We start from the raw sequence: 144,179 nt of genomic DNA, 5'->3' as shown, positions 1-144,179 counted from the left end.
TAGAACTTGTGGGTCGAGGATAGGACGGGATAGTTATCAAAGGTCTCACCGTTAAATGAGTGGACGTTGTCATCGGATTCCGAAGGACAACCGAAGAAGAAGAAGAAGAAGAAGCTATTGTGTCATCTGTTGATCGGTTATGTTGAATTGTAGGGAGTCCAGTGTGGGTTGTAGCATGCTGCAGATGTAAGCTGAAAGCATTTGCTTATTATTGAGGTGAGAGCAACAGTACGCCAGGCGCTCAGAGATAATACCTTGCTCTTTTAGGGTACAGGATCAATGGTGGAAGTTTTGAAGCAGAAGCGCACTCTACACTGGGAGACGGAGAGATTAAAAATGTCTGTAAACACATCTGCCAGTTGTGCCGCGAACATCCTGAGTACCTGCCCTTGGATGCCGTCTGATCTCATAGCCTTGTGACTGTCTACTCGTTGGTAGCACCTGCGTACTTTAGCCTCAGAGATGGCTAAACTGCAGGTGTCTTCAGCGGCTCCCCGCAGGGGCTCAGCGTTGGGAATATAGAAGTGAGAACAAAAGAGATTTAGCTCATCTGGGAAAGAGGCAATGGTTTTTGAAACTCCAATGTGTTTAGCTTTGAAGACTGCGATGGTGTTCAGACCCTGCCATAAGCTGTGTGCGCTGTTGGTGGAGAGTTGTGTCTTGATCGTGTACCTGTATTGTTATTTCACTGCCTTGATGACTTTGCGCACATCGTAGCTGCATTTCTTGAGTTCCTGTTGGTTACTGACAATGTAGGCTCCGTGTCGTTCGATAAGTGCCACTCGCACGTAAATGTTAATCCAGAGTTTTTGGTTTGGATGGACCCTGACTGATTTCTGGGGAACAACATCCTCGATACACTTCTGGATGAAACTCGTGAACCCTCCGTGAACTCAGAGATATCCTCATCATGGAAGACATTCCAGTCGATGTCATCAAAGCAGTCCTGTAGCATGGAGGCTGATTGGTTGGACCAACAGTGAACGGTTTTAACTGTGGCCGCCTCTCGTTTCAACTTCTGCCTCTACTTCTGCAGCAGCCGGATGGAGGAGTGATCCGACTTTCCAAACGGTGTGTGGAGGAGTGTTTTGTAAGCATTGTGGAAGGGAGAGTAGCAGTGCTCAAGTATGCTGTCTCCCCGTGTTCTCACCTGGATATGTTTGCAAAACATCGGAGAGACTTCAGTCAGTGACGCTCAATTAAAGTCTCCAGCGACAATGTGGGCAGCCTCCAGATGTTCAGTCTCCAGGATGCCGATGGTCTTATACAGTTCCGTGAGACCCACGTCAGTATCAGCATGTGGTGGAATATACACAGCTGTGATAATAACAGCTGTGAACTCCCTAGGTAGCCAGAAAGGTCTATCTACACAGTAGCACAAGGTACTACAGATCCAGGGAACAAAGGATGCACGTTCTGAGGGTCACACCAAGCAGTATTGACCATGAAACGTACCCCACCCCCTTTACTCTTCGCAGACAGGTTTTTTGACCTGCTCTCCCGGAACAGAATGAACACAGAGGACTCGTAGCATGATCAGATATCTCATCCATCAGTCAGGTCTCCACGAAGCACAAAATGTTACATTGTTTTATTTTCCCACTGATGGGAGATTCTGGCTCTACGTTTGCACAAGTTATTGCCCAGGGTGTGAACGTTAGCCAGGAGTAGTGTAGGGAGCGGCAGCCAATTAGCACGCCATCTCAAGCTCACCAGGACGCCGGCCATTCTCCCTCGCCTCCGACGCCGATTCCAGTTGGTGGCGGTGTGATAACTGATCCTCTCATTGATCTCGCAAGAAGGGATCCCAGTGAAGAAAAGCCAACACATGGTGGGTACATGCCGTCTTCCTGATGTTCAGAAGAGTCAGATTATGACATCTGATGTGACTATCAGCTAGTTGAACAAGAAATGCGAAGGAAATCGCAGAAATAAGCGGTACACTGTAAAGTAGGAACGGGGCTCGCAATACGACCGCCGTACGCAGCACCATCTTGAAAGATAACGTTACAGATCAGTGACCTGAGATTCCAATGTGGGGTTAGGGGACTATTTCCTATCACCTAGTATGTTAGTGTAAACCAGGTCTGGTGTATTTTCACCTGTGGTAGCTGAATTCAACATGCTGGTTGAATTTAGGCAGAACTGTCTTTAGGTTCGCATGGTTAAAATCACCAATTTTCTTTGATAGTCATTAATGGAACTGTTGACCCCATGCAGTGCCTCGTCAGCATTAGCGGTGGGGGGGGGGGCAGTGTGATAGTGTGATATATACAGCTATCAACATAATTGCAGTGAACTCCCTCTGTAAATAAAACAGCCCGTACTTCACAAAAATAAATGTCAAAAGTGTGACACCTTGCACTGAAACTATGAATTTCTAGAAAAATACAGAAGCAGTTGTACCATAATTAGTTGAATATTCACTGAACAATTCACGTATATATGCAATTGCATTGCGGCAGCCTCGGGAGAGACGAAGGCTATGGGAGTAAACCAAGACAGTAAATCTGGAGTGTAACCCCTAAAGTGGCTAAACATCCTTCCGGCAGCTCCTGCGGCCAAGCTGGTGCCAAACATATTGCTTCATAAGCTTTCCTTTGGACTACACGGGTGAGACAGAGAGAGAGGGACCTTGTCGATTGGGTATCTCAGGATCTCCATAGCTTCCACCCAGGCTTGTGATGATGATCGTCATCACTCATTCCCCTTTGAGACAGACGGATGCCAACCAAACATTGACAATTAGAAAGAAACAGAAGCAATCGTAGGGAAGTTAAGCTACAAAAATTATAAATTCTCACAATCAGAATCAGGATTATTAGGATTATTATCACCAGCATGAGTCGAAAAATTTGTGAACTTAGCAGCAGCAGTCCAATGCAATACATTATAAAGAAGAAGAAGAAAATAAAAAGCAAGGAAATCAATTGCAGTACACGTATGTTTCATAGATTAAAGATCAAGCAAAAAAAAAACCCAGAAATAATATATATTAAAAAAGTGAAGTAGTGTTCAAGGTTCAATGTCCATTTATGAATCAGATGGCAGAGGGGAAGAAGCTGCTCCTGAATCACTGAGTCTGAGTCTTCAGGCTTCTGTACCCAAATCAAATACTGTAGAGGTTGTTTGCTTCCATTTAAGACAAATTAGACTCTTGCTGAAACAGATCCCTCCACTTTGCCTCACTGCCCACTTATCCAACCATGACAGAATACTACAGATTTTTTTTTTTAAACAGGTAATTATCGTCAATCAGAATAGCAAGCGATGTTTGGTTTCAGTATGACAAAGTATGTGGATCAGATAGGGGCAGGGTAGGAATGGGAATCCTGGTCTTTGTTAACAGCCACCCACCACCACACATTTTCCTTGCTACTCTGACCAAGCGTCTTCTCCAGCTCTCTCCTGTATTGATTTTTAGCCACTTTAATCTTCTCCTTCAACACTCCCTGCACATGTTTCAATTCTCTTTTGATCGAAAGGCTTTTTTGTGATTGAGAAAAGCCTTCAGATCACTGCTGACCCATGGTTTGCTGTTGGCGAAGCAGCAAACAGACCTTGATGGTATTTCAGTGTCCAAACAGAAGTTTATGTAGCCAGGAATGCAACCAGTAAGTTCATTAATGTCCACTGGTGTCCTCCGGATAAGGTTCACAAAGCACATTCCAGTCAGCAACCTCAAAGCAGCGCTTCAAGGCCTTGATTGCCACTGGAGACCATTTCTTTACTACCTTGATAGTAGGTAGCAGTTGGTGTACATCGGGCTTATACAAGGGTATGAAGAGAACCGGAATGTGATCTGATATTTCAGTTATTGGAGGGTATTGGTGCTCTATGCATCTTTAGGATTTGCATACAAGGGAGCTGGTGTTTTATTTCCTCTGTATAACACTCGACAATCTGATGGAATGTGGGTAGGGTTGTTGAAAGAGAGACATGGTTGAAGTCTCCCGATACTGAAATGAGCGAATTGGGGTTTAGTTTCCAGAGTCTTGCGATGGTAGGAAGGTGATATCAGACAGACAGACAGACATACTTTATTGATCCAGAGGGAAATTGGGTTTCCTTACAGCCGCGCCAACCAAGAATAGTGTAGAAATATAGCAATATAAAACCATAAATAATTAAATCATTATAAGTTAATAATAAGTTAATCATACCAAATAATTAAATAATATTGAGGGATTTGGTGAGGTAATCCATGATGTGAACTCTCAGGAACTTGGTGCACTTAACTCTATCCACGGAGGAGCCATGTACTCTCAGATGTGGATGGATTATCTGCATCTTCCTGAAGTCCACAATGATTTATTTTGTTTTCTCCATATTCAGGATTTAGTCGTTCTTCTCGCACCAATCCACCAGCCGCTCTACTTCCTCTCTCTACTCCACCCTGTCAACGTTCTTGATGAGACCAACCACCGTTGCGGCATCCACAAACTTGATGACACGGTTTGAGCTGAATCCTGTGACACAGTCACGCGTCAGTAGTGTGAACAGCAGTGGGCTGAGCACACAGCCTTGGGGAAATGCCGCCAGTTCTCAGCGTAAAGGAACAAGCGACATCGCTGCCCACAAGGATGGACTGTGGTCTTACTGTTGAGAAGTTCAGTATCTAATTGCAGAGTGAGGTGTTGAGACCCAGCGGAGACAGTTTCCCCACCGATTTCTGGGGGTATGATGGTGTTGACCACTGAACTGTATTCTATAAATGAGAGTCTGGCATATGAGACCCCATTTTGCAAGTGGGACAGGGCAGAAGGAGGGGAGAGGCTTCTGCATCATCAGGGGATAAATTGAGCAATAGGCGAACGGGTGAGGGTCCAGTGTAGCCGAGAGAAAAGCTTCAATCTGCTCCATGACCAGTCGCTCAAAGCATTTCATAATGGTTGTTGTTAATACCACTAGACGACGGCCATTTAAGCAGTTTACTGCCTTCTTCTTTGGTGCTGGAATGATGCTTGCTGCTTTGAAAACCGAGGGGACAGTGGACTCTTTCAGAGAGATGTGAAATATATCCGTCAACTGCGGTGCGCAGTCTTTCAGAACCCAACCTGGTATATTACCGGCCCCGCAGCTTTGTGAAGGTTGACTCTGGCCAGGGTCTTCCTCACCTCAACTTCAGCCGGACAGAATCTCTGCTCCCCTGGGGAAGGGGTGTCTTCCTCGCCAGCACTTTGTTCTGTACATCAAACCGGGCGTGGAAGACACTCAGCCTTTCAGCGAGTGAAACTTCCTGGTCACTGGCGCGCAGAGTAGACTTGTAGTCCGTAATCCTGTGAATTCCCTGCCACGTGCCACACGAGATACTGGTATTGCAGAAGTGGTTGTAAATTCTCTGGGAATTCTCCCATTTTGCCTTCCTGATGGAGCGGGAAAGCACAATTCTTCCTTCAATGAGAGATGTCACATAACCCAGTCTAAAAGCAACATCACGATCCCTCAGACATGCACAGACCCCTGCAGAAAGCCATGCTTACTGATTTGCCCTCACCCGTGTGCGTTTTGTGATAGTAAAATCCTCAGTACACTTCTCTATGTATGTAGCTGGTCACAGAATCCAGATATTCCTCGATGTTAACAAGGCTGCCAAAGGTAACAGGCTCCCCGAATATTCTCCAGTTCATATTATTGAAGCAGTCCTGCAGTTCAGAGACTGCACCCTCAGGCCAGGTTTTCACCTCCTTTAGAACTCGTTTGTCCCATTCGTTCACTGTTTTTTTTTGCTGGAATAATAGAATTGAATTGACTTTATAACTTACATCTTTCATATACAAGAGGAGTAAAAATCTTGACTTTACATCATCTAAATGTGCAATGTGCAATTTATAATAAATAATATTACAACTGGACAGTTAATATAACAGAGAAGTACAGTTGTAGCAGCATTAATTAATCAGTCTGATGGGCTGGTGAAAGAAGCTGTCCCGGAGCCTTTTCATCCTGGATTTTATGCTGCGGTACTGTTTCCGGGGTGGTAGCAGCTGGAACAGTTTGTACTTGGGGTGACTTGGCTCCCTTTATGATACTTTGTACACACCTGTCTTTGTAAATGTCCTGAATCATGGGAAGTTCACAACTACAGATGCGCTGGGCTGTCCGCACCACTCTCTGCAGAGCCCTGCGATGAAGGGAGGTACAGTTCTCATACCAGGCAGTGATACAGTCCTAACAACTGAGCCTCCCATTGATCGCTCCAGCAGGGATCCCAGTGTAGAAAAGGCATCACATGGTTGGTAAATGCCGTCTTCCTGATATTTTGAAGAATCAGTTTATGGTATCTGATGTGCCTATCAGCTACCTGAGCAAGAAATGCGAATGAAATCACAGAAATTAGCAGCATACTGTAAAGTTGGAACGGAGCTCGCAACACGACCGCCGTACGCAGCGCCATCTAGAATGATAACGTTACAGATCAGTGATCTGAGATTCCAATGTGGGGTTGGAGGACTGATTCCTATCACCTAGTATGGTACTGTAAACCAGGTAGTCCATCTTCACCTCTGGTAGCTAAATCAGCATGCTGGTGGACTTGAGGCAGAACTGTCTTTAGGTTCGCATTGTTAAAATCACCAGTTTTATTTGAAAGTCACTGATGGCACTGTAGACCTCATGCAGTTTCTTGTCAGCATTAGCCGGGTGGGGGGAAGGGTGATCTATACAGCCACCAACATAATTGCAGTGAACTCGCTATGAACTTCACAAACATAAAAATAATGTCAAAAGTATGACACCTTGCACTGAAAGTATGAATTTCTAGAAAAATACAGAAGAAACTGTTCCATAATTAGTATAATATTCACTGAAAAATTCACGTATATATGCAATTGCCTTGTGGACAGCCTCAGGAAAGACGAAGGCTATGGGAGTAAACCAAGACAGTAAATCTGGAGTGGAACCTCTAAAGTGGCTAAAGTCTTTCCGGCAGCTCCTGCGGCCAAGCTGGTGCCAAACGTATTGCTTCATAAGCTTTCCTTTGGACTACATGGGTGAAACCGCGAGAGGGACCTTGACAAGTGGGGATCTCAGGATATCTCCATACCCTCCACCCATGGAATAAAACAAGAATAATATATATTAAAATAATGATGTAGTGTTCAAGGTTCAATGTCCATTTAGGAATCGGATGGCAGAGGAGAAGAAGCTGTTTCTGAAACTCTGACTGAGTGCCTTCAGGCTTCTACACCCAAATCAAACATTGCAGAGGTTGTTTTCTTCCATTTAGGACAAATTAGATTCTTGTTGCTACAGATCCCTCCCCTTCACCTCACTGCCCACTTATCCAGCCATGACAGAAGACTACAGAAATTTTAAAAAACACAGGAAATTATCGTCAGTCAGAATAACAAGCGATGTTTGCTTTCAGAATGACAAGGTATCTGGATCAGATAGGGGCTGGGTAGGATAGGGAAGCCTGTCTTTGTTAACAGCTACCCACAACCGCATATTTTCCTTGCTGTATGTTGATCCTGATTTGGATGCTTTCATGCTATAATAGAATCAGAATAGCAATTCAAATCAGATTTATTATCACTGGTATATGCTGTGAAATTTGTTAACAGCATATCACAACCACGGATTTGGCAGCACAGTAGATATGGCAATTACGCCTGTGAATTTGCACGTGTCAGGTATTTATTATTTAATTGTGATAATATTTAACTCCATTCTTGTCATCGTCGATACTTGGACAGAGCATAGCAATGCTTCACTTTCGGTTTGTATTCGGCCTTCCCTGAGATATTGGACTTTCAAATCAACTGATTCTGAAGACTAGAGGTATTCATTTAATGTTTAGATATTCTTTTCAGCCTCAGTGTGGGCTTCCTTTTCCTTTGAGAGTTTTAGTTAATGGCCCTGTTTTGGCCTAATGCTTATTGTTTAATTTTCCTTTTAACACTGTTTGTATTAAAGTCTGTGAACTATCGACTTGCTTCAGTGTCTCTCACTCTGCACTTGGGCCATATCGAACCGTGATGACAGTGACAGCAGTACAGTCCAATACATGATAATATAGAAAAAGAACTGTGAACTGCCTTGTGTGTGTGTGTGTGTGTGTGAGAAACCCCTCTTTACTGAGCATTTCTCGAGATCTGGCTCATTTGCCCCTCACTAACAACCACCGGACTCAGCTGCAAGGAAATCTACCTTGTCCAGGGTTGATACGATCTGAGTCCCGCCAGGTTGGGATGTCGTGCTTACCCAAACCCCAATTTGTGTGAGTACTGTGTAACTTGCTGCTCCCATGCAATCACCCTTTGGCTAAAAATAACAGACTGTACACCGCGTACAGTTATAAGAAAGTATATTTCAGAGCGTTAGCATAACCAAATAGCTACTAAAGAAAAGAACAAAACAAAAGGGCCCATTATAATGAAACAGTCAAATGTGCACATGAGTCAGAGCTCATCTTGAAGTTGTCTGTTGCTCAGACGCTGGACCCACGGGCTGCGTGAAAACACACACCACCTTCTGAATGTTGTTCACAATCCATCTTGAATAAATGGGCTCCCCCACAGGAGTACTGGACCTTCCTCCTTGAGGCCATTCATCTGCACAAAGCAACTTGTGCCACAGGGACGGCATCCTCAGTCACCTTCCCTCCTGTCTTGTCCCAGGTCCCGTCAAAAAGACCTCAAGCCACACCAGTGTCTGTGACAGAAACCTCTCTGCCAGGTGTTCTCTAGAGGCTTCTCCCAATTCCACCATCCTGACTGGCTGACACTACATTCCTAAGTTGAGCAACAAAACCCCCGATCTTAGATCAAACCCTGATAAGCTGAAAGCAGACAGCCCCTACAACATAGCAGTGAAATTTTTACATGGCTGTTACATATGTATATTAAATAGTTAAATTTAAAAGTGCAAAAACAGAAATAATAAAAGTGAACACGAGGAAATCTGCAGATGCTGGAAATTCAAGCAACACACACAAAATGCTGGTGCAACACAGCAGGCCAGGCAGCATCTATAGGGATGAAGGGTCTCGGCCCGAAACGTCGACAGTGCTTCTCCCTATAGATGCTGCCTGGCCTGCTGCGTTTCAATAATAAAAGTGAGATGTGTTCATTGATTCAATTTAGGAATTGTATGGCAGAGGGGAAGAAGCTGTTTCTGAATCACTGAGTGTGTGCGTTCAGGCTTCTGTACCTCCTCCATGATGGTAACAATGAGAAGAGGGTATGTCTTTAATGATGCCTTTCTGAGGCACCGGTCCTTGAAGACGTCTTGGATACTAAAGAGGCAAGTACCCAAGGTGGACCTGATTAATTTTACAACTTTCTGTAACTGCTAGCAGTCTTTTGAACTTTAGATACAACAGTGAGTCATTTCATCTGCAGAAATTCTCGGATGACTCAGCAGTAGTTGGGCGTATAAAGGGTGAGGAGGAGGATGAATTCTGGTGGAGTACTTCCTTGAATGGTGCAAGCTGAATCAACTGCAGCTCAGCATCAGTAAGACAAAGGAGATGGGTGTGGACGTAAGGAAGACTAAGCCTGCACTGCTCTCTGTTACTATTGATGGTGAGCTCATGGATGTGGTGAGGACCTACAAGTACTTCGGGGTGCACCTGGATGACAGACTTGAGTGCAGCACCAATACCGAGGCTGTGCACAAGAAGGACCAGAGTCACCTCTACTTCCTGAGGAGACTGAGGTCCTTTGGAGTGTACAGACCTCTCCTTCACATGTTCTACCAGTCTGTTGTTGGCAGTACAATCTTCTATGCAGTGGTGTGCTGGGGCAATGGCATCAACATGGGTAATGCCAACAGGCTCAATAAACTGATTAGAAAGGCTAGCTATAAGAGTCAAACTGGAAAGACTGGAGGCTGTGGTAGAACAAACGACCCTATGGAAAATCCTGGCAAATCTGGGCGATGTTTCTCATCCTTTGCATGTTACCTTGGCTGAACAGAGGAGCACTTTTAGTAATAGACTAAGACAACTGCGCTGTTCCAAAGAGTGCTATATGAGGTCATTCTTACCTCGGCCATTAGGCTCTATGAGTCAACCTATAGCTGGGGAAGTGATTACCCACTTGTGACGACCAGGAGTGCAGTCTTCTGGACAATTTTATTCTATAATTAGGACCTGGTCTATTAATTAATAATTAATATACTTATTAATTAATTAATAATTAATTAATTAATGATTACCTATTAATTAATCTCCCTCTAGCCACCATTATGTTAGTAAAATATAGTTTTACAAGTAATCTTGTTAACTGAGAATGTAAAAACTGTACCAAATTCATGCTCAGGTACATCATCTTTAACTGGTTTCCTGGTGTGCACCAGATTTTTAATAAATCACCTGCTATTTTGGTCACCAAATTCATGTGCAACCTTTCAGTTAGCTCATACACCACCCTTTCCATATCAGCCATACAAAATTAGTTATATGACCAGGTCACCAAGAAATATCAAGGAGCATGTATCATTATTCCACAGTTTTCCAATCTTTTGGTGAAGTAAATGTTTTTTTTTTGGAAGTACAGAGAGGCTGGTTACAAAAATGATCTAACTGGTTTTTGTAAGTGTATATCAGTACAATGAAATAACTTGCCATAACCATTATTAGTGACAAGTAGGAGAGGGTTTTAAAAGATCTAATTCTGGCTCAGACTGAATGTATGAATCTAAATCTAACATATTTTTGAAGGACATTTTATACTACACAAGCACATAGAATGTCTCCATGCATAATGTGCTATATCAGTGATTCTCAAACATTTCTGTGCAATTCTGCTTTAACACACCCACACTACCCAATAAAAACAAGCCAAATATAAATCATACTGTAGGTGCAATCAAACTACTTTAGTTAGCTAGAATATGATCCTTCACTGGAAGTTATTGACTAGAACCTACCGAGATACACATAGAGCACTATAGCACTGGAACATGCTCATTGGCTGAATAGTATGTGCTGAACTATTATTCTTCCTAGTCCTGTCGAGCAGCTCCTGGGCCATAACCATACATACCCTGCCCATCCATGTACTTATCCAAACTTCTCTTAAGTGTTGCAATCAAACCCACATTTAGGTCTTCTGGTAACAGCTCAATCCACACTCTCACCACCCTCATCGGCATGAACAAAATCATCCTTAAAGTATGATTTCTACTCCCTCCCAACCTCAGAGGAAAAAGCCTGTTTATATTTACCCTGTCTATACCCCTCATAATTTTGTATACCACTATCAAATCTCCCCTCATTCTCCTACGTTCTAGGGAATAAAATCTTAATCTGATCAAGCTTTAACTGAGATCCTTAAATCCTCGAAAACTTCTTGCAAATTGTCTCTGCACTTTTTCAATTTTATTTATATATTTCCTGTTGGCAGGTGACCAGAACTGCACAAAGTACTCCAAATTAGGCCTCACCTACATTTTATACAACTTCAAGATAATATCTCAATGCATTGATTTACAAAGACAAATATACTAGAATTGTTTATATATATATATATATATATATATATATATATATATATATATATATATATATATATCCCAATTTACCTGTGACACCATGATCAAGGAATTATAGATCAGTGTATCCAGATCACTCTGTGCACTGCAATCCTCAGTGCCCTACCACTAACCGTGCAGACACTATCCTTGTATGTCCTCCTGTGTTGTATTTAATTTTGTAACACATTGAATGAATGTCTGAACAGTTCAAAATAAAATGTAACTCTTTCTGAACTTGCAGCATGTAGAGTGTCATTGCAAAGTAAACACTGCAGGTTTGTTAATGTCTAATGTTGCTGATAGCCACTGGATTCTTTCCTAGACTCTGGCCTCATTAAAATGAGGATGTTTGGTAATGACAAAATGTCTGTAGGGAGCTAAATTGATGCATTCTTTCTCAACGCCTGTCAAATTGACTTGATGGACTCTTTTTTTGGATTCGGGCTTATTGATTATATGTAAAATGTATGTCTTTCTCTAAGTCCAAGGAATATTGTGTCCAGAAAAATAGTGAATAATGAATGAGCAGTGTCCTTTAAAGTGACTATGGATTTATAAGGCTATGCTGAACATTCTGTTAATGAACACATGTTGTTTGAATGAAAGAAGCTGGGCTGAGTTAATGTGTTAGAACAAAGGATCAAAGAGTTTGCTTGTCTCTGTGCAACTCTCTATGCTTGTGGAACTCATATTTACTGGGCTTGTTGGACTTCAACCTTGGACCCAGGGTGATTTCAGTCGAGGATAGCCAGTCGATGTTTCAAGCTGATACCCTTCTTCGAGACTCTTTTCCATGGATGCTTCTTGACCTGTAGAGTTCCTCCAGCATTTTGTGTGTGCTAATTCTTGTTCTAGTCTCACACAACCATGGTGGAAATACCCTGTTTATAATTATGCTATCCATATCCCTCATAATTTTGTATACCACTATCAAATCTGGCCTCATTCTTTTACACTCCAGGGAATAAAGTCCAAAGCTATTCAACTTTTCCCTATAACTTTTTCCCTATAAATCACATCCAATATACCCTACAGTGGGAGGGAGAACAGCCAGAGGTAGTGGTACATATTGGTACCAATGACATGGGCAGGGTAAAGGAAGAGGTCCTGAAAAAAGACTACAGGGAGTTAAGAAGGAAGTTGAGAAGCAGGAATGCAAAGGTAGTAATCTTGGGATTACTGCCTGTGCCATGCGACAGTGAGCATAGGAATAGAATGAGGGGGAGGATAAATGCATGGCAGAGTGGTTGGAGCAGGAGGCAGGGATGCAGATTTCTGGATCATTGAGACCTCTTTTGGAGCAGGTGTGACCTGTACAAAAAGGACGTGTTGCACTTGAATCCGAAGGGGACCAATATCCTGGCGGGGAGGTTGGCTAAGCCTACTGCGGAGAGTTTAAACTAGAGTTATTGGGGGGTAGGAACCGAACTGAAGAGACTGGGGAAGAGGAGGTTGGCTCAGAAATAGAGAAAGCTTGGAGACAGTGTGTGAGGGAGGATAGGCAGGTGATAGAGAAAGGATGCGCTCAGATGGACGGTTTGAGATGTGTCTATTTTAATGCAAGGAGTATTGTGAACAAAGCGGATGAGCTTAGAGTGCCTATCAGTACTTGGAGCTCTGATGTGGTGACCATTAGAGACTTGGATGGTTCAGGCACAGGAAAGGTTACTTCAAGTGCCGGGTTTTAGATGTTTCAGAAAGGACAGGGAGGGAGGCAAAAGAGGTGGGGGCATGGCACTGTTGATCAGAGATAGTGTCACAGCTGCAGAAAAGTTGGACACCATGGAGAGATAGTCTAAGGAGTCTCTGTGTGTGGAAGTTAGGAACAGGAAGGAGTCAATAACTTTACTGGATGTTTTTTTATAGGACGCCCAATAGTAACAGGGAAATCAAGGAGCAGATAGGGAAACAGATCCTGGAAAGGTGTAATAATAACAGAGTTGTCGTGATGGGAGATTTTAGTTTTCCAAATATTGATTGGCATCTCCCTAGAGCAAGGGGTTTAGTTGGGGTAGAGTTTGTTAGGTGTGTTCAGGAAGGTTTCCTGACACAATATGTAGATAAGCCTACATATTAAGCCTAAGTGGAGAGACTGTACTTGATTTGGTATTGGGAAATGAACCTGGTCAGGTGTCAGATCTCTCAGTGGGAGAGCATTTTGAAGATAGTGATCACAATTCTATCTCCTTTACAAAAGCATTGGAGAGAGATAGGAACAGATAAGTTAGAAAAGCGTTTAATTGAAATAAAGGGAATTATGAGACTATCAGGTAGAAAATTGGAAACATAAATTAGGGACAGATGTTCTCAGGGAAAGATACGGAAGAAACGTGGCAAATGATCAGGGGATATTTGTGTGTTCTTCATTGGTATGTTCCAATGAGACAGGGAAGTTATGATAGAGTACAGGAACCATGACTTATAAAGTCTGTAATAATTCTAGTCAAGAAGAAAAGAAAAGCTTACAAAAGTTTCAGAGAGCTAGGTAATGTTAGGGATCTAGAAGATTATAAGGCTAACAGGAAGGAGTTTAAAAAGGAAATTAGGAGAGACAAAAGGACCCATGAGAAATCCTTGGTGGGCAGGATGAAGGAAAACCCCAAGGCATTCTACAAGTATGTGAAGAGCAAGAGGATAAGGCGTGAAAGAATAGGACCTATTAAGTGTGACAGTGGGAAGTGTGTATGGAACCGGAGGAAATAGCAGGGGTACTTAATGAATACTTTACTTCAGTATTCACTATGGAAAAGGATCTTGGTGATTGTAGTGCAGACTTGCAGCAGACTGAAAAGCTTGAGCATGTTGATACTAAGAAAGAAGATGTTTCTGGAGCTTTTGGAAAGCATCAAGTTGGATAGTCGCTGGGACTGGATGAGATGTACGCCAGGCTATGGTGGGAGGTGAGGGAGGAAATTGCTGAGTCTCTGGCGATGATCTTTGAATCATCATAGGGACAGGAGAGGTTCCAGAGGATTGGAGGGTTGCGGATGTTGTTCATTTATTCAAGAAAGGGAGGAGAGCTAGCCCAGGAAATTACAGACCAGTGAGTCTTACTTCAGCGGTTGGTAAGTTGATGGAGAAGAAACTGAGAGGTAGGAAATGTGAGCATTTGTGGAGGTATAATATGATTAGGAATAGTCAGCATGGCTTTCTCAAGGGCAGGTCGTGCCTTACGAGCCCGATTGAATTCTTTGAGGATGTGACTAAACACATTGATGAAGGTAGAGCAGTAGATGGAGTGTATATGGATTTCAACAAGGCATTTGATAGGGTACCCCATGCAAGGCTTATTGAGAAAATAAGGAGGCATGGGATCCAAGGGGACATTGCTTTGTGGATCCAGAACTGGCTTGCCTACAGAAAGCAAAGCGTGGTTATAGATGGGTCATATTCTGCATGGAGGTCGGTGACCAGTGATGTGCCTCAGGGATCTGTTCTGGGACCCTTGCTCTTCATGATTTTTATAAATGACCTGGATGAGGAAGTCAAGGGATGGGTTAGTAAGTTTTCTAATGACACAAAGGTTGGAGGTGTAGTGGATAGGGTGGAGGGCTGTCAGAGGTTACAACGGGACATTGACAGGATGCAAAACTGGGCTGAGAAGTGGCAGATGGAGTTCAACCCAGATAAGTGTGAGGTGGTTCATTTCCGTCGGTCAAATATGATGGTAGAATATAGTATTAATGGTAAGACTCTTGGCAGTGTGGAGGATCAGAGGGATCTTGGGGTCCAAGTCCATAGGACACTCAAACCAGCTGCGTAGGTTGATGCTGTAGTTAAGAAAGCATACAGTGTATTGGCCTTCATTAATTGTGGAATTAAATTTAGGAGCTGAGAGGTAATGTTGCAGCTATATAGGACCCTGCTTAGACCCCACTTGGAGTACTGTGCTCAGTTCTGGTTGCCTCACTATAGGAAGGATGTGGAAGCCATAGAAAGGGAGCAGAGGAGACTTACAAGGATGTTGCCTGGATAGGGGAGCATGCCTTATGAGAATAGGTTGCGCGAACTCGGCCTTTTCTCCTTGGAGCAACAGAGGACGAGAGGTGACCTGATAGAGATGTATAAGAAGATGAGAGGCATTGATCATGTGAATAGTCAGAGGCTTTCTCCCAGGGCTGAAATGGTTGTCACAAGAGGACACAGGTTTAAGGTGCTGGGGAGTAGGTACAGAGATGATGTCAAAGGGAAGTGGCCAGTGAGTGAGTGGGTCAGTGAAGGAGTGGAACTTTGGGGCTTTGACTCAAGAGGCTTCAATGAGAAGAGGTGGAGGACAAGCTTGTTCCCTGTTAGTCTTTACAATGCCTCCTGAGACGGTGATGTGCCTGTACTGTGAGATATGGCAGTCCTGGAGGAACTCCCCTCTCCCGCAGAGCCACATCTGCCAGAAGTGCTTGCAGCTCGGCGATCTGGAAGACCGTGTGAGGAATCTGGAGCAGCAGCTGGATGACCTTCGAGTCATAAGGGAGAATGAGGCAGTCATAGATGAGAGCTACAGGGAGGTAGTCACACCTAGGCTGCCGGAAGCAGGTCGTTGGGTGACAGTCAGAGGGGGGAAAGTGAAGGTGAGTAGACAGGTAGTGCAGAGCACCCCTGTAGACATTACCCTGAATAATAAGTTTACTGTCCTGGATACTGTTGGTGGGGACGACCGACCAGGTGTGAACCACAGTGGCAGGGCCTCAGGCACTGAGTCTGACCCTGTGGTGGAGAAGGATGGGACGGAGAAGAGGAGAGCTGTTGTCATTGGATACTCTATAGTCAGTGGAGCAGACAGGAGATATTGTGGACGTGAGAAGGACACCCGCATGGTTTGTTGCCTCCCGGGTGCCAGGGTCCGGGATGTCTCTGACCGGGTGCATGACATCCTGGTACGAGAGGGAAAGCTACCAGAAGTTGTGATACATGTTTGTACAAACAACATAGTCAGGAAGAGGGATGAGGTCCTGAAGTGTGAGTTTCGGGAATTAGGCAGAAGGCTGAAGAATAGGACCTCAAGGGTGGTGTTCTCGGGATTGCTGATGGTACTATGTGATAATGATGGTAAGAATTGGAGGAGATGGCAGTTGAATGCGTGGCTGAGGAGTTGGTGCAGGGGGCTGGATTTTAGATTTTTGGATCATTGGGATCTCTTCTGGGGAAGGTGGGACCTGTACAGATTGGATGGGTTGCACCTGAACTCGAGGGGGAGCAATATCCTTGCTGGTAGGTTTGCTAGCATGGTTCGGGAGGGTTTAAACTAATTTGTGAGGGGAATGGGACCCGGATCGATAGAGCAGTGAAAGAAGTGCATGGAGTAAAGCCAGATCTAACATATAGAGAGGCTGTGAAGAAAGAGAAGCAGAATAAAGGGTATAAAGGTAGTAAGGTAGAAGGGCTAAAGTATGTGTACTTCAATGCAAGAAGCATCAGGAATAAAGGTGATGAACTGAGAGCTTGGATACATACATGGAATTATGATGTCGGGGCCATTACAGAGACTTGGCTGGCACCAGGGCAGGAATGGATTCTCAATATTCCTGGATTTCAGTGCTTTAAAAGGGATAGAGAGGGGGGAAAGGGGGAGGAGGAATGGCATTACTGGTCAGGGATACTAATATAGCTACAGAAAGGGTGGGCAAAGTAGGCAGGATCCTCTTTTGAGTCAGTATAGGTGGAAGTCAGGAACAGGAAAGGAGCAGTTACTCTATTGGGGGTATTCTATAGGCCCCTTGGTAGCAGCAGAGATACCGAGGAGCAGATTGGGAGGCAGATTTTGGAAAGGTGCAAAAATAACAGGGATGTTATCATGGGTGACTTTAACTTCCCTAACATTAATTGGCACCTGATAAGTTCCAAGGGTTTAGATGGGGCAGAGTTTGTTAAGTGTGTCCAGGATGGATTCCTGTCACAGTATGTTGACAGGCCAACTAGGGGGAATGCCATACTAGATCTAGTATTAGGTAACGAACCGGGTCAGGTCACAGATCTCTCAGTGGGTGAGAATCTAGGGGACAGTGATCACTGCTCCCTGGCCTTTAGCATTATCATGGAAAAGGATAGAATCAGAGAGGACAGGAAAAATTTTAATTGGGGAAGGGCAAATTATGAGACTATAAGGCTAGAACTTGCGGGTGTGAATTGGGATGATGTTTTTGCAGGGTAATGTACTATGGAAATGTGGTCGATGTTTAAGGATCTCTTGCAGCATGTTAGGGATAAATTTGTCTCGGTGTGGAAGATAAAGAATGGTAGGGTGAAGGAACCATGGGTGACAAGTGAGTTGGAAAATCTAGTCAGGTGGAAGAAGGCAGCATACATGAGGATTAGGAAGCAAGGATCAGATGGGTCTATTGAGGAATATAGGGTAGCAAGGAAGGAGCTTAAGAAGGGGCTGATAAGAGCAAGAAGGGGGCATGAGAAGGCCTTGGTGAGTAGGGTAAGGGAAAACCCCAAGGCATTCTTCAATTATGTGAAGAAGAAAAGGATGACAGGAGTGAAGGTAGGACCGATTAGAGATAAAGTTGGGAAGATGTGCCTTGAGGCTGTGGAAGTGAGTGAGGTCCTCAATGAATACTTCTCTTCAGTATTCACAAATGAGAGGGAACTTGATGATGGTGAGGACAGTATGAGTGAGGCTGATGCTCTGGAGCATGTTGATATTAAGGGAGAGGAGGTATTGGAGTTGTTAAAATACATTAGGACGGTAACTCCCCGGGGACTGACGGAATATTCCACAGGCTGCTCCTAGTGACTAGAACTGCACACAATACTCCAAATTAGGCTTTATCAACATCTTATAGAACTTCAAGATCGTAACATCGTAAACAATGGAACCCTGAAACAGTCTTGTCCCTCCTGCAACCAATTCTCACCAATGTCTATAATATCACAATCTTGTGTGCTGATCCTTTCTCTAAGCTCATCTGCCTCACCTACAGTACTCCTTGTAATGAAACTCAGAACATTATTCCCACCATGCTTAACTTTTTAATTCCTGCCTTTGCATATAGGTTTAATAACATCTTTTCTCACAATCACTTCACTATCTGCTCCAGCACTCTGGTTCCGATCCCCTGTAACTCTAGTTTCAGCCCCGCTGGAGCAACACTAGCAAACCTTTCAGCAAGGATATTAGTTACCCTTCAGTTTGCTGTGCAGCCTGCAACATCTCTACAGGTCCCACCTTCCCAGGAAGAGAGTCCAATGATCCTCACGACTGCACTATCTCTTTAGCAACATGTTAAACTGTATTATCTTTCTACTTCAGGCCATAGGTAGCATGGGTAGTATGGTTGGGGCAGGACTGTACTCCTTGGAGTTTAGAAGAATGAGGGGGGGACCTCATAGAAACATTTCGAATGTTGAAAGGCATGGACAGAGTGGATGTTGCAAAGTTGTTTCCCGTGGTGGGGGAGTCTAGTACGAGAGGACATGACTTGAGGATTGCAGGGTGCCCATTCAGAACAGAGATGCGAAATATTTTTTTTAGCCAAAGGGTGGTGAATGTATGGAATTTGTTGCTATGGGCGGCTGTGGAGGTCAAGTCATTGGATGTATTTAAGGCAGAGATTGATAGGTATCTGAGTAGTCGGGGCATCAAGGGTTATGGTAGGAGGACGGGGGAATGGGACTAAAGGGGAGATTGGATCAGCTCATGATGAAATGGCGGCGCAGACTCGATGTGCTGAATGGCCAACTTCTGCTCCTTTGTCTTATGGTCTTATGGTCTATGGGTATCAATCCTGAGATCAGAACCCTGGACGTCGTATCCTTCAAATTAGAACCTAACACCCTGAAGAAATTGTGGAATCCAGAACTGGAGGATTTGTGTTTAAAATGAAAGGGGAAAGATTTAATAGGAATCTGATGTGTAACTTTTTTTTCACCCGGAATGCAGTCAGTTTATGGAATGAGCTGCCAGAAGAAGTGGTCGGGGCAGGCACAATAACAACATTTAATAGGGACCTGGGCAAGTACATGGATAAGAATGGTTTAGAGGGATAAGGCTAAATCCAGGCCAGTCTGGGTAAGTATAGACCAGAGGAAGAAGGACCTCTTTCTATGACAAGTGCCTGTATGACTCCAAGTGTTTCACTTGGGAGCTCAAACTTAAAAGGAAAGTAAAAAAGAATGGTAAAAGCTTCAGTTGTATTATCTTATATCCTGTTTGTCCAGCAGAGGGGACTGTTTGATATCCTACCAAGCAGATCACAGAATGAATGTTGGCAAAACAAAGATACTTCAACTTGTGAAACTGTTTATCAGCTGTGTAACTTGTTAAAGATTATTTCTCCTGTAAAAATATATCAAAGACAGAGGTGTGTGTGTGTGTGTGTGTGTGTGTGTGTGTGTGTGTGTGTGTGTGTGTGTGTGTGTGTGTGTGTGTGTGTGTGTGTGTGTGTGTGTGTGTGTGAGAGAGAGAGATCTAAATCTAACACATTTTTGAAGGACAGTTTAAACTATACAAGTACCCAGAATGCTTCCATGCATAATGTGCTCTAAGTGTTTCTTCAACACTGTGTAACTTGACATTAACACACCCAGACTACCCAATAACAACAAGCCAAAAGTCATAAAAGTCAATAGTCAAAACCCAATAGTTGTCGATGACAGTAAGTTGTTTAAGTGAAAGAAAACCTTGTCTTTGTTGTTTGAGTGTTAACAGTGGTAGCAGAGGATGGTTTCCAATTCTAGGATCCTGCCAGAATTCGAAGAGAGCAAGCCTTTCGAAAGCTGGAGAAATGAAATTGGAATATGGACTCTTGTTACGAAGCTCAAAAAGAACAAGCAGGCCCTTACCATTGTGCTGTTGCTTTTGGGAAGAACAAAAGAGACCAGGATGAGAATTTTGGTGGAAGACTTGAACAAAGATGATGGTATGAATATGCTAATAAATATACTCGACTATGTTTTTTTGAAGCAAGGAAAGGATCAGATTTATGAGTCATATCTAGACTTCAACACAACTTACAGAGACAATTCTAAAAATATGACTGATTATATTATTGATTTTGAACTGAAGTCCAGTTGCATGTGTAAACATAAATGGAACTTCCTGATACTGTGTTCCTTTTAAATTGTTGGATACTGCATACATAGACATAATGGACAGAAAGGGTTAACTGCATGTACAGAACTTGTAGTTTTATCTCTGAAGTCGGCATTGAAGAGGATTTTTTTGGAGAAAAGGCTGCCAAGACAACAGTCAGAATTAGTTTGAGTCAGGAAACGACATACTTCACTCAATAGAAGCGAGAGTATAGCAAGAGTAGGTCTCAGAGGGACCAGACAAGGGCGCCATTCTAATTCTGGCACAAGTCTAATAAACAAGTACGGCAGAAGATCAAAATGTGTGGTATATCAAAGTATTTACCACTGGGCAAGAAACTCTCTGCACAGGATAGACAACTTAGGCTAGCTGAAGAAAATAGCAAATGTGAAGATGTAGAAGAGTGCCAGATCACAAAGGAATCACTTACTAATGCAGAGAAATCTGAGGCAGAGATTTTGATGATAGAGTCACTAATATTGATACTGCATACGCATGCACAGTGTGTGGAGAAAAATGGCTTGAAAACTATGTAAGTGAACTAAACCAGAATGAAGTGCAGAAACTGTTGAACACAGATACACTTAGTATCAAAGCATTCAAATTTAGAGATGGAAAGAATATACATTCCAGCGAAAGAGCGAAAATTCACACAAAAATAAGGCAGACAAAATGTTACATCCAAACAAAGGTGGTAACAATGAACATTCTATTATTCTTGAGTAAATCCTCCCCAAAGAAAGCAGGGGCAATCCTGGGTATGGAGAATGAGCAAACAAGTAATGGCCAGGTCTGGCAAACTGAAGAGACTTAACAACCAGTGTCTCTTGAGCTCACCAGCCCTGGACATTACTGTGTGATCATTCAAGATAAAGACATTACTGAGAATCAATGTGAGAATGAAGTACTGTCACAGAAAACATGAACGTAAATGAGAAATATAAACTGTTCTCAAACTTCACAAGCAGTTTGGACACACACAAGCTGGACTTCAGGAACTGCTTAAGAGTTCAGGGGACAAAAATGCAGATCATGTTTCCATTCTAAAGCTATCAGACATGCCAAAAGTTTGGAAAGATCAAGTCTGAGGTTGGTCTGCCACCAGCATCTGAATACGATGAAACAGGAGCCATAGACCTACATGAACTGGAGCAGGGAGTGTAGTATCTCCACATCATTGATGAGTTCACACGTTTCAGTGCTGGTAGCATTGTAAGCACAAAGAGAGCTCAGATATAGTTTAAAAAACTTCAGCCATTCTTGGACAAGTGTGCAAGGCCCACTTGGAAAGTATTTAGTGATAACAGCGGTGAATTTAACAATGTTGAATACAGAAATACAGCAGAGAACTTTAACATTGAAACAAAGACAACAATAGCATACAGTTCTTGCAGTAATGTTCCCACTGTACTGGTTGACAGGCCACCTACTCTAGAGGGCCCTATAGGGAGTGAATAGGTTGGGAAACATACTTCAGCACTGCATGCACTAATGAGGTGTTGCTTGAATCTGCAAAACAGGATGAAATCAGTTGTTTCAGAAGTAATGGAGTATTTGAGGAGACCAGATTCAAAAGACAATGTCTACAAGATGGGTGTGCACCCTGATAGTGAATCCAACAGGAATTACACTAGCTTGGTGGCTAGTGGTTTTGAGGAACTGAACATAAAAGAACTCTGAAAAGACTCACAGACATGTGCAACAGAGTCTCTCCGTGTACTTCTCTCAGTGATACATCAAAAGCATTGGCAACCCCATTGCATGGACATAGAATCTGCATTCTTATAGGGAACGGTCTGTCAAATGATATTTACATTCAACCCCTACGTGAAGCCAGAAGTGAAAGAACACTGTGGAAACTCAAAAAGTGTGTATATGGTCTAGCAGATGCGTCACTCTGCTTGTATTAAAAGATCAAGGAAATAATGTTGAAAACAGGAGGAAGGATGCCACAAGTAGATCTAGCTGGTTTTTAGTGTTGGGATTCAGAATGTCATGTGATTGGAGTACTTGCCTGTCATATAGATAACTTCATATGGGGAGGCTCAGAAAACTTTGCCACAACAGGTATCTCTCAGCTAAAGTCAGCCTTTTAGGTTGGACATGAGGAACATGAAATGCTATGTGGGGACAGACAGCCTTGCTATGAAAGAACAGTACAACTGCACCAAGAAGGAAATTTCATACAATCCGCATGGAATCCTCACGTGCCATACGTTGAAGCTAAAGCTAAGCAACTTAAGTCAAAAATGGGTCAGATTCCTTGGGCGGCAAGTCAGAGCAGACCTGACATCATCTTTGATGCCTGCAACTTGACATCCAGCACAAAAATGCCACAGTGCAAATTTCACATGAGGCAAACAAAATAATGTGCAGAATTCAATCTGAAAAGGTAGTCTTGAAGTTGCAACAGCTTGGAAAAGATAGCTCACTGAGGCTCGTTGTCTTCAGTGCTGCCTTGCTTGGGAGTCTTCCAGATGGAGGGACTCAAGGGGACATTTTATTGTACTGATGGGAGAAGAGGGAAGATTGTTGACAATCAAAAAGGATTGAAAGAGTTGTAAGGACAGTAGTACACTGGCAGGAGAAACCCTCGCAAAATCTGCAGGTAGTAACAATACTGTTTATCTGGCCACACTCTCTTCTGAGCCTTTCCATGGTGAACCAAAGGACGGTCTACAAATAACTTGTGTCATAGACAAATACTCTTTACCATCAAATCCACCCAGTCAGTTACAGAAAAGAGGATTTGTCAAGAGATGAGCAGCATCAAGAAACTTGTCTAAACACAGAAAATCTCTCACGCACTATAGTCAACTACAAAGGAAAACTTGCTGACCGTTTCACAAAGAAGGGAGAGCCAGCTCTTGTGCCATTAAAGGCACTTAGTGAAGACATTTGGCACCTCAAGAATTGTATCAACATCAAGGGCTAGAACTAGATCTCATGTCCTAATGGACATTTGAATTATTTTTAAATTGTCTTTAAATTGTTTTTAATTTTTAAAAATGAATATACGAAAAAGGATAGGAGATTGTTCAGTTCTGTTCATTTCGGTTATCTAAGTATTAAGTAGGCATGTGCACTTTCCCTGTTATGGGCATGCACACGAGGGGGAAAGGGGGTATTGTGGGTAAAAAAGATGGCACCCCTATTGGAAGTTGTCGATGAAAGTAAAGTTGTTTAAGCGAAAGAAAACCTTGTCTTTGTTGTTTGAGCATTAACTTGCCCATTATATAAGAAAGAAGATATACAAGAAAGATTCATCAAAATGATTCCTAGATTGAAAGGCCAATTGTATGAGGAGCTTTTGATGGATTTGTGCATGTACTCACTGAATTCAGAGGAATGATGGGGGATCTCTATGAAATTCATTGAATGTTAAAAGGCCTCAATAGAGTGGATGTGAAGAGGATGATGGGGGTGTCCAAGACAAGAGGACAGTCTCAGAATAGAGGAACTTCCTTTTAGAATGGAGATGAAGAAGAATTTCTTTAGCCACAGGGTGGTGAATTTGTGGTTCATTGCCACAGGTGGCTGTGGAGGCCAAGTTTTTGGGTATATTTAAGGAAAAGGTTGATAGATTCTTGATTAGTCAGAGCATGAAGGGATACAAGGAAAGGAAAAAGCAGGAGATTGGGGCTGAGAGGGAAATGAATCAGTCATGTTGAAATAACAGATCAGACTCAATGGGCAAAATGGCCTAATTCTTTCCCTATATCTTTTGGTTTTATGGTCTTATATATTGCTAGGGTGCCTAAGACTTTTATACAGTACTCTAGTAATTTCATGTATTTCACTCTACTGCTGCCACACATAAAAAATCATAACACATGTGAATGCTGATAAACCTGATTCTGATATGGGTCTCTACTGTGGACTGAGAGTGGGAAGGTGACAGGGAGAGGGGAATCGTGGTTGGAAAAAAGGGAACGGAAAAGGGAGGGAGCAGGAAGCACCAGAAAGACATTTTATGATGATCAATAAAACAATTGTTTGGAATCAAATGACTTTGCCTGGTGTCTCAGGTCTGGGTGTGTCTGCACCAGCACCAACACCCCCGGAACTCCTTCTCTGCCACCTGTCCCACACCTCTCCTGTGGGACTCCACCTTTGCCATTCCCGACATGTTTTGCTCCCGCCAGATTAACAATGCTCCTCATTGAGAAATACAGTACTGTGCAAAGTTAGCAATATATATGTGCCTAAGATTTTTTACCCAGTACTGTACAGAAGCCGAAAGAGCCACGCTCATCCAGTCTTTGATCATAACCTCATTATTCTTTTTACAATACTTATTTATTTTGTAATTTATAAAATAATGTCTTTGCACTGTACTGCTGCTACAGAACAATAAATTTCACATCATGATTCAGTTATAATAAACCTTAAACTGATTCTGATTCCATTCTGTATTAACTTGATTCAGCTACTTTTTCCCAATAGATTCACAATGTCCCATACTCCCATTGTTTCACCTAAGTCCTGATCATAATGTGGAAAATGATTAATTTTAAAATCAGAACAGAAAGGGAAGAGTTTACAATTTTTTGATTATTTTAAAATACCTGTATGACATATTTTTTTTAAAAAAATCGTTCTTGGAATTCAAATTATAAACATATAGTATTCTCAGAATGAAAAAGGTTCAGGTAGCATTTAACCCTTTTTCAAAGGACACACATATGAAAGGAACACAGATACTTCATTCTTGATGATGATTCCCTTGGGGTGTAGTTCATGTGGCAGATAGTGGGCTATAGTCATCTCTATTACATCCACAAATGCCACATTGATGCCCTCAAACATCCTTCTCATCACTAAATCAAGCTGGAAGGAGAACCAGTCACTATTATAGAGACTAATCCCTTGTGAAAGGGCCTGGACATTGGCTGTCTTTATTACAATTACTGTATCAGGACTTCTACCCAGCAAGCGTAGAATTGACCTCCGAATGTTCTGTAGTCGTGGGATGTAATGCTCCACCGGAAAAGTATTAAAATGACACCAGATAGTGAAGGATATAACTGTGTTCTTTCTTCCTTGAATGTCATCCAATTTATTTGGAATGAATTGCAGGTCCTGACTCGATATGGGCTGGATGCGTATTGGTTTCCCATGCGCAAAATAATCTATCTTGATCTTGTTGTCCACATCCAGAGCAAGATGGGGTCCAGTTTTCAATGAGTGGCCCAGATCGAACTTTCTGAGGCCTGAAGAGAAAATGATTTAAACAATTCTGAGTAATAATTTATTAAGTGACAACTAAAACAATATTTTACCAGCATAACCTTTCAAAGATCAATGTGTAAAACTAGAGCTACAGTGCTGTGTAAAAGTCTTAGGCTTAAATATATACCTAGGGTGCCTAGGACTTCTGCAAAGTATTGTATACTGTTTAACACAGAAGGTTGGTTGGAGAGCTGCGATAAGAGTACTTATTTTTATATTAGCTCAGTGGTAGTAAGTGCTATTTAGTAACTGGAAAGACAACGTATACTGTACTGAAAAGAGGATGCTGTCCAAGTTGCATGCAATCTTGGACAATGACTCCCATCCACTCCATAATCTACTGGTTGGGCACAGGAGTACATTCAGCCAGAGACTCATTCCACCGAGATGTAACATTGAGCCTCATAGGAAGTCATTCCAGCCTGTGGCCATCAAACTTTACAACTCCTCCCTCAGAGTGTCAGACACACTGAGCAAATAGGCTGGTCCTGGACTTATTTCCACTTGGCATGATTAACTTATTATTATTTAATTATTTATGGTTTTATATTGCTATATTTCTACAATATTTTTGGTTGGCGCGGCTGTAAGGAAACACAATTTCCCTCGGGGTCAATAAAGTATGTTTGTTTGTCTGTCTGTCTGTTTGTGCAAAAATCTTAGGCTCCCTAGCTTTATATACATGCATAAGACTTTTGCACAGTAGTGTACACTTTTCATTCTATGTCCAGTACTGGAGAGGCTGAAAGCATTGGTCTTCATGATGTTAAACTTCATGTCACCTCTTCAGAAAATTTCACCAATGTACCTCGTGTTGAAGACAAAGATGGTCAATGACAGCGATATGAAAGATTATAGAATTAAATAGTTGTTATTTAAAGAGAAACTACAGTGTTGTAAGTACTCAGGCTATGGTTGGATTGCCAAGGATGAGACATGGCTAGGATGAATTATGGAGTGAAATACATTGTCAAAAACTAATCAACCATGGTAACTTTCACAGAGGATGTCATTAGTGAGTAATTAATTGGAACCAAATTCAAAATAATTTCAACCATTTGTTACCTTCTGTTTGTGGTAATATTTAGTGCATTGAAATAATACAATGATTTGATGCTGAACTTTGCTTGCATCTCATGGAATTCTGTCGTGTAAAATTCAGATTTTTACATCTGCTTTTGAGAGGTCTTAGATTCTCAGAATGGAAGAGGCAGTGAGCATAACTATTTCCAGGCAGAACAGCTGAAGATGCAGTCAGGTTGAAGTTGTTGAGCAGCAATGAATGTCTGCTGGAAGTATGTTTATTGAATTAGCAGAACATGCCATTTACCAGCATGATTACAGCACTGTTCAATTGAAATTCAAGTTCTGGCTTAAACTTTAACCACATATAGAGCAACACTTGCTCAACAGGAGGAAGGGACCTCTACCTGTACCATTTAAAGGAATCAACTCCCTACAGGTCAGTTACTGGTTAATTTATTTCTTCAGGCTGCTGCATAAACCATTTACCCTGTGATGTGAAGTCTTCCCTGCAGGAAACTGTTACGTACCCATAACTGGGTGTCTGACCAGCAGAGAAAGAATCCATTGGAGTCTGGTGGTACCAAACTAAAGGTGTTTATTAGTAAACTGAACAATACAATATCAAAAATGCAAATATACATATAAAACAAGTTAGCAGTAATAAACCTAAAAGTGTAGGAATAATAATAATCAATAATAAACAAGCTCTATCGATGTCTAGGGGTAAATGAATTGTCATAGGAAAGTATAGAGTTCAGTTCAGTTCATAAATGCTGAGGTGGTTATGGTTGTTGTATTGAAATCGTTGGAGAGAGAGAGAGTGAGATGTAACAGCAACAGCAGGCAAACCTTCTATTTCTTCCTTAATCCGTCGTGTTGTTGTGGTCATTCAGTTATGACCCCTCTGGTCTTCAGCTAGACCGTTCTTCTGTGGTGGACTCGTCACTCTGGCATGAGTGGACACTCACACAAGTCCCCACCAGCCCTGCTGTAACACTGTGAGCTTTACTGACCGATATCCTGGTTCGGTCTCCAAAGCCCCCAACTTTCTGTGGGTTCCCAACACTCAGTCAGTGTCCACTGGTGTGTCTGAAGGGTGTCTCTCTAGACCTGTCTTTTTATCCCCACTCACGGGGTCTCAGCTATCCATCAACTCTGAATGACCGTGTCCATCAAATCAGGCCACTCCTGCTATCTCCTGAGGAATGTTAATGAGCAAAGTAAAGTCCTTGTAGTGGAAGGTAAATAATCCAGGAAGAGTCATAATACAGTAAATCAACAGTCTCTCTCCCCCTCTTATCTGTAGCAAATGTTCTTGCCTGGGCTTTATCTCTCTCTCTCATGAGCAGCATAGCAACAGCAATAGTTCGTGGTTCTCGGGGGGGGGGGGGGTTGGGAATGGTTAACTCTGCACCCCATTGTCCATCAGGTCTGTTCATCACTCATAACAAAACAAAGAACATAATAAATCAAAGCTGGACTCAACCACTTGGCACCTTGAGTCTGCTCCGACATTCAATAAGATTTTGACTGATCTCACTGAAAATGGCCATTTGTCTGTGTGTTGTGTTGAGAGGTACTCCTCCCTGCAATGAGCCCCTCAATGTTCACACTATGTTTGATCCATATGAAGACCATCATGCAAGTCAATGCTTCTCTCCTGGAGCAATAATGATCCTGTCATGTTGCAGTGTTCTGCTGTGGCAGAAGAGGCAGAGAGCCAGCCAAGCCACTGGAAGGAAACTCGTAAAATAAGAAAGTGAGCAGGAGTAGGCCATTTAACTCTATATTATTGTTTTCTCATCCAATAAAATCATGGGTAACCCCAATTCCTATTTCCAGTACCATCTCCAAATCCACTCATATCTAAACATCATAGTCTTTTTTTCTCTTACTGTACTGAGTGTAGTAAATGGTTGTTGTGTGTTCTTCATGCCGGATGTTGGAGTCCTGAGAGACCCAGAGTCTCCCAGGAAACTACATCTGTGTGAAGTGCATCCAGCTGCAGCTGCTTGAAGACCATGTTACGGATCTGAAGCAGCAGCTGGATGACCTTCGGCTTTTACGGGAGAGTGAGGAGATAATCGAGGAGATCATTATAGGGAAGTAGTCACCCCTAAGTTGCAGGAGCTGGGTAGCTGAGTGACTGTTGGGAGAAATGGAAATGTGAATAGGCAGCTAGTGTAGGGCACCCCTGTGGTCATTACCTTCAATAATAAGTATACTGTTTTGGATAATGTGTTGGGGGATGACCTCCCAGAGGAATGCCATGGAGACCAGGTTACTGGGTCTGTGCATGTGTCTGTGGTGCAGAAGGCAAAGAGGGTGAAGAGGGGAGTGGTAGTGAGAGGGGACTCAATAGTCAGAGGAACAGTCAGAAGATTCTGTGGATGTGAACGGGACACCCAGATGCTATGTTGCCTCCCAGGTGCCAGAGTGAGGGACATCTTGGATCGCACCCACTGCATTTTGGAGGGGGAGGGAGAGCAGCCAGATATCTTGGTACCAATGACATAGGAAGGAAAAGAAGAGGTCCGGAAGAGAGAATTTAGAGTACTAGGCAGAAGGCTGAGAAACAGGACCTCCAGGGTAGTAATTTCTGGATAGCTGCCTGTGCCACACACCAGTGAGGGTAGAAACAGGATGATTTGACAGATAAATGTGTGGCTGAGAAGCTGGTGCAGGGGCAGGGCTTCAGATTCTTGGATCATTCGGATCTCTTCTGGGAGAGGTATGAGCTGTACAAACAGGACGGGTTGCACCTGAAGGGTCGGGGGACCAATATACTCATGGGCAGGTTTGTTACAGCTGTTGGGGAGTGTTTAAATTAATTTGGCAGGGGAATAGGAATCAGAGTGAAGGGACTCAGGATTGGACGGATGGTGAAATAACAAAGATAGCATACAGTCAGACTGTCTGGAAAGGCAGGCAGATCATAGGAGAAAATTGGAGCCAGTATTGTGAGTATCAGTGCATGAGGGATGCAGAATCAAAAAGGGTAGCAAATACGGTATAGGAAATAAAGTGGATGATCTTGTTGCACTTTTACAAATTGTCAGGTATAATGTTGTGGCCATCACTGAGTCATGGCTGAAGGATGGTTGTTGTCAGGAGCAGAATGTCCATGGTTACACGTTGTATCAGAGGGATAGGAAGGTAGGTAGAGGGGGTGCATGGCTCTGCTGATGAAGAACGGCATCAAAGAGGAAGAAAGGTGTGATGTAGGATTGGAAAATGTTCAGTCTTTGGGGGTTGAGTCAAGAAACTGCAAAGGTAAAAGAACCCCATCAGTAGATGGGATGTGGACCACAGATTACAATGAGAAATAAAAAAGGTATGTCAAAAGGGCAATGTTATGATAGTCATAAGAGATTTTAACATGCAGGTCGATTGGGAAAATCAGGTTGGTAATGGATCTCAAGAGAGTGAGTTTGTTGATTGCCTACGAGATGGCCTTTTAGAACAGTTTGTTGTTGAGCCTACTAGGGGATCAGCTATACTAGATTAGGTGTTATGTAATGGACTGGTGGCGCTCAGGGAACTTAAGGTAAAAGAACCCTGGGAGACAATGATCACAATATGATTGTGTTCAACTTGAAATTTGATAGGGAGTAAGTAATGTCTGACATAACAGTATTTCAGTGGCAGAGGTTTGAGAGAGGAGTTGGCCAAAGTAAATTGGAAGGAGATGCTGGCAGGGATGACAGCAGAGCAACAATGGTGTGAGTTTCTGGGGAAAATGAGGAAGGAAGAGGATAGATGTATTTCAAAAATGAAGATATACTGAAATGGCAAAATAGTACAACTGTGGTTGACAAGGGAAGTAAAGCAAATGAGAGGGCATACAACAAAGCAACAATTAGCCAGAAGATAGAGGAGTGGGAAGCTTTTAAAAACCTCGGAGAGCAACTAAAAGAATTATCAGGAGGGAAAAGATGAAATCTGAAAGCAAGCTAACAACAAGATCAAGTAGATAGTAAAAGTTTTTTCAAGTACAGTGGCATGTAAAGTTTGGACACCCCGGTCAAAATTTCTGTTATTGTGAATAGTTAAGTGAGTAAAAGATGACCTGATTTTCAAAAGGCATGAAGTTAAAGATGACACATTTCTTTAATATTTTAAGCAAGATTACTTTTTTTATTTCCATCTTTTACAGTTTCAAAATAACAGTAGAACATGGCACCACCACTCCAGATTCTGCTAAATCTTCCTGAAGGTCTTTTGCAGTCAAACAAGGGTTTTGATTTGTCTTTCTAGCATTCCTACGAGCAGTTCTCTCTGAAAATTTTCTTGGTTTTCCAGACCTCAACCTGATGTCCACCGTTCCTGTTAACTGTCATTTCTTAATTACATTACGAACTGAGGAAACGGCTACCTGAAAAGCTTTGCTATCTTCTTATAGCCTTCTCCTGCTTTGTGGGCATCATTTATTTTAATTTTCAGAGTGCTAGGCAGCTGCTTAGAGGAGCCCATGTCTGCTGCTTTTTGGGAAAAGGTTTGAGGAGTCAGGGTATTTATAAAGCTTTGAAATTTGCATCACCTGGCCTTTCCTAACAATGACTGTGAACAAGCCATAGCCCTAACAAGCTAATTAAGGTCTGAGACCTTTGTATAAGTTATCTGAGAGCTCAAATCTCTTGGGGTGCCCAAACTTTTGCATGGTGCTCCTTTCCGTTTTTTCACTCTAAAATTGTACAAAACAAAAATAATACACTAATCTTGCTTAAAATGTTGAAAAGAATGTTTCACCTTTATGACTTTTGGAGATCAGTTCATCTTCTGCTCACTTAACTATACACAGTGACAGAAATTTTGACCAGGGGTACCCAAACTTTTACATTCCACTGTACGTAAAAAATAAAAGAAAGATGAGAGTGGATATAGGACTGCTAGAAAATGAGACAGGAGAAACAATAATGGGGGACAAGGAGATGGCAGATGAACTAAATGAGTATTTTGTATCCGTCTTCACTGTGAAAGACACTAGCAGTATGCCAAATGTTGAAGTGGGTGAGGAAGAGAAGTGATTGCAGTTATTATTACAAGGGGGAAGATGCTCAAAAAGCTTCTCCGTGGATTGCCACCTTGTCGTGGTGGAGAAGTTTGTGTGGTCCTGAGATTCTGAGAGCGATGCCGACTGGAGCTACGCTCCTAGTAGGGTCACCCATGGCGGTAAGGTCAAGGGTGAGGTCCCTGAAAAAGAACAATCTGAACAAGACCTCAACGTTGGAACAGACTGATGATGTTATTTCGAACTCAATGGCTGTGAAGGCAGATGAAGGCTGCAACAAACTCATCAGCTCCAATCGTCGTGGTTTCCATGCCATTGGAATCAGTTGGTTGATCTGTGAAGTATCGTGTTCTCCTTGGAGTGCAACATCAAGTACACATTAAACAAATACACGCATAGGTGTCTTCACTCTGTGGGCCACGATAGATCAATGGAACGAAGACCATCATCCTTGACCTCGAGGGATAGTCATGACAACGACGGCTCAAAAAGCTGAAAGGCCTAAGGGTACATAAATCACCTAGACCAGATGAACTGCACTCTAGGGTTCTGAAAGAGGTAGTGGTAGAGATTGTGGAGGCATGAGTAATGACCTTTAAAAATCATTGGATTATTGCATGGTGCCATAGGACTGTAAAACTGCAAATGTCACTCCACTCTTAAAGAAAGGACAAAGGCAGCAGGAATGAAATTATAGACCAGTTAGCCTGACCTCAGTGGTTGGGATGATGTTGGAGTCAATTGTTAAGGATGAGGGGATGGAGTACTTGGTGACACAGGACAAGATAGGACAAAATCAGCATGCTTTCCCTAAGGGAAAATATTGCCTGTTGAATCTGTTGGAATTCTTTGAGTAGGATAGATAAAGGGGATGCAGTAGATGTTGTATATTTGGACTTTCAGAAGGCCTTTAAAAAGGTGCCACACATGAGGCTGCTTACCACGTTAGGAACCATGGTATTATCGGAAAGTTGCTGGCATGGTTAGAGCATTGGCAGTGGGTGGGGATGAAAGCATCCTTTTTTTGGTTTTCATCTCAGGAGGTCTAGAATACAAGAGCAGGGATGTGATGCTGAGGCTTTATAAGGCACTGGCAAGGCCTCTCCTTGAGTATTGTGAACTGATTTGGGCTCTACATCTAAGAAAAGGAATGAGGGTATTGAAGAGGGTTTTCACAAGAATGATTCCAGGAATGAAAGTGTTAACATATGAGGAATGGTTGACAGCTCTGGGTCTGTACTCGCTGGAACTTAGAAGGATGAGGGGGCATCTCACTGAAACCTTAAGAATGTTGAAAGGCCTAGATAAAGTTGATGTGGAAAGGATTTTGTCTGATGGTGGGGCAATCTTGGACAACAGAACACAGCCTCAAGATAGAGGGGTGTCTACTTAAAGCAGAGATGCAGAGAAATTTCTTTAGCCAGAGGGTGATGAATTTGTGGAATTTATTACCACAGGCAGCTGTAGAGACCAGGTCACTGGGTGTATTTTAGATGGAGATTCATAGGTTCTTGATTGGACACTGCATCAAAGGAGCTAGATAGGTATCCTATGGATAGGGGAATCAAGGGATATGGGGACAAGGCAGGAACCGGGTATTGATAGTAGATGATCAACCATGATCTCAGAATGACGGTGCAGGCTCGAAGGGCCGAATGGTCTACTTCTGCACCTATTGTCTATTGTTATGCGGAGAATGTGGGGAGTGGGGCTGAAGAAGGAAAAGTAAAGGATAAGCCATGACTGAATGGTGGAGCAGACTCGATGAGCTAAATGGCCTGATTCTGCTCCTGTGTCTAATGGTCTTATGGAAATGGCAAAACATACTGCCCAAGGTGTGAGAAGGAGCAACAACTGACAATTTGTAGAATACCTACAAGATGGCTTTTAGAGCAGTTTGTGATTGAGCCCAATAGGGGATCAGTTGTTCTGGACTGAGTGTTGCGTAATGAGCTGGATTTGCTTAGGGAGCTTAAGGTGAGGAGCCCTCAGAAGAAAGGTAATCATAATATGATAGAATTCGTCCTGCTATTTGAGAGGGAGCAGCTAAAGTCGAATGTATCAGTATTACAGTGGAGTAGAAGGATGAAAGAGGCATGAGAGGGGAGCTGGCCAAAGATGATTGGAAAGGCACACTAGCAGCCAAATGGCCTCATTCTGCTCCTATGTCTTATGGTCTTTTTCTTGAAAACACACTTCATCTGAGGAGTTGCAGCTCTTCTGGGTAACCTATTTGTGAGAACCAAAGATTCACTGTCTGCCAGGTGACCAAATGTTTTCTCATCTCAGTCCTGAATGGCCAGCCCCATGTTTTGAGACAGTAACTTCTGGTTATGGACACTCCACAGAAATTACCCTGACTGTCCCTAAGAATTTTCTGTGTTGCCATGACAGAGCCATGCATTCTATTAAACTCAGAAAAGTATGGGTTAATCAACATGATCTCTCTTATTATGACAGATCCAAGCTCCCAGAAATCAATTGTGAATCTTCACTAAACTCCATCTCACACAAGTATCTTCTTCCTCCGCACACTATTTCCCACATGAAGTCTCATTGGGGCTCTGTAGAATTCATGAAAAAGAGTCTACTCTTGCATTATTTCATGATATTTATTTAACTTCCTTACAGTTCACCATTATGCCTGGTATAATATTTTGTGTCTCAATTTATAAAGGAGCCATATTTTGGATAATCTTTTCATTTTTACTTTTCCATGGAAGTCCTCACACTCTTTTTCTTTCCATCTGTATTGTTCTGCAGGTTTCTGAAATGTCCCCAGTCTTCAGACTTACTGCTTTTCAGCAGGGTACACTTTTCATTTGAATCGATATTACCTTTACATGCCAAAGCTTTACCACTGTCCTAGCTTATTTGTCTCAATATTTGTATATTACTTGTCAGCTATTTCTGATTCTTTTTAAAGTTAGCCATTGTTTCTTTATAAATAATACTTTACTTGCAGCCTAAGTAGACATTGCAGCAAATTCTTTCTCAGTAAAAAGGCTTCTTCCCTTCGATTGCAGTCTTGACAAAGAGACTCAACCTGAAATATCGACTGCTTTCTCCTCCATAGACCTGCTAGTTCATCCAACCATTTGTGTGTGTTGCTCTGAATATTCAGCATTTGCAAAATCGCTTGTGTTTATTCTTTTTCTCTTGCCATGGACAACCTATAATAGTCAGTGAAGCCCTTTCCCAACATTCCCTTGACTCTGTTCAGTTTGCTATATTCAGCTAGAAGACAGATTGTGTTCAATCGCTTTCAATCTTTATATAAAATTCTATATTATGATCATTGTGTAACCCTCTCACCAGGATCAGATGCAAACCTGGCTCGGTAGCTAACTCTGTAAACAGCCATGTGACTCAGTGGTGAGAAGGCCACCTTTATAACAATATACATCTAGAGTCAGTATGATTTGAGGTTCAACAAAACAGGAAAGTTGGGATGTTCCAATTAACGGAACCTTGATTTGAGTGAATGCTGCCCTTACAGAATTACCCATCACCAAGAAATGACACACCACCATAAAATTATAAAGAAAGTATACTTACCAATTTCAGCTTTATCAAACAGATAATGAGAGAAAGAAAAGGAAGAACAAAAATAATAGGCCCCATTCCAGTTAGACCAGTCTAAATGTGCACAAGACCATTGGAGGCTCATCTCCTTCAAAAGCTGGGTATGGCCATTACTCACAGCTTTGAATTCTCATCACTAGTCACTGACAGAACTTCCCATCTTGGACTCCATCTCGTGAAACTCTCCTTGCAATAGCCTCTTCCTTACTTTCTCTTCCGCATTTCCCACAAAAAGACCATGAACCCCACCACTGTCCGTCATAAATCTCTCTCTGCCCAGCTCTCTAGAACTTTCTCCCAATCCCACCATCCTGATTGGCTGACTAACCATTCCTAAGTTGAACAACACGGCTCCGTATCTTTACCTGAAACCACTGGGAACGCCAAGGATTATCTGGAGGAGATGTGACTCTGTATAAAACTTGGTTCCTCAACTCCAGCTTGCTCCATTCCCTCATTGGTAGGGTGTTTTGTCTTTTCAAGTTGGGCCATACCCGCTTTGGCAACAGATGACTAAATGGCACCTTTACTGTACAAGGGTTGGGCTGCTGCCAATTCCAGAGGAATCAAGGCAGGCAACTGCTTTGTATCCAGAGCAGTTAAGTTGCAATATGCCTGTGGAATAGCACAACCAGAAGCTCCCAAATGATCCACAGCTCTATCCTGCCATAGTCTTGCCTCTGATTTCCCCACTGTGGAAAACGCGCACATTGCTTTAACACTAGAGGCACTCCCGTTCTTCGAGGTGCCAGGTTGTTCCCTTACTGGGTCTTTCCGAAGCTTTCTGACTTCCTTTTCTGTTTAAGCAACTTTAAAGTTATTTTCCAAAGGTTTTTTTGTCCTTTACTCTCCTGCTTGAAATGTCCATCCTCACCACAGTGGTAACATAAAATACTGGTCGCTTCCCTTGCCCAGAGCCCCTGTCAGCAGCAGCTCTCTGCTTAGTACATCCTACTGGTGGGTTCACTTTCTTATTGGACTTGTCATGCTTGGTGGCAGCACTAGCCGACATCAACCAAGAAACCTCAGCTTGCAGCTTTCTCACTCCATCCTGCAAAACTCCCATCTGTGTGGCTTGACTCCAGAAAACACTCTCAACCTATGGTCTTTGAGTCTCCACAGGTATGTGTTGCATTTATCAATAGTAATTGTTGAAACCAGCTCAGAATTTAATTCAGCTGCTGAAGAACCTATTCCACCTTTCACATCAGACAACTTCTTTCTCTCACTTTGCAGAAACGAGATCAACTTTTCTTTAAAGTCTTCACTCTCAGCAACTTACAATTCATCTTTAACGTTTTTACCCTCAGCTACATGGCCACTTCACTAAAAGTAAGGATGGCCCTCTCCAGGCAGTGCAACTTCAGTTACGTCACTACTAGTCTGGACTAACATGATATTCTTACCAGCCAATTGATCTAACTGCCATTCAACCAATGTGACTTTCCTCAATACTCTTACAGAACTCCGTACTCTAATTAGCAGTTCATCAGGACTTTGAATATCCACACTGCTCAGAACACAAGTATTATTTGTGGATAATCTCTCCAAATCACAACATACCTTAATTCCTGTGGCATCCATAATAAAGTACCTTCATCACTTTCACTGACACAGGCTTAAATACACAAACCACTTAATCAATACTTAAACAACATTCACATGTAATTTACCGAATCCTGGACAAGCTCCCACAAAAGTAACCCTCTCAATGGGCTCATATACAAATTTGGTGTGATAACTAACTCTGCTAACTGCCATGTGAGTCAGCAGTGAAGAGGCCACCTTTATAACAATATAAGTCTAGAGTCTGTATGATTGGAGCCTAACCAAACAGGAAAGTTGGGATATTCTGATTAACAGAACCCTGACATGAGCAAATACTGCATAAATACTGCCCATACAGAATTAACCATCACCAAGAAATGACAAATCACACACTAGCATAAAATATTAAAGTATGTTACCAATTTCAGCTTTATCAAACAGCTATTAAGAAAAAGAAAATAAAGAATAAAATTAAGGGGCCCTTTACAGTTAGACAGATCTAAATGTGCACATGACCATTGACGCCCATCTCTTCCAAAAGCTGGGTATAACCATTACTCACAGCACTGCACTCTCATCATCAGTCACCAGTACAGCTTCCCATCTTGGACTCCATCTCACAAAACACTCCTTCCAATCACCTCTTCCTGATCTTCTCTTCTCTGCATCTCCCGCCAAAAGACCACAAACCCCATCACTGTCCATCACAAATCTCTCTCATTCTAGCTCTCCCTAGAACCTTTTCCCAATCCTACCATCCTGATTGGCTGACACAACATTCCTAAGTTGAACAATATGGCTCCTTGTCTTTAGCTGAAACCAAAACATTCTACCAGCAGGACATACTAGTTTTACAGATAAATAGTAAAATGAAATACCTCAAAGCACAGCAGTAGAAATCTTAACCAGGGCATTAAAACTGCTTACTGAATCACCAGATACTTAGTGTTACAGTATATTTAAAAGTTTCTGTTCCTTCACTGACTCCTTATTGCACTGCTGTGGGAAGACATCTGTTCTATACTCTATGAATTCATCCTTATACTATATTGTTAATTTGATAAATCTAGTCTATATGTAAAGTTGCCTATGATTATTGTATTGACTTTTTTTAATTAGTTTTTTAATCAGTTTTTCAAAACATTTTACAAATTAAAAACCCCAAATCCCAATGAGAAACATTAATACAGTGCAAAATTAAGCATACAATAACAATATGCTACAAACGAAGAAAATTAACAAAAAAACAGCTAAATTAGAGACAAGTAAGCTTAGGATCCTCCCCAAGCCCCACAACACAAGAAAAAACAACAACAACTCCAGACCAACCACAACACAATATAGAGAGTATAAGTCAGAACAGTCAAACTCCCAGACTGTGAATACACTTAGCAACAGAGGATAATAATGCCTGCTACCAGAAAAAAAAAGGGAGCTGAAAGCAAGGGACTGAAAAAAAGAAGAAAAAAAAAACAAAACCCTTAGTCAAGAGGAAGGTTATGAAAGTACTCGATAAAAGGTCCCCAGACCTTATGGAACTTTAGATCCGAATTCAGAACTGAATAATGATTTTTTTCGAGGTCCAAGCAGGCCATAATGTCGTTAAGCCATTGCGCATGAGTGGGCGGGGCAACATCTCTCCATCTAAGGAGGATCAAGCGTCTAGCCAGGAGAGAGGCAAAGGATAATATTCGGCATTTGGTTGGACCCAGACATAAATCTGTCTCGCCCTAAAAACCAAACAGAGCAATTAAGGGGTTTGGTTCTAGGCGCTGATTCAGAATACACGATAACGTAGTGAAGACATCCTTCCAGAATTTCTCCAAACTAGGACAGAACCAGTACATATGGATGAGAGAGGCCACGCCCCTCTTGCATTTATCACAGAGCAGACTAATGCTAGGGTAGAATTGAGATAGTTTGGATTTAGACATATGGGCTCTATGAACAATCTTAAACTGTAAAAGGCAATGGCGAGCACAAAGAGAGGTTGAGTTAACCGATTTGAGAACTGAGTCCCAGCTCTCCTCGGATAAGGAGATATTTAAATCCTGCTCCCAGGCCATTTTAATTTTATCCACAGGGGCCCGTCGTAAGGCTGCTAGTTTATCTCGGATAATTGATATTAAACCTTTACCTAGTGGATTGATGGAAAGAAATAGGTCCATAGCATTTTTCGCAGGCATTTCAGGAAAGTTAGGAATTAAAGGAGCAATAAAGTGTCGGATTTGGAGATATCTGAAAAAATGAGCATTAGGCAGATTGAACTTAACAGAGAGCTGCTGAAAAGAGGTGAAGCAATTATCAATGAAAAGATCTTCAAAATGTCTAATCCCCTTCCTATACCAAACATGGAATGCTGAATCGTACGTAGTAGGTAAGAAAAGGTGATTTTGTGCGACAGGGCTGGAAATGGAAAACCCCTGGAAGCCATAGCATTTCCTGAACTGAGCCCGTATACGCAAAGTGTGTCTAACGAGAGGGTTAGCTATTGATCTGGGCAGACTACTAGGGAGTGCAGAGATAGATAATTCTTTAGTGGAGCTCAACTCCATTGCCACCCAGTTAGGGCACTCGGGTTGGCCGTGGAAGAAAGACCAAAAGGTAGCACAACGTATATTAGCTGCCCAATAATATAAGCGAAAGTTAGGTAAAGCCATGCCACCCTCTTTTTTAGATTTTTGTAGATGTATTTTATTAATTCTAGAATGCTTATTCTGCCACAAATATGACAAAATAATAGAGTCTAAGGAATCAAAAAAAGATTTAGGAATAAAAATTGGGATAGATTGAAATAAGTATAAAAATTTGGGGAGAACATACATTTTAACAACATTAATACGACCTACCAAAGACATAGATAGAGGTGACCATTGTACCAGATTCTGTTTTATAGCATATGAAAGATTGGCAAAGTTTTCATGAAAGAGATCTTTAAACTTCCTTGTGACTGTAATTCCAAGATAAGTAAATTGATTATGGACTACTTTAAAAGGGAGATCACGGAATGTTAGTTCTTGTGCTTCTTTATTAATTGGGAAAAGTTCACTTATGTAAATTAAGTTTATAGCCAGAGATCTGGCTAAACTGGTCAAGAAGTGAAAACATCAGAGGTAAGGACGTAGACGGATTTGAGGGAAAGAGTAATAAGTCATCAGCATAGAGAGAAACTTTATGCTCAACACCCCCTCTCCAAATCCCGGTCAATTCAGGACAGTTTTGAAATGCTATCGCCAGAGGTTCTATAGCCAAATCAAAGAGAAAGGGACTTAAGGGGTATCCCTGACAGGTGTCACGTTTGAGATTAAATACTTGGGATTTCTGAAAATTAGTTAAAACAGAAGCAGTAGGACACAGGTACAGCAATTGGATCCAGGAGATGAAACTTTGGCCGAGGTCAAATTTTTCTAAGACTCCAAGACTAGTTTGGAGTTCAACGCGCTTCTTGTATAATTCAGGGTTCTTAGTTTGGGCATATATTTGATCCAATTCTTTAATCTGGTTAATGAGGTCTAGTCGATCTGCATGGGATCTTCTGTTGAGATTTGCTGTGTAAGAGATTATTTGACCCCTCAGATATGCTTTCATGGCATCCCAGACAATCTGGGATGGCACTTCAGGTGATGTATTGGTGTTAAAATAAAAGGTTATCTGATCCTTAATGAATTTTTAAAAATCATCATCTGATAATAAAGTTGAATCAAACCGCCAGTGTTTATTCCTCTGAGGGAGACCAGGAAAGTTCAGAGAGAGAGTAATTAGGGCATGGTCAGAAATCAGTATACTCTGATAGTCACAAGAGTGGGCAAATGGAATAAGTTGGTTATCGAGTAAGAAATAGTCAATTCTAGCGAAGGTATGGTGAACATGTGAGAAAAAAGAATAATCTCTCTCCGTAGGATGAAGGAAACGCCATATATCAGAGATACCAAAATTAGAGAGAAACGATTGGATAGCTAAGGCAGATTTAGTAGGTGATCTGGTAACAGAGGACGATCGATCCAGATTAGGATCCAACCAACAGTTGAAGTCACCATCCAGTGTAAGAGAGTATGAGTTTAAGTCTGGTAGTGAGGAAAAAAAAACGTTCAAAAAAGTTAACATCATCAAAGTTGGGGGCATACAGGTTTGCTAGTGCAACTTTAGTGTTATATAGTTTACCAGAAACAATAATAAAACGGCCATTTGTATCAGAAGTTTTATTATGGAGCTAAAAATGAATATTTGAGTTAATAAGAATGGAGACTCCCCTAGCTTTAGCGGCAAAGGATGAATGAAAATGCTGACCCGCCCACTTTGACAGAAGCCGGGAGTTATCAATACAACGAATATGAGTTTCTTGAAGGAAAGCAATGTCAGCTTTGAGTTGTTTGATATGTGAGAATAAATTCCTCTTTTTAACAGGGTGATTCAATCCCTTTACATTCCAGCTCACGAATTTAAGTGCACTAGCCATTATCAATTACTAATGCATAAAAGGCAGCAGGCATATAAAAAGTCAAGCAGTACTTTAGCAGTCTGGGAGCAGAGATGTAAACATAGATTCATAAAATCAAAACATATACGTGTCCTGAGCAATAAAGAGAAACAATAAATACAGTGAGTGATGTTGGAACTGGAAAACCCACCCCACCCACCCAACCCAAAACTAGATGGCTACCAAAACAAGTAGCTAGCTCTACCAAAAAAAATAACCCAAATACAACTTCCAGATCTGTGTCATTAACAGCAGTTCCATATAAATACTATAGCAAATAGTAACTAGTTTACACACTAGAAAACATAACTACAGATTAGAACACCTTCTGCAGAAATATAAAACTTAAAACCGAGAAAATCGGGAGAAAACTAAAACTAACCTACCTGCGAAAAATTATAGAAGAATAAAGTAAGAGAAAGGGAAAAAAAGGTTAAAAAAAAGGAGAAGAAAGGGAAAATTATAAATTCAAGACGAGTATTTATCAACCATTTACAGAGAGGAGAGAAAAAAATTCAGAGATTAGAAAAAAGGGTGAAGAAAATAAATAAATAAATAAATAAATAAATATAAAAAAAGGAAAAATAAATCAGCAATTAAACTGTGAACCAACAAACAGGGAGACCTTCACTACAGACTTCAAACCTCCAAAACAAGTTAGAGTCAGTTGTAGAACTCTGTAGATAAAGTTATACAAGAATAAAATAGATTACACACACACCAAATCCAGGGAGAGATTGTCAACAGCCCTTAGAGTTTCAATGAATAATGTCTGAATGACTCACGTAAAGTCTGAGTCCAGAAAAAGTAATTTTACTACGAGAAGTACTTATCCACCGTTTTAGGAGGTCTGATCGGGTTCTGAAGATGACTGGATAGCCGGAAGACTTGCCACAAATGCTTCAGCTTCCTTCGCTGATCTAAACCACTTGTATTTTCCAGTATTAAGCTTGATTCGTAGATCAGCAGGAGTACGAAGAGAGGGTTTAAAACCATGATCAAAAAGCACTTTCATTGTGCCTTTAAACTCAGCGCGCATCTTTAAGGTCTGGGGTGCAAAATCTTCCACAAAGCGAATGGTTGTATCCTGGAAAGTAAAAGACCCCCTGCGACATGCCTCCACAATCAGACTGTGTTTTACCTGGTATTGAAGGAAGCACAAAATTACTGGTCGCGGGCGGGAGCCTAGAATTCCGGGGGGAACGTAAACTCTGTGTGCCCGTTCGAGCTCGGGCGGGTTCGGAAGCAAATCTTTCCCGAATATCTCACAGAGAAACTTGGCGAAAAACTTCACTGTTGATCCCTGTTCGGTGGCCTCTGGTAATCCAAGAATTCTAAGATTGCAGCATCTGCTGCGATTTTCGAGATCCACCATTTTGGAAAGGAGTTTGTTACATTTTCCCTCTAAGCTGGAACAGAGAGTCTCCAGGTATCGAACATGGCTTTCTAAATCTTCAGAAGTCGAATCGATGTGAGATAAGTGTTCAGCATGTTTGTCCACTTTATCGTCCAATCCAGTTTGTCTTCCAACTGTTTGAAAGCTGTTTTGAATTCCTTTAAAATTTCATCTTGGAGCTGTCCGAGCGCAGCCCGGGTCTCGTCTGAGGGAGCTGTAGCTTCCTTTCTCCCGGATTTAGAACTCTTGCTAGACATTGTAAGTTAGATGTGTTCACAGGCAAGTAAGAGATACCGAAAAAGTTCCTAATTAAGGTTTAAAAAATGGAGACATTTAGTGCAAAGGTAGCGACCGTAACGGAACAAAAGTTCGGAGCAGCTAAGCAATCGCCATCTTACCGGAAGTCCTATTGTATTGACTTTGTCACAATTTCCTGTCTCCAATTTCCTAATTTATTTAATACCCTACATTATCATTTCCAACAAACTATCTGCTGGGGGAACTTAGTGGTCTGAGCAGCATCTGTGGGAGACATCAGGATTTCATGACATTTCAACCCAAAACGTTTCCTCCCACTTTTTTTTTCCATCAAAACTAAATTTACTTTATTTTCTGATTTTCGCCACTACTGCCTTTATTCCATTCCTCTGAGTTCTTCCATCTTTAACATTTTGCCTCTCTCCTCTCAAAGTTAAGCATCATAGAATATTTAAAAACAATGATCATTTTACAATCATCTTCCGGTAAAAGTTATTAGATGGTTCCCATTTAGTTAAATCTCTGTTGCTGAATCACTTGTTATGAATGATGCGTACATTCTGATGAAGAGCTTTCAATCATGATTTGTACCACTTTTCCTTCTTCTAATTCCAAGTACACAGGTGACCTCCATGTTACAACCATTTGAATAATGTAAATTTGTCTTTATAGACTTTATGAATCACAATTCAATATTTTGAGGTACAGTAGGAAATTTGCTCTCATGGAATTTATTTAGGAAAGGCACTAAATAAATAAATACATTATTTTCCAATGTAGGTTCTTGATGCATGTGCAGGTGGTCACAGCTTCATGCTATGGAAAACTGTGAGATGGATTATCTTCTTGGAATGCATCCCACCACTAACCCCTCTACAAGAGACACAATAGAATCAATGAAAGGCTGCATCTAACAGGACGGACAAATAACCAATATACAAAAGGCAACAAACAGTGCAAACACAAATGAAAGCAAAAATAAATAAGAAGAAGAAGAAGAAGAAGAAGAAGAAGAAGAAGAAGAAGAAGAAGAAGAAGAAGAAGAAGAAGAAGAAGTAAATATTGAGAACATGAGATGTAAAGGCCTTGAAAATGAGTCCAGAGGTTATGGGACCTGTTCCATGATTGGGTGAATGAAGTTGAGTTAAGTTATCCTCTCAAGTTGAGGAGTAAGAACTGTTTCAGAACCTGTTGGTGTGGGTCCTGAGGCTCCTGTATTTTCTTCCTGATGGCAGCAGTGAAAAGAGTGCATGACCTGGATGGTGGGGTTCCTTGATGATGGAAGCTGCTTTCCCTCAACAGCACTCTGTGTAGATGTGCTCAATGGTGAAAAATCATTTCATGTGATGGACTGGGCCATATCCACTACTTCCACTACTTTTTTGTAGGCTTTGCTACTTTCTGTTACTGTTAGCCCAGATATTGTGGTTGGTATATTTAGAAAGCAGAACATAATTGACTTGTTTCAAGCATTGTTCTCAACTGATCATATATTAAGATGTTTGTAAGTATTTCTGGGAGCTATTACCCGGCTAGACCCAAATAAGATCTATTGATGTAATTTGGACAGGCAAAAAATATGGTTGTCCTTGGAGAAGCTCAAACTGAAGACATTTCTTTTATTGAAAAAATACCTCATAATTGTCAGCACTTTGAATTCCATGAATTATTACAGCGTTTCCTCCCAGTGTGCAAGTCTGAGATTGGTGGGTTCATGATGAGCTGTCTTTGCAGGCACACCCAAAGTTTCCAATTGTCTACCTTTAACTGGTGGATTTTATTATAATATTTGTCAGGTTTTTTTCTGTGTGGAAGTATTATTGCCTATTTTGTATAATTCAGAGATTTTACGTGTCCTTGCAGCTTAGGTGTTTTATGGAGAAATGGTAACGCTATTCATCCTCAAGAAGCATAAAATGTTCATGTGCAAGAAAGTGTAAGTTGCTCGAGAAGAACACAGACTTGATTATGAATTGGAGTAAATATAAAGCTTAAAGCATTAGACTACAATGAATAATGAGAAATGGGAATCCTGACCTGGTACAAAACGTATCAAATACTCAAACCACTGGCATATAGTGGAATCTCCAAAAATATAAACAACTTTCCCACGAAGACAGTTGATAACATTTGCTGGCATGTCAAAGTTTTGAAGTCCACAGGTCTTTGATATCCATTTATCCTGATAATAAAATCCAGCTGGTGAAAGGAATGGCTTGCCAGGGAGACATTCACTGAGATTTTTGCCTAGAAATTAGGAGAGAGAAATTTAAGTACAATGCCTTTGATTTATAATCCACTGTTTAAAAGCATTAATGTCAAATTTCAAGAGAATATTAGACAGAAAATTAGTAATGAAAATCATGTGAAAATCTGCAGATGCTGGAAATCCAAACCAACACACACACAATATTCTGGAGGAACTCAGCAGGCCAGGCAGCTTCTATGGAAAAGAGTAAACAGTCTACGTTTCAGGCTGAGACCCTTCTTCAGGACTAGAAATGAAGTGGAGAAGTCAGTGTAAGAAAGTGGGGAGGGGGGAGGAAGAAGTACATGGTGGTAGGTGATGGGTGAAGCCAGGAGAGGGGGAGGGGTGCAATGAAGAGCTGGGAAGTTGATTGGTGAACGAGATAAAGGGCTCTGATAGGAGACTATAGAAGACTATGGAAGAAAGGTAAGGGGGAGGAGCATCAGAAGGAGATGATGAGCAGGTAAGGAGACAAGGTGAGAAGGTGAGAAGTGGAAACAGAAAATGGGAATGGTGAAGGGGGAGCAATTACTGGAGATTCGAGACCTCGATCTTTATACCATCAAGTTGGGGGCTACCCAGAAGGAATATAAGCAATAGCAACATGTGGGGAATGAAATGAAATGATTTAGATGCAATAACATAGAAAGTAAACAAGCTCTTAAAAATTGTGCTTGATATGTCCATGTAGTAAAAAAAAGACATGAATTTCAAATGCATCTTTCATGTTCACTTCAGTGTCTCTCAGAGCAATCTAAAGCCAATGTAGGGACTTTAAAAAGGGTGCAATCACCATTGTAAAATGAGAAATTTGGGAGTTAGTTTGGCAAAGACCAACAAATGTATTCTAATAATGACCAGACAATCTGTCAGAGTAATGCTGGCTGAAAGTGTCTGAACAACCATTCCCCTCCTCTTCTTTGAACATATGCTTTGGGATGTCAAAATTGCCTGAGGAGATAGAGCCAGCCCCAGTTCAATGCATAGCATCTGCAAAAGTGCAGTATTCCTTCATACTTCATAGAGAGCATAGATATTCAGACAACTTATTTAAATTAAAAATTAGGATCAGGATAACATGTGGAGCTTCAAGCACTTGAGAATTTTCCACATTAAGAAAAGCAAATTCATCAACACAATCCTATTTGTATTGAACAACCAAGTAAATTCATGTTGAAACAAACAAAATACAGTATTTGTTTCTAATCTGTTCCTAAAATTAATAAAAATCTATGTAAGGTATTAAATTCAGTTTAGGATATAAGAGAATCTTCAGCATGGAAGAACTACTCCCAACATTCCTGACATAATCCCTCGTACACAAATCTCTAATTTGTTAGGTCAGTATATTAGTATTATCTTACCTGAATGAGGTGAAGGCTTTACAATTACATAACCTTGATCTTTGGGTAATATTGGCCTCTTGATATTTTTCTGACTGAAAATATATTATTATTTCTTAATCTACTGCACCCATGAAATGTGACATATAAATGTTTAATTTTGTAGGAAGCATAGAGATAAAAGAGGATAGTTTATCATTTGAGCATATTGTCACCTAAAGACAGAGCCAGCAACAACTGATTGTTAATTCAAGGGGGTGGGTGAAAGCCAGAAGTTCTGGTACCAATGACATAACTAAGAAAAGGGATAAGGTCCTGAAGAAATAATATGAGGAGCTAAGAAAGAACTTGAAAAGCAGGACCTCAAGGATGAGAATCTCTAGATTGCTGCCTCTGCCATGTGTCAGTGAGGGTAAAAGTAGGATGATTTGGCAAATAAGTATGTGGCTGAAGAACTAGTGTAGGGAACAGGGTTTCAGACTTGTGGATCATGGGTTCTCTTCAGGGGAAGGTGTGAGCTGTATGAAAAGGAAAGGTTACTTCTGAACTCGAGGAGGACCAATATCCTTGCAGACAGGTTTGCTAGAGCAGTTGGAGCAGGTTGAAGCGAGTTTGGTAGGTGGATGGAAACCTGAATGATAAGTTCGAGGATCGGGTAGTTGTTGTAAAGGTAGATTCAGTGTGCAGAGCGATTGTGAAGAAGGATAGGGTATTAAGAATAGGGTATTAATGCAGTCTGTTGGATGGGTTGAAATGTGTCTATTTTAGTGACAGAAATATGAGGAACAAGGGTAATGAACTTAGAGCATGGATTAATACATGGGGCTACAATGTTAAGGCCATTACAGAGACTTGGCTGTCAAAAGGTCAGAAATGGCTACTGAATGTTCCTGAAATTAGCTGTTTCAAAAGGGAGGGAGGTAAAAGAGATGGGGAATGGCATTGCTAATCAAGGATAGTTTCAAAGCTGCAGAAAGGGAGGATGTCCACTGAGTCAGTGTGGGTGGAAGTAAGGAATATGAAGGGAGCAATCACTCTACTAGGAGCATTCATAGGCCATCCAATAACACTACAGACACTAAGTCTAGATCAGGAGAGAGATTTTTGAAAATTGCAAAAGTAGCATGGTTGTTGTCATGGGTGATTTCAACTTTCCTAATATTAATTGACAGCACCTTAGTGCAAAAGGTTTAGATAAGGTGGAATTTGTCAGATGTGTCCAGAAAGGACTGCTTGCATATTATATAGACAGGCTGGTAGAGGAGGCCATACTAGATTTGGTCAGGTGGGAGATCTCTCAGTGGGAAAACAATTCAGAGTCAGTGACCACAACTTCATGAGCTTTTCCAAGGCATTGGACAGGGATAGGAAGTCCTGATAGGTGGACTCAGCCTGAAATGATGACTGTTTACTCCACTCCATAGATGCTGCCTGACCTGCTGTGTTCTCCCAGAATTCTGTGTGCGTTACTCTGGATTTCCAGCATCTGCAGAATCACATGTGTGTGATTTACTACACTGTCAGTTTTTTATTCTGTGAATTGTCACTAGTGATGAAAGGCATCATGGGTACTTCTGCTAAGACACATCTATTTACGAATAACCTGACCACCAATGCCCAAAGGCTGGCAATGGAACCAAGTCTTGCTTGGGTTCCAGACTACAGGATTACCACATGAATCTTGCAACAGGTCAGATATTAGTAGGCTTCAATAGAAATTGGTTTTTACAGACCATCTACAACATTTTGTGGTAGGCAGATTGTCGTGATCTGAGTGATATTATGCCCAGTACCACAACAGTTTTGGAGGTTTCCCGTATTTAAGTGCTTATACTTCCGGATCAACAATAATCTCCCATCCTCAGAAGGGATAAAAGAAAGCAAAAACTAAACAGCTGGAGGATGTGGGCATGCCAAGCAGCATTTGTGGAGGCAGAGGGCTAGTCAACGTTTCAGGCCGAGACCCTGCATCAGCAGCGACAGATCAATATCTCTACAGCACCTGCCACCCCTTGTATTCCTTAAGCTCAATGAGAATTTCAGCCAGATGCATGGCTTCAGCTTACAGAGATGAATCACACTGCTCTTTTAAAGAAATTAATTTGATTAGTTTATGAAATCAGTTTATAGATGTGAAGAAAATGAATGCCAGTATCTAATGAGAATGATTTCCATACCTTTGAAAATAATGCAATTCTTTTCCAATTAAGAGTTTCTTGTTATAACCTGCCATCGCATGGTTGACACGAGATGAGCAGGGAAGCTTCTCTGGTCTGTAACAGAACCAGCGCTCCCCAGTCCTGAGATCAGTAAAGTTACAGAGTGGTTTAGTTTGAGACAAACAGAAATTACACACAGTGATCTGCAAGGTATTCCCCGACTTGAAAGTGCTTTTAAAATACACTCTGTCTGGGTTTTCCTTCCATATTCTTTTAAGGGCTTGAACCCCTTCACTGGGATGAACCAAAGAAACAGACACGTGGACTTCTCCTGGCCAGAATAAGGTAAAATTGATGTGATAAGTTCCATTTTGGTGATCTATAACCATTCCTGCTGAACTGGCTTTCAACTCTGGAGTGTGGATCCGGGCTTGGAGATAGTCACCCCTGTATTGCTTCGGATTTCCTTCAAAATCGTACATACGCACCATCACTTGTAACTGATCTCCAACATAGAAAGTCTTTCCAGAATTTAGAATAACAAAATATGCATGTGATGGGTCACTGCTTTTCTGAAAAGGCACATTAGGTCTGGGAGGCTTTGGCCATTCAACCATTTTGATCAGAGCCACACCCTCGGATCTTTCTTCAGGGGTGAAGCTGTGAATTTGATAGCCACATTTTAAAAGTCTGTCAATCCAAGATGATGGAGTTTCCTCCTTTAGCTGCTCTGCTGTGTGATTTGTTACGAACCCCGTAACTGGGTCACTTACCAGCAAAGATAGAGAGGTCCGTTGAAGACTGATGGTGCTATTTTAAACGTTTTTATTTATAAAGGGGCACAAAAGTAAGGTTAATACAAACATTCAGATAATATACGTCGTCAATACTCAATCTAAAGCGCGGGTATAGTGATAATCATCAATAAGAAATAGCTCTATCGTTTTGTCTAGGAGTAAAAATATTGTCCGATGGAAAGATAAATGTCTTTCAAGTTCATGCAGGCTTTTAGCCGTTTGGGGACCGCTGGGTTTCAATTGTTGGAGAGAGAGAGATTTTTGGTGAGAAAAGAAACTTGCCAGTCTTTTGGGCGCAAACCATTGAATCGGGAACGTGGGTTCCCCGTTATTAGTTCGAAGTCCTTTTCGGTGTTATCAGCCACCCGTTCCCCAGGCAAGGGGAAACGAACCACACATGGCTTCCGAATAGCTTCCTGTTATCACGGGAGCGATGAGCGAAGGTGTCTCCTTCTGGTGCGTCGCTAGGGGACTGCCTCCTGCAGTCCCTTTTTATCTTAACTTGCAGAGTTGTAGATGTCAATCAAGGTGGGGTGATACAATCCCCACCCCACATTGCCCGAGGGTGTCCACGTAGCCCTGATAGCTGGCACGTAGCATAGAGTCGCAATCGACAAAGGTGTCTCCAAGAAACAATGGTCAAAATCCATGGCGTTGTCTTTCTGAGGATTGTCTCTCATTTCCTGGGTCCCAGACCCGAATTAATAGCGATCTTGCAATTCTCAGGAAGGAGGGGGCTGGGATCATAACACCTCCCCTCTTAAAAACGTTTTTACCAGTGGTTAAAAACTGATTCGTACAGAGTCTTACAGGATTTTAGCATCTAACACAATACACAAGCTTTTCTTTACACTACAGAGCTATACAGTTATACATTTAATTCAGCATCTAAACAGTTAACGATTACAGTGGCACTTCCTTTAATATTTTTCCCTCTTGTACCTGACTAAAGGCTGGTAGCATCAGATTTCAACTTAACAGGCAGGTTCCAAGGGGGTTGTCTTTGTTATTCACATGCTTTGTCAAAATTCCGTACAGCCTGTTTTTCTATTTAAAGATGGCGCTCCCATTAACCGTCACCTTTTTTCTGGTGAGTTCCTACGGGAGGAACTCGAGTAGTTTGGCGAGGTAAACTCCTGTCTGCCTCGTTCATAGGAGTTATTTTATCAACACCGTGTCCCAGACTTAGGTCATTTCCACCCAATTCTTTATTTTTAAGCAAGTGGCTAGTTTTCTCTTCAGGAACCATCCTGCTATTAGTTTTCAATTTAAGATCTGCAAGCGATCCCTCTTTGTTCAAACAGCATTTCAAATTCTGCTGTTTCACACCACACCCTTGAATAACAATAGTGTGTGGGGCCCCGGCAGCTCCCGGCTTACTCTGTAAGCGATCTGCAGGGTTTAAAATTTCTTCATTCGATTTGGGAACTACAAACTTTCCGTTCCTTTCAATAATAATATTTATCTCCCCATGTTCGAGTTCCGCTTTAAGTTTCACCACCCCTTTGAGTACAAACACCTGGGAACCCTCACTTCCCACAATTACCAGGGTTAACCCTGTCTTCACTGAACCCAGTCTGTCTGACCCAAAAGGACGGCCGTCTCATTCAGCTGAATCAGATACCTCAGACCTTTTCTGAGCTCTATGACTAGGTTCAGGACCACGTGCATCCCTGTCTTGGACACACTCAAACGGGACATTGACCTCTTCCAGGCTTTCAATACCCGTACCTTTTTCAAACTCCAAATTCCCTTGCTCCTCCCAGCTACTCTCTGGGCAACTCCCTTCTGGAGTAAATTCAACCCCGCGGGCTGAAACAACCTCATCTGCCAACCCAGCAGACCTCTCCAAGGTAATGGCATCCTTTTCATCTAGGACTTCCCTCATCTCATTATCGGGAACACTTTTAGAACTCTCAACTTCTTCAAACAGGTCTGCCAACCCAGACAGATCATCCATGTCGAACCCTGGACCTTTTAACAGCTTCATCTGTTTCTCATCTTTATTTCCTACCTCTAGGACCTTCCTCTTCGCTAAGGGAGGATCTATCTCCTCTCCCTTACCCCCTTTCACTTTACTACTCCTCGTTTTACCACCCTCTAAACCCTCGTGGCACAGGGTCGGTAAAGACATCTCGGCCAAATCAAAACAGGCCAAATTTAAACTGCTCTCAGTCTCAGCGGCCACTCTTGACAGGCTGCGAGTGACCGCGCATGCAGGATAGATCTTAGGATCTGAGGGCGGGGCCTCAACCCTCGCAGGCTGGGTTGTCAGCTTCATGGCTGCACCCATCTTCCCACCCGCTAGGTCGTTACCCAGAAGGACGTCCACGCCTTCCCCCGGCAACTCCGGCAGGACCCCCAGTTCCACTGGTCCCGACACCAACTCACAATCTAGAAGGACCCTATGCAAAGGAACCACTTCGGTCCATTTTCCTATGCCTCTCAGGGCTTCCTCTCCCGTCTGAGGTCCGAACTTTAACACTTTACTGCTAATCAATGATAGCTCTGCCCCCGTGTCTCTCCAAATCCGTACGGGAATTGGTGGGTCCCCCTCCCTCAAAGACACGGTTCCGTGTGAGAGACAAATCTCAGACCCTTTTCGCACTCTGCCAACCCGGGGCTCTCTTGTCGATTTTCTGATTACCACTGCACACCCAATAGGGACCGCTGCTTTCCCCTTTTCTGGCTCCTTCCTCAGAGCAAAGCACTTAGATGCAATATGACCCACCTTTCCACAATTAAAACAGGTCAAGCCAGGACCTCTCCTGCCGTCTTGCCTCTCCTCCTCAATTTTACCACTAGCTCCCGGCGGGACCTCTGCCTCAGCCGGCGGACTTTCTCGATCGTTCCCACGGTCTCTCGGGGTACTTTTATTCGAGGGAAACTTTGTCTTGTGGGTTAGGGCATATTCATCTGCGAACCTAGCAATTTCTGAGATGGACTTATTCGGCTTCTCATTCAAATACATCCGGATCTCCTCCGGAACACAACCTTTAAATTCCTCAATCAAAAATAACTCCCTGAGACGCCCATCCTCGCCCACCATTTCTGCGGTGCACCAACGGTCCAAGAGCACCCCCTTCTCATGGGCAAACTTGGTATACGTCTGATTCCACCCTTTCTGTAAATTTCTGAACCTTTGTCTATATGCTTCAGGTACTAGCTCGTACTTCCGGAGAATAGCCTCCTTTACTTTGGGATAATTCTCCGCTTCCCCCTCCTCCATGGACAACGCCGCATATGTTCGTTGTGCCTTCCCTTTTAACACACTTTGTAACAACGCCACCCACTGCTCTTTGGGCCACTTCTGATTCACTGCCACCTTTTCAAAAAGCAAGAAATAACTATCAACATCCGTCTCCTCGAACGGAGGTACTAACCTTAACTCCCGACTAACATTAAACCGCTCCTCTCGGTCTGACCCTTGATCTCTTCGCTCTTGCCTTAACTTCTCCATCTCCAAGTCATGTTTCCTCTGTTTCTCTGCCTCCTCATACTCTCTCTCCTTCTCGGCTCTTTCTTTCTCTTTTTCAGCTGCTTCCAGCCCCTTTAGCTGGAGCTCATGATCCCGTTTCACCTCTAACTCCTTTAGTTGGAACGCCTGCTCCCTTTCTCTCTCAGCCCTCTGTTTCTCTTTTTCAGCTGCTTCCAGCTGCTTTACTTTGATTTCATGTTCCAACCTTAATTTCTCCAACTCTAACTGATCCGTCCCAATCGCTAGTACCTTTTCAGGGATATTTTCCAAATCCTCAGCTGTAAACACCTTCTTCTCAATGTAATACTGAGTTATGGCCTTTTGCACCTCCCGCTTTTTCATTGACGACCTCACCTCTGTGAGGCTTAACCCCTTCACCAAATTTACCAAGTCTGATTTGGTGGCCGTCTCTAGCGCCCCCAGAGTTGAGTGTCCCATAAATTTCTCCACGTCCATCTTTGCTGGTTTCCCGTCTGGCTACCCGCGCAACCAGACCCACGTTTGGACTTAAGCCCGATTCACTGGCCCTCCAATTTGGTATCAAATCTCGAGACGAGGCCCCACGTTGTTACGAACCCCGTAACTGGGTCACTTACCAGCAAAGATAGAGAGGTCCGTTGAAGTCTGATGGTGCTATTTTTAAACGTTTTTATTTATAAAGGGGCACAAAAGTAAGGTTAATACAAACATTCAGATAATATACGTCGTCAATACTCAATCTAAAGCGCGGGTATAGTGATAACCATCAATAAGAAGTAGCTCTATCGTTTTGTCTAGGGGTAAAAATATTGTCCGATGGAAAGATAAACGTCTTTCAAGTTCGTGCAGGCTTTTAGCCATTTGGGGACCGCTGGGTTTCAATTGTTGGAGAGAGAGAGATTTTTGGTGAGAAAAGAAACTTGCCAGTCTTTTGGGCGCAAACCGTTGAATCGGGAACGTGGGTTCCCCGTTGTTAGTTCGAAGTCCTTTTCGGTGTTATCAGCCACCCGTTCCCCAGGCAAGGGGAAACGAACCACACGTGGCTTCTGAATAGTTTCCCGTTATCACGGGAGCGATGAGCGATGTTGTCTTCTTCTGGTGCGTCGCTAGGGGACTGCCTCCTGCAGCCCCTTTTTATCTTGACTTGCAGAGTTGTAGATGTCAATCAAGGTGGGTGATACAATCCCCACCCCACATTGCCCGAGGGTGTCCACATAGCCCTGATAGCTGGCACGTAGCATAGGGTCGCAATCGACAAAGGTTTCTCCAAGAAACAATGGTCAAAATCCGTGGTGTTGCCTTTCTGAGGATTCGCTCTCATTTCCTGGGTCCCAGACCCGAATTAATAGTGATCTTGCGATTCTCAGGAAGGAGGGGGCTGGGATCATAACAGCTTAAACTTTGGATCTGGATATTTCTTCCATGTTCCATCTGTTTCATCTCCAAACTGTAGAAAGGAATATTTTAGTAAAATAACTATATTTGTACATAAGGTTCATCTTCTTAACTTACCAAATTGAAGCCTCAGAAAATGCAGGGATTTTAATACCCTAAGGGAGTTGTTCAGAATCTTGCCAGATGGGAAGATAGAAGGTCAAAAATGAAGGAAAGAACTGAACTTAGAAAGTTATCTCAGAGTATATATGTAACATCATATTACAGGGAAGAGATGTAGATGGATAGATGGCTGTAGTAAAAATAAGATCACAGAAACAGACTCATACAAAAGGAAGCAAGCACTTTGTCTCAGATACATCAATTCAGCCTAGATACCCTTTCTCCTATCACAAACAAGAGAAAATCTGCAGATGCTGGAAATCCAAGCAACACACACAAAATGCTGGAGGAACATAGCAGGGCAGGCAGTGTCTATGGAGAAAAAATACAGTTGACACATTGGGCTGACACCCAAAACCTGCTGAAGGGCCGCAGCCCGAAACGCCGACTGTATTTTATTTTCATAGATGCTGCCTGGCCTGCTGAGTTCCTCGAGCATTTTGTGTGTGTTACCCTTTCTCCTTAAATCTATGTCCTGTATGTCTTGATTCACTAACCTAGAGTAAAAGATTATATGCATTCATCCTCTCTATGCCCTCATGACTATATATACCTCTGGAAGATCACCCCACATTCTTTTACACTTCAGAGAATAAAGTCCTAGCTTGCTCAAGCTCTCTCTATGTCAGTCACACAAATCCTGACAACATCCTTGTACATCTTCCCTGCACCCTTTTCAGATCAATACCATCTCTCCTATAGCAGGGGGACCACATTTAAAAGCATTATTCCAAATCAGAATGAAAACTATGTTTATCACTCACCTACGCTGTGAAGTTTATTTTGGGGCAGCAATACGGTACACAACTGCAATATAACATCCTGGCTTCCATACTCAATGTTCGAGCCAATGAAAGCTATCATGCTAAATGCTCTTTTTCACCATCCTGCCCACCTGAGATACTGCTTTTAGTGAATCATGTACTTGTAATCCGAGGACTCTTTGTTCTACTACACTCCTGAAGGCTTTACCATTCATTGTGACAGTCATCCCCTCCTTTGTACTTGCAAAAGACAATATTTTTCACCTATCTGAACTAAACCATTTGCCATTCCCCAGCCTGCTTACCCAGCTGACCAAGATACCATCTAATTCTAAATAGCTATCTTCACTATCCATGATAACACACATTTTAGTGTCATCTGCAAACTTACTAACCAAGGCTTAGAAACATAGAAACATAGAAAACCTGCAGCACAATACAGGCCCTTCGGCCCACAAAGCTGTGCCGAACATGTCCTTACCTTAGAAATTACCTAGGGTTACCCATAGCCCTCTATTTTTCTAAGCTCCATGTACCTGTCCAGGAGTCTCTTAAAAGACCCTATCATATCTGCCTCCATCACTGTCACCGGCAGCCCATTCAATGCACTCGCGACTCTCTCCGTAAAAAACCTACCCCTCTGTACCTACTTCCAAGCAACTTAAAACTGTGCCCTCTCGTGCTAGCCATTTCAGCCCTGGGAAAAAGCCTCTGACTATCCACACGATCAATGCCTCTCATCACCTGATACACCTCTATCAGGTCACCTCTCATCCTCCGTTGCTCCAAGGAAAAATGGCCAAGTTCACTCAAACTATTCTCATAAGGCATGCCCCCAATTCAGGCAATGTCCTTGTAAATCTTCTCTGCACCCTTTCTATGGTTTCCACATCCTTTCTATAGTGAGGTGACCAGAACTGAGCACAGTACCCCAAGTGGGGTCTGACCAGGGTCCTATACAGCTGCAACATTACCTCTCAGCTCCTAAATTCAATCCCACAATTGATGCAGGCCAAAGCTATGTATGCTTTCTTAACCACAGAGTCAACTTGTGCAGCAGCTTTGAGTGTCCTATGGACTCGGACACCAAGATCCCTCTGATCCTCTACACTGCCAAGAGTCTTACCATTAATACTATATTTTGCCATCATATTTGACCTCCTAAAATAAACCACCTCACACTTATCTGGGTTGATCTCCATCTGCCACTTCTCAGTCCAGTGTGCATCCTATTGATGTCCCGCTGTAAACTCTGACAGCCGTCCACATTACTCACAACACCCCCAATCTTTGTGTCATCAGCAAATTTACTAACCAAACCCTCCACTTTCTTTTCAAGGTCATGTATAAAAATCACAAAGAGTAGGGGTCCCAAGACAGATCCCTGAGGCACAGCATTGGTCACTGACTTCCATGCAGAATATGACCCATCTACAACCACCCTTTGCCTCCTGTGGGCAAGCCAGTTCTGGATTCACAAAGCAAGATCCCCTTGGATCCCACGCCTCCTTACTTTCTCAATAAGCCTTGCATGGGGTACCTTATCAAATGCCTAGCTGAAATCCATATACACTACATCTACTGCTCTACCTTCATCAGTGTGTTTAGTCACATCCTCAGAAAATTCAATCAGGCTCATAAGGTACAACCTGCCTTTGACACAGCCATGCTGACTATTCCTAAGCATATTATGCCTCTCCAAATGTTCATAAATCTTGCCTCTCAGGATCTTCTCCATCAACTTACCTACCACTGAGGTACGAATCACTGGTCTTTAATTTCCTGGGCTATCTCTACTCCCTTTCTTGAATAATAGAACAACACCTGCAACCCTCCAATCCTGTGGAACCTCTCCCATCCCCATTGATGATGCAAAGATCATCGTCAGAGGCTCAGGAATCTCCTCCCTTGCCTCCCACAGTAGCCTGGGGTACATCTCATCAAGTCCTGGTGACATATCCAACTTGATGCTTTCCAAATGCTCCAGCACATCCTCTTTCTTAATACCTACATGCTCAAGCTTTTCAGTCCACTGTAAGTCATCCCTACAATCACCAAGATTCTTTTCCTTAGTGAATACTGAAGCAAAGTATTCTTTAAGTACCTCTACTATCTCTTCCAGTTCCATACACACTTTTCCACTGTCACTCTTGATTGTCACTCCTATTCTCTCACATCTTGTCCTCTTGCTCTTCACATCCTTGTAGAATGTCTTGGGGTTTTCCTTAATCCTGTCCGCCAAGGCCTTCTTATGACCCCTTCTGGCTCTCCTAATTTCTTTCTTAAGCTCCTTCCTGCTAGCCTTATAATCTTCTAGATCTCTATCATTGCCTAGTTTTTTGAACCTTTTGTAAGCTCTTCTTTTCATCTTGACAAGATTTACAATAGCCTTTGTACACTACGGTTCCTGTACCCTACCATCCTTTCCCTGTCTCATTGGAACGTACCTGTGCAGAACTCTACGCAAATATCCCCTGAACATTTGCCACGTTTCTTCCATGTATTTCCCAGAGAACACCTGTTCCCAATTTATGCTTCCAAGTTCTTTCCTGATAGTCTCATATTGCTCGTTACTTCCAATTAAATGCTTTCCTAACTTGTCTGTTCCTATCTCTCTCCAATGCTGTGCTAAAGGAGATAGAATTATAATCACTATCTTCAAAATGCTCTACCACTGAGAGATCTGACACCTAACCAGGTTCATTTCCAAATGCCAGATCAAGTACAGCCTCTCCTCTCGTAGGCTTATCTAAATATTGTGTCAAATGGGCCCAAGTGCAGAGGACATAGACAGTTCCATAACCGATTTTTAAGACCTTAAGAAATAGGAGCAGAATTAGGCCATTTGGCCCATCGAGTATCATCCGCCATTTAATCATAGCTAATCCTTTTTCTCTCCTCCTCAATGCCATTTCCCTGCCTTCTCCCTGTAATCTTTGATGCTATATCCAATCAAGAACCTATCAATCCCTGCCTTAAATACACCCAACAACCTGGCCTCCACAGCTGCATGTGGCAACAAATTCCACAAATTCACCATCCTCTGTCCAAAGAAATTTCTTTGCATCTCTGTTTTCAATGGATGTGCCTCTCTATCCTGAGGCTGTGTCCTCTTGTCCTAGACTCTCCCACCAATGGAAACATCCTTTCCACATCTAATCTGTCTAGTCCTTCAAACGTTTGAAAGCTTTCAATGAGATCACCCCTCATCCTTCAAAATTCAGTGAGTACAGACCCAGAGCCATCAAGCATTCCTCGTATCCTGGAATAATCGTTGTGAACCTCCTCTGGACCCTCTCCAATGCCAGCACATCTCTTCCAAGATGAGGAGCCCAAAACTGTTCACAGTACTCAAGTGAGGCCTCACCAGTGCCTTATAAAACCTCAGCATCACATCCCTGCTCTTATATTTAGAGCTCTTGAAATGAATGCTAACATTGCATTTGCCTTCCTTTCTTTCTTTTTAATATTTTTATTAAGTTTCCCATTAACAAACATATCAATATTGATAATGGAACATAGAGATCAGGAATACTGTAATAAGATGTAAAAACACATATTCCAAGTAGCAAATGGAGTCTAACCTCCCAGACTCTTAGTAATTAACCATGAAAAAGAAATTATAAAAAGAAAAAAAGAGAAAGAAAAACCCCAAACCAAAAAATAACTAAGCTAGAAAACACAAACAAAGATTGGGCTGCCATACTTCGTCGGTTCAAATTATAATTTGTCGTTAACTCCTCTCCTCTATACAGGAACACACCTTAGACTTATCAGGTCTGCACTGCCTATGGGGCCAGTTAATTAATCCTCTTTTCTTGTACTCTATTCCTCTGATCTCTGTCTTACTTCTGTATCTGTCTAAATGCCTCTTAAGCATTGCTATTGTATCTGCTTCCACTACCTCCTCTGGAAGCACGTTCCAGGCACCTACCACTCTGTTTATAGAAAACCTCGCCCTCAAATCTCCTTTCAACTTTCCTACCCCTTATGTTAAAGCTTACAAATTGACATTTCCATTCTGTGGATAAAGTTCGGTGTGTCTACCTTATCTATCCTTTTTATGTTTTTCTAAAACCTTTATCAGATCACCCTTCAAAATCTGACGTTTCAGAGTAAACATTTCAAGTTTGTCCAGATAACATTGTGGTGAAATTCTTCTCCACCCTTTCCAAAGTCTCCATATCCTTTGTTGTCACAGCCAGAAGTATGTTTGTAATTGCAGTGCAAACACAAGGAAATCTGCAGATGCTGTAAATTCAAACAACACACACAAAATGCCATTGGAACACAGCAGGCCAGGCAGCATCTATAAGGAGAGACACTGTCGAAGTTTCGGGCCGAGACCCTTCGTCAGGACTAACTGAAAGGAAAGACAGTAAGAGATTTGAAAGTAGTGGGGGAAGGGGGAAATGTGAAATGATAGGAAAAGACCGGAGGGGGTGGGATGAAGCCAAGAGCTGGAAAGGTGATTGGCGAAAGTGATACAGAGCTGGAGAAGGGAAAGGATCATGGGACGGGAGGCCTTGGGAGAAAGAAAGTGGGGGGAGGGTGGGAAGCACCAGAGGGAGATGGAGAACAGGCAAACAACTAATTATGTCAGGGATGGGGTAAGAAGGAGAGGAGGGGCATTAACGGAAGTTAGAGAAGTGAATGTTCATGCCATCAGGTTGGAGGCTACCCAGCCGGTATATACGGTTTTGTTCCTCCAACCTGAGTTTGGATTCATTTTGACGGTAGAGGAGGCCATGGTTAGATACATCAGAGTGGGAATGGGATGTGGAATTAAAATGCGTGGCCACTGGGAGATCCTGCTTTCTCTGGCGGACCGAGCATAGGTTTTCAGCGAAACGGTCTCCCAGTCTGCGTCGAGTCTCACCAATATATAAAAGGCCAGGCCGGGAGCACCGGACTGGTGAGTCGGCTGGTATGGTATACTTCGTCCTTATAGATGCTGCCTGGCCTGCTGTGCTCCACCAGCATTTTGAGTGTGTTGTTTGTATTTGCAGTATTCCCTTTCAAGCTTTGAATCTCTTTTGCATCATAAAGGCACTTGCATTATCTTGTCAACAAATCTCACTGTTTTTCTATCTTAGATGTAATCCCAGGAACTGGTTTGATATTATCTCTCTGCAGCTGTATTAGCATTTGGCCAACTAGCAGTGGCACCAGGGACATACTCCTAATTTCAAATGATCGGTGACGACAGCATGACAGTGGCCAAACAAGATATTCCTAAGGTTAGCAGGATATAGTTACCCGACCTTTAAAATCACAAAGCATTTGGCCAGCAAATGACTGGAAGACTTCAGATGGATGATCCTTGCTTAGAGAGAAGAAAAGGCTGAGATAGGGCCCAAGGATTCCTAGCAGGGATGAGGTGAGCATTTGTCTTCTCAAACGCCTGTATGGATTGAGAACTATGGTTGTTTTTCAGGAGGCTCAGCTGATCTAATTAATTAATTTTACCAATTTCGGTCAGGTGTCTAACGCAAGTCTACACCTCAGTATGGTGTGGGAAAGGGGGTGCACCATATTTGAGATGAATCCTATGAAGAAGTGTAGGTGGACACTACTCATCTCAGTTACATGGTATGGAACACTGAGAATTCCTGCTTCCATTTGCTGCTGAGTATCCTCGACTTGTTCAAACACTGAGCTCAGAACCGCATCTGGAGACGGTCACTCTCCATTCACATTTTGATCAACTGTTCCAAGAACACTACAATGAAAGTAACCTTTAACAAACCAGGACCCACTTCAGCTTCAGTGAGACTAGAAACACCACAAGTGAGAAAGTCAGTAGATCACGTGGTCCTGCTAGTGGCATCATAGTAGCTTGTCAACATAATGGGAGCACACAAGCCGCACAATAGGCCAATCTATCATTGGGCTGGGGAAGCTATGGAAATCTTCTGTACCGTTAACTAATGAACTACCAGGAGAGACATAGACCAGGTGGGCCCAAGTGCAGAGGAGAACATAGATAGTTGCATAACCGGTCCTTAAGACCTTAAGAAATAGGAGCAGAATTAGGCCATTTGGCCCATCGAGTCTGATCCACCATTTAATCATAGCTGATCCTTTTCCTCTCGTCCTCAATGCCATTTCCCCGCAACCTTCGATGCTATGTCCAATCAAGAACCTATCAATCTCTGCCTTAAATACACCCAACAACCTGGCCTCTGCAGCTGCACGTGGAAACAAATTCCACAAATTCACCACCTTCTGGCCAAAGAAATTTCTTTGCATCTCTGTTTAGAATGGACGTGGCTCTCTATCCTGAGGCTGTTTCCTCTTGTCCTAGACTCTCCCACCAATGAAAACATCCTTTCCACATCTACTCTGTCTAGTCCTTTCAACATTTGAAAGGTTCCAATGAGATCACCCCTCATCCTTCTAAATTCCAGTGAGTACAGACCCAGAGCCATCAAGCATTCCTCGTATCCTGGAATAATCATTGTGAACCTCCTCTGGACCCTCTCCAATGCCAGCACATCTCTTCCAAGGTAAGAAGCCCAAAACTGTTCACAATACTCGTGAGGCCTCACCAGTGCCTTATAAAGCCTCAGCATCACATCCCTACTCTTGTATTCTAGAGCTCTTGAAATGAATATTAATGTTGCATTTGCCTTCCTCACCACTAACACAAGCTGCAGGTTAATCTTTAGGGTGTTCTGCACAAGGACTCCCAAGGCCTCTTGCATCTCAGATTTTTGGATTTTCTCCCCATTTAGAAAATAGTCTGTGCATCTATTTCTACTGCTAAAGGGCACGACCATACATTTTCCAACATTATATTTCATTTGCCACTTCCTTGTCCATTCTCCTAGTCTGTCTAAGTCCTTCTGCATCCTGCCTGTTTCCTCAACACTATCTGCCCCTCCACAAATCTTCATATCATCTGCAAACTTGGCAACAAAGCCTTCTATTTCATCATCTAAATCATTTATATACAGAATATACGGCATAAAAAGAAGTGGACTCAACACCGACCCCTGTGGAACACCACTAGTCACTGGTAACCAACCAGACAAGGGTCCTTTTATTCCCACTCACTGCCTTCTTCTAATCAGCCAATGCTCTACCCATCTTAGTAACTTCCCTATAATACCATGGGCTCCTAACTTGGTAAGGAGCCTCATGTGTGGCACCTTGTCAAAGGCCTTCTGAAAGTCGAAGTATACAACATCCATTGCATCCCCTTTATCTATCCTACTTGTAATCTCCTCAAAGAATTCCATCTAGTTCATCTGGCAGGATTTTCCCTGAAGGAAACTATGCTGACTTTGTCTTATCTTGTCCTGTGTCACCAAGTACTCCAGTACCTCATCCTTGACAATTGACTCTAACATCATCCCAACTACTGAGGTCAGGCTAACTGGTCTATAATTTCCTTTCTGCTGCCTTCCCCCTTTCTTAAAGAGCAGAGTGACATTTGCAATTTTCCAATCCTCTGGCACTATGCCAGAGTCCAATGATTTTTGAAAGATCATTTCTAATGCCATAACAATCTCTAATGCTGCTTTTGAGGCCTAGGGTGCAGTTCATCTGGTCCGAGTTACTTATGTACCTTTAAGTCTTTTAGCATTTTGAGCACCTTCTCTCTTGTAATAGTAACTGCACCAGCTTCTCTTCCTTCACACACCATGTTAAGGATTGTACCAAAAAGGATAAACCAAAATCCACAAATGAACTGGGAGATCCAACCCTACTAAAGTTCAGCTCTGCCACATTCAAATCAACTAAACCTGACCTTTACAAGAAACCAAAATATGACCTCTGAAAAGCTATTAAAGATGACAAGTAACTGCACCAGACAAAAATTGAGTTCCAACACAGCTGTCAATTATGGCAGGGCTTACATGCTTAAAAGGCAACAAAATTAGATCGGACAGCATTGCCGACAACAGCATTTCCCTTCCTGATGTGTTTAGAACACATTCTGTGCTTGTTTTGGACAGAAGGGAATGAGTATGTCACCACACATCTTGACAGTGCTGCTGAACCCACATTCACCATTGCAGGTATTAGATTAGCCACCTGGAGAGTGAACCTGTGGAAAGCATTTGGCCCAGATGGTGTCCCTGGATGTGTACTTAGATCCTGTGCAGACAGCTGGTGGGGGTATTTGCAAACATTTTTAACCTCTCCCTGCTTCTTTCTGTTGTTCCCATCTGCTTTAAGAAGGCCATTATCAACCATGAGTCCAAGAAATACATGGCAATATGCTTAATAACTACCACTCAGTAATTCTAATATCCACTATCATAGATGCTCTGAGAGGCTGGTCATGGTATTTATTAAGTCAAGCTTTCCCTACAACCTCAACCCATTACAATTTACCCACTGCCAACACAGGTTAACAGTGGATAACATCTCCTATCCTACATTCATCTCAGGAGTATCTGGGCAATAAAAACACCTTTGTCAGATTGTAGCTTATTAACTACTGCTCCACCTTCAGTACTATAACTCCAAGCAAACACATCTGCAAACTCTGAATTCTGGGGTCAACATTTACCCCTGCAAATGGATCTTTGACTTCCTGACCAACAGACCGCAATTAGTAAGGATAGGCAGACACATCTCTACCACAATTATTCTAAACACTGTTGCTCCTTAAGGTTGTGTCCTCAGCCCCTTATTTTACTCCCTGTGCATACATGACTCTATGGCCAGGTTCTTTTCTAACTTCATTGACAAATTTGCAGATGATACCACCATAATGGGTTGTATCTCAAATAGCAAAGAGTTGGAGTACAGGAAGGAGGTATAGTGTTTAGTGACATGGTGTCCTGACAATGATCTTTCCTGTAGTGTCAGCAAAACAAAAGAGTTGGTCATTGACTTTAGGAAGGGGGAAGTGACCGAAGTCCTACCTATATCAGTGGTGTCAAGTGGGTGGAGAGTTTCAGATTCCAGAGAGTGAATATCACAAATGGCCTGTCCTGAATCAACCATGTAGACACCATGGCCAAGAAAGCTCAACAATTCCTTGATATCCTCAAGAAGCAAGAGGAATTTGACACATCCCCATCAGCCCTTATCAATTAACCCCACGAGAAACATCCTATATGGATGCACAATGGGGCATTTGCTCTGCCCATAACAACAAGAAGCTACAGAGATGTGGATGCAGCTCAGCACAACATATAAACCAGCCTCCGCTCCACTGACTCTCTCTGTACACTTTGCTGCCACGGTAAAGCAGCCAGCATTATCAAAGACCCCACACAGCCCAAGTAATTTCTCTTCTCCCCTCTTCCATCAGACGGAAGATTTAAGATCCAAGAATGTTTAGTGTCATTCCTGAGTACACAAATGTAAAGGAGAATGAAATGATCATTACTCTGGATCTAATGCAGCATAAAAAACATAAAGAACACAAAAATAACAAACTAAAAGACATGATATATAAAAATAAAAACAATCTGGTAAACATAATGTACAAGTGCTGTTATATACATAGACTGTATGCATATAAAGTGACATTGTTTTGTGATGTATAATCACTGTCCAGGGCCAGTCAGCCTTTTTGCCAACTTCAGCTTTCTAACCTTGCAGCTGTGAGCTTCTAGAGATCAAAGAGTTGTTCTGAGTATGTTAAATTTCTAACCAATATTCATTGTACAGCTTCATGTCTTAAACAAGAACCTGTCTTTGGTTTTTGAAGTAAGTATCAAGCAATAATTGGTTTGAAGTTAAAAGGACTACTTTCGAAATAAAACAGCACTGTCTATCGAACACAGGATGCTGGCCCCCAGAACTGGGCTAGATGTAGTGGAAGTCAATGATGTTGTACTAATTGAACTTGGATCGAACCAGACAAGGAATTTGCTTAGAAAGGAAGCTTGCAGACCAGATTGATACCATCACATAGCACATCACATAACTGATCTGTCAATAGTTGGAGGGGTTGTGTACTCAGAGTCAGAATTCCCAGCATTAATTATGGGTACCTAGGAACTCTGTCCCCAGAAGCTTTCAGATCAGCTGCTTCAGCATTCACTACAGGAAAGGATCCTGGCAATTGAAGCGATGACTTACAACAGATTGAAAAGCTTGAGCATTTCGACATTATGAAACAGGATGTGCTGGAGCTATTGGAAGCCTCAAGTTGGATAAGTCACCAATATGGGACAAGATGTAGCCCAGGCTACTGTGGGAGGTGAGACAGTAGATTGCTGAGCCTCCGGCAATGATTTTTGCATCAGCAATGGGGACAGGAGAGGTTCCAGTGTATTGGAGGGTTGCAGATGTTATTCCCTTATTCAAGAAAGGGAGTAGAGATAGCCCAGAAAATTATAGACCAGTGAGTCTTCAATGGTTAGTAAATTGATGGAAAAGATCATGAGAGGCAGGATTTATGAATGTTTAGAGAGGTATAATATGATTAGGAATAGTCAGCATGGCTTTGTCAAGGGCAGGTCATGCCTTACGAGCCTGACTGAATTTTTTGAGGATGTGACTAAACACATTGATGAAGGTAGAACAGTAGATGTAGTGTAAATGGATTTCAGTAAGGCATTTGATAAGGTACTCCATGCAAGGCTTATTGAGATAGTAAGGAGGCATGGGATCCAAGGGGACCATGCTTTGCGGATCCAGAAATGGCCTGCCCACAGAAGTGGTTGTAGACAGGCTATATTCTGCATGGAGGGCAGTGAGCAGTGGTGTGCCTCAGGGATCTATTCTGGTACTTTGATTCAGTATTCACAAGTGAAAAGGATCATGATCAGGATGAGGTTGAAGTAGAGCGGGCCTGTGTGCTGGACAGTGTGGAGATTAAGGAAGAAGAAGTGCTGGATCTTCTTAAAAACATTAAGTTTGATAAATCCCCAGGGCCGGATATGATACACCCCAGGTTGTTGTGGGAATTGAGAGAAGAGATCGCAGGAGCATTACCTATTATCTTTGAATCCTCTTTGGCTACAGGGGAAGTGCCGGAGGACTGGAGAATGGCAAATGTAGTTCCCTTGTTTAAAAAAGGTAATAGGGAGAAACCTGGGAACTATAGACCATTGAGTCTTACATCGGTGGTCTGCAAACTACTGGAAAGGATTCTTAAGGATAGAGCATTGACATAGTCAATTGACATAGTCAACATGGCTTTGTGAAGGGAAGATCATGCCTCACGAGTCTGATTGAGTTTTTTGAAGAGGTAACAAAAGAAATTGATGAGGGTATAGCAGTGGATGTGTTCTACATGAACTTCAGCAAAGCATTTGACAAGGTCCCTCACGAGAGATTCATCCAGAAAGTCACGAGGCATGGGATAAGTGGAACCTTGGTTATTTGGATAAAAAATTGGCTTAAGGGAAGAAAGCAGAGGGTAGTTGTGGAAGGAAAGTATTCTGCCTGGAAGTTGGTGACTAGTGGAGTGCCGCAGGGATCTGTTCTGGGACCCCTGCTATTTGTGATTTTTATAAATGACCTGGATGTAGAGGTGGAAGGATGGGTGAGTAAGTTTGCGGATGACACGAAGATTGGAGGAGTTGTGAATGGAGCTGTAGGTTGTCGAAGATTACAAGAGGATATAGACAGGATGTAAAGTTGGGCAGAATAATGACAGATGGAGTTCACACCAGACAACTGTGAGGTGATGCAATTTGGAAGGACAAACCAGAAGACTGAGTACAGGATTAATGGTCAGTTACTTAAGAGTGTGGATGAAAAAAGGGACTTTGGGGTTCAAATCCATACATCCCTCAAGGTCACTGCACAGGTTGATAGGCTAGTTAAGAAGGCCTATGGGATGCTAGGCTTCATTAACAGGGGGATTGAGTTCAAGAGTAGAGAGGTCATGTTGCAATTCTACAAATCTCTGGTGAGACTGCACTTAGAGTATTGTGTTCAATTCTGGTCACCTCACTATAGGAAGGATGTGGAAGCTATGGAGAAGGTGCAGAGGAGATTTACAGGATGTTGCCTGGTTTGGAGAACAAGTCATATGAAGCAAGGTTAGCAGAGCTGGGACTTTTTTCATTGGAGCGTAAAAGAATGAGAGGGGACTTGATAGAGGTCTACAAAATTATGAGAGGCATAGATAGGGTAGATAGTCAGTACCTGTTTCCCAGGGCACAAATAGCAAACACCAGAGGGCATATGTACAAAATTAAGGGAGGGAAGTTTAGGGGAGACATCAGGGGTAAGTTTTTTACACAGAGTGTTGTGAGTGCCTGGAATGACTTGCCAGGGATGGTGGTGGAGGCTAAAACATTAGGGGTATTTAAGAGCCTCTTGGACAGGCACATGGATGAAAGAAAAATGGAGGGTTATGGGGTAGTGTGGGTTTAGTACTTTTTAAAAGATTATATGGGTCAGCACAACATGGAGGGCTGAAGGGCCTGTACTGTGCTGCAGTGTTCGATGGTTCTATGGTACCCCTTCTCTTCATGATTTTTATAAATGACCTGGATGAGGAAGTGGAGGGATGGGTTAGTAAATCTGCTGATGACACAAAGGTTGGGGTGTTGTGGATAGTGTGGAGGGCTGTCAGAGGTTATAGCAGGACAATGATAGGATGCAAAACTGGGCTGAGAAGTTGCAGATGGTGTTCAAACCAGATAAGTGTGAGGTGGTTCATTTTGGTAGGTCAAGTATGATGGCAGAATACAGTATTAATGGTAAGACTCTTGACAGTTTGGAGAATCAGAGGGATCTTGGGATCCAAGTCCATAGGATACTCAAGGCTGCTGCACAAGTTAACTATGTGGTTAAGGCGGCATATGGAGCATTGGTCTTCATCAACCATGGGTTTGAGTTTAAGAGCTGTGAGGTAATAAAAGACATTAAAAAAATTGAAGCTATGGAAAGGGTGCAGAGGAGATTTACAAGGACGCTGCCTGGACTGGGGAGCATGCCTTATGAGAACAGGTTTAGTGAACTTGGCCTTTTCTCCTTGCAGTGGCACTGGATGAGAGGTGTATAAGATGATGAGAGGCATTGATTGTGTCGATAGTCAGAGGCATTTTGCCAGGGCTGAAACGGCCATCACGAGAGGACACAGTTTTAAGGTGCTTGGAAGTAGGTACAGAGGAGAAGGCAAGGGTAAGTTCTTTTACACAGAGAGTGGTGAGTGCATGGAATGGGCTGCCGGCGACGGTGGTGGAGGCAGATATGATAGGATATCTTAAGAGACTCTTGGATAGATACATGGAGCTTGGAAAAAGAGGGATATAGGTAACCCTAGGTAATTTCAAGTGACAGGCTTTGGATGTTTCAGGAAGGACAGGGAGGAAGGCAAAAGAGGTGGGGGCATGGCACTGTTGATCAGAGATAGTGTCACGACTGCAGAAAAGGAGGAAATCATGGAGGGATTGTCAATGGAGTCTCTGTGGGTGGAAGTTAGGAATAGCTCTACTGGGTGTTTTTCATAGACCATCCAATAGTAACTTGGACATCAAGGAGCAGATAGGGAGACAGATTCTGGGAAGGAGTAATAATAACAGGGTTTCTATGGGGGGGAGACTTAAATTTCCCAAATATTGATTGGCATTTCCCCAGAGTGAAGGATTTAGATAGGGTGGAGTTTGTCAGGTGTGTTCAGGAAGGTTTCTTGACACAATATGTACAAAGGTTTGTAGATAACCCTACAAGAGGAGAGGCTGTACTTGATCTGGTATTGGGAAATGAACCTGGTCAGGTGTCAGATCTCTCAGTGGGAGAGCATTTGGAAACAGTGATCACAATTCTATCTCCTTTATCATAGCATTGGAGGGGGATAGGAACAGACAAAGTAGGGAGACGTTTAATTGGAGTAAGAAGAAATATGAAGCTATCAGGGAGGATCTTGGAGGCAAAAATTTGAAACAGATGTTCTCAGGGAAATGTACGGAAGATATGTGGCAAATGTTCAGGTGATATTTGTGTGGGGTTCTGCATAGGTATGTTCCAATGAGACAGGGAAAGGATGGTAGGGTACAGGAACCATGGTGTACAAAGGCTGTTGTACATCTAGTCAAGAAGAAAAGAAGAGCTTACAAAAGGTTAAAAAAACTAGGTAATGATAGAGATCTAGAAGATTATAAGGCTAGTAAGAAGGAACTTAAGAATGAAAATAGGAGATCCAGAAGGGGCTTTGAGCAGGCCTTTGTGGACAGGATTAAGGAAAACCCCAAGGTATTCTACAAGTACGTGAAGAACAAGAGGGTAATACGTGAGAGAATAGGACCAATCAAGTGTGACATTGGAAAAGTGTGCATGGAACCAGAGGAGATGGCAGAGGTACTTAATGAATACTTTGCTTCAGTATTCACTACGGAAAAGGATCTTGGCAATTGTAGGGACGACTTGCAATGGACTGAAAAGCTTAAGCATGTAGATATTAAGGAAGAGGATGTGCTAGATCTTTTGGAAAGCATCAAGTTGGATAAGTCAGTGGGACTGGATGGGATGTACCCAAGGCTGCTGTGGGAAACAAGGGAGGAGATTGCTGTGCCTCTGGCAATGAACTTTGCATCATCAATGAGGATAGTAGAGGTTCTAGGGGATTGGAGGGTTGTGGATGTTGTTCCCTTATTCAAGAAATGAAGTAGGGATAGCCCAGGAAATTATAAACCAGTGAGTCTTACTTCAGTGATTTGTAAGCTGATGGAGAAGATCCTGAGAGGAAAGATTTATGAGTATTGGAGAGGTGTAATATGATTAGAAATAGTCAGCATGGTTTGTCAAAGGCAAGTCGTGCCTTGCGAGCCTGAATGAATTTTTTTGAGGATGTGACTAAACACATTGATGAAGATAGAGCAGTAGATGTAGTGTATATGGATTTAAGAAAAGCATTTGATAAGGTACCCCAAGCAAGGCTTATTGAGAAAGTAAGGAGGCATGGTATCCAAGGGGACCTTGCTTTGTGGATCCAGAACTGGTTTGCCCACAGAAGGCAAAGAGTGGTTGTAGATGGGTCATATTCTGCATGGAGGCCGGTGACCAGTGGTGTGCCTCAGGGATCTGTTCTGGGACCCCTACTCTTTGTGATTTTTATACATGACATGGATGAGGAAGTGGAGGGATTGGTTAGTAAATATGCTGATGACACAAAGGTTGGGGGTGTTGTGGATAGTGTGGAGTACTGTCAGAGGTTACAACGGGACATTGATATGATGCAAAACTGGGCTGAGACGTGACAGATGGAGTTCAACCCAGATAACTGTGAGGTGGTTCAGTTTGGTAGGTCAAGTATGATGGCAGAATATCATATTAACGGCAAGACTCTTGGCAGTGTGGAGGATCAGAGGGATCTTGGAGTCTGATTCCAAAGGACAATCAAAGCTGCTACGCAGGTTGATTCTGTGGTTAAGAAGGCATATGGAGCATTGGCTTTCATTAGATCTGGGATTGAGTTTAAGAGCTGAGAGGTAATATTGAAGCTATATAGGACCCTGGTCAGACCCCACTTGGAGTGCTGTGCTGAATTCTGGTCGCCTCATTACAGGAAGGATGTGGAAACCATAGAAAGGGTGCAGAGGAAATTTACAAAGATGTTGCCTCGATTGCGGAGCATGCCTTATGAGAATAGGTTGAGTGAACTCGGCCTTTTCTCCTTGGAGTGATGGAGGATGAGAGTTGACCTGATAGAGGTGTACAAGATAATGAGAGGCATTGACCGTGTGGATAGTCAGAGGCTTTTTTCCCAGGGCTGAAATGGCTGGCATGAGAGGGCATAGTTTTAAGGTGCTTGGAAGCAGGTATAGAGGGGATGTCAAGGGTAATTTTTTTATGCAGTGAGTGGTGAGTGCGTGGAATTGGCTGCCGGTGATGGTGGTGGAGGTGGAAATGATAGGGTCTTTTAAGAGACTCCTGGATGGATGTATGGAGCTTAGCAAAATAGAGGGCTATGGATATGCCTAGGTGGTTTTAAGGTAAGGACATATTCGGCACAGCTTTGTGGGCCAAAGGACCTGTATTGTGCTGTAGATTTTATATGTTTCTATGGATCTTATTTCTAATTAAGTATGTTATGTGTGATGAGCAAACCATGGGGAGATGGGGTCCAGAGTTGACCACCATGAGCTATGCTGCTAACGAGAGAGAGATAAAGAGGGGGAGAGGCGCCATGCTACACATACTAATAATGAGAGAGACAAAAGGATTTAAAATTTAAAACCAGGCCGGTGGGGGCTTGTGTGTGTGTCCACCCACGCCTGGGTGATGAGCCCACCACGGAAGAACGGTCTGGCTTGGAACGGAGGGGTAATAATCGGTGACCACAATGGTACAATGGAACAAGAAGACAACGGAAGGTTTGCCTGCTGCAGTTGCTCATTTCTTGCCCTCTCTCTCTCTCCCCAATGTCACAACAGCAATTACCTCAACCCAAACTGATCTGAACTGAACTCTGCATTATCTTAAGACTATTCATTTACCACTAGACTATGATAGAGCTTGGTTTTGATTCTTATTCCTACACTTCAATATTTCTCATTGCTAACCTGTTTTATATGTATATTTGCATTTTTGATACTGTATTACTTAGTTTAATAATAAACACCTTTAGTTACAGTATCACCAGACTCCAACATATCATTCCATTTCTGCTGGTTTGGTAACCCAGTCACAGGGTACTTGACAAGTACATGTTCCACACAGCATTGTGGGCCAAAGGGCCTATATTATGTTGTAGGCTTTCCATGTTTCTATCATCAGTGTGAAAGGTAAATGCAAAAATATTATATGTGTAAGAAGTTATCCAAAGAGCAAAACAAAAAAAAAACAGTATAAATGTTACAGTACAGTCAGACTTGTTAGGAATGATCAAGTAACATCAAGAAGAATAACAGAAAGACAAGGAACAAAAAATCATTCCTCTACTTCCAACGTCTGCGATGGATGACTTATTCATCTGCAACTCATTAAAATGAGTTGAAGTCTGCTTAACCTATAGGAATTTTACCTGCGTTTTGGAAATGTTTTGTGTTTTGGGAATCTTTTATAAGATAGAAAATCTCTGTGAGTTTTAAATGTGTTTTAAAAGTTTGTCTGGATTTAAAATTAATCCCTAAAATTAATGAACTGTGTTTAAACGACTTTGTTCACTGGAAGTAGATGCTCCTTGGTAGGGAGGGGTGATCCACTGCTCAAATAGTGGGTGTTGACAGCTAAGCCCACAGTGGAGAATAAACAGGGACGTGATCTAGACTTTGAAGAGTAGGGGGCTACTCTATAACCTCCCTTTTGTGAGTGTACCCGTAGCTATATTGGATAGGGCTTAAGATCTTAGTTTGAGTTTAGAACTTCATGGTCAGAAAACCCAATACCAATACAGGGTGGTTTTTTTAGTAGATTTAAAAAAACTGATAGCATGTACCATCAGGGTCGAGGACAGCTTCTACTCCACATTAATAAGTCTATTAAATGATTGCCTGATATGGTAAGATGAACTCTTTGACCACAATAATACCTTGTTCTGATCTTGCACCTTATTGCTTACCTGCACTGCACTTTCCCTTTACCTGCTACACTTTATTCAGCATTTTATGTTCCAATTTGCTCTGTCTAAATGCACCGTGTAATGATTTTATCTGTATGAACAGTATGTAAGACAAGCCTTTCACTGTATCTCAGTACATGCGGCAATAATAAACCGATTCCAATTCAACTACTGTCTAGGGTACCCAGAAATCAAATGAACATGTTCTTTGACTGCCCTAGCTGACTGTATTTGCTCAGCTATATTTTAGGAAACAAACTGGTTTAGGTAACCACTTGTTTGAACACTTGTTCAGTTATTGTAAAAAGTTGATATTTTGTTCCAATCATTGCACTGTTCCTGTTATGAACAGTCGGCAGATACTGTATTTCAACAAAACAACTTTAATGATCAAAGTTTGATTAAAAAATGCCATTATGACAGCACAAAAATTTACATTCAGTAAATTAAATGCAGCTTAAGAGGCTAGTTTTTCCAATATTCTCATATACCAGTTTGGTGTACAAACCCATTGTTTAATAACATCCTTCAGAAAGTATCTGCTGTCCTTATGTGCTCTGTTTTATATGTCACTATGTGATTGATTTAACTCCTGGGTGTCAAGATCTCTGAGGATCTAACCTGGTCCCAACACATCGATGTAGTCATAAAGAAGGCAAGACAGCGGCTATACATTATTAGGTGTCTGAAGAGATTTGGAATGTCAACAAATACAATCAAAAACTTCTATATTCCTTGGTATGCACATTTCCAAGGATCTCACCTGGTCCCTGAACTCCTCCATCCTAATCAAAAAGGCGCAACAGCGCCTTTATTTCCAGCAGAGCATCAAGAAAGGTCACCCCTGTCCCAGGATACTGACGGAATTTTACCGCTGTACCATTGAGAGCATACTCACCAACTGCATCTCAGTGTGGTATGGCAATTGTCCCGTATCAGACCACAAAGAACTCCAGCGTGTGGTGAAAACTGCCCAGTGGATTATCAGCACCCAATTGACCACCATTGAGAACATCTACCAGAAATGCTGCCTGGGCAGGGTGAAAAACATTATCAAGGATGCATCTCACCCTAACCATGGACTTTTTGCTCTCCTCCCATCTGGTAGTTGCTACAGGAGCCTCTGCTCCTGCACCAGCAGGCACAGGAAGAGCTTCTTCCCTGAGGCTGTGACCCTGCTGACCCTCACATCACAGTGGTAAGCAGTATTGCACTCATATTGCACTGTCTCAGTACTTTCATATTTGTGTGCTGTAGCACTTTTTATTCACAGTTATTTTGTTAGTAACACAATTCTTTGGAACACAAAGCTTTGGACACTACCTCACTTTTTTAATGTACAGTATTTCTGTTTTTGCACATTTTTATAAACTATTCAATATACGCAATTGATTTACTTGTTTATTTATTATTACTCTCTCTCTCTCTCTCTCTGCTAGATTATGTTTTGCACTGAACTGCTGCGGCTAAGTTAACAAATTTCATGCCACATGCCAGTGATAATAAACCTGATTCTGATTCTTTACTTAGTCATGGTTTGATCATCCTCCTTGTACTTCATTTTATACATCTTCATTGAGATTTTATGTGAATACTTGCCCCTCCTTATTATTTTAATTATTTTCCCAGTCTATTTTAGGCAATTATACCTTACAACTTTGTAAATTTATTTCAATTTTAAATTATTAGTTTTAGAACTAATTTTATTATTCTCAAAGTGAAAATGAAATCCTTTTCTCTCCATGAAGACACTTTACTAAGCAACCATCACTGATTCTGTATCATTGTAAAGTATATAGAATACTTGCAGATCTAAGATATTTCATACCAGGTTTGTTCCACAATGCATTGTACTAGGAATCATGAACACTTTGTAAAGTTACATCACACCATGTTTACCTTGCCAATTGATTGACATATATGAAGATTAAATACACCCACAATTATTGCCGTAACTTTTCTTACCATTCCTGTAATTGTTTGATTTATGCCCTAGAGAGTCTATAGATCATTGCCATCAGTAGCTGCTTTCCCTTGCTATTTTTCTCTTTCATTCGAAATGACTCTACAACTTGATCTTCCAAATGATCATCATTTTTCACTCCTGCACCATCATTCATTGTTAACAGAAGCTCGCAAATTCCTTTTTATTTTTGCATATTCTTCAAAATTGTTAAATTATCCAAAATGTTCAGTATCCAGCTTTGTCATCTTGCTATTTTGTTTCTGTAATATCTATTCATTCATATTTATACTTGTTTCTGCCATCAGTTCACTTAACTTGTTACAAAATGTTGATGCATTTAGGCACAGAACTCTAACTTTGACATTTTACAATTTTTCTTCATGTTCACACAATCGACTTCAGGCAAAAAACAGTTGAACAGCCAAACACATGAAAGAATTCTCATAGACCGGGATCAATGAAGAAGGAAAGGAAACTGATATTTTAACTATTTAAAGGAGCACTTAATTAAAACTGAATATTTCTATCATAAAAGCTTAAATACAGCCAACCTTACAATTTTTGTCTTTATAGCTATTTGTGTGAAGAAATTACATACATAGCATCTCACTGTAAGCAGTAATTAAAGTCACTCTGCAAAGTATACACTGCACTTGGAATCATGGGAGAGACAAGAAGAGGAGCCATTTCTACCACCACAGACGCAGCAGAGAAAGCGTCAAGATGGCTCTGGATAAAGAGGGCAGATCTGCTGGGTGACAGGCCGGGATCTGATTAACCCCAGTCGGGTCGACTGGGTGAGGGTGTATGATGTTGAAAGACCCGAAACACCTGATGACCCCAGGTAATATCACTGATGATGTGTTCTAGCTTAGCATCATGCGGATGTTTCTGTATGAAGAAAGCCTGTTGCTCTTATAGCATTTAAATTCTGAGACCTCACAACAAGCACCTAAAATGTTCAGGATATTTTACAGCAAATGGCTCATAAAGAATTCTTTTTTGACAATTCAGATTATTTTTCTTTTGATTACATTGGAGAAAGATTCAAAAGAGCATAATCTACTGAGAAACAATAAGCCTTTGGCTGAAACTTCAGGATTGCCAACTCAAGTTCATGAGCAGATATCCTGAAGGTGCTCACCATTTCACTGTGTAAGTATGGAAAATTGCATCATTACAACTGAAGAATCTGGGCCAGTTATAGTAAAGAAGGGTGTATTCTGTAGACCAGTCGATTTACAAAGACTTTAAAAAAGGAAATGAGAATATTGCATTCTGAATTCTAAATCCAGAGAACTTTAAGCAAATATATTTTAGTTATACAGTAATATCGGGAAAGTGGAAACAGAAAGAAAGCACAGACCATGTGAATTTCGGAAAATCAAGTATGCAAGTTTGGAATTTGCATAGGTGAACAGAGAGAGATATAAAGAAATTTGGGCAAAAGACAGGTAACACATTTCAATCAGATATTAAGTTGTAGAAACAGTATGTGTAATTAAATCAGATATTCCAATGAAAAGGTTTAAAACAAAGTCAAATATTCAGATTGCAGCAAGAAGTCACCATACATAAACATTGCATTGTTATACTCAACACATCAAATTCTTGTTTCATCTATCTACATCATGAACATATTGTTGCATTTATTCTATACACCTTCATCCATTGAAAATTTAGAACCATCGCCATCAATCCAATGAGTAACAACACGACAAAACCCCAACGGAAAGGTGAACAAAAGAGGGTGGACTTTTTTGAGTGTTGATCTTCCATGTTTGGAGCTCAGAGTGGGCTTGTGTTAGTAATCACTTCTGGAGCTTAAATCTGCAATAGCACAGAACAAACATTGAAACCCAGTCTGACAACGCTATAATGGTAATTAATATGCAAATTTTCATTTTAATTGGCAGCACCGTTAAAAACAAACATTCAAACAATTTTGTCATCCATGAATTCTCTTGTCTTTCCTCAAATGAATCCAAGCATTTCTGTTTTTATTTTGGATTTCCAACATTTGCAACATTTGCTTGTTGAATCCCATACTCTGTTTATTCCTTGTGCCCTTCAATATCTCACATGGTCTAATCCTGCACTCTCTCTCTCTCTCTCTTCATATTTGCAGGCACATAATAAAATAGGCCAAAGTCAGCAAATTTTCCTTAATGGGAAATCTTGCCTGACAAATCTGTTGGAAATCATTGAGGAAATAACAGGCAGGATATGTTGTGTATTTAATATATCAGTAACATTTAAGTAATATTGTAAATATATTGTTTGATTAAGCATTCTTTGTTGTTATACATAATTTTATATGTTATACATTATTGGTTATCTGTAAGAGGAGTGTGAATGGCATACGTAATTACGCCACCCTGTTGTATGTGCACACCCACTAAAATAATTAAAACAAAGTAGACATGTTATCCCTAGACTCCTGTGTTTTTCTTTTGATTAGTTTTTGGAATTACAAAACATAATGACGGCAACAAGGTAGTTTTAAAATGAGCCCAAGGTTACTACCTATGTTTCATTCTTCAGAAGGAGAAGGAGAGGGAGTGATGTTAGAGTTTAAAATAGTATGCATATGTGTCTTTGGATGGGGAGAGAGATGGTTGAGTTAAAAAATAGGCATAAAATGGACAAAATTCATGGGTTCATAAACCGTGAGTACTGGATGATAATAAAAATAATAAATAAATAAAGCAGAAGTGGCTGGCTGCATCATAAAGAAAGATGTGTTTGATTGCACAACAGATAACTGGATAATGTATACTGAACAAGCTGAGTAATATTTTTGAAGTAAATGAAATAGCCGATGAGAAGCAAATGCCAGTTTTGCTGCATACAATAGGTGGAAAAATATACAGTTTGCTTTGAAGTTTAACTGCTCCAACAAAACTAGCTGAAATATGCTTTGCTAATATCATGCGGGAACAAAACCATTGTTGATTGTAGAATGCTTCAGGTTTCGTAAGAGGAATCAAAAGGAAGGGGAGTATATTTCAACTTACTAGGCTGAATTGAAGAGATTGTCAGAGCATTGTCAGTTCAGTGATGGGCTTAATGATACACAAAGATATTGTATATTTTGTGTAGTCTTACAAGAAAGCATTCTTAAATGCTTCTAACTGAAGAACAACTCGCATTTAAAAGAGCAGTTGGAATCAATGTATCAATAGAAATAGCAGTGAGAGACACAACTGAGTTGCAAACAGGAATGGAATTGAGTGTGAGCAAAATTGCAACATCTAAACAGAAATCTGCCTGGTTGAACAATTGTGTTAGCTTACAACAAACAGATGCAGGTTTAAAGGCAAAACTTGCAGAAAATTAAACAAAATAGGAAGAATATTTTGGGCTGACAAAAATATATGGACTGCACAGTGAAGACATAAAGATAAAATGTCAAGTTGCAGTTTCAACAACAGCACTAATCAGCATGCTGTTGATAAAAATCTGATAATGATGAGAGTGACATAGCACTGGGTAGCCTTGTGATTTATAAGTCCTATACCTATATATATACATTGATAACATTTTGCTCCATTCATTGAATTGATTTTGATTAATCTCTATTGGTATGATCTGAAAGAGATATAATAGTCTGGGCAGTATATTCATTTTAATAGATTCAATCCTTGAACTGAGACTAAAAAAGGGAATTAGGTTCCATCTTGTTATATCTTCCTTAATTTTTTTTATATATAGGCTGATAAATGCATTCTGATAATATTGCCAAAGTTTTTGGCATAATGATGCCCAAATATTTGAAAGACTCTGTTTGCCATGCCCAGGGATATCTACTTTCAATTTCTCTTGGTGGGTTATAATTATATGAAGAGTAAGTTGATTGCCCTAGATAGATCAAAATGTCATCTGCGTAACAAGCCAATTTATGCTCTGCCCCTTCAATAGTAATTCGGCTGATATCTTCATTTTGTCTGATGTATTGAGCTAATGGTTCCAGATATAATGCGAACAGTAGCAGTGACCATGCACAGCCCTGTCTCATGCCCCTTTCTAGGTTAAGACTATTTGATAAATATCCATTGATTTTAATCCTAGCAGTAGGGTTGTCATATAGTGTCTGTATAGTTTTAATAATTGTGTCATGGAAACCAAATCTATGTAAAATTCTGTAAAGAAAATTCCAATTAACCACATCAAATGCCTTTTCTGTGTCCACTCTTATCACTATTGCTTTGATTTTATTTTTTTGTATATAATCCTTAATGTGACGTGGCCTTCATATATTGTCTTGTGTTTGGCATTGTTGTATAAAACCTGTCTGATTGTTATGTATCAGTATGGGTAGAAATTCTTCTAATTGTTTGGCCATGATGGAGGTAAATAATCTACATTTCTAAATCTACATTAAGAACGGATATTGGTCTAACTGACCCACATTCCATTTTATCCTTGCCTTCTTTCATTATAGCTGAGATTATCGCTTCCTTCCAGCTGGTTGGCATTTGTGCCTTTTTTAGAGCCCAGTTCAGTGTGGGGAGTAAAACAGGAATTAACTAATTTTTAAATTCTTTGTACCAGTCTGCAATATACACATTTGATCCTAGTGATTTGCTTAATTTAAGCATACTAATTGCAGCTTTTAGCTCAATTTCAGTTATGTCAGCAGTCATCATTCTATTTTGTTCTTTGCTTAAAGTGGGTAACTCTAGAGAATTCAGGAAGGTGTCAATTTGGGTTATGCTTCACCCGGAACCTTAGAATTCAGAGTTTTGTAAAACACTTCAAAAGTTTCTTGAATTTCTTGAATATATATGTATATACATACACACACACACACATATTACATACACATACATATATTCTCATTTTGGTGGGGAAAAAGGAGTAAGTGAGCGAATAAAGAATAACAACTAAGTAATATAAAATCCACATTATAAAAAGTATTTCTCGAGATTGGTATATCTCCGTGTACTTTAGCTTCTGTTTAGCTTCTCAACATTTTTAAAGTTTGCCAAACCTTATGGCTCTTCTGAAGACGGTGAACACTGTCTTTGGGAAACTCCCGGTCTCTTCCTGATATATTTCTTTCGGCCTCCTCCCGTCTCCTGCCTTCTTGATTCTCGCACTATTTCCCAAGCGGAGCAGGACAATTCCTCAGCCAGGCTTTCTTTTGTTTTGGTCACGCTGACGGGCAACCCTCTGGCCTTCTTGTCTGTAGTCACCTCTTCCACTGTCTGGTACAACCACGTCCCATTGTCATAAAACACTTGAAGTTTAGCAGGGTACAGAGGTTGAAATCTAATCTTTTTTTGCTTTAGTACTTGCTTTACCTCAGAGTATTCTTTGGGTTTCTGCAGGACCGTGGGGGGAAGGGTAATCTTGGTCAAAATATATTAATTTATCATCGAAAAGCACTCTCTTCTTACCCCAGACCCTTTGTAGAATCTCCGCCTTGGTGCTGTACCGAAGGAGTTTAATTATCACTGAGCGTGGCTTTCTATCCTGGGTGGGTTTTGGGACTAACATGCGGTGGGCTCTTTCGACTTCCAGCTTCATAGCCGAGGGAAGATCCAACGCATCCCGCAGTATCTTTCTGACAAACTCCGTCATAGACGAGCTCTCCGCTCCTTCAGGAACGTTGTAGATTCTGATATTTTTCTGCAGTGATCTTCCCTCCAGGTCCAGCAGTTTACCTTCTTGGTGATGTAATATTTTTATTGTATTACTCAGTATCTGTTCCATGTTTTGAACGCGATCTTCCACCTTCTCAATTCGAGTCTCTGCCACCGCTATTTTTTGATTGATGCTGGCAAGCTCTGACTTAATATCATGGAGCTGATGTTTTATATCTTTCTGGACCTCCATTATTTCTTTCAGGATTTTGAAGAAATTCGCCACTTTGCCTGAGCGAGGCCCAGCGTAAGTCTCGCTAGCACGCGGTTGGGTAGGAGAGCCGTTCACTGCACTCCACTCGGCCGCGGGCCGTTTTTTTATTTCCATTCTTTTTCCCCATTCTTGCCCCACTTTTCAGTTCAAATATTTTTGAAAAATATTATATTTGATGGGATAATGGGGCATAATATGCATTTTTCTGGAGGAGCTGGTGACTTAAGCTGAAATTCATGACGATGACGTCACCGGAACCCCTTGATTTTGCGCTCCTAATGTACTGATATTCACCCTGTTCACTGCGACAATATCTCTTCACCTGCCTGCCCTTCCTGATAGCCTGACTGCATGCTATCTTTACTTTTTCACCATCCGTCCTATCCTGAGTCCCTTCACTCCGGTTCTGACCCTCCTACCAAATTAGTTTAAATCCTCCCCCAACAAACCTGCCTGCGAGAATATTGGTCCCCCTCAGGTTCAGGTGCAACCTGTCACTTTTGAACAGGTCATACCTCCCCCAGGAGTAATCAGAATGTCCAAGAACCTGAAGCCCTGCCCCCCGCTCCAGCTCCTCAGCCACACATTTATCTGTCAAATCATCCTGTTTCTACCCTCACTGGTGTGTGGCACAGGCAGCAATCCAGAAATTACTACCCTGGAGGTTCTGCTTCTCAGCTTTCTACCTAGCTCTCTAAAATCTCTTTTCAGGTCCTCTTTGCTTTTTCTGGAAACACCAACAAGCCTAGTTTTTACGAATTTTGTACGAATCATTGGTTGAGCTGAATGGCTTTTTCTTTACGTTGTGTGAAGCAAATCTGATCTGATCAAGGCTTCTGTCATAGCACAGGAACAGGCCCTTAGACTTCACAGGTCTGCACTGACCATGGGGCCAGTTAACTAATCCTCTTTTCTTGTACTCTATCCTTCTGATCTCTGTCTTACTCCTGTATCTGTCTAAATGCCTCTTAAGCATTGCTATTGTATCTGCTTCCACTACATCCTCTGGAAGCACGTTCCAGGCAATTACCACTCTGTTTATAAAAAACCTCAAATCTGCTTTCAACTTTCTTACCCCTTACGTTAAAGCTTACAACTTGATATTTCCATTTTGCAGTTAAAGGTCCATGTATCTACCCTATCTATGCTTGTTATGGTTTTATTAAACCTCTGTCACATCACGCTCCAAACTCTGACGTTTCAGAGTGAACATTTCAAGTTTGTCCAGATAACATTGTGGTGAAATTCTTCTCCACCCTTTCCAAGTCTCCATATCCTTTGTTGTCACAACCAGAAGTATTTGCAGTATTCTATTCTAAGCTTTGTATCTCATTTGCATCATAAAGGCCCTTGCCATCATCTTGTAAACAAATCTCACTGTTTGTCTATCTTGGATATATCCCAGGAACTGGTTTGATATTATCTCTCTGCAGCTGTGTAAGCATTTGGCCAACTAGCAGTGGCAGCAGGGACATACTGCTAATTTCAAAAGATCAGTGACGATAGCATGACAGTGGCCAAACAAGATATTCCTAAGGTTAGTAGGATATAGCTACCCAACCATTAAAACAACGTGGCATTTGGCCAGAAAATGACTGGAAGACTTCAGGTGGATGATCCTTGCTTAGAGAAAAGAAAAGGCCGAGATGGGGCCCAAGGATTCCTAGCAGGGATGAGGTGAGCATTCGTCTTCTCAAACGCCTGTATGGATTGAAAACTATGACTGTTTTTCAGGAGGCTCAGATGATCTAATTAATTAATTTTACCAATTTCAGCCAGGTGTCTAACACAAGTCTGCACCCCAGTATGGTGTGGGAAAGGGGGTGCACCATATTTGGGATGAAGCCTATGAAGAAGTGTAGGTGGACACTACTCATCTCAGTTACATGGTACGGAACACTGAGAATTCCTGTTTCCATTTGCTGCTGAGTACCCTCAACTTGTTCAAACACTGAGCTCAGAACCGCATCTGGGGACTGTCACTCTACATTCACATTTTGATCAACTGTTGCAAGAACACTACAATGAAAGTAACCTTTAACAAACCAGGATCCACTTCAGCTTCAGTGAGACTAGAAACACCACAGGTGAGAAAGTCAGTAGACCACGTGGTCCTGCTAGTGGCATCATAGTAGCTTGTCAACATAATGGGAGCCCATAAGCCGCACAATAGGCTGATCTATCATCAGGCTGGGGAAGCTATGGAATGCTTCTGTACCTTTAACCAATGAACTACCAGGAGAGACATAGACCAGGTGGACCCAAGTGCAGAGGAGAACATAGACAGTTGCATAACTGATCTTTAAGACCATAAGACATAGGAGCAGAATTAGGCCATTTGGACCATTGAGTCTGCTCCACCATTTAATCATAGCTTTTTCTTTTTCAATCTTTTTATTAGTATTAATAATATTATGAACAAAATACAATTGATATATTAATTAAGGGATTACAAACATACAAATTCCCATTACACATGAAAGAATACATAAGCAATGATTACAGTATAAATAAGTTTTCCCAAAACATGAACCATACAGTATATGTATGAACCAGGTAAATCTAGATATTTCATAATATATAATATAAAAAAGAAAAAAAATATATATTTGCAAAATTGACTAACCTACTAATCTAATATCTAAGGAAGAAAAAAAAGAAGCAAAAAAAGAAAAAAAAAGAAAAACTAAAAAAAAGAGGGAAAAAAAGGGCTGTTTATAATATCTCACAAGAATACATAAACATCAATGTTGTCAACTCCGATCCTCTCAACATAAATAAGATTAAAGCTGAAAAATCCAATAAGCTTGGAACAGGGTCATATTACATCATATGAAAATATTGAATAAATGATCTCCATATCTTTTCAAATTTAATAGAAGTATTGAATACACCACTTCTAATTTTTTCTAAATTTAAACATAACATAGTTTGAGAAAGCCAATGAAATACAGTGGGGGGGGGGGTTAATTTCCTTCCAATTCAACAAAATAGATCTTCTAGCCATCAAAGTGAGAAATGCAATCATTCGACAGGCGGAAGGAGATAAATGAAGTGAGTCCATCATCGGTAAACCAAAAATTGCGGTAATAGGATGGGGTCGTAAATCGATGTTCAATACCACAGAGATAATATCAAAAATATCTTTCCAATATTTTTTCAAAAGCGGACATGACCAAAACATATGAGTTAAAGACGCGATTTCCAATTGACATCTATCACAAATAGGGTTTATATAAGAATAAAAATGAGCTAATTTATCCTTGGACATATGGGCCCTATGTATGACCTTAAATTAATTATTGAATTTAATCATAGCTAATCCTTTTTCTCTCCTCCTCAGTGCCATTTCCCAGCCTCTCCCCGTAATCTTTGATGCTATGTCCAATTGAGAACCTCTCAATCTCTGCCTTAAATACACCCAACAACCTGGCCTCCGCAGCCGCACGTGGCAACAAATTCCACAAATTCATCACCCTCTGGCCAAAGAAATTTCTTCGCATCTCTGTTTTGAATGAAACAAATCATCCTGTTTCTATCCTCACTGGTGTGTGGCACAGGCAGCAATCCAGAAAGTACTGCCCTGGAGGTTCTTCTCAGCTTTCTACCTAGCTCTCTGAAATCTCTTTTCAGGTCCTCTTTGCTTTTTCTGGAAACACCAGCAAGCCTGGTGCAAGAGTAATCACTTTATCTCTTGAATATACGCCAGGTTCTTGCGGTCAGTTCAGACCACAAATGGATGTTTGGCCATCTCCAGCCAATAGCTTCACTCCTCCTGGGATAATTTCACCACCATCAGCTCTCTCTATTCCCTCTGTTATAATTCCTCTCTGTAGGAGAGCACTGCCAAGAGAAGAAAGCACGGGGAAGGAGTTCCTGGTTAGACAGCGGTGGTTCTGGGAAAACTGCCACAACCCCATTCTCTGAGGCTGCTACTTCAATGATAAACAACATTTCTGGATCAGTGAGGACAAGGAGGGGAACTGTTGTGAAGCAAGGCTTCAATTCCTAAGAAACTGCTTTGGCTTCTGGAGCAAAATGGGCCAGGGTTTCTCTTAATCAGAGCAGTAAGTGGAGCTACAATGTCACTGAAGTTGCAGATGAATCTCCAGTAAAAATTAGCAAATCCCAGAAAATGCCGAAGCAGCTTCATCTTGGGGAGTTGTGGCAAATCCCTGCAGGTCTGGGTCTTGCTAGGGTCCATGTACAAATTCCTCTTACAGGAAGGAAACTGTAATCGTGGAATTTACTCTTCTCCATTCTAACAACAGAGTTGGTTCTGGAATAAACAACGAAAGACCTTTCAAACATTTCAGACGTGTTCATAGTAAGACTTGGAGAAGAGGAGTATATCATCCAAGTACGTGAATTGAGTTGATTTTATTATTTACACCCTTCATATACAAAAGGAGTAAAAATCTTTATGTTACATCTTTGTCTAAATGTGCAATTTATAATGAATCATATGTACAACATGACAGTCAATATAACATAGAAATACAATTATATCAGCATGAATTAATCAGTCTGATGGCCTGGTGGAAGAAGCTGTCCTGGAGCCTGTTGGTCCTGGCTTTTATGCTGCAGTACCGTTTCCCAGAAGGTAGCAGCTGGAACAGTTTGTGCGTGGGGTGACTCTGGCCCCTAATGATCCTTCAGGCCCTTTTTACACACCTGTCTTTGTAAATGTCCTGAATAGTGGGAAGTTCACATCTACAGATGTGCTATGCTGTCCACACCACTCTCTGCAGAGTCCTGCGATTGAGGGAGGTACAGTTCCCATACCAGTCAGTGATGCAGCCAATCAGAATGCTCTCAATTGTGCCCCTATAGAAAGTGCTTAGGATTTAGGGGCCCATACCGAACTTCTTCAGCCGTCTGAGATGAAAAAAGTGCAGCTGCGATCAAGTGAGATCCTTGTGAGATCCTCAGTGATGTCTATACCGAGGAACGTAAAGCTGTTCACCCTCTCAATCCCAGATCCATTCATGTTAATAGGGGTTAGCCTGTCTCCGGTCCACCTGTAGTGCACAACCAGCTCCTTTGTTTTCGCAACATGAAGGAGAGATTGTTTTCTTGATACCACTCTGTCAGTGTGATGACTTCTTCTCTGCAGGCTGCTTCATTATAAAAAGCAGTAAACTGTAAAAATCTAAATCAAATCAATATTTGGTGTGACCACCCTTTGCCTTTAAAACTGCATCACTTCTTTTAGGGATACTATCATGCAGTTTTTAAGAAAATCAGCTGGTAGGTTGTTCCAGGTATCGAGGAGAACTCGCCACAGTTCTTCTACAGACTCTGGCTGTCTCGCTTGCTTCTGTCTCTGCAGGTAATCCAATGATGTGGAGATCAGTGCTCTGTGGAGGCCATACCATCTGAAAATGTGTTAAAAAAATCCAGGTTGCCTAAAACATTGCACAGTATGGTAAATTGAGAAGCAAAACAGGCACAGGTGCACTGAGAACAAGACACTGCTGAAAATGGTCAACTAATAATGATAAAGTTGAGAAAGTCCGCAGAAGGTGGAACTCCAAAGCCACACACCAGATAGATGCTGGAGGAACTCAGCAGGCCAGACAGCATGTATAGAAAAGAGTACAGTCAACGTTTCGGGCCGAGACCCTTCTTCAGAACTGAAAAGGAAGAGGAAAGATGCCAGAATAAAAAGGTGGGGGAAGGGGAAGGAGGAATAACTAGAAGGTGACAGGTGAAGCCAGGTGGATGGGAAAGGGCTGGAGAAGAAGCAATCTGATAGGAGAGGACAGTGGACCATGACAGAAAGGGAAAGAGGAGGGGATCCGGGGAAAGTGATAGACAGGTAAGAAGAAGTAAGAGGGGGGAGTGGGGGATACAAGAAGTGGGGAGGGGAGAGAATTTTTCTTTAATCAAAAGGTGAAATCAGTATCAGCCTGGAGGCTACCTAGACAGAATACAAGGTTTTGCTTCTCCACCCTGAGGCTGGTCTCATCATGACACAAGAGCAACACCTTATATTCCGCCAGAAATGGAGATGGACGTGAGGGCAGCGTCAATAGTGGAGGAAGGGAAACCCAATTCTTTGAAGAAGGAGAACACCTCTGATATCCTGGAATGGAAAGACATGTCCTGGGAACCAATACAACAGAGGCGAAGGAACTGAGAAAAGGGAATAGCATTTTTACAGGAGATAGGGTGGGAAGAGGTATAGTGAAGATAACTGTGGGAATAGATAGATTTATAAAGATGACATTTGACAGTTTGTCTCTGGAGATGGAGATAGAGAGATTGAGAAAGGGGAGGGAGGTGTCAGAAATGGACATGTGAATTTAAGGGCAGGGTGGAAGTTAGAGGCAAAGTTGATGAAATTGACAAGCTCAGCTTGGAAGCATGAAGCAACACCAATGCAGTCACCTTTGTAGTGGAGGAATTGTTGGGAGTATTACTGAGGAAGGCTTGGAACTTGGACTGTTTTACGTAGCCAATGAAGAGGCAGGCATAGCTTGGGCCCATGGCTACCCCTCAAATCTGGAGAAAGTGGAAGGGGCTGAGGGAAATATTGTTGAGGACCTGTTCTGCCAGACGGAGGAGGGTGGTGGTGGAGGGGAATTGGTTGGTTCTTTTGTTGAGAAAAAGCATAGAGCTTTGAGCCCTTCTTGATGTGAGGGATAGGGACTGGGCATTCAAGGTGAAATTGAGGTCAGGGCAAGGGAATTGAAAGATACTGAGGAGATCGAGAGTATGAGAAATGTTGTGGATGTGGGTGGGAAAGGACATAACAAAAGGGCATAGAATGGAATTGAGGGATGAGGACACAAGTTCAGTGGGCAGAAGCAGGTACAGAAATTGGCCCACCGGACAGTCAGGTTTAAGGATCTTGGTAGTAGGTAGAAGCAGAGCAGGGTAAGGAAACTTTGGACGAGAGTTCTCCAGAGTTAATGAAGTCAGAATCCTGATGGGCTGGAGTAGGGTCCTCTTTAAGGAGTAGGTATGAGGAGCTGTCTCAGCCTGGAGGACTCTCAGCTGGAGATCAGCCTGAAGTATGAGACCCACCAAAAGCACTGTGATTTTTCTGGCCTTACAGATATAACTTGTTTGATGCACGGGTGAGTACTGTACCAATGGGGATGAGCATGTACGGACCACAAGAAAAATAGTGAAAGGTAAAAGAAAACAAAATGTATCTAAATTGTATCATTTCTGCATTTATCCTAGCCCAGAGTACAAAATGGGACTATTGCATTTCATTTTCCCAATCTTGAATTGTTTATCAGTTATTTCTTGTCTTCGAGGAATTTTCGGACATGTCATGATGATCTAGGAATTAGACACAGACATGACTTTTCAACAATATTGAAGATTGAAAGTAGAAACTTCATGTTTTTAAACATAAGGGGTCCTGTGTATTGCAATGATGTAGGATTAATAAGAGATATTGTGGTTAAAGAACCTCAGGAGAGAAGTGATCACAGCGTCATACAATTCCAGGTAGTTTGATGGTGAGCACCTGGTTCAAACTTCAAGAACGACAATTCAAATGTATGAAGGGAGAGTCATCCAAAGTGGACTAAGATAGTAAGCCAAAGGAAAGGGAGATATTTAAATAAATGTTCTACAATGCTCAATTGAAATTTATCCAAATGCAAACAAGGAAATCGATGAGTAGGATTAACATCTAGAGTTGACAGAAAAGGTCAAAGAAAACTTTAAATTAAATCTGAAGTACACAAAGTGGCAAAAGCTAGAAATCAATGAGGGTACTACAAATTTTTTCAGAACCAGCAGCAGAATACGGAAATATTAATCAGGGAGCAAGGTGATTGCGAGAATAAACTGACAAGTAATATCAACACACATGAGGGAACCTCTGTGGATATATAAAAAGGAAGAGGATAATTTAGTGTGAGACCTCTGGCAGGTGAGACTGGAGAATTAATCGTGGGAAACAGGAAATTGGCAGATAATTTAATCCAGTGTGTGTTCATGATAGAGGACACTGTAAACATTCTAAGGAAGACAAACAGGCTGATTTCAAGTAATAAGATTCCCTGTTTTAAGGGACAAAATATTCTAAATACCAATGGCACTGAAACAGAGATGTTGGGAAGACCCAATCTCCCACATCCAGTGTTTTCAAAAAAGTGGATGCAGAATTGGCGGAACTCCTGGAGGGTGACAGTGCCTTCAGCTATGTGTATGTTACGCCTTTGCTCAAAAAGGGATGGACACAAAGCTTGGAAACTTTAAGCTTGTCTCCTTAACATCTGTTGCTGGAATGAGTCCATAATCAAAAAAATAAATAACAAGTCATTTAGAGAACTTTAATGTAGCCAAATTAGGTGAATGTAGTTAAATCATACGTCCATAAAGTTAAACAATATTGTTAACTTCTTACAGGATGCATCAAGCAAAGTCAATAGAGGAAAATCTCTAGATAGATTTTATTTGTAATTTTTTTTATCAAAGGCTTTTGATAAGGTGCCTCATAAATGGGTAGTGCCTAAGAAACAAGCAGATTTGGGGAGCAGTTGAACATGAATGATGACCAGTATCACATGGAGTTCGAATTAATTTTTCCTCTTTCTGTCAGGCTGAATGCGATAACCAGTGGGAAGCTACAAGGATCCGTTCTTGACCCTCAATTAATGATCTGAAGAAGAGGCAGAGTGAAAGGTTTCCAAGTTTACAGAAGACACAAGAGTACGACAGGGAACGTGTTGGGGATATTTGGAATTGGCAACAAGATATGCAGTAAGACCCTGAAAATCCACAGCCGAACAGTTCTGAAATCCTGATGACTGACATCTAAACCGTCAGGGAATGTGTACTGTTAGCAAGAGGGAGATGGGTGGATGGGGAGATGGGATTAAATAAGAAATTGGGAGTTGATAGTTGGAAGAGGTTAAGGGCTGGAGAAGAAAGAGCCTGATAGGAGAGGACAGTGGACCACAGGAGAAAGGGAAGAAGGAGGGGCACCAGAGGGAGGTGATGAGCTGCTGAGGAGGAGAAGAGGTCAGTGAGCAGCCTGAACAGGAAATGGAAAAATAGAAAACAGGGAGACGGAGAGATGTGGTTACAGGAAATTAGAGATATCGATGTTCGTGACATCAGGTTGGGGGATACCCAGATGGAAGATGAAGTCTTCCTCCTCCAACCTGAGAGTGGTCTGATCATGACCATATAGGAGGCCATGGACCAACATGTCGAAATGGGAATGGGAAGTAGAAATCCTGCCTTTTGTGGCAGATGGAGCAAAGTTGCTCGACATCTTATCGCACGATGCAGAGGAGTCCATGCCAGGAGCAGTGGATGCAGTAGATAAACCCAACAGACTTGCTGCTGACATGTCACTTCAGCTAGAAGGACTACTTGGTGCCCTGAATGGTGGTGAGAGAGGAGGTACAAGGGCAGGTGTTGCAGGAGGGAGATCAGTGGGGGGGGGGGTGGAATGAGTGGATAAGGGAGTCACGTAGTGAGTGCATTCCCTAGGGAAATCAGTGGGGGGAGGGTGTTGGAGTCGACAATGTGTCTAGTCCAAGGAACCCATTGGAAATGGTGGAAGCTGTGGACAATGATGTGCTGGATACAGAGTCTCATGGCATGTTAGGCAAGGACAAGGGGAAATTAGTGTTGGAAGCCTGTTATGATGAGGTGGGAAGAGGCAAGGGCAGATATGCAGGAAAAAGAGGAGGTGCATGGGGAGGGCAGCATTGAGGGTGATGGAAGAGAAAACACGTGTTTTTTTTTAAAAAATGACAGCGAAGAAGTGTTAGAATGGAAAGCCTAATCCTGAGAACAGATATTGTGGAGACAAAGTGACTGAATTGAATTGAATTGACTTTATTACTTACATCCTTCACATACATGAGGAGTAAAAATCTTTATGTTATGTCTCCATTTAAATGTGCCTGTTGGTCCTGGCTTTTATGCTGCAGTACCGTTTCCTGGATGGTAGCAACTGGAACAGTTGTGGTTGGGGTGACTTGGGTCCCTAACAATCCTTCAGGCCATTTTTACACACCTGTCTTTGTAGCTGTTCTGAATAGTGGGAAGTTCACATCTACAGTCCTTAGAAGGTTGGCGTCATTCAATGTCTGTAGTGAGATGCTGAAGATGTTCTATAGGTCAGTTGTGGAGAGCGCCCTCTTCTTTGTGGTGGCGTGTTGGGGAGGAAGCATTAAGAAGAGGGACGCCTCACGTCTTAATAAGCTGGTAAGGAAGGTGGGCTCTGTCGTGGGCAAAGTACTGGAGAGTTTAACATCGGTAGCTGAGCGAAGGGCGCTGAGTAGGCTACGGTCAATTATGGAAAACTCTGAACATCCTCTACATAGCACCATCCAGAGACAGAGAAGCAGTTTCAGCGACAGGTTACTATCGATGCAATGCTCCTCAGACAGGATGAAGAGGTCAATACTCCCCAATGCCATTAGGCTTTACAATTCAACCGCCAGGACTTAAGAACTTTTTAAAAGCTATTATTAATGCTTTTTGAGATAGTGATTTAGATGCATATCATATGTTTACTGAGTTAAGTATTGTATGTAATTAGTTTTGCTACAACAAGTGTATGGGACATTGGAAAAAAAGTTGAATTTCCCCATGGGGATGAATAAAGTATCTATCTATCTATCTACAGATGTGCTGGGCTGTCCGCACCACTCTCTGCAGAGTCCTGCAATTGATGGAAGTACAGTTCCCATACCAGACGGTGATGCAGCCAGTCAAGATGCTCTCAACTGTGCCCCTGTAGAAAGTGCTTAGGATTTGGGGAGTCATACCAAAAGTCTTCAACCAACTTAGGCAAAAGAGGCAGTGTTGTGCCTTTTTCACCACACAGCCAGTATGTACAGACCACATAAGATCCTCAGTAATGTTTATGCAAGGAACTTAAAGCTGTTAACCCTCTCAACCCCAGATCCATTGATGTTAATAGGGGTGAGCTTGTTTCCATTCCTCCTGTAGTCCACAACCAGCTCCTTTTTTTAATGACATTGAGGGAGAGGTTGGTTTTCTGACACCACTGTGTCAGGGTGATGACTTTTTCTCTGTAGGCTGCCTCATTATTATTTGTGATTCGGCCAATCAATGTAGTGTCATCAGCAAATTTAATTAGCAGATTAAAGCTGCTGGTGGCAACACAGTAATGGGTATACAGAGAGTAAAGGAGGGGGCTTAAGACACAGCACTTAGGGGCGCCTATGTTGAAGGTCAGAGGGGCAGAGTTGAGGGAGCCCACTCTTACCACCTGCAGGCGATCTGACAGGAAGTCAAGGATCCAGCTACGCATGGTAGGGTGAAGGCCAAGGTCTATGAGCTTCTTGTCGAGGCTGCAGGGAATTATGGTGTTGAATGCTGAACAATAGTCCAAAAGTGGTATCAAACTTTTGCATATGACAGGGTGGGAAGAGGTTTATTTAAGGTAACTGTGAGAATGCCAATCGATAGTATGTCTCCAGAGATAGAGATAGAGTGAGGTGTCAGTGAAAGACCGAGTAACTATGAGAAAAGGGTGTAAGTTACAGGCAAAGTTGATGAAATTGTTGAGCTCAACATGGGTGCAGGAAGCAGCACCAATGCTGTTGTCAATGTAGTGTAGAGAGCTGGGGAGCATTACTAGTCTAAGCTTGGAACATGGGCCGGTCCATGTAGCTGATAAGTAGGCAAGCATAGCTGGGGACCATTCAGGAGGCCATGGGGAAACCACTGGTTTGAAGAAAGTGGCAAGAATCCAAAAGGGACATTGTTGAGGGTGAGAACTAGTTCTGTCTGATGCAGGGGATTTGTGCTGTAGTAAACTGGTTAGGTCTGTTGTCCAGAAAGAAGTAAGAACTTTAAGGCCTTCCTGAATGGGGATAGTAGTGTGTACGAAATGAACATTAATAATGAAAGTAAAACAAAAATTGAAGAATGTTCAATCGGTAGTGTAGGAATTTCTTGTATGTCTAGGTAAACACTCTTTTTCTTTTTCTGTGATTTTGCTTCGACCATGCACCCTTGAGACTATCTGTGAAGATAATGGATACATTTTCTAGTGCTAGACAATGGCGGTTCAATTCTATTATACTTCAGGACTCAGACTTTGTCAATTTTATTAGACAACAGATTGATTTTTTCTTTTCAACAAACATTTCAGAAGAAATTTCCAAAGGAATATTATGGGACACTTTAAAGCATATATTCGTGGACAAATTATTTCATATTCTGCTGGACTGTAAAAAGGAATCAATAGTGAAATACTTATGCTGGTTGACAAAATTAAAGAAATTGAGAAGAAATATTGTATGGCTCCTAGTAAGGAGCTTTATAAAAAGAGAATTGAACTTCAAATGGAGCATAGTCTATTATTAACCTCTTTGATTGAAAATCAATTAAGTAAAACTAGGACCCAGTTTTATATTCATGATGATAAATTTGGTAAATTACTGGCTAATCAATTGAAAATTGCTTCAGCCAAATGCCAGATTATAAAGATTCATAAATGAGATGGTACCCTGACAGTTGATCATGATGAGATAAACAAATCTTTTCAAGAATTTTACAATTCTTTATATCAATCAGAATCCCCTGATGACCCTACTATAATGCACAAATTTTTAAGGAAACTGAATATTCCAAAATTATCATCCAATGAATGTTTAAAATTAGATGCTTCTATTATGGAAGAAGAAATAAAAGAGGCTATTTTTTCAATGAATTCAGGTAAAGCACCTGGTCTGGACGGTTACACAGTAGAATTTTTAAAATCCTTTTCTACTATACTCTTTCCTTGCTTATGTAAAATTTCTAAGGAGGCATTAACCATAGGTAAACTACCACAATCTTTTTACGAAGCCTCTATTTCCCTAAATCTTAAAATAGATAAAAACCCGATTGAATGTGCATCATATAGGCCCATATCCTTGCTGAATGTGGACTCTAAGATTTTTTCAAAAATTTTGGCAACTAGATTGGAGAACAAAATAACTCAAATTATCTCTGTTGACCAGGCCAGATTTATTAAAATCATTATTCATCTTTTAATATTAGGAAATTAATTAATATAGTTTACACTCCTTCACCTAGAATTCCAGAGAAAGCATTTGATAGAGTTGAATGGCCATATTTACTTAGTACACTTGAGAATTTTAATTTTAGTCTGAAATTTATATCTTGGATTAAATTGATATACTATACCCCTTTGGCTTCGGTATTTACCAATAATCAAAGATCTCCTTTTTTCAGTTGTTTCGTGGTACTAGGCAAGGCTGTCCTCTTAACCCTTTATTATTTGATATTGCTTTGGAACCTTTAGCTATTACAATTCGTGATTCACCCAACATTTTTGGCATTACTTGTGGGAATAGGGCATACAAGTTATCACCATATGCAGATGATCTGTTGCTATATATTTCCGATCCTGATAAATTCATTCCTGATAAATCCATTCCTGCAGTTTTATCTCTCCTTGCTCAGGTTAGTAGCTTTTCCAGCTACAAACTGAATCTTAATAAGAGTGAACTACTCCCATTAAACATGCAACTTCCAGTTTATAAACATTTACCATTTAAATTAGTCACAGACAATTGTATTTATTTGGGTGTTAAAATTACTAAGAAGCATAAAGATTTATTCAAGGTTAATTTTCTTTTTCATTTTTAGAATCTTTTTATTGGTACATAATCTTCTGCAGCTATGAAATGATACAAAACTTCAACAGATTAATATATATACAATTAATAAAACTGAAGGAAAGAAAGCTGATCATAATATATAAAAATAGAAAAAACTGTTTTATATATAGGAAAAAGAAAGAAGAAAAAGAACCCTGTCTAACTGGGGAAAAAAACACTGACTACAAAAAAAAAGGGGAAAAAGAACTGTTAGGAATCAACCCCCCCAGAGCAATACGTTTAACCATCATCTAAATATATAAAGAAAAAGAGTCATCAACCGCCAATTCATATTTATAAAAAAATAAAATTGGAAGAAAACCATATAGAATAATTCAAATTAAATGGTAATATTTGGCAAAAGAACCCCACCTTCTCTCAAAATTGAATTGGGGATCGAAAGTTCTACTTCTATTTTTTTCCAAACTGAAACATAACATTACTTGAGAAAACCATTCAATTAATGTAGGGGAAGAGATATCTTTCCATTTTAATAAAATAGCCCTTCTTGCCAATAATGTAACAAATGCAATTACATGTTGATCTGAATATGATGCAAAACTATTCCAAATAGAACAGTCAATCTATTAAGTTTCAAATTAATTTTCAGAGCTTTAGAAATTGTAGAAAATAAAGATTTTCAAAACAATTTTTAATTAAGAACATGACCAGAACATATGTGACAAAGTAGTTACTTCAGTTTTACATCTATCACAGTAGTCTATACTAAGAAATATTTTAGATAATCTCTCCTTTGTTAAGTAATAACAGTGAACAATTTTAAATTAAATTAAACAGTGGTTGGCACATAAAGAAGAAGAATTTACGTTTTTCACCGTCTCAGGGGGCATTGCAAAGACTAACTGGGAACAAACTCGTCCTCTGCCTCTTCTCATCAAAGCCTCAAATCTCCACTCCTTCACTGGCCCACTCACTCATTGGCCACTTGCCACAGGCCGCTCCGCTTCAGGTAAACCTCTATTTATTTATTTGAGCTTTTCAAACTGCTTGGTCACCTGACCTAAATTGCCCAATCAGCTGCTTTCTGCTGAGTCTGAGCTATTTAAATCTTGATTGTCTAATCATCGGCTTTCTGCTGAGCTATTCAAATCTTGATTAACTTGATTACACAGTCCAACTGCCAAAACTGCCAGAATCTCTCAAGTCAAAGCCTTAAATCTCCACTTCTTCACTGACCCACTCACTCACTGGCTGCTTTCCACAGGCCGCTCCACTTGAGGTAACCCTCTAGATATTTGTTTGAGCTTTTCAAACTGCTTGGTCACCTGACATCGATTGCCCAATCAGCTGCTTTCTGCTGAGTCTGAGCTGTTCAAATCTTGATTTTCTCATCAACGGCTTTTGGTGATCTTTTTCAAATATACAGCAGGCTCAAAGGGCGAGTAGCCAGCTTTTGCTCTGAATTTAACTTTAGTCTTAACACGAGAAAGTCTAAAGGATCTCTGCTCGAAATGTCGACTGCTTATTTACTTCCATAGATGCTGCCTGACCTGCTGAGTTCTTCTAGCATTTTGCAAGTCTTGATTTGTCTTTTAGCCTGATTGTAAATAAGTCTAAACAGCTTACAAGAAACAATCTGAAATAACATTGCCTGCTCTAGAGTTCTGCCATCTTAAACCAGTACAATCCATTCAGACAATGATTATTTGTATTTTGCTCTGTCACATTTGGTGTGTGCATGTTCCTCATAAGGTTCAAAAAATCTGAGTGACTGTAGAAGTTAGGGAAGGAAGTAAGCTCATGCATGATTGTTCTGAGCTGAGATATTAAACACTGGCCCTTACAGTCAGAGCATACAAAACTTATTACCCTGCACCTTTTCAAGAATTTCAGAATTCCAGTACACCCTATTTAAAATCATAAAAGTTTAATTGCCTAGTGGCAATGGAAACTGTATCACCCATGATCTAAGGACTGTGGTTGTGGTACACTTTAGGTGCAGAATGTTAATTTGACCTAGGTAGATTACACTAATAAACACTTCTGAGTGAGGCTACCAGCCACTTCCATGTGCAATCCATGTTTATGCTCTCCACCCTTTCCTGACTAGATATTTTCAAGACTTACTGGTCAAACACTTTCTAAAGGTCTCTGGCTGTGTTACAGGGTGTATTTTGTCCGGCATTTACCAATGAATGCCTCAAAGGTGACATCACTGGAGGCTTTATCAAAATAATGACTGACCACTCAAGTGGGTCAGGCACTTTGCGGCTGAAGGCAAAGATGTGCCCATTGTAGGAGCCATGTATCAATCCCCTATCTGCATTGAATTCTGTGTTGCACATTTACTATGTTTATTATATTAACTGGTCATGTGAGTGGGGTGAATAAGTTCGGTATCCTTGCTTGTTTTGCGGCAGTTTGTAGCTTGGGACTGGTGGATCTATATCTTTTGCTGATCACCCGATGTCATTGTGATAATGCTGAATAATGCTTAACTATGCTTAACTTACACTCGGGTATGCTTAAGTCTCATCTTTTTAAAATTATGTTTGCTAATTGCGAATTAAGGATTGAATGAAGGATTTCACTATTGTAACTGGGAGCAGGTCATGCAAGTATAACAAATCCATAGTGGTCAGAAGTAGTAGTAATTATTTTTGTTTTAGTTTTGGTTTAGGTTTTCTGATACATTTCTAACAGAAAAATAATTTTCAACAGTTATACCAAATAAGCATCAGCATTCAGATGTATCCAAGAAGTTAGGATCACTGCAGCCTGGAACAGCTTATGGCAAGTAATGAACTTTTGTTGATATATGCTGTGTGTTTGGATTTGAAACACTGTTTCAAATGGCCAGTGTTGCCTGTCCAGTTGGACTAAATAAAGTTGTAAGCTGTGTAGTGGTGTTTGTATGAAGAGTTCGATCACTTGGTTCAATTGAAGAGATGAAGAATTGAATTGCTTCCATTGTTGAAAAGCTGAATTGAATTTGATGTTGTTTTTTGTCTGGTTTGCACACTTGGAAAACAACATGAGTCCAGCTGGAAGCAGTGTCCTTTAAGCCAAGACTAAGAGAAATTAAACAAACTTGCGATGTTGAAGGTCAATTTGTTGGAGGAAATGAGAATATTTACAAAGCCTCAGGACAGGCTGTGACCATGTATAAGATTGAATTCAGCACACCTAAAGTGTGTGCAGTATATTACCATGCATCTGACACCACATTTGTGCACATTCAAATAGAGGCTGATTTAGCTGAGTGATACACAAGACAGCAAATATTGAGGGATAAGCACTCTCTGGAACAACAGGTGGAACAGCTTTAAAGAAATATGGAGCAGCTTAAATTGCAGGAAGAAATAGCAGCCAAGATGGCCAAAGTGCTAAGGGCTTCAAGTGCTAAACATTCTCCAACAGAACAGCTCTATGTTGAGAGTCCCTATATTGACATGGAGCAGAAAAAGTCCAACTTACTTGATACTAATGCAGATACATCTGAAGAACAAATGTCTATGAGTCATGAGTTTGAGTCCCAAAGGGTAGTTCAGTGTGTTCACACTCAGCCTGCAGCAAGGAGATGCTCTGAACCTATGCCATGTCCAATAACACGAGGTGCTTTGAGGGCATTGATTTACAGTGTGAAGAAACTTGTGTTTGAGATGATAAAGATCTAACTCCCACACTGGAGGTCATAAGAACCCAAAAGGAAATAACAAGTTTTATGATACAACATATTGCATTCATTTATCATCTATTTGTGAGGGCTTTCAAGAATAGCATTGAAGGCAAGTCTGATAATTATGGTGACTATCTCTATTTTCTCCAAAAGTCTGCTGGAGGTTATCCTGGAAAACTTGTCTGAAGTTGCCAAGGATTTGTAGGGAAAGGTCAACTAAGGTGGCAGGCAGGTGGGTCTCCGGCCCAGCAGTAAACCTGATGACTAGATGAAGTGAGGGTCATGAGTGGAGAGCCAGGGGTAACACAAGATAAGAGGAGTGTTGGGTCAGTCAATCAGGAGGTATTGGGTGGACTCAGGATGCTCTCCAATGTCTGCAGGAGCTCGTACTATAGTGCAGGAACAAAGGACTGGAGGGAGCTTAACGTTTAGAATGTCTCTTGTCTCTTCCTGGTGGTTCAACCTTCCTAGATGCAGGAGGCATTTGATGCATGGGTGATTGGCAGTACCGCAGTAAGTGCTCAATTTGTTTCTCTGCCAATGCTCACGCTCTTGGTGGTTGGGTGGGTGGGGGGGGGGGGGGGAGTAAGGTTTAAGGGAGTTCTCCCTAACTACCTGGTTTCTGGAGGCATTGGTAAAGAAGGTCCTGCAGCCTGAAATGGTTTTGGGAATGGAACTGAGATTCTAGCTGATTATCTGCAGAGTTACTTCATAAGACACTTGTCAATTAGAAGAGGCAGAGTGATGAGGCGTTTGATGTTAGTGGGCATTTCCTGGGTAGAAAGATTTTCTTTCAAGTGCTCTGAGAGGCCGTGATGGTAATGCACCAGCATCGCTTCTGCATTCCAGCCGCACTCTGCCATGAGGTTCTGAAATTCCACAGAACTGAGCGTGAGCATTGGTGCATGCGAAGCATCCAACCAGTACCTCATGGATGGTTGAAAATCCAGCACATCTCAGGTTGTGAAATCTTCACATTCATTGCGAACGGGGATTTTATTGTCCCAATTCACAGCAGTGCAGGTCAGAGCTCACCTAATCATGAGAGAAACACAAGGGCAGTCTTGGCTCAGTCTGTAACATACAGAGATGGCCGGAGCTTGAAATGCAAGGCCAGCTGGGACAGGAAGTCGCAGCTTGGCACTGGGGATCAGTTGAAGCGTTCAGGCACCGGAATCAGGGAGGAGGTTGAGTGTCGTGAGATTGCTGTACTGAAATGGAGAATTATAGTGTTAATAGCTTCCTGCTGCTTCAGGATTGTGTGTGCCTGTTGACAGACTACTTTCTTTAGGATAGCAAGCTCTGCAGGTCAATCATTGGTTCACTCATCTGCCAGGAAACATACAGGAGTCTTGACCCAAATGCAGAGCAGCAGAGATGACCTAGCAGTGGGCAATAACTTTTCCTGCAAAATAACAAGCTATGAGGGCCACAAAACAAGAGAGAACCCATACTTAACACAACAAGGCAACAAGGTTACAGTGACTAGGAGCAGCTGGTTATGACTGGCTGATTCGATGGGTGAATAAGGACGGTGGATGAGAGCTGGGTTTAAATAGGCTGCAGGTGATGAGTTGGAAACGTGTAGCAGGTGACTCCTGTTAGCTGGGTGGTGACTTGGAGATGCAGGCTTTCATCTAGGTTAAATCTTTGAGAATCAATTAGTCAGAGTCATAGAAAAGTACAGCACAGAAACAGGCCCTTTGGCCCATCTGGCCTATGCTGAGCCATTTAAACTGTCTACTTCCATTGACCTGCTCTGGGACCACAGTCCTCCATACCTCTACCTTCCATGTATCTATCCAAGCTTCTCTTAAACGTTGAAATCGAGCTTGCATGCAATACTTGCACTGACAACTTGTTCCACATTCTCATGACCTTCTGAGAGAAGGTCCCCTTAAATTTTTACCTTTCACTCTTAACCCATGATCTCTAGTTATTATCCCACCCAACTTCAGTGAAAAAAGCCTGCGAGCATTTATCCTAACTATTACCCTTATAATTTTGTATATCCCTATCAAATTTCCAAACGTTCCAAGAAATAAAGTGCTAAGCTACTCAATCTTTCCATATAACTCATATCCTCTAAACTCGGCACCATCCTTATAAATTTTCTCTGTACTCTTTCAATCTTATTTACATTTTTCCTATAGGTAGGTGACCAAAACTGCAAATGTACTCCAAATTAGGCCTCACCAACATCTTATACAACTTTAACATAGCATCAATACTTTGTACTCAATACTACGATTTATGAAGACCAATGTACCAAAAGTTTACCTTACAGCCCCATCAACCTATGACAGCACTTCCAAAGAACTATTGACCTGTATTCGCAGATCCCTTTGTTCTACTGTACACCTCAGTGCTCTACCATTCTCTGTGCAAGACTTTCCCTCGATGGTCCTACCAAAGTGCAACAACTTGTACTTGTCTGCATTAAATTACATTTGCCATTTTCAGCACATTTATCCACTGAACCAGATTATACATGACCAAAAAGAAAAATTGTCAGCATTGCAATCTTGCTACAGTTTTGCTAAATCAAGAAACTAAGTTATAATTGAAAGGAAATAAATAACATACCTTTGGAAAAAATTAATATCTTCCCCCTTCAAATTCAGTTTTACATATCCTGCTCTGTCATAGTTGACACGAGAAGAGCAGAGAAGCTTTTTTGGTTTGTAACAGAACCAAGGCTCTCCAGTCCTGAGGTCAGTAAAGTTACAAAGTGGTTTAGTCTGAGGTAAAAATGCATTGCATTTTGTAGTCTCTGAAATAGCCCCATATTTGAAGGTACCTTTCAAAAACACTCTAAATGGCTGTTCTTCACGAAGTCTCCAAAGTACCTGGATCCCTTCACTAGGATGAACCAGTGAAACAGATTCACTGTTTCTGAATCACTGAAACTATTCCTGGCCAGAATAAAGTAAAATTGATGTGGTAAGTTCCATTTTGGTGATCTATAACCGTTCCTGCTGAACCGGCTTTCAACTCTGGAGTGTGGATCCGGGCTTGGAGATAGTCACCCCCGTACTGCTTCGGATTTCCTTCAAAATCGTACATACGCACCATCACCTGTAGCTGATCTCCAACATAGAAAGTCTTTCCAGAATTCAAAATAACAAAACGTGTAAGTGATGGGTTGCTGCTTTTCCGGAAAGGCACACTGGAGTTCGAGGGCTTTGGCCACTCAATCGTTTTCAATACAACTGCACCTTCTGATCTTTCCTCAGGGGTAAAGCTGTGACTCTGGTAGCCGTACTGCAACAGCTTGTGTGTCCAATCAGGCTTCAGCACTTCCATGTCTTGCTGTATTGTGGAATAATTCTTTAGAGGTGGATACCTGCTCCATTGGGAGTCTGATTGAGAAAGTGAATGTATATCTGACTGTGGAAAGAAAAATAATTCAGTATTGAATATCGTATGTTGACATCTGAGATTAGGGAGTAAGTTTGTTCCTAGAAGGTTTATCTGTCAACCACAAGGGAATTCAGAGAGACTATCCAGAGCTATGAATCCCACTGTCTTCTCGATGAAGTCACATTGAGACCAGAGAAGAACAGGGTTACTGAAGTTGTGCCTTCCTTTGAGGATTGCAGCATCCATAAGAAACACCCATCTCAAGTAATGTGGCACTTCTGAAAACTTATCAGACTGAAGCTGCCCCAGAGTGAGTTCCTGTCTGGGTAAAGGTATTACAGTATTCCAGAGTTGGTGAGAGAAAAGAAAACAATTTACACAGTGCTTCTATACCTGATCACTGCCCAATAACTTCTGTTGTATGGCAAAAGTAAAAAACAACAGGGTGGGACTTTATCATGACACCACGTTACTGGTCAAGTGACCTGAAAGTATAGTCAAGGTTATGCAGTGGTGTCAGAAACGAGCCACGCTCCCGAATAATGGCTTCAAGACAAATTCAAGGAAACAAAGTTTATTAACAGTTCTGCAGAGCTGGGCCCCTTCAGAGAAGGGAACCCTGAACCTTACAGGGCAGCAGGTTTTATCCTTCTTCCTTACCACCCCTCCTCCCTGACTCGGGAGGTACATAGTCTTATCCCATTCCATATTTGGAGTTGTTTTTTTACACGTTTCTGTAAAACAATAGTCCATATCTCAGGACTTCAATGATTCCACAAACAGTTAATTTTATCAAGGCTTCTGCATTCATAATTAGATCACACTTGTTTACAGACTTTAACCCAAACATAATTAAATCACAGTTGTCCCTAAACATAATTAAATCATACTTGTCCCTAGACATAATTAAATCATACTTGTCCCTAGACTTTAACCCGGACCTGTCAGAAACGCACATCTTAATTTTGAATCTTACAAGTGGGAAATTATTTAGTCAAAGTATCAGAAACCACAGGGTATCTACTGAGCTGTTCATCAAAATTAGTTTTCCTACATCATTTATAAACTTAACTATTCAAAGTGTTTCCTGAACAATAAATTGAGAAACTTATTCCCAGTCTGAAATATATAAGAACACCAAATACTTAACCCCTGTGAGTAATAATAGCAGAAATGTAGACAACAGAAGGCAAACTGGCAGACTGAATCTATGTGCTGAAAAGCTACCACTACCTCTGTTCTTCAACATTGAAGTCATGTAATAGAGGAGGATATCAGAAGGAAATTGTGTTATTTAAGAGATTTAAAACTGGATAATCTTAGTACAATAAAATTAGCTCACTTGCTCTTAGTTGCTAAACCAAAGGACATGGGGACCATGAATCAAAATGCCTGCTTCCCACTAATACTTTAATACTCAGCAGGAAGACGTATCCTCACTACCCAGATCCCAATGCGACATTGAAGTCGTGGTGTCATGCCTACATTTGAAATGTAATTAAAAAGGAATGCGGTAAAAGGACATGAACACCACGTTCATCTCCAAAAGAGCATCTGGCCCCTCTCCCTGCTCTCATAAACCACCAAGGTGAACAGGGAGAAACACAGCTCCTGGTCAAAATGGCTACAACAGAACTATGAACAATCTGATCCTTTCCTCTTGGATCTGGTGTTAAAAAGAAAAGCTTTTAAATATTGTTTCTTCATGCTCAGATTACTCGATCAATTTTTCAGAATACCATTTTACACACCTTGATGAGCTGTAAGTTTATAATTACCACAAGCAGTGTCAGCGATACCAGAAACATGTAAAGAAGCTGCTTGGAATTGAAATAAAGAGGCACTTTGATTTTACATTGGTCATTCATATTGGAAGGTTGCTGTGCTCCCTTGCCCATCGGTCTGTTTAAAACTTCTTTTCAGCAAATCTGAAATTTAAGTGATTCAAATAAATTTAAGACAAACAATTTTAACCTGACAGCTTTTATGTCAAAGTAAGTTTATTATCAAAGTACATGCATGCCCCCATATACTACCTTGTGATTCATTTTCTTGCAGGCATTTAAAGGAAAACAAAGAAATACATTAGAATTTATGGAAAACTATACATAAACAAAGACTGACAACAACCAATGGGCAAAAGAAGACAAATTGTGCAAATACAAAACTATAATACTGAGAACGTGAGGTGTAGTGTCCTTGAAAGTGAGTCTGCAGGTTGTCGAATCAGTTCAGCATTGAGGTGAATGAAGTTATCCACAGTGGTTCAGGAGCCTGATGGTTGTAGGCCAATAACTGTTTCTGAACCTGGTGGTGTGGGACCCGAGGGTCCTGTACCTCCTGCTCAATGGTAATAATAAGAAAAGTGCATAGCCTTGATGGTGGAGGAACCTGATGATGGATGCTGCTTTCTTCCATTCAACTCCATTCAAAGAGAAAACTTTGACCATATTTTCCACAGATCCAAATAAGGTTCTTCTGGAGGACTGGAATCTGGTTACCATCTAAAGGAATGTCCATGGTAATTCTGCTAATTTTCCATCAATCAAGGTAGTATGGATAAAAGCAAACACAATATATGAGGAAAAAATATAGCTGAAAAAATTTGGCAGCTGAAAAATTTGGCCTGTCCCCTAAAACCCTCATTAATTTTTATAGATGCACCGTGGAAAGCATTCTTCTACGGTGCATCACAACCTGGTATGGAAGTTGTTCTGTCCAAGACCGGAAGAAGCTGTAGAAGATCGTGAACATAGCCCAGCACATCACACAAACCAATCTTCCATCCTTGGACTCACTTTACAACGGATGCTGTTGGCGCAGTGCTGCCAGGATAATCAAGGACACGACCCACCCAGCCAACACACTTTTTGTCCCTCTTCCCTCTGGGAGAAGGTTCAAGAGCTTGAAGATTCATACGGCCAGATTTGGGAACAGCCTCTTTCCAACTGTGATAAGACTGCTGAAATGATCCTGACCCGGATCTGGGCCGTACTTCCAAATATCCGGACCTGACTTGCACTACCTTACTTTCCCTTTTCTAATTTCTAATTATGATTTATAATTTAAATTTTTATTATATTTACTTTGATTTGTACTCCAGGGAGTGCAAAGCACAGAATCAAATATCGCTGTGATGATTGTACGCTCTAGTATCAATTCTTTGGTGACAGTAAAGTAAAGGAGAGTCTTCAAAAGGCAATGGTACAGCAGTGGGACATGATGGTGGGGATATGTTTTTAACTATGAATATGTTTATATCTTCAAATATCTCACAATTCATAAGTGGGTAGAGCAATAGGCTTTCTTCCTTGCTGGAACTATGGGACTGGGATGATAAAGTGAGCTAATTATTTTTCAGTGGGGTGACTGTGGTGGTAGAGACTAGGATGCTACTGTGGACCTGGATAGAAATTGGGAAAAGAAAGGGGTTAGGAGGAGGTGTGGCTTGGTAACTGAAAAGCATGAAGTGACACTGGCACACATAAAATGCGGAAGCAACACAGCAAGTCAGGCATCAGCTACAGTATGGAGAGGAATGGGCTGAGACCGGCCATCAGGACTGGAGAGGAAGCGGAGAGAATCCAGATTAGGAAGTTAGTGGGAAGGGGAGGAGTACAATCTGGTAGGCGATGGGTGAGACCAGTGAGGGGAATTAAGTGAAAAGCTGGACAGTGATAGGTGGAAGATGCAGAGGGTCGAGGAAGAAGCTTGATAGGAGAGGACAGTGGAGTAAGGGAGGGGGTGGACAACTGGAGGGAAGTCTTGGGCAGTTCATGAGGATTAGGGAGAACAGATGAGGTGAAAGGGAAATAAAAGAGGGGAATAAAAACCGGGGAATCATGGTGAAGTTTGAGAAATCGATGTTGTTGTTTACCCTAGAGTTTGAGTTGTAGCTCCTGCAACTTCGTTTGGCCACATCATGGTAGGAGTTCATAGGCCAACATGCTGGAATGGAAATAGCAGTGTCAAATTCAAATGGGTGGTCACTGGGATTTGGGGAGGACAGAACAAATGTGCTTGTTGAAGCAGTCTCCCAATCTGCGTTAGGTCTCGTCGGTGTAAAGGAGGTTACACCCGATACAATAAATGACCACAACAAATTCAAAGGTGAAGAGTTGCCTCACCTAGATGGGCTCTAAATGGTAGTGAGGGAAGAGGTGTAGGGGCAAGTGTAACATTTGTCATGGTTGCAGGGATAAGTGCCGGGATGGAGGTCAATGGAGAGCAACAAGTAGACAAGGAATTCATACAGACAGTGTTTTCTGTGGGAAGTAGGGGAGGGGGTAATGGGGTAGGAGAGAGAGTTGTGCCTGGTAGTAGGATCCTATTAGATATTGTAGAATTTGCAGAGAATGATGTGCTGGATACGGAGGCACGTGGGGTGTTACTGAATGTGAGGACAAGGGAAACCCTATCCTTGTTATGACAAATTGTGGAATGGATGGAGTCAGACACAGGTGATATCAAAGAGATATGGGTGAGGACAGCGTTGATAGTGGAGTGGTGGAAGGGAAGCCCCATTTTCTGATAAACAACAACTCCTTGATATTCTGGAACAGATGTGGTGGAGGCAGAGTTATTGAGAAAAGGGATCAGCAATTTTTCAGGTGACAAGGAGGGAAGAGGTATAGTCAAGATAACTGTGAGAGTCCGTGAATTTGTAAAGGATGTCCATAGATAGTCTGTCTCTGGAGAAGGGGAACAAAAGATCAAGAAAGAAGAGAGATGTGTCACAGATGAATAAAGTAAATTTGAGGGTGGGGTAGAAGTTGGATGCAAAATTGATTAAATTGGTGAACTGGACATGAGTGCATGAAGCAGCATCAATGTAGTTGAATAAGATTTGAGGAACATTGGGACGTGGACACTTCTACATAGTCAATGAGAAGGCAGACATACCTGTGCCCATGGTGATACTGGTGGCTTGGAGAATGTGGGAAGAGCTCAAAGAGAAATTGTTGAGTGTCAGAATCAGTTCTACCAAACAGAGGATAGTGATGGTGAAATGGAACTGTTTAGGTCTGTTGTTTGGAAAGCCTTAGGGTCTTCCTGATGGGGAACGGAAGTCTATAGGGTTTGGATGTCCATATTGAAGAAAGAGGGTCAGGGCCAGCGAAATGAAATGATGAAAAGCATGTGAGGTATTATGTTAGGCTGACAGGTCAGTAGTTCCCCTTCTCTCTGTCGCTATCACAACCATGTATTCCACTGCAGGGTCTTTGCACCCCTGCAGGCAGGCTGAGCACTAGGGTTGGGGTTGGCAAATGCGCTTGTGAGTATTCCAGCTAATCACTGTTTCATTATGGTGGTATTTAACTTCTTTCTTTTGACTTGGCCCAGCGAAGTTACGCTCTCTGTTTACCCTCATCCATGTCCGGGGAAAAGAACCACCGTTTTGACACACTGTGGACGTGTAGTATTCATTTAGCATTCAGTTGTCACAGTGTTGGCACTTGGCTTTCAGTTACTGAGTTTTACTTTACAGTCCCGTTGGCCTAGCATTTATTGTTTTCTTCCCCCTTTCTTTCAAATTCTGCAACAATTCTCATTAAAGTCAGTGAACTGTTGATCTGCTTCAGTCAGTCTCTCTCGCTCTCTCTCCCCACATAGGCCATATCTGAACGTTCTTACACAAAAAAAAGGTGCATTGCAGGTATAGGCAGGTAGGAACAAACGAGGTGCTTATGGAGAATAAGAAATCCAAGAAAACACTTAAGTAAAAAATCAGGATGTCTGAAAGAAGGCATGAAGTTGCCTTCACAGACAAGGTGAAGGAGAATCCTAAGGAATTCTACAGATGTGTTAAGAGCAAAAGGACTGCAAAGGACAAAATCTGGAAGATCAGAAGGGTAATTCATGTGTGGAGTCAAAAGAGATGGGGGAAATCTTAAATGGATTTTTTTTCACCTGTTTTTACTCAGGAGATGGATACAGAGTCCAGAAGTGAGGCAAAGTGTCATCAGCTTCATGGACCTGTACAGATTACAGGAGGAAGTCTTTGCTGTTGTGAGGCATATTAGGGTGGTTAAATCTCCAGAGCCTGACAAAATGTTTCAGTCAGACCCTGCAGAAGGCAAGTGTAGAAATTGTTGGAGCCCTCGCTGAGATATATAAATCATCCTTAGTGCCAGGTGAGGTACCAGAGAATGGAGGATAGAGCAGTTCAAGAAAGCCTCTAAAAATAAACCAGTGAACCTGACATCAACAGGGGGGAAAGTGGAACGTAGTGTAAGGGATCAAATATATACATATTTGGAAAGGCACAGACTGATTAAGGATAGTCAGCATGGCTTCGTATATGGTAGGTTATGTCTTATAGAGTTTGAGGAAATTACCAGGAAAGCTGATGAAAGCAAGGCAGTGGATGTTGTCTATGTGGTCTTTGACAAGGCATTTGACAAAGACCTGCATGGGAGGTTGCTCAAGAAGGTTCAGTCACTTGGCATCAAGATAAGGTAGAAAATTGGATATGACATTGGCTTTGTGGAAGAAGCCAGAGAGTGGTAGTAGATGGTTGCCTTTCTGACTGGAGGCCTTTGACTAGTGGAGTACCGTAATGATCGGTGCTGTATCCATTATTGTTTGTATTATTGTATTATTATCTATATCAATGGCCTGGAAGATAATGTGGTTAACTAGATCAGAAAATTTGTGGATGACACCAAGATTGTGGATGTAGTGGACAGCAAAGAAGGCTATCATGGTTTTCAGCGGGATCTGGATCAGCTGGGAAAGTGGGCTGAGAAAATGGCAGATGGAATTTAATGCAGATATGTGCATAGTGTTGCATTTCAGTAGGACCAAGGAGGATAGGTCTTACACAGTGAACCGCAGGGCACCGAGGAGTGTGGTAGAAAAAAGGGATCTGGGAATACAGGTCCATAATTCATTGAAAGTGGCATCACAGGTAGATGGGGTCGTAAAGAAAGCCTTTGGCACATTGGCTTCATAGATCAATGCATTGAGTACAGGAGATGGGATGTCATATTGAAATTGTATAAGACATTGGTGAGGCCTAATATGGAGTACTATGTGTGGTTTTGGTTACCGACCTACAGGAGAGATGTAAATAAGATTGAAAGCATGCATAGAACATTTTCAAGGACGTTGCTGGGTTTGGAGGAATTCAGTTATATGGAAAGATTGAATAGGTTAGGACTTTATTCCTTGGAATGTACAAGATCAAGAGGAGATTTGATAGAGGAATACAAAAGAATGATTGGTATAGATAAGGTAAGTGCAAGCAGGCATTTTCCACTGAGGTTGGGTGGGACTACAACTAGAGGTCATGGGTTAAGGGTGAAAGGGGAAAATGAAAGGAAACTTCATCACTCAGAGGTTCGTGAGTTTGGAATGAGCTGCCAGTGCAAATGGTGCGTGTGAGCTTGATTTCAACATTTAAGAGAAGATTGGCTAGGTACATGGATGGTAGGGGAATGGAAGGCAATGGTCCCAGTACGGGTCAGTGGGATTAGGCAGGTTAAAAGTTTTGGCATGGACTAAATGAGCCGAAGGGCCTGGTTCTGTGCTGTAATCTTTATGACTCTATTATTTTGACCTGCTTCAGTATCTGTCTGCCTTTCCACACTTGGACCATATCCAAATGTTCTGACGCTCCTTCCTGTTGGATCTAGAGATAATATTGTCAAGAGAATTCTTCAGCATTCAAGAATGAGATGCATATCATGTGGATAGTCATTGTATTAGCTGTTCATAACACTAACTCACTTTACACATAACACTAAGAAACAAAGAAAGGATTCAAAAGAAAAATAGCAAATAACTTGTGGCAATCTGGTATTGAAAATTAGCTCAAACTTGACATATAAGAAAATGTCTTTGATAAGAATAGTCCATGCAACAGTTTTAGTAACAAAGTGATACAGTGATACAGCTGCAGGCAAAGAAACTACAAAAATAGAAATAGAAAACCATCTATACTGTAAATCCATTGAACAGTTCAAGTCAAAGATAGAAGCAAACACAAAGTTAAACTTCCCTAAGTATTCAAGAATCCACCTATCTTTGTTTTAAATGAAAATGGAATCTACGTCTTCATGTGGGATTGAGAAGTCCAATGATTCGGTCCTAATAGCCAATCCCATATACGGAGGCTGTGGAAACAGAGACATGAAACAACAGTTGAAGAAAAATTAAGAAAAAAAGAGGTTTTAGGAAGAGAAGTGCGTCAACATTTGGATAGGAAGAATTGAGAAGGATATATGTAAGAAATGGGAGAAAGGCACAAAATGACGAGATCCCACTGACAGAAGAATTATAATGGGCTAAGTGACTTTTCTGTACACTGCAAAATCCTTTGTGTCAAGGAGGCTGGAAAACCTCTCGTCGGCAATCACCGTCACAAAGACTTGCTGTGAAAAAATTCATCACATGTACAAGCCGTTTCATAATGCGAAGAAATGATATCTTCACAAGAAAAAAGAATTGAGACAGGGCAGCTAAATTACAAAGCAATGTGTAAAACTTTGAAGCCCCCTTCTCTAGAAAATTGAGAAGTGAACAGTCCATTGAATTGTTGAGTGCAATTTTTATTGGGACATTTTCTTGTTAACACAGTTTTGTTCTTTAGTTTAAATATAGTGGCATATTTAAACTCATTATACGTCACTGAGTACTTATTTTATCGCAACGCCCTAAAGTCACGCAAGACACTGACTAAAAGAGGATCACAGCTGGCGAGGCAGCATCTGTGGAGGAAAAAGGACGATCGGCGTCTGCAGTACACCCGAATCGTCGACTGCCATTTCTCTCCACAGATCCGGCATGTTTTTGTTGCAGAATAGATGTGCTATTCCCTCGATACCCTGAGCTGCGAAGAATTGCGAACCATTTTCGTTCGTTAATATATTCCGAGGACTATCTGGCAGTGTCGAAAGACAGCAATTCAAATCAGTCTTGACGCGAATAAAAAAGGATAGTACCCACTTTTTCCCTCTATTTCTCCCTGGATACATAAACACTAAAAGAAGCGCTGTATAAATTACAATTTGAATGACTTTTTAAAAAAATGTCTTGTATTTGGTATTGTGCTGTAACTATAAGTTTCCGTAGAAACTATGGCCACAGAACATGTACTTCATGTTTCCGCGGGAGCTGTTGCTTCTGTCGAGCTTTGCAGTTTATTCGCGTGTTAGTAAATGTAAAGGTACAGTCCCCGAGCACAAGAGACCCAAGAAAGATTCCCAACGGATCTTCAATTTTCATTCGACATTTGGCGTCATGCAAAAAAAAACTACGATCAACCCGGAGATTCAAAAGTATCTGAAATATATTTTTATTATCGTCTCCCACATCAGTTTGCTGCTGAGAGATTAAACCGGCAGCTTTCATTAGGACTTTTCTTTCGGAGACATTACAAAAATGTTAGAATAAAGGAATAAGAATCGATGTTGAATTACCTGCGATTTGTAATTGTTTCCCTCGGACTATAAAATAGGGTGCCGTCGCCAGATTACACTTCGCTCCTCTCGTAAAGTTCGCAACGATCGAACCATCAGGAAAATAGTAATAATCTCCTCGGTGCTTCAAAAGCCAAAGTTTGCAACATTATCGACCACTCCCTGTAACGAGCCTATTGTCACCAAACAGGCGAGTTCAGTGACAATCTCGAGAAAATCTACAGATGATGAAATTCACTGAGTTCACAAAGAACAAATTGACTCCAGTAATTTAGTTTATAATTTAGCACATAATTTGTCATATCTGAAATACTCTGGCAGTTTATAATGGTCTCAGACTTCGTACAGTGTTGCAATAATAATTCAAAAATGCTGTCATATGATAATAGCCGAATTTTAAAGCAACAATAACCCTTCATGGGATTGTAAAATTATTCAGTGAAATGGCTTTTTTTGTTTGTTGTCAATGGGCAGCGTCTAGTGACATTGTGCCTTGAACGACTATGAGCAAATTCTGGACTCCACAAAAGGCAGTCGGAAAAACAGCGAATAAATTTAAAACACAATAGATACTGTAAATGCCAGAAACACGCACAAAATGCTGGAGGAACTGGGCAAGTTGGGCAGCATCTATGGAAGGAATAAACTCCTTTATCAACCATAGCCTACCGGTCAACCTGCTGCTTTGCAATTCGCCTATGGGAGCAACAGGTCAACGGCAGATGCCATCTCTCTGGCACTACATTCCTCCTTGGAACACCTGGAGGATAAAGACGCATATGTAAGGCTCCTTTTCATTGACTACAGCTCTGCCTTTAATGCCATCATTCCAAATAAACTGATTGCTGAAGTCCGGAACCTGGGTCTTAGCACCCAGATCTGCAGCTGGATCTTCAACTTCCTCACAGACAGGACCCAGGCTGTAAAAATAGGGGACAAGCTCTCCTCTACAATCACTCTGAGCACCGGTGCCCCACAAGGCTGTTTACTCAGTCCCCTGCTGTACTCACTGTACACCCATGATTGTGTAGCCAAACCTCCATCGAACTTAAAATATAAGTTTGCTGATGACACCACAATTGTAGGCCGTATCTTGGGTAATGATGAATTTGAATACAGAGGAAATTAAGAACCTGGTGGCATAGTGCGAAGACAATAACCTATCCCTCAACGTCAACAAGACGAAGGAATTGGTTGTTGACTTCAGAAGGAGTAGTGGACCGCACGACCCATCTACAATGGTTGTGCGCAAGTGGAACAGGTCAAAAACTTTAAGTTCCTCGGGGTTAATATCACAAATGACCTGACTTGGTCTAACCAAGCAGAGTCCACTGCCAAGAAGGCCCACCAGTGCCTTTACTTCCTGAGAAAGCTGAAGAAATTTGGCCTGTCCCCTAAACCCTCACTAATTTTTATAGATGCACCGTGGAAAGCATTCTTCTAGGGTGCATCACAATCTGGTATGGAAGTTGTCCTGTCAAAGACCAGAAGAAGCTGCAGAAGATCATGAACATAGCCCAGCACATCACACAAATCAATCTTCCATCCTTGGACTCACTTTACACTGCATGCTGTCGGAACGGTGCTGCCAGGATAATCAAGGACACGACCCACCCAGCCAACACACTTTTTGTCCCTCTTCCCTCCGGGAGAAGGTTCAGGAGCTTGAATACTTGTACAGCCAGATTTGGGAACAGCTTCCTTCCAACTGTGATAAGACTGCTGAACGGATCTGGGCCATACCTTCCAAATATCTGGACATGTCTCTCGTTTTTTTTGCACTACCTTACTTTCCCTTTTTTTAATTTATGATTTTATAATTTAAATTTTTAGTATATTTACTATTGATCTGTACTCCAGGGATCACGAAGCGCAGAATCAGACATTGCCGTGATGATTGTATGCTCTAGTATCAATTGTTTGGCGACAATAAAGTACCAAAATTAAATTAAAGTACCAAAATTATTCCTTCAAGATGGTGCCAGTGAAGAACGCGACCAACGGCGACGTTCTGCAGCCAGTTCATCAAACAACTTTTTTTACTGCTTTCAAATACGTGTATATCCCTGGTTTAAGACCATGCTTCATTTTATTAATAGAGATATACTGTTGGGTACTTTATTTTCTGCAGATTTTATCAAAATCCAACGTGATCCTTTAATTAAATCACATCAGCTTTGTGGGCCGAAGGGCCTGTATTGAGCTGTATGTTTTTTTTTCTAATTGAGTAATTCAGTTGATTGACAAATTAGGCTTGTTGTCTTAGCTGACAAGATTTGTCATGTTAGCATTTGGCTAAAAGGATGCCCGGAAGATTCTAGAAGGATCTGGGGTAGCCATTTTCTGGAAGGAGCTCAAAGAAGAGGGAGAGGGACGACAAACACGAGTGAAGAACATACTGAAATGCTCACAGAACCTTCTGGAAGGAAAGATACTGCTGTTGGAAAATCATTGTGCAGAGAATGGTTTGGATATTAATTGACATTTCACTTTTACTGTGTTTTTGGCCAGAATTGTTCGGTACCGTGAGCTAATAAAGTGAAGCAAATTTGGTTGATTACACAATCATGAGCTCCAATAATTACGTGCACACTATATGTGTGTGATGGACCCCTTTCTTTATCTTGTTTGTTACAGTTAAAATATTCTGTCCATACAATTCTAATTTAAGTTTATGTTGCTGTGAGTTAAGCTATTGCTTCCTGGCGAACGGTGAATTTTCAGTGTTCAGACAAATGATAGTCTCATTTTCCCTTAAAGGGACATTCAAACTTTTGTGCTGTGTTTACCCGAATCATATTTACCCTGGGCGTATTTATTAATTTGAAATTACCTTCTCCTTCTCATCACTATTCCCCACACATTGCAGAGTTATAGTATGTTACTGAAAGGTTGGATTCACGGTAATAGCTAACTCATTACGAGCCTGTGGGTCGAGGGTTATGATTCTGCTACTCAGCCTGGCGTGAGCCCACGTTCAACTAACTCCATTGCTTCGCTCCAACTGAGACATCGAGCAAGGGTGAAGTCAACGAGGACGAGAGCGGAGGATGGACGGGTGGTCGGTACTGTTTGCTAGGGTTTCACGGCCTTCCTCTCCCGCTCACTAGCTGCTGTCAGAGGAAAGTGCACGAGCCTTGGGATCCACGTCGCAAGGATTGAACAGCGAGGCTGTGGACTTGTTTTGGGAGACTTTGCGATTAATGTTGCAAATGTTCCTGGATTCTAGTTTCTTTTTGCTGTTTTTGAGTGGTTTGATCAGGATGATCGATGTGATCTGGGGCACTTTGAAGAACAGCTCTGCCATCAGCAGTGGACCGACGGCTCTGAATACTACTAGACTCCAGGTTTGATGTTTAATATTTTATGTGTTCTTCTCTCACTTTTGCCGATTGCACAATGTGTTTTTTTTCGCGAGTTGGGTGTTTGATGTTTTCTTGAATGGGTTCCATGGTGGTTTTTTTTGTTCCGTGGGAGGAGAAACCTCGGGGTTGTCTTCTTTATACATACTTTGATAGTAAATGTATTTTCAAACTTTTAAACAGTCGACGTTTCCGGCCGAGACGTCACTTTACATTCAAAGATTGTACTGTGTGCATAAAACAACAACTGCACCTGCTGCCGTCAAGGGTACTGCTATTGTCATGGTCCGGTCCGTGAATTCCGCATTCCGGTTCACGGTCTGGTCTATGCTCCTTATTCCAGGTTTTCAGGGTTTCCCCAGTTTCTGTAGAGGCACCTGATTCTTGTTTGGGCTGGCTTCATAAATAGCTTCAAGATTCAGCCTCGGGCTGCGAAAGCTCTCGGTCCGGCTGTGGCTGGGAACTTGTTGAGGGGAAGGAGCGGGATAGGGATTTGGGATCAGAGATAGGCAGCTGAGGAGAAATGGATTATTGTGAAGGGAGAAATAAAGGGAATGAGGAGATAGTGAGGGGATGGATGAATGAAAACCGAGACAAAGGGAATAAAAGAATAAGAAATGACAGTGGAGAGAGTTCTGAAAGTGAGGAAGATGAACAAGTTCAGAGAGGAGGTGTTGTCATAATTAGGTTTAATGAGAAGGCGCAAGGACACATGAAGAAAATTAATCCATTTGTGCTAACAACAACTCTGGCAAATAAGATCAGGGAAATAGTATTTGCAAAAGTCCTTAATGATGACCATCTATTGAATGAGGAACAACTTGAGAAAGCACTCAATCTAAAAGAGATGGGAAAATGCAAGGTGGAATATACAGGGAGGGTGAGAGCACGAAATGGTGGTTGTAAAGGAGTGATTATGAGTGTACCAATGAGTATAAACATGGAGGATTTAAAGAGGAATATCAAAGGGGGAAAGGTAGTTAATGTTCTAAGACTGAAAAGAACAAAGGAGGGAATGAAAAAGGAAAGTGAAGCAGTATTGATTGAATTTGAAGGAGTGTCAGAGAAAGTGTTCCTGGGTTTCATGAGTTACCCAGTAAGGGTATATGTGCCAAAGCCATTGAGGTGCTATAATTGTCAAAGGTTTGGACACATAGCTAAAAACTGTAAAAGGCAGAGGAGATGTGCTAGATGTGGGGGTGATCATGAATATGGAAAGTGCGGAACAGGAGTGCAACCAAAATGCTGTAATTGTGGAGGAGCTCATAATGTGGCATATAGGGGGTGTGAGGTTATGAGACGGGAGAACAAAATTCAAGAAATTAGAGTGAAAAGAAAGATCACTTATGCAGAAGCTGTAAGAATGTCAAGAGAACAGAATAATGCTCCTAATGAACAGGGAGCTATAGGGATGTGAGAAATGCAGCAAAGAACAAATAACAGGATTTATGTAGACAAAAAGGCTCTAGTAACATTCATTGCAGGAATGATTAATAGTATGGCTGAGGTAAAGTCAAAAAGTGACAAAATTCAGCTGGTGGTCAAAGCAGCATTAAGCCATTTAGGGTTAGTAGGACTGACATGGGAAGAAGTGAGGGAGAACCTCACTAATCAGCCAAGCCAGGAAGTGTCATAGGTTGGTTAATACTCATTATGGTGATTCTTTTGCAATGGAATGCAAGGAGTTTACTGGCCAATGGCCAGGAATTTAAGGACTTTATTAAGGAAATGGTTGTAAAACCAGATGTAGTGTGTATTCAGGAAACTTGTTTGAAACCAACTTTAGACTTTGTGGTATATGGGTATACAGTAATAAGGAAAGATAGAAATCTAGGGGGAGGAGGGGGTTGTGCTATGTTAATCAAGCAAGGTATACCATATAGGGTACTGGAAAAAGGAGACGATCAGGAATACATAGTGGTGGAACTGTGGGAGAGAGGGGAGGGAGTGGTTATAATTAACTACTACAATCCATGTAAAAGTTTGGATTTGGACAGCCTATTAAGGATACAAGGACAAAACAGACATAAAGTAGTGTGGTGTGCAGATTTCAATGATCACAGCACAATTTGGGAGGATCTGATTACAGATTCAAATGGAAAGGTAATTGAAGATTTGATGGAGGAAAGGGATTTGGTGTGTATAAATGATGGGAGAGGAACAAGGATAAACATAACAACAGGAACTGAGTCGGTATTAGATATTACATTAGTGTCTAATATCTTGGCTGGCATTAGTAACTGGGGAGTTTGCACTGCTTCAACTGTAGACAGTGATCACTACCCAGTTTTATGTTCAGTGGGTGAAAGAGTTGAAGTAAGACCAGGTGGTGGAATCTGAAAGTGGGTGTTTGGAAAAGCAGATTAGGGTAAGTTCCAGAAGTTAAGTGAAGAAGCATTGACAAAGATTGACATTTCTGGAAATATAGATGTATTAAACAGTCAGGTGACTTCATTTCCCTTCAGCCTATCACTTCCCAGCTTTCTAATTCATCCCTCCCCCGACTTCTTATCCCCCCTCGACCATCCCATGTTACTTCACTCCTGATGAAGGGTTTCGGCCCAAAACGTCGTCACTGCCTCCTCCCATAGATGCTGTCTGGCCTGCTGAGTTCTGCCAGAATTTTGTGTTTTTATTTCCAGCATCTGCAGATTCAGTCGTGGTGACTTCAGCAATTATTATGGCAGCAGAAGGATCTATACCCAGGAGTAAAAATAGGATGAATAGAAAACTGGTTCCATGGTGGACAGAGGAATGTTGTCAGGCTATAAAAAACAGAAATAGAGCATTCAGGCTAGTTAAAAGGATCCATAATATGCAGCATTTGATTCAATATAAGAAGGCACAGGCAGTGGTGAGAAGAACTATACGTCAAGCTAAAAGGGCAAGTTGGAGGAGTTTTTGCAACAAAATAGGAAGAACAACGTCTGTGGGAGAGGTATGGGGAATGATTAAGAGGATGGGGGGGGGGGGGAGATAGAAGGGATTGGGAATATCCAGTAATGATATCTGAGGAGGAAACAGCAATCTCCAGCAGGGATAAGGCTGAGATCATGGCCAAGTCATTTGTAATGATACATAGTTCAGAAAATTTGCCTGAAGAAGGGAGAAGGAGAAGGTAAAGAACAATGAGTCAATACCCAGGTGTGTTAAACAGGAGGAAAAAAACAGATGATATAATTGATGATCCATTTACTTTGGCAGAAATGGTGAGAGCAATAAAGAGATCGAGACCAACCTCCCCAGGGAAAGATCTAATATGTTATGTTATGCTAAAAAATCTAGGAGAAGGAGCGCTCTTGAAGTTATTTTATAACATTTATAACATTTTATAACAGAGTGTGGGAGAGGGGAAGATTACCAAGTGCATGAAAAGAAGCAGTAGTAATTCCAATAAGGAAACCTGGCAAGGATCTGTCAAAACCCATTAGCTACAGGCCAATAGCACTAACAACAAATATATGTAAGTTAATGGAAAGGATGATAACAGAAAGGTTATCGTATGATCTTGAGAAGAGAGAAATGCTGGCAAGTTATCAGTGGTTTTAGGAAGGGAAGGAATTCCATGGACTCAGTGATAAGGTTAGAGACTGAAATAAGAAAGGCCCAGGCAAATAAAGAATCAGTAGTTGCAGTGTTTTTTGACATTGAAAAAGCCTATGATATGATGTGGAAGGAAGGATTATTAATTAAACTGCACAAGATGGGGGTTGGGGGTAGAGTTTTTAATTGGATTAAAGATTTTTTGTTCGGTAGAAAAGTTCAAGTTTGGATTGGATCAGAATGATCAAAACAGTACATAGTGGGAAATGGCACACCTCAGGGTAGTGTGATTAGCCCATTACTTTTCATCATTATGATCAATGATGTCTTGACAAAGGTACCAGTGGATATAGGTAGGTCACTGTTTGTGGATGATGGGGCCTTGTGGAAAAGAGGCAGGAACATGGAGCATATAATCAGGAAACTACAAGGAGCAATTGATGAAGTGGTAGAGTGGGGTTATGATTGGGGATGTAGATTTTCAGTAGAAAAAAACTCAAACTGTATTTTTCACTAGGAAAAGGATTGAGGTAGGGAAGAAGTTAAGGATGTATGGGATTGAATTAGAAAGGGTTGGATCATTTAAATTTCTGGGAGTTATATTTGATTCACGATTAACATGAGCAGACCATATCAGGAAAGTTGAGGAGAAATGTAAAAAAGTAATAAACATGATGAGATGTTTGACTGGTAGGGAATGGGGAGCAAGTTGTTCAGCATTGAAGAGAATGTATGTGGCTTTAGTAAGATCTGTGTTGGATTATGGAAGTGTAGCATATGGATCAGCAGCTAGGTCTCTTATAAGGAAACTGGATGTGATTCAGGCTCAGGTTTTGAGAATGTGCAGTGGGGCTTTTAAAACATCACCAGTGTCAGCCCTGCAGGTAGAAATGGGAGTAATGCCTTTGGAATTAAGAAGGATGCAATTGATGGCAAACTACTGGGCTAATTTGCAGGGACACAATGATTCTCACCCTGCTAAAGGAGTGTTGCAGGAGTCCTGGGAAAATGGGAGGTTTCAGAGGGAAAACTTTAGTCGGGTAGGGAATGATATTGCTAGATCATGTGGAGTGTTTGATCTAAGGATAAGTCCTTCAGTAGTTTATCCGGTTGTAGCTCCATGGAAGCTTGTATGACCTGACGTAGACTGGCATTTGTTAGAGGTAAAAAGGAAAGGAAAATATAAAACTGATTTGGTAAGTGCATTTAAATGTCATGTAATGGAAAGTATAGTGATTATACTCAGGTCTATACAGATGGTGCTAAGGAACCTGAAACAGGAGTGACAGGGTTTGGGGTGGCTATAACAGCAAAAGCAATTGCAATCAGCAGAAGTACATCTGATAAGTTAGCGGTGTATACAGTGGAGATGATGGCGGTGTTGGTTGCGTTGCGTTGGGTGGAGAAAGCTGGACTAGACAAAGCGTTGATATGCTCAGATTCATCTTCAGTTCTAGCAAGTTTAAGGTCTTCTCACTCAAACAGCCGGCAAAATGTACTTCATGAATTCCTTCAGTCAGTCACAAGAGCTGCAAGTCAGGGAGGTCAGGTTAAATTTCTATGGGTTCCAGCTCATGTAGGGGTGAAGGGGAATGAAAGGGTGGATGAGTTGGCAAAGAGGGCATTAAAGAAAGAAAATATAGAAATGCACATTAGTATCAGTAAAGCAGAGGTTAATTGTGTAATCTGGGAAAAAATCAACCAAATGTGGCAAGTAATATGGGACAGGGAGGGGAAAGGGAGGCATTTATATCAAGTACAACAAAGTGTTGTAGGTAATAGATACAGAAGAGAGGAAATTGTGTAGACTAGGTTAAGGCTGGGGCACTGTGCACTAAACCAAACATTGAAATTGATAGGGAAACACCAGACAGGATTGTGTGAGGAATGTCAGGAAGAGGAGTCAGTAGAACATGTAGTTCTGAGTTGCAGGAAGTATGGGATACAGAGAGAGATGATGAGAATTAATCTAAGGGAATTGGGAATGCAGGAATTCACATTAAAAGGGTTGCTGGGCATGGGTGAGAGAGCACAGGTTAGGGTATTTTTAGCTTTCTTAAGGGGTACAGGGTTTTTTTAGTAGGATATGATGGATAAACAGGAATAGGGTACTAGGATGGCCAAAGATGGGAGGATAAAGTGTAGGTTAGGGTATGTGTGTGTGAGCAATTGGGTGAAGGGATTTAGAATGTGAGTCTATCGCACACTCCGGAGCAGAAGGTGGCGGTAATGCACCATTAAGCTGGGTGGGGGGAGGAGGAGAGAGAGAGAGAGAGAGAGAGAGAGCGCCTCAGGCTGCTGGATTGCTCCTGTCCAAACCCCTTGTCTGTATCCCTTCTCTTCACCTTCCTGCCTGGAGCCTCGCCCTGTTTGGAACTGTCTGTCTGTGTCCAGGCCTTCGCTAGGAAGGTCTGGCCATTTTGCCGCAACCGGGAATTGTCTCGTTGTGTTCAGCGTTCTGAGTAATGAGTCCCAGCCTTACATCCTGTACCCAAGGAGGGGTCCTGGCTTGGTGTTCCATGTTCCTGTTTCTCCCTCGACCAAGGCTCTGGGTTCTTGTCATGTCCATGTGCCTCACCCAGCACAGGAGTACCTTGCCCGGTGCTGGGATTCCCTCATCCTGTGCTGAGGTTCCCTTGTCCCGTCCAGCAGTCTCACGTCCAGCCCTGTGCCTCTCCTCGTTCTGTAGCTACGTCTTGTCCTCGCTGGGTTCTGGAGTCCGAGCCCGAGTCAAGACCCAGGTTCTGGGCCCTTGTCCAGTCTCTGGCTCGGAGTCCAAGCTGAGGCTCCTAGTCCCCAGTTCCATGTCCTGGTTTCTTATCCTCGTCAGGTCCTAGCCCAGGCCTGGAGTCCTTGTCCGGTCCGGGGCCGGTGTCAGGTACAGCGTCCCATCTTCCCTTCTTCCCTTGCTTCCTTCACACATCTAGTCCTGTTCCAAGTAGTTCAGTGTCTGTGTCCTATGAATGTAGTGACAGAACATGGAAACTTCCATTATGTTATTTTTATGTGTAATATGTTAAGAGGGCAGTGTCCATATCACATTAAGTACTAAATATCATTTGGAGCATGGCATTTTCAATTACAAGTTAAAGATCAAGTCTATTGTCACGGGCATGCATATTGAGTATTAACTTTTTGTAGCAGCAGTACACTGTATTACAACCATAGTTTACATAAATTTAAATGAACCTACTGTAAGTACAGAACTTGCATGATGTCATAGCTATTAAGCTCAAATAGTTGTCTTGAAGTTTGTATTTCATAGCACATCATTCTTTTATAGCTCCTTGTATGTTGCAACATAAATTATTAGCCATGCTTTGTATTATATGTATCAGGTGACCGTTAATATTAAATTTTATTGTTAAAGTGTGCTTGTGTATTCACCCTGATAATGCTAAAGTGCCTTTAAGAGAAACCGGTGACGTCATTGTGCACATGCAGTGTGGAGGAAGAGTTACAAAGTTCCTGAATGAATGGCGATTGCTGAGAACACATGGAAAATATCGGAGGAACTCAGCAGGGCAGACAGTATCTATGGAAAAGAGTACAGTCAACGTTTCGGGCTGAGACCCTTCAGCAGGACTGAAGAAATAAAAGTTGAGTCAGAGTTGGAGGGTGAGGATGAAACGGGTGGGAGTGAAGTAAAGAGTTGGGAAGTTGGTGAAAGAGTTACAGGGCTGGAGAAGGGGGAATTTAATAGGAGAGGACAGAAGGCCATGGAAGAAGGAACAAGGTCATCCATTGTACCCGGTGCTTCAGGTGTGACCTCCTGTATATCAGTGAGACCCAACGTAGATTGGGAGACCGCTTCGCTGAACATCTGCGCTCTGCGCAGCAGAACAAGCAGGATCTCCCAGTGGACACCCATTTTCATTCCACTTTCCCTTCCCATTCTGACACGTTAATCCAGGGCCTCCTCTGCCATCGCGATGAAGCCACAGTCCGAATACACCTCGTATTCTGTCTGAGTAGCCCCCAACACCAATTACTCGAACTTCTGCTAATCCCCCCCTCCTTTTCTATTCTCCATCCCCTTTTCCCTCCCTCACCTTATCTCCTTGCCAGCCCATCGCCTCCATCTAGTGCTCCTCCTCCCCCCGCCCAGTTTTCTTTCTCCCATGGCCCTCTGTCCTCTCCAATTGGATTCCCCCTTTTTCCAGCCCTGTACTTTTTCACCAATCAACTTTCCAACACTTTGCTTCATTTTTTCCCCCTCCCAGTTTCACCTATCACCTTGTGCTTCTCCCATCATGTGACTCCATATTTTTCTCCCTCCAGTCCTGCTAAAGGGTTTCAGCATGCCACATCGACTGTACTTTTTTCCATAGATGCTGCCTGGCTTGCTGAGGTCCTCCAGCATTTTCTGTGTGTTGCTCGGATTTCCAGCATCTGCAGATTCTCTCTTGTTTGTGTCGAGTGCTGGGAGTTGCTTTTCCCAGGCATGGTAAGCAAAGGTCAATAATATTTGATAATATCCATGTAAATTCAAGTATGCTTGTTTGTAAATCTACAATATCGGTAATTTGACATGTTTTACATGTGGATGCTTTAAATTTTTGCGAGTAAGGCATCGGCGCTGGATAGCGTGATTGTGCGAAGTTCCTTATCGGCCTAGTAGGTTAGTTTTTCTAGTAATTTAACAACAAGGTAGTATATTGTAAAAGTTTATTTTGTCGTACTTTGTTATTTCATGACTGAATGTGAATATAACAGAGTAATGTGAATGTGTTCATTTCTGTTTGTGTAGCGTGGGTGAGGAAAACTCGTTTGGGGGTCTAGCCTATACATGAGCACGTGTGTCCCTAAGCGAGTATACTTAATTAAGATAAGATGTATTTATTTATATGTTGATGTTGTATATAAGGTACAGGGTTGGTGAGATTCTGATGTTTGTATTTTTTTTAGAATTGCCACTACTCTATTGGTTTTGTATATTTTGATTTATTTACTTTCATACTGCATATGTAACTAGTTGATATTAATGGACTGAAATTAAGCTGAGATTGTAACAGCAGGAACTGTTCTTTTTAAAGTTGTGTTGCTGTTTTTATTTTGATACCCTCTTTCTGCATTAAAACATCTAAAATAGATAAAGGAATTAAAGACCCTAACAAGTATTTGTTGGCTTGAGTGTGTGTTTTTCCCAGGCTACAAAGTATAGCAATTACTGTGCTTGCTCATTTATGATAACGCTGAAAGAGGGTAAGACTTGCAATGCTGTGCAAAAGTCCTAGGTTCTGTATGTTTGTTTTAGAGATCTGTTTTCACTTTGGCACAAAAGAGTCTTTTTCTGTCGATCAGTGTCAAAAAAAGCCAAATTAAAACCACTGCAATTCATTGTCAAACAATAAAACATGAAAACTTCCATGGGGGGGTGAATACTTCTTATGGGCACTGTATATAATATGACTGTCTTTTGTATAGCAATGTATTTGTCAACGTGCAGCAGAAAGAGAGTTTGTAAATATGGTGGGAGCAAAGGATGTCGGGAATGGTGCAGAGATAGACACACCAATCCAAGGTTATTTAGTTGCAGACAAGTAGTTTATTGATCATTACAGAAAGTCTCTGGTGCTTTGTGCTCCCTTCCTCTTTTCCCAACCTTGATTCCCCTCTCCCTGCCCCTTCCCACTCTCAGTCCACAATAGAGACCCATATCAGAATCTAATCTATCATCACTCACGTAGCAGTTCTCTGGTCTGTTTTTGAACATTGTGAATTCTTTCAGTCTAATTCTATATTAGCTTCAAGATGATTATTAACAAATAATTTCTATGTCAATAAAGATAATCTTCAAAAGCACCTAATTTAAGACACAAAATCAACAAATCCCAAGTTCTCTGATATTCAATGAATCCTTTACAGAATAAGCAATTTGGATTATGACAATCAGTTGCTTGATAAATTGTTATTTTGTAAGTCATGAATGTATTCCAATAGATTGGGTATTATTCCCTTTATATAATAGCCCTCCTATGCAACTTCAATTTTGACGTGACAGATGAAGACACAAAGATGATGACCCAGATGTTCAAAACCCAAATTCCTAACCTTTCAAAGTTATCGCTATTACTTTTATTGAAGCTTCCGGTACAGAATGCCCAAAAATGAATCACTTATGACAAAATACTTGTTTACAGTGACAAATTAATTCATGCATTGAATTCATCTTCAAATAAAAACTATAGGGTTGTATTACAGACCGCACAATAGTCAGAGTGAATTGGAGGAGCAAATCTGTAGAGAGATAGCAGACCGATGTGAGAAACAGAAAGTTGTAATAGGAGGGGATTTTAACTTTCCACATATTGACTGGGACTCCCACAATGTAAAAGGGCTAGATGGCTTGGAGTTTGTCAAATGTGTTCAGGAAAGTTTTCTAAATCAATATGTAGAGGTTCCTACCAGAGAGGATGCAATACTTGATCTCCTATTAGGGAACCAGACAGGTCAGGTGACAGAAGTATGTGCAGGCGAACATTTTGGGTCCAGTGACCATAATGTCATTAGTTTCAAGTTAATTATGGGTAAGGATAGGTCTGGTCCCCAAGTTGAGGTTCTAAATTGGAGAAGGGCCAATTTTGTGGAAGTAAGAAAGGATCTAGGAAGTGGATTGGGATAAGTTGTTTTCTGGTAAGGATGTGTTCAGTTCGTGGAAGGCCTTCAAAGGTGAAATTCTGAGAGTGCAGAGTTTGCATGTTCCTGCCAGGATTAAAGGCAAAGTTAACAGGCATAGAGAACCTTGGTTTTCAAGGAATATTGACGATCTGGTTAAGAAAAGGAGAGGTGTATAGCAGGTATAGGCAACAAAGAACAAATGAGGTACTTGAAGAGTATAGAAAATGAAAGAAAATACTAAAGAAGGAAATCAGGAAGGCAAAAGGGAGACATGAGGCTGCTTTGGCAGATAATGTGAAGGTAAACCCAAAAGGTTTCTACAAGTATATTAAGAGTAAAAAATAGTAAGGGACAAAATTGGTCTCCTAGAAGATTAGAGTGATCGTCTATGTGTGGAGCCTCACGAGATGGGGGAGATCTTAACAGTTATTTTGCATCACTATTTACTAAGGAAACTGGCATAGCATATATGGAAGGAAGGGAAACAAGCAGCAGTGTCATGGAACATACAGAGATTAAAGAGGAGGAGGTGCTTGCTGCCTTACAGCGAATAAAGTTAGATAAATCCCCCAGGCCTGACATGATATTTCCTTGGATCTTGACAGAGACAAGTGTAGAAATTGCAGGGGCCCTGGCAGAAATATTTAAAATGTCCTTCGCCACAGGTGCAGTGTCGGAGGATTGGAGGGTAGCTTATGTTGTTCCGTTGTTTAAAAAAGGCTCCAAAAGTAAACCAGGTAATTACAGGCCAATGAGCCTGACATCAGTAGTAGGTAAATTATTGGAAGGTGTTCTGAGAGTTTGAATATACAAGTATTTGGACAGCCAAGGGCTCACTAAGGATCGTCAGCATTGCTTTGTGTGTGGTAGATTGTGTTTAACGAATCTTGTAGAATTTTTCGAAGAGGTTACCAAGAAAGTAGATGAAGGAAAGGCTGTGGATGTTTTGTACATGGACTTTAGTAAGGCCTTTGACAAGGTCCCACATGGGAGGTTAGTTTAGAAGGTTCAGACACTAGGTACCCATGGAGAGGTTGTAAATTGGATTTGAAATTGTCTGTGTGGGAGAAGACAGAGTGTGGTAGTGGAGGATTGCTTCTCAGACTGGAGGCCTGTGACTAGTGGTGTTCCTCATGGATCTGTGCTGGGACCATTGTTTGTTGTCTATATCGATGATCTGGATGATAATGTAAATTGGATCAGCAAGTTTGCTGTTGACACTAAGATTGGAGGTGTTGTGGACAGCGAGGAAGGCTTTCAAAGCTTGCAGAGGGATCTGGACCAACTGGAAAAATGGGCCAGAAAATGGCAGGTGGAATTTAATGCAGACAAGTGTGAGGTGTTTCACTTTGGAAGGACAAATCAAGGTAGGACATACACAGTAAATGGTAGGGCACTGAGGAGTGCGGAGGAACAAAAGGATCTGGGAGTTCGGATACATAATTCCCTGAAAGTGGTGTCACAGGTAGACAGGGTTGTAAAGAAGGCTTTTGGCATCCTGGCATTCATAAATTAAAGTATTGAGTATAGGAGTTGGGTTGTTATTGTGAGGTTGTATAAGACATTGGTGAGGCCAAATTTAGAGTATTGGGTACGGTTCTGGCCACCTAGCTATAGGAAGGATATCAGTAAGATTGAAAGACTGCAGAGAAGATTTACTAGGATGTTGCCAGGTCTTCAGGAGTTGAGTTACAGGGAAAGATTGAACAGGTTAGGATTTTATTCCTTGGAGTGTAGAAGAATGAGCGTGGATTTGATAGAGGTTTACAAAATTATGAGGGGTATAGACAGAGTAAATGGGAGTAGGCTCTTTCGACTTAGATTAGGAGAGAGAAATATGAGAGGATACGGCTTTAGGGTGAAACAGGAAAGGTTGAGGGGGAACATTAGGGAGAACTTCTTCACGCAGAGAGTGGTGGGAATGTGGAACGAGCTGCCATCTGATGTGCTAAATGTTAAAACATAAGTTTTAAGAATAAATTGGATAGATACATGGATGGGAGAGGTCTGGAGGGTTATGGACTGGGTGCAGGTCAATGGGACTAGCGGAATAAAGTTTTGGCACAGACTAGAAGGGCTGAATGGCCTGTTTTCTGTGCTGTAGTGTTCTATGGTTCTATGGTTCAAATTGCACCAATTTTAGACAGACAGATCTAAGATTTCCAATGTCATTATGTAGATTTTGCTTTGCATGGTAAACAAATACCTTTATTCCTCTTCAGAAGGGCACACATATGAAAGAAACACATCTATTTCATTCTTTATAATAATTTGTGGAGGGTGTATGTTATGGGGCAGGTAGTGGGCTATGGTCATTTCCCATGCATCCACAAATGCAACATTCATGTGTGCAAATATTCTTCTCATCAATACATCGAGTTGATAAGAGAACCAGTCATTGTAGTTAAGAATGTAATCTTGGTTAGCTTCCCGTGCATTCCCAGTCTTTATAACAATCACTGTATCTGGATTCCTGCTGAGCAGCTGCAGAATCGATCTCCGAATGTACTGCAGCCTTCTGATGTAGACTCCCACTGGGAAAGTGTTGAAATGGGCACATATGGTAATGCCAATAACTGTATCTTTCCCTCCTTTAATTTCATTCAATTTATTTGAAATATAATACAAATGCTGGCTTGAAAGACTTCTGAATTGGATTGGTGGACCATGAGCACAATATTCCAGCATAATCTTGTTTTCCACATCCAAAGCACACAGAGGGCCAGCCTTGATATGGTTGCCAAGATCAAACATTTTAAGACCTAAATAAAATATATTTAACTTGTTAATTCACAATCCTGATCATAATTTTTTTGAAAATTGAATAGACATTTTAAACAACATAACTCCAAAGGGAGGCATTGAATTAACTATCTCACAAGGTTAGAGCTGAATAAAGAGGGGCATTTCTCACAGTGGAATCCTGGAGCCTTTATCATTTAGTTTCCTCAAGTTATATATGGTAAGTGCCAACCTATGACTATTTCCATTTGGAGATAATCTACACCCCCCCCCCCTTGACATTCAATTACATTGCTAATGTTACAATTGTTAAATCCCATTTCATCAATGTATTCAAGTTACCATTAACCAGTGGTTAGTCTGGAACAGCCGCAGAACTACTATGGTCACGTGAGCACTGAGGTTGGGTATGCTGAGGTAAATAAGTCAGCTGCTGCTCCGAAGATTCCAAGCTCTAACAATTCTCACATTGCAGCAAAACCCCAATAATTCAGCACACCTGGTACTTCAGTGTTATTAGCTTATTTTCTGGACAACTAAATGTTGCACATTTGTATGGAGATTTTACACTATTATAATCAATTTTCAATAAATCAGGTAAGTTTAAAATAAGTGAGAGAAATAGGGGCTTGGTGAGTCAAAAAGGGATTACATAAGTGTTCTTTTCCTGAGAATATCCATAAACCAATTTTTCCAAAAGTCAAAAATGAACAATGTTAATCAGGTTGATTAACATGACCATTTTTTTGTCTTCCTCGAGCAGTTACAATGGTACACAGTCAGAATGTCTCAAATCCATTGATTAATATTGATGGCTTTACAGTAGTTCAATTTTATGCTTCACTATCATTCAACCATACAGATGAATACAGCCAAATGAAACACAGCCAACAGTTACACACAGGTCAGACAGTTACATCAGCAGAAAAGGAGTGTCAACAAAAATAACGTAACTTCAGCCTGATGATGTGTAGATTGATTGAGCATGGTATGTTGCCTTTGAGCCACGTTTCTGCAAAAACAAGCTCATTATGCACTAGTGCAGCCACAGATGAAGGCAGTCTAGCTTGCCTTCCACTCAGTGAACACTGGAGAACAATGCTCCCTCCTACATCACCTTTGGTGTCTTCTCCTCCGGACAGCTGCTGCAGTTGAGACTGGGACAAGAGTTCCTGCTTTGTGCAACAACTGAAGCAATGTTGTTCCGCTGCTGCCTGTGTTATCAATGAACACTGGCAATGTAGAACACTCCAAATCCCAGTTCACTGGCTCATTGACAACACAATGTCCAACGGGGTCTTGTGATCAGAAGAGGTAATGTTGCAGCTATATAGGACCCTGGTCAGACCCCACTTGGAGTACTATGCTCAGTTCTGGTCGCCTCACTACAGGAAGAATGTGGAAGCCATAGAAAGGGAGCAGATTAGATTTACAAGGATGTTGCCTGGATTGTGGAGCATGCCTTATGAAAACAGGTTGAATGAACTCGGCCTTTTCTCCTTGGTGCGACGGAGGATGAGAGGTGACCTGATAGAGGTGTATAAGATAATGAGAGGCATTGACCATATGGATAGTCAGAGGCTTTTCCCCAGGGCTGAAATGGTTGCTGAAAGAGGACACAGGTTTAAGGTGCTGGAGAATAGGTACAGAGGAAAGTCAGGGGTAAGTTTTTTACTCAGAGTGGTGAGTGCGTGGAATGGGCTGCCATCAACGGTGGTGGAGGCAGAAACAATAGGATCTTTTAAGAGACTTTTGGATAGGTACATAGAGCTTAGTAAAATAGAGGGCTATGGGTAACCCTAGTAATTCCTAAGGTAGGGACATTTTCGGCACAACTTTGTGGGCCAAAGGGCCTGTATTGTGCTGTAGGATTTCTATGTTTCTATCACAATAAAAATGTCCAAGTTAATAATTTTTACTATTTGCTGGACCGCACACTCCTTTGGCATGACAATACTCGACAAGTCCGGGCAACAACAAGATTTGCAACAAGTCAGGCTCCATTCAATCCAGGAACTTACCAGGAAAGTGTCTTGTGATTGGAAAAAAAAAGACAGAGGATGAACAATTACACCTTTGACTGGATCCAGAGAGGCCGCTGTGACAGTGCATGCCACCATCTACTGGATTCAATGGAGGTGATACTATTTGATGAAGGATTTTATAAGTATCAATAGAAGAGCTAGCCTTGTTAGTTTACAATGTAAATCTATTAGATTGCCTCCCATTGTAAGCCAGAAGCTAAATTCTTAAAGATAATGCATCTGATTAATTACTGTAGGGAACTTGCATGAAAATAGCTTTTTTTAAAAAAATAAGACTTGTTGCCTTTTGAATGTATTAGTACTTCCAAAACTCCTGAAGATGTTTGGATTTCTGCAACTAACATAGCTGCTCTGACAAAGGCTTTAAAAATTATGGGGGAGTTTGCATCGTCAGATCTTGTGCAACCTGGAGAGCTCCTATAGGCAGATTATCAGAGTTTCTGTATTTCATAATCTTTACTGACACAGAATTTGGCCTTTTGGCCCGTTGACTCTGCCAGCTTTTAGAGCATTCCTCTTAATCACATTCCTCCCACTTATTTGGTAAAATTCTTCCTGATGCCTGTTCACTGCCTCACACCAACCTGGCATTCTCCTACCATTGCTCATCCACAATAGGGCACTTCACAGCAGCCAGTTAAGTTACCCTGTTATCAACCACATAGCAGCCAATGCAGTCAATTCAACATTTAGTGTGATACAGTTTTACACACAAGGTGATCAACTCTCTACACAGAACTCCAAGTGTAGTCTCACCAACAGCTTATACAAATGCAACATAATGTCCAAACTCCTATGCTCAATACCCTGACTGATGACAGCCTGTGCTAAACGTCTTTTTCAACACTGTCTATTTGTGACGCTGTTTGGAATGAACCAAGCATCTGTACTCCTAGTTCCATTACACTTCCTCGTACCCCACCAGTTAGCATCTCTTGAACATCAGGCGACTGAAGAAGTTTGGCATGAGTCCCTAAATCCTCAAGACCTTCTTCAGGGGCACCATTTAGAGCATCCTGACTGGCTGTATCAATGCCTGGTGTGGCAACTGCACCAACCCTGATCACTGGGTACCACACAGAGTGGTACGGACAGCCCAGCACAATTGTGGATGTGAACTTCCCTCCATTGAGGGCATTTACAACAGCAGGTGTGTAAAGGAGGCCTGGAAGATCATTGGGGAAACTCAACCATAAACTGTTGCAGCTGCTTCCGTCTGGCAAATGCTGCAACAGCATTAAATCCAGGCCCAACAGGCTATGGGACAGCTTCTTTCTACAAGCTGGTAGACTTATAAATTTACTTCTGTACATTGCGACGGAGTCATAGCACAAAGATTTTCACTCCCTCACATGGGATGGATGTAAGAATTAAGTAAATTAAATTCAATCATAGTTCAAAGTAAATTTATCATCAAAGTATGTATATGTCACCATGAGATTAATTTTCTTGCAGGAAAATAAATACAGTAGAATTTATGAAAACTATACATAAACAAAGACTGACAAAGAACCAATGTACAAAAGAAAACAGAGCAATTTCTTTGCACACCTGCTCAAGTTTGTGCTGACAACAGGGAAGCCTATTCACATCCCCACGAGATTGACCCTCCCCATCTTGTTTCTACGTTCTACAAGAGTAGTGCAATTATATCCTGTCTTATTTCCATTTTATATTTAAATGCGCCAGAGAAACATTGTTACAAAGATCAAATGATGAATCAAACTAACCTGTAAGGAAAGCTGTCAGGTATTCAAACCACTGGCGTATTGTAGAATCTCCAAACAGATGAACTTTTTTCCCACGAAGGCACTTTGTAATTTTTGCAGGAGTGGTAAAGTGACGAATATTACAGGTTGTCGATATCCACCAGTTCTTAAAATAAAAGCCAGACGGTGATACCACTGGCTTGCCCCGAACACATTCCCTGAGATCTGTGGCTGAACGTAAAGTGTGACAAATGGAGATAAAAAATATGCTAGGCTGCCATTACTTTCTGAAATGAGGAGTTTTAACTTACTTAGAAAGGAGATAAACCCCTGGAAAAACCCAAACAAGACATTAATAATGTTGTGTCAGCAGGCAGAGATTACTTTAGTTGGCCGTTTGATTACTAATTTAATCGGTTTGGCATAACGCTTTGGGGCCGAACGGCTTTTTCCTATGCTATACTTTTTTACGCTCTCAACACAAAATGTCAGGCATCTCTTTTGCCTCCAGTGATACTGCTCTACCCACCAAGTTCTTCCAGCAACTTATCATTTTGCTCCATGTCCTAGTATCTGTGGTCATCTCTTTTCACAGCTAAAACTGCAGAATTTTCAGTGTGTATTTGCATTACCATATCACAAGTCCAACTAATACCCAAATATGTTTCAATCTGTAATGTTTAATATCAATATTCCACATCCTCAGGAAAAAAATCATGCAGATGATTTCCAAAATAAATCCCTAGGGACAGAATATTTGGCCCACAGGAAAAAGAGCCTGTGAATACTGTTTGAATATGTTGTTTCAACTATGAGATAGTGCAGGGAAAGGTAGGGCAGTGGCAGGCCATAAATAAGATCAACTTGCTTTACATTTCTCAATTTGATAGCAGAGTTCCAGACTGTTTTTAAGGAAGCAAATATAAACTTGGAAAGTAGTTTATTCAAAAATCGGACCCAGATGCCTCAATCTACAAAACTAATTAGATATTAACTGCAATGTTCCCTCTAGGGTGGGTGGGTGGGGGTGTGTGTGTGTTTGTGTGTGTACACACCTTTTGCCAGTAGCACACAAAGGAATTTAAATTACGCACAAAAAATGGTCACCCTCTATCTCATTGGCATGTTAAGTATATTTCACAATCATACACGATCACATTTCCTTTACTGGATTCTGATGCAGATGGTGTTGACAATGTGGAGTTTTTGATTTGTTTGCAGATTTTAGAACTGGCTCATTTATACTCTTTATATTGAAGAAATGATTTAATTATTTAGTGCACATGTTATTGTCTCTGGGCAGAACATTGCACAGCACAAGAATTTTGCACACATTCCAAATTAGAGGGAACATTGATTAACTGCAATACTATATCTGCACCAAGAGCAAATGGTACATCACCTTATTTATGAAATGTTACATTATGAATAATAAATGGACAAAATTGTTTAAGATTACTGGTAATTCTCTCATCTACAATTTGTGCATTACAGCAGTGATTAGTAGCTGGCTGACCACTAGTTCTAACCCATTTCATTTCCTGTGGAATAAATCACCAATTTTATTTATTGCTGCTGTTGCTGTGGGGGGGGGGGGGGGGAGGGGATCTGGCAGAAATGCTCAGGCTTATTGCATGTTTGATGATGGTCCATCATCATTGATAAATTGATAAATATATTCAGTGTAAAATTCTGGATCAATTTTAACCCAACGAAACTGTACGTTTTGCTGAATAAGTTATAGTTTTAAAAGGATATATAGCTGATGTTTATGTAATTCCAAAAATAAATATGTACACTGTTAAGTTATACAGGTCCACAATCCCTTATTCCAAATTCTGAAATCCAAAAAGCTCTGAAAACTGAAGTATTTTTTCACCAACAGCTGACGTCACTCAGGTGTGACGTGGCAGCACTAGCAGAGGCCGCCAGACGCCAGTTGTGGCTCAGCGCTCGTACTGGTTACACATGCATTTGCTGTTCGCTGATATGTTGTGTTCACTGTTGACTTTGTGTTTAATTTTGCTGTGAAAATGTCAAAAAGAGCTGCAGATATTCCTATGGGTAACAATGAGAAAAAGAGAAGGAAGCATCTATCATTATCAATAACACAGAAAGTGGAGTTATTGCAGAAGCTTGATCATGGTGCATCAGTGAAGAAAGAATATGGTGAATATGGTGAAGAATATGGTGTCGGAACTACCGCTGTATATGATTTAAAGAAACAGAAAGACAAGTTATTGAAGTTTTATAGTGACAGTGATGTTCTACATTTATTCCAATAAGTCATTTACCATGTGTTTGATTTGGTTCATTTGAAGCTGTATATTTTTGTTTTATTGAATGATTTTGTTGGAAATAAAAAAAAATTCTTGTCATTATTCCCTAAACAATACAGTATAACAACTATTTACATAGCATTTACATTGTACTAGGTATTATAAGTAATCTAGAGATGATTTAAAGTATATGGGAGGATGTGCATAGGTCCAGAGCTCCACTGGGTCCTAAAGTCCACCTGTACTGTGACAGGTTAAATAAGGGACTTGAGCATATGTGTTTTTTTGGTATCCATGGAGGGTCCCGGAGCCAATAAAGAGGGATTCTGAAATCCAAAAAAATTCTGAATTCTGAAATGCAACTGGCCCCAAGAATTTCAGATAAGGGATTGTGGACCTGTATTACAGTTGAAAAATCTGCAATACTTATGCCAAGGAACTACTCCATTATTCTATTTATATTTTCTCTAAAATACCAAACTATCAGTTTATTAGTTATGATTATAAATGATCTTACTTTGTCGTGGGGACGGCGTTACGATTACATGACCAATGCCACAGGGTAATATGGGTCTCTTGATGTTGACACCACTGCAAATACCAATACCATAGATTAAGTCACATGTTCAATGTAAAATATTCAGGAGACAGTTTGAAGAAAGTCCTTAACTATTCTATTTCTCCAACCTAGCCCAATGCAATTAATGTAGCTTCCAAAATTTTGGCTTTAAACTCAATCTCTTTAATAGTTTCAAAGATATAACTCAGCAAACCCAGTGCATTCCAACTTGCCTTGCACATTAGATGTTATTGCTACTAAAGGAAATTCATCTTTTATTAAAGTATCAGATAGATAAGAACCATTACATTAGACTTGAGGATTAACAGTGCTGTAGCATTGCTCCATTCAGATTATTCACATCCATATGGTTCATACCAGTCAAAGGAGCTACCTAGTGTAATCTCATAAAACAGCACAGGAACAGGCCCTTTGGTCCAAAATGTTTAGCTAAACCAATTACATTAGTTATCAAATGGCTGACTAAGTACATCTTTTCTGCCTACACATTTTCATTATCCTTCCATTGTCCTCATATTCATGTGCCTACCTAAACGTCTCCTAAAAGTCCTAATGTGTCTGCTTCTGCCACCACCCCAGGCTGCACATTCCATGCAAACACCACTCTGTAAAAAAAAAACCTGACCCTTACATCTCCTTTGAAATTTCCCCCTCTCACCTTAAATGTATGCTGTCTGGTATTAGATACTTAAACACTGGGATAAAGGCGCTGTGTGTCTACTCTATCTATGCCTCTCATAATCTTATAAACTTCTGTCAGATCTCTCATTAGCCTTCGCTGCTCCAAGAAAAAAAGCAACCTGCCTAGCATCCTGGTAAATGACTTGTGCACCATCTCCAAAGCCTCGCTATCCTTCCTATAATGGAGCAACCGAAACTATGCAATACTCCAGATGTGACCTAACTAGAGTTTTATAAAGCTGCAACATAACTTGCTGACTTTTGAACTTAATGCCTTGACTAATAAAGGCAAGCATGCCATATGCCTTCTTAACCATCGTATCAACCTGTGTAGACACTTTCAGGAAGCAATGGACTGGGACCACAAGATACTTCTGTTTCTTTGACACTGTTAAGGATCTTGCCCTTAATAGTGTGCTTTCCCTTTGCATTAGACCTAGCAAAGTGCAACACTTCACATTTAGGCAGTTTAAACTCCATCTGCCTTTTCTCACCAATATCTGCAACTGATTTATATCCCTTCTTGTTTATCTTGTATTCCTTTGACTTTCGATACAACACAATGTCAAGTCATCTGCAGAAATTCACCTGTTCTACCAGTCTGCTGTCTCCAGTACAATCTTCTATGCTATGCTGTGGTGTGCTGGGACAATGGCATCAACACAAATGATGCTAGCAGTCTCAATAATCTGATTAGGAAGCTTGGCTCTGTTATTGGAGTCAAACTGGACACACTGGAGACTGTGGTAGAACAAAAGAACTTATGGAAAATCCTGGCAATTCTGGACAATTGTTTCTCACTCTCTACAGCCTCCTTGGCTGAACAGAGGAGCACTTTTAGTAAATGACTAAGACAACTGCGCTGCTTTATAGAGTGATATGAGGTCATTCTTACCCTCGACCATTAGGCTCTATAATGAGTCAACCTATAGCCGGGGAAATGATGACCTCCTTCTGTTAGACTGTTTGAGGTAACTTTTTTTTATTGTTTCTTACTTCTCTTCTAATATTTGTATACCTGTGCACTTGTCATACTACTGCGACACTGTAATTTCCTCTGGGATCAATAAAGTATCTATCTATTTATCTGTTGTTTTCTTTGTCAGTCAACTACACTATCCACCGCAACACCAATCTTCTTATCATCTGCAAACTTACTAACCCACCAATCTACATTTTCGTTTAGGTCATATCATAACAAAGAGAGAGGTCCCAGTACAAAAAAATTCAATCAAGTTAGTAAGACATGACTTAGCTGCACAAAGTAATGCTGGCTCTCCCTAATTAGGCTATGGTTCTCCAATGGTCATAGACCCTATACCTAAAGAATTCCTCCCAGTAACCTACTTACTACTGATGTGAGATTCACTGGTCTATAATTTCCAGAATTATCTCAATTTCCCTTTTTGAATAATGGAAGGATATTAGTTGCTTGCCAGTCCTCTGTTACCTTGCTTGTTGCTGTAGCAGACTTGAAGACATTGTTCAAGTCCACAGTAATTTCTTCTTTTGCCTCTTTCAATAACCCTGGATGTATCCCATCAAACCCTGTGACTTATCCACTTTAATGGTCTTTAAGAGATCCAAAACCACATCCTCCTTTACCTCAAAATGCTCTGTCATATCAATACTCTCAGCACTGATCTCCCTATCTCCCATGCCCTTCACCTTGGCAAATACTGATGTAAAATACTCATTAAGAGCCTCACCCATATCCTCCGCATCCAAGCAGACATCCCTTCACCCCCACTGCTTTATTCTTGAGTGGTCCCACCTTCTCCCTGGTTATCCTCTTGCTCTCACTGTATGTATAGAATGCCTTGGAATTGTTTTTAATCCTGCTTGTCAAGGACTTTTCATTGCCCCTCCTGGCTTTCCTAATTCCCTTCTTCAGTTCTTTTCTGTCTTCTTTTGTAATCCTTAAGGGCTCTGCTTGATTATAGATTCCTAAGCTTTACTTACAAGTACTTTCTCTTTTTCTTCTTGTCTAAATTCAACACCTCTCTCAATATCTAAAGTTTTATCTTGCCATCTTGTCCTTCCTTCTGACCAGAACAGACAGTATCTGTCCTGTACTCTATGCAGTTGGTCTTTAAGGACCAACCACATGTCAGATGTGGACTTGCTCAAAAGCAGCTGTTCCCAATTAACTCTCCTAGTTCCTACCTAATGTTTTCATAATTTGCCTTGCATCAACTTCTAGGATTGGGTGTGCAACATTGAATGTCACAATTCTGTGTGCACATCAACTCTTATGTGAAGGAACTTCAGCTCAGAACTTTACTAATTGTCTTAGCAACTATTTAAATCTATATCCTCTGCCAAGAGAAGATGTGCTTCTTATTCACGCTTTTAAGCCCTTCATAATTCAATCTATCTCAATTGGAAAATAACTTCAGCTGCTTCTGGCCAGTATCTAAGAACTTGGTGGGATGTATCTAAGGCCAACTTCATATGAACCGATGATTGTGGAAAAAAGGGTTAAAACAGCAAGAAGTCATAAGTAACTATAGGTACTGGAATGTGGAGAAAGAAAATATCTTCTGGAAGAACTTGCTGGGACAGGAAATGAGGAGCCAAATGAATGGTTGATATTTGGGGTCGAGACTCTGCACCCATGTAGTCCCAATCCTAAACAGAACTCTTGCAGAGACTCAACCCAAAACTTAAGACTGGACAGTGACTGCACACAAGGTTAGTTCATGGTTTGTGAAATTCTCCAGAAATGCAAACCGTTTAACTGGAGGAATGTCACATCAGTACTGAGTGACTGATCAAAGTATTAACAACTGGCAGCTGCTGTGAGAAACAACCTATGGTAATTAAACTGCGAGGTACAGACTGTAAATAGATATTTATGACAACAATGTCAGTGAGCCTGGCCAGTTTATTTCAATTGAATAGCTTCCAAGTCTGCTGCTGAGTTCTATGATTTAATGTATCAGGTAGCAAGCTAATAGATGTAAGATTATTGAGAGTTATAGGCATTATTTGAATGTCTAAAATTTAGCTGATCCAAGTATTAGTAAAGATTGAGCCATACTAAATTCTGAGTGCTTTCTTTGCCTTCCATGTTGATTGTTCTTGTACATAGGGATAGGTGTAATATTTGGCATTGCCAATTTGGCATATTAATTAATGATATTGTGATCACTCTGCATTTGAATTACTGACATGCTCAGCAATAAAAAGGGGTGGCAGAGGAACTGGGTGACTCAGTGAATTAGGATAGACATTGAAAGTCAGCCTCGAGGAAGGTTCAGCATACCCTCCATGCCTTGTCTCAGAGAAACCAGACAGGAATTTAGTTAGAAAACAAAATTGTCACTTATACTTGTAAGGGGCTTTTGCAACATACCCAGCCATGACAGATTGGATTAGCTCCATTGTTGGCAGTGGGGTGAAACACAAGGGGCTTGAGAAAAGCTTTGGGGCAATGATGCAGCCTTGTTTGTCACTGGTCGTGAAGAAAAATAGTTCTCTTTGCAGGCACATTGTTTAGGTTTGTGGCTTGCATGCCATTATGGAACAAATGCAACGTTGCCATCAATTTCTGTGGGCAAATGGAGAGAAAGGGACCTTTTCACCTGGATAGACTTGTTTGAGTTTATGTTGGAAAATAAAATACCTAGGATACTATGGGGTCTACTGACATAGTTATGGTCCAATTGAGGGGAAATTTGTGAAGTTGAGGAATTGAGCAAGGAAACAAATGCATAATGATAAGCAGCATGTTGAGACGATGGACAAAAACAGAAAAGCAAACACAAGATGTGCCCTCCAAATAAAAATGAGAAAAATGGTAAGTGGCCAAAATGAAAGAGACTTTATCTGAACCCAAGCAGCATTTATTACAAGATTGGCAAACTGGTGACACAAATAAATTGTATTATTTAAAAATAAAGAGTATTAGCAATAGGTAAGCAACACACATAAAATGCTGGAGGAACTCAGCAGGTCAGGCAGCATCTATGGAAAAAAGTATTGTTGATGTTTCAAGCTGAAACCCTTCGGCGAGAGTCTTTGTCGTAATAAGGAGAGATTGGATAAACTTGGACTGCTTTTCCTGGAATGTCAGAGGCTGAAATGTGACATTATAGAATATAAAATGAAGAGAGGTATAGTTAGTCAAAGTTGATGGTGAGATGGGGAAAAATTTAAAGCAAGTAAAGAAGAAACATTTCTTACAGAGAGTTGTAAGTGCCAGGAGAGGTGGCAGTTTTCTTGAGTGCTGGAGGCTGAGGGGAGATCTGAAAGAGGTTTAATAGATTATGAGAGGCATATATAGAGTGGAGAAAGTATCTGTTTCCCGTGGTTGAAATACCTAATACCAGAGGACATGCATTGAGGTGAGAGGGGGTACATTCAAGAGGGATGTGAGGGGCAAGTATTTTTACTCGGAGAGTTGTGGATGCCTGGAATGCACTTCCTGGTATAGTGGTAGAGGCAAATACATTAGAGGCTTTTAGGAGACGTTTGGATAGGCACGTGAATGTGAGGAAGTTGGAGGGATATGGACATGGAGAGATTAATGTTCAGGAGTCTTTCATTTGCTTTTTGCTGGTTCAGTGCAACATTGTGGGTTAAAAGGCTTTTTCTTCTGCTGTATGTTCTGCTATGTTCTATGAAGGCAACATTTAAGAGTCACTTATACAGATACATGAACAGTCAGGGAATGGAAGGAACATTGTGCACTGAAGGACCATTTCCTCAGATATACTGTTCTGTGTTCTAAGTGGATGCAGAGATAGTGAAGATATTGATCCCGACTTTCCAATATCCCCAGATTCTGGAAAGGCCTAATGGTTTACAGAAGCATAAATACAACCCCATTTAAAGAAAAGAGAATTCAGGCAGCAAGTAATAGACACTTAGTGCAACATCTATCAACAGGTTACAGAATTTTCCCCATGATGTCAGAAGTCACTGCAGAATGCTCAGAATCAGATTTAATATCATCAGCATATATCATGAAATTTGTTAACTTAGTGGCAGCAGTATAACTTCATACATGATAAACATAGGAAAAAATGAATCAATTACAGAAAGTATATATATTTAAAAAGTGCAAAACAGAAATAATAAAAAAGTGAAGTAGTGTTCATGGGTTCATTGTCCATTTAGAAATCTGATGGGAGAGGGGAAGAAGCTGTTCCTGAACCACTGAGTGTGTGGCTTCAGGCATCCTTTCTGATGGTAACAATGAGAAGAGGGCTTGCCCTGGGTGAATGGAGACCAAGAATTGTGTATTTGGATTTCCAGATGCTATTGGATAAAAGGTTATCACACAATGCAAGTACCTAATTATATATATCATATTATAGATTATGTAATGAGGACCAACTAATTAACAGTCAGGATAATGAATCACTTTGGTTGGCAACCTCTAACACATCAGTGGTACAGACAGAGTGACAGTACATTCCATTGAATTTAAGTTGTTTAGGAAGAGGGACTGAATGTAGTGTAACCATATTTACTGACATTGCAAATATATTTGAAAGCAAGCAGAGGATGACAAAGACTGCAAAGGAAACTAAAGCAGTTATACAGGAGGCAGAAAAATGGTAGATCATTTTTAGATCTTTTCTTACAACACAGAAAGAAACAATTTCATATTTCATTTCATATTTCAAGCCTATGCCAGTTCTTGGAGCAATTCCACTTCCAGAAAGCTTTTGATAAAGTCCCACATAGGAGATTAGTGGGCAAAATTAGGGCACATAGTATTGGGGGCAGAGGACTGACATGGATTGAAAATTGGCTGGCTGACAGGAAACAAAGAGTAGCAATTAACGGGTCCCTTTCGGAATGGCAGGCTGTGACCAGTGGGGTACCGCAAGGTTCGGTGCTGGGACCGCAGCTGTTTACGATATACATTCATGATTTAGATGAAGGGATTAAAAGTAACATTAGCAAATTTGCTGATGACGCAAAGCTGGGTGGCAGTGTGAAATGTCAGGAGGATGTTATGAGAATGCAGGGTGACTTGGACAGGTTGGGTGAGTGGGCAAATATATGGCAGATGCAGTTAAATGTGGATAAATGTGAGGTTATCCACTTTGGTGGCAAGAACAGGAAGGCAGATTACTATCTAAATGGAGTCAAGTTAGGAAAAGGGGAAGTACAACGAGATCTAGGTGTTCTTGTACATCAGTCAATGAAAGCAAGCATGCAGGTACAGCAGGCAGTGAAGAAAGCTAATGGCATGCTGGCCTTTATAACAAGAGGAATTGAGTATAGGAGTAAAGAGGTCCTTCTGCAGCTGTACAGGGCCCTGGTGAGACCCCAACTGGAGTATTGTGTGCAGTTTTGGTCTCCAAATTTGAGGAAGGACATTCTTGCTATTGAGGGAGTGCAGAGTAGGTTCACAAGGTTAATTCCCGGAATGGTGGGACTGTCATATGTTGAAAGATTGGAGCGACTGGGCTTGTATACACTGGAATTGAGAAGGATGAGAGGGGATCTGATTGAAACATATAAGATTATTAAGGGATTGGACACGCTGGAGGCAGGAAGCATGTTCCTGTTGATGGGTGAGTCCAGAACTAGAGGCCACAGTTTAAGAATAAGGGGTAGGCCATTTAGAACAGAGATGCAGAAAAACTTTTTCACCCAGAGAGTGGTGGATATGTGGAATGCTCTGCCCCGGAAGGCAGTGGAGACCAAGTTTCTGGATGCATTCAAGAGAGAGTTAGATAGAGCTCTTATAGATAGCGGGGTCAAGGGATATGGGGAGAGGGCAGGAACAGGGTACTGATTGTGTATGATCAACCATGATCATAGTGAATGGTGGTGCTAGCTAGAAGGGCCAAATGGCCTACTCCTGCACCTACTGTCTATTGTCTATTGTCTCTCTTGCTGTCCTTTTACCTGTTTTTTTTTTCAGATATTTATCAAATCTTCCCCCAATTCTCGTACCAGCATAGAGATAATTTATAGTAATTAAACCTAACAACCAGCACCAGCAAACTGGAGCAACTGAAACTTGTTAAATTAATTAGAACTCCAAATGTAGAAACAAAATGAATGGAAATTCAAAGCAACAAACAGCGTAGGTTAGATACAAATCAGAAACAAACCCAGAAAATACTGAAAAATGGCAATAACAAAATAACAAGACAGCACAGGTGAAGTACAGTGTCTACTTGCCTGTCACAAAACAAAACAAACAAAACTATTAAATAACAAGACACAGAAAATGCTGGTGGAACACAGCAGGCCAGGCAGCATCTATAGGGAGAAGTGCTGTCGACATTTCTGACGAAGGGTCTCGGCCCGAAACGTTGTCAGCGCTTCTCCCTATAGATGCTGCCTGGCCTGCTGTGTTCCACCAGCATTTTCTGTGTCTTGTTGTTTGAATTTCCAGCATCTGCAGATTTCCTCGTGTTTGCTCTTTAAAAAAAAACTATTAAATAAGTCATTATTAACACTTTTTGCAGAAAATGAACATTGCAATCACTAGATTATAACTTCCCTTGCAGTGTAAACTGAAGCCTCAAATGTGCAGGGCAGTTGTGACATGGCATTTATGAGGCAAATCAAGGCAGTGGTACCTGGAGCAGACTTGGAGATGATTCGAAGTGACAGAACCAAGGTGAGACATACAGACCCATGGCAGGACTGGGGTTTGAACAATTTAAGTGCCGGACCTAATTGGAAGGGCAGGGTACAGGCTGAATTGAGGAGGTGGAGTCCAGACCAAAGAGCGTATCGATCCGGAGGGACCCTGACAAAAGAGCGAGGAATGACCTGAGGCTTGCACAGTTTAAACACCAGGCCAAATTAAAAAGGTCAGGGTGTCAGGGCTGGAGGTGAGGGGTAGGCCAGTACAACTCGCCTCACTGACACTGTGCCCTGCAACTAATTGGCTGCAGTGATGACTGGCTTTGTGGCTGTGGACTTATTTCAGGAACTTCAAGTGTTTGCATGATTTGTTATTTTTCTGCACATTGGGAGTTTGTCGTTTTTTAATGGGTTCTATTGGGTTACTTTGTTTTGTGGCTGTCTGTACGGAGATGAATCTCAGGGTTGTATATCATATACACACTTTGATATTAAACACATTTTGACTTTGAATTTCAAAAAAAGAAAATGTACGTAACCTTTGAAAAAACCGTCTTTCTTCTCCAATTATAACATTCTTTGCATATCCTCCTATAGCATAATTTATGTGAGAAGAACAGGAAAGCTTCTTTGGTTTGTAACAGAACCAGGGCTCCCCTGCCCTGAGATCAGTAAAATTGCAGAGTGGTTTAGTTTCAGGCAAAAACAGACTGCATACTGTAGTCTCGGAAACATCCCCAGCTTTGAAAGTACATTTCAAATACACTCTATCTGGTCGTTCTTCACGTAGCCTTTTTAATATTTGGATCCCTTCACTGGGATGAACCAACGAAACAGACACTTGGACTTTTCCCGCCCAGGATAAATTAAAATTTATATAGTAAAATCCATTTTGATGATCTATAACCGTTCCTGCTGAACCAGCTTTCAACTCTGGAGTGTGGATCCGGGCTTGGAGATAGTCACCCCCGTATTGCTTTGGATTTCCTTCAAAATCGTACATACGTACCATCACCTGTAACTGATCTCCCACATAGAAAGTCTTTCCAGAATTTAAAATAACAAAGCAAGTATGTGATGGGTCACTGCTTTTCTGAAAGGGAACTTCAGCATTGGGAGGCTTTGGCCATTCAATCAGTTTCATCAAGGCTGAACCCTCCAATCTTTCTTCAGGAGTGAAGCTGTGATACTGATAGCCAATCTTCACCAGCCTGTGTACCCAATCAATCTCCTCCATTTTCCCTTCCTGCTGTGTTGTGGAATTACTTTTCGGAGCTGGATTTTTGGGCTTTCCTCTGGAAGTTGAAAATTGCTCGAACTACGGAAAGCAACAACATTAATGAATATACTTTTCAACATCATCACACCCACATTTTTTTCATGTTCATTATCAAGTCGAGAATCATTAGAAAACATAGTTCTAATCACAGAATTATTATCTAGTGTTCACAGCATTATACACGCCCTCAGAAGCCACCTCATTAGGTACACATGTACACCTTGTTAATGCAGTTCTGTGGGTGAACACACCTTGTTAATAAGAGAGGTCAGAGGAGAATGGCCAGATTGGTTCAAGCTTACAGGAAGGTGACAGTAATTCAAATACCCGTGGATTACAACAGCGGTGTGCAGAAGAGCACCAGCAGCAGAAGATTATGAAAATACACTCACAATTCCTGTACCTAATAAAATGGCCACTGAGTGTATACTTCAGTGAGAAAGGCTCTACCTGACACTTTCTAGCATGATATCTAAAAACAAGAGATAAACTAAATTAATAAAAATGCTTACAATGTATTCCTATACAGTGAATTTATCCACTCAGCGCCCGAAGCTAACTAAAGGAGGAACTGAATTTCGCATTATCCACAGTGTAAACAAAGAGTCATTCTCACTGCTGAACATTGTTCAAAGATTCTGTTAGATCAGCCTATGCAGCAAAGTGGGATTGTCCACTGTGCCCCACTACAGGTCAGGTGAACTGTTAATGCTCACTGTCAGTGCTGAACAGAACGCTTTGTCAGGGCATGCAGAGCACCCGTGGACGGCAGTACGATTTGTATCCATAATGGCTCTAACTAAAGTAACAATTTCCAACAGTAGAGATTGCTAAACTCCATTTCTGCCGAAAACTGGGCAGCGGGAGATCTGTGGACATCGATTCGTTGGGTCAACTATACTTCACCATTGTTCCCAATTCCATTACCTGCTGAACTTAACAATAAAAAATCAGAAGGAACAGATTATATTTCAAATTCTGGTCGTATGCTACTTAAATACACCCGAGGACACCAGTCACAAGGACTGTACATTGGGGAGCTGAGGTGGAAGGTGTATCGGGCAGTACCGCACAACAGGTTTCTGAGCAG

At 41.3% G+C, this 144,179-nt stretch overlaps 2 protein-coding genes across 2 annotated transcripts in view; both read right to left on the bottom strand.

Annotated features, from left to right (window-relative positions):
* Nucleotides 1-25,171: 25,171 nt before the first annotated feature.
* Nucleotides 25,172-103,191, bottom strand: LOC140727195 (NXPE family member 3-like). The gene is given in 6 exon segments (XM_073044463.1): nucleotides 25,172-25,725; nucleotides 45,083-45,292; nucleotides 46,658-46,727; nucleotides 100,480-100,797; nucleotides 100,799-101,287; nucleotides 103,012-103,191. Coding segments are annotated over 6 exon segments (1,788 nt in total). The 5' UTR covers nucleotides 103,159-103,191.
* Nucleotides 103,192-123,139: 19,948 nt separating this feature from the next.
* LOC140727638 (NXPE family member 3-like) overlaps nucleotides 123,140-144,179 on the bottom strand; it is a 22,645-nt gene continuing 1,605 nt past the window's right edge. Inside the window, exons 2-5 of the mRNA XM_073045246.1 lie at nucleotides 142,350-143,128; nucleotides 133,501-133,574; nucleotides 130,726-130,935; nucleotides 123,140-126,970 (exon numbers count right to left, since the gene is read on the bottom strand). Coding sequence (XP_072901347.1) covers nucleotides 126,417-126,970; nucleotides 130,726-130,935; nucleotides 133,501-133,574; nucleotides 142,350-143,128 — 1,617 coding nt within the window. The 3' untranslated portion in view covers nucleotides 123,140-126,416. The remainder of the gene's footprint in view (nucleotides 126,971-130,725; nucleotides 130,936-133,500; nucleotides 133,575-142,349; nucleotides 143,129-144,179) is intronic.

Source organism: Hemitrygon akajei, chromosome 5 (assembly GCF_048418815.1).
Source record: "Hemitrygon akajei chromosome 5, sHemAka1.3, whole genome shotgun sequence".
Taxonomy (NCBI): Eukaryota; Metazoa; Chordata; class Chondrichthyes; order Myliobatiformes; family Dasyatidae; genus Hemitrygon; species Hemitrygon akajei.
The sequence above is the reverse complement of the archived record's forward strand: the minus strand, read 5'-3'. Positions and strand labels throughout refer to the sequence as shown.